We start from the raw sequence: 136,648 nt of genomic DNA, 5'->3' as shown, positions 1-136,648 counted from the left end.
TGAAGATGGATCTTTGGAACAATGGATTTGGGCCCTTGGTTTACTGCTGTTTTCCTCCACTCTCTTCTCTTCCCTTCCCTTCCGGTCAGCACCACCCAATGCCAGCCTAGTGGGACCTGTTTGCCTCCCTCTGTCTCTCTGTAGGCCAGGCAAATGGACAGCCCCTCTACACACCAGCTCCTGGTGTCCTCTTGCAGCTACCTCCTTCTCTTCCTTAGACTCAATAAAGTTGTTTTGCATCCAAACATGGCCCTCTGCTTTCTTCTTCCTTGTGTGAGAACTCCCCTGTTCAGCTCAGGGCAAAAGCTGGTTGAAGACAAGGGTGGACAATTCGTGGTGGCCATTACGATGTGCCTTTTCTATTGGAGCTCCCAAACATATCCCTGGCTTCCCCAGAATAGTGATCATCACAAGAAGCGTATGTCAAAGGTCACAGGAGAGGGAATGGGAAACAGCAGTGCCTGGGGATAGTCCACAACCTCCCCTCTCCAAACAGCTCCCTCACATTAGCCTTCTGCTCAGCTTCTAACCAGACAGGCAGGGCTGAGGGGTTTCCCAGGATCAACTAAGCATGAGGACAGAACCAAAACCATCCTCCCACTCTGGTTGAGTCTACCACTGTCACCACGTCTGGATGTTGGAGAGGAGAAATTCCTCCATCTTCCAGGCCTCCACCTCCCAGACAATGTCAAAGGTTTTCCTCCACTTGCGTCATTCTCTTTGACAGCATCATTTTCCACACAGCTCCTGCCTCCGGACAAAGGCCACTGTGGCCACTGGACTCCCCCATCCCCACAGAGCCACCAGAACACTCTCACCTCCAAGCCTCCCCATGAGACAGCAGCAAAGACCCTGGGAAACAGCTGAGTGCCACACGGCTGCCTGGAGGTGGCTTCAAAGGGATGGCCTGGGTTTGGGATGGTCCTTGTGAGATGTGGGTGCCGTGGCCCGCTCCAGGTTCCTGCAGAGAAGGAACTGGGGGCTGAGTGTGTGTGAGTAGGTGGCAGGGCTGGGCAGGGAAAGCCCTACGGGGCTTGCAAAGGCTGGGCTGAGAGCTCAGCTCTGGCCCAGCTCTGGACACACAAACAGGGGCCCTGACACACTGCCAGCCTACCCAGGGGTGCTCAGAGATGACCCCAGAGGCACAGAGCCCAGCACATGGCACAGGCACATGGGCTGGGGGGTTGCACACAAGTGCCCTTCCCAGTGCTCAACCATCCCCGTGCAGACCAGAGGCTCTCAGGGGCCGTTCCCACCAGGGCACAAGCACAGGGATGTGCAGACACTTGCACACACTGGGGCACAGCCACACTCCCACACACATTATTGTGGGGGAGCACATGGGACAGAGGCCTTAGGAAGGGACGTGACTGAGGAGGTACTGGGGAGCTCCCAGCAAGACCAGGTTCATGGTGCTCCAAGCAGGACAGAAGCTGAGGCAGCAGTGCTACAGGAGTCTCATGCACTGTGAAGGTCAAGAAGGAAGGCAAAGAGGTTTTACCTTAAAAGCAAAACATAGAGGAGAGCAGTTGGGTGGTGAGCAAAAGACTGGATGGCTGAGAGCAGAGGAGGCCCTTCGAGGCAGCAGGAACAGAAAATACCGTAAAGAATGCCACAGGCTGGAATCACTGGGCTCCTTGTGATCCCTTCTGCACATAGTTCATGTCTCTTACTCACCCAGACACATCCTTGCCCCAGGAAACACGGGACCTCACATACCAGCATTCAGAAGTGTCCATGAGGGAATGGGAATGATGTGAGCCAGGAAATGCAAAGTCATTGTAGAGGGAAAAACCACCTCATGCCATACCATTCCCAGAGATCTTTCCGTTCATTTGGGACCATGCAGGAATATCGTCACTTGCGCAGCACTTGGGCCCTGAGGCACTGTGGGGCCAGGATAAAAGGCAGCCTAACTGGTGGCTCTCTCTAGCACTTCTGTCCCCTCCTTCTCCTTGGGAACCAGGTGAGTTGGAAGCCCCTTTCTCCTCCACCCTCTCCATAACAGCATTGATCTTTCTGGCCCTTGTTCCCGCTCCTTGTCCTTCTGGGGGTGTTCTGCAATGGCGGTGGTGTGGGCAGAGGGGAGACCGTGTGTTCTGGCCAGAGCCTGAGGCCTGCCTGAGGTGCTGATTTTCATCCAGGTTAGGCAGGAGCACAGCTGGGCCTGGCGGAGCTCGGTAGGACCGTGCTGGGCTCGGGCAAAGGAGGCCCAGGTTGGGCCTGCACCGCCTGGAGCTCCGCAGGCAGCAGGGGCCTTGTCCTGCTGGGGGTGCCTTGTGGGCTGTGTCTCAGCTGTGCGTGTGCTCTGCTTCCTCCCTGCCCTCTGTGCCAGGTGCAGCACCAGGCTTGAGACATGTCCTGCTCTGAGAAGTGCCAGCAGTGCCAGCCCTGCGACCCTTGCTGCCAGCCCTGCGGCCCCTGCCCGCTGGCCAGCAGCTGCAATGAGTGCTGTGTCAGGCAGTGCCAGAGCTCCCACGTTGTCATTGAGCCGCCTGCTGTGCTGGTGACCCTGCCTGGCCCCATCCTCAGCTCCTTCCCACAGAACACCGCCGTGGGATCCTCCACCTCCGCTGCTGTTGGCAGCATCCTCAGCTCTGAGGGAGTGCCCATCAGCTCTGGGGGCTTTGACATCTCCTGCATCACCAACTGCTATGGTGGCAGCAGATGTTGTCGTCCCTGCTAGAAATGCTGATGCCAACATCCACCTGCCAGAACCTCCAAGACGTCAGGACATGCGGCTGCAATGAAGTCAGAACTCGAGGCATTGGATCTAGAGCTTCCGACTGTTGTTTCCTTCTTCTTCTCCTGCTCTCATTTCTCTCTTCCCTTCCTTTCCTGTCCCCAACTCTCAATGCCAGCCTAGTGGGACCTGTTGGCCTCCTTCCCTTGGCAGGCCAGGATGTCAGACATCACTGGTGCATCTGAGTTGCTGCCCTCGGGTGCCCTCTCTGAACCTCCTCCTTTCCTTCTTTTGACTCAATAAAGTTGCTTGTGCATTCAAACCTTGGCCTCTGATTTGTCCTTCCTTCTGGGACAACTCTTCCAGTTTGCTCACTTGGAGAAGGGTGGAGGAAGCACCGCATTGCCACCCCTGCAACTTTCTTGCTGCAGTTTTTTTCAGTTCAATTTTGTCTGTTCCTTTTCCCTTGGAGCTCACAAAGATGGCCCTCTCTGTGAGGACGCTGGGGCATTGTACTAAATTGCCCAGAAAGGTTTTGGATGCTCAACACTGGAAGGGTGCAAGATAAGGTTCAACACAGCTTTGAGCGAGCTGCTTTAGAGGGTGCCCAACTGTTAAGGGCAGGAGGAATGGAAAGAAATGTCTTGAAGTTGGCTTCTGGCCCAAACCACTTCTAATGAAATCTGCTTTCCCAGAGGCATCAGCAGTGTGACAAATGTGCTCCATGTTGGGCAGGTCTGAGTCCCCTTTGGACACAGCTGGAGCTGACTCAGTCAGGCATGGCGGGAGACACTGGACTCTTCTCACAAAGCCCATTTCTGCAGCCTTAGTGACAAACTTTTTCCTTGTGAGCAACCGCAACACTGGAGGAATCCCTGCTTCCTGGGAAATTGCCAGCCATCCTTTCCTGATGGAAGGAGGCCATGAATTTCTTTTTTCCTAGTGTACTTGTGCATGCATAACCTTTCTCTTTTGCTTTAGCAAACTCCCTTCTATCAAGTGTCAAATTGTTCTCTGATTTATTTCATCTTCTCTGCTCCCTGGAGGAAGGGGATTGATAGAGCAGCTTGCTGGGCACCATCCACCCAGCCAAGGGCCACCGAGCACAGCTGCTAATCCAGCCCAGGGCAAGAGCAGGAACAAGCTGCAGAAGCGGGCATGGACTGCTGACCAAAGGAAGCTGTATGAGAGGGGAAGCAAGACCACAAAGAATACCTTATGTCCCCTGTCCATTCCCAAAATGGACCAGGAAAACAGGCTGCACGTGAAAACTCAGGGGATGTCACCAAGAGATGCAGGAGGGATGGGCAGCTATAGGGGAAGAACGAGAGTGATGCCCCGAGTACTTTGGGACAAAGAAACCCACAGGAATGACACAGGTTCAGGTCATCAGCCTGGATGGAATGCCACCAGACCATGATCCCAGCATTCTGCCTACTCTGACGTGTTTATATCCTGGAAATAGTTGGACCTCTCATCCTGGCCCTAGAAGGAGTCTTCAGATGGGAACGCACAGGGCGGAAGCCAGGAAATAGAGGCTGCAGTGCAGGAAGCCAGGACACAGCCCCTACCATTAACTGGGATGGTGCACATTTGGCATGAGCTGGTCAGAAAATTATGACTTCCACTACGATGCCTCTGGGCCTGAGGCAGGACAGGTCTGCTATAAAAGGCAGCTCAAGTCTCTGCTCTCCCATCCACTTCTCTCACCTCCTTCTCCTCAGGAATCAGGTGAGTGGGAAGCCTCTCCTCCTCCTCCTCCTGCTGCTTCAAGAGCAGCTCTTGCCTCGCTGGAGCTCTCAGCAGAGAGGGGCTGTCGTACTGCGGGGTTGGGAGCTGCTGTGTTTGGGAGAGGGCAGGGGAGAGAAGGTCTTGTGCAGACAGAGAGAGGCTGGGACTTGGCTGAGGGGGCTCCTGGGCCTTGAGCTGGCCAGTGCAATGTGGGCCTGGAGGTGCCTTGGCTGCAGGGTGTTTGGGTGCAGTGCTGCTTCTCCTGTGTCCTCACTTTGTGCTTCTCCCTGCCTTCTGTGCCAGGTGCACCTGTGACCCTGAGCCATGTCCTGCTGCAAGCCCTGCGACCCTTGCTGCCAGCCCTGCGGCCCCTGCCCGCTGGCCAGCAGCTGCAATGAGTGCTGTGTCAGGCAGTGCCAGAGCTCCCACGTTGTCATTGAGCCGCCTGCTGTGCTGGTGACCCTGCCCGGCCCCATCCTCAGCTCCTTCCCACAGAACACCGCCGTGGGATCCTCCACCTCTGCTGCCGTTGGCAACATCCTCAGCTGTGGCGGAGTGCCCATCAGCTCTGGGGGCTTTGACATCTCCTGCATCACCAACTGCTATGGCAGCAGATGCTGTCCCCCCTGCTAAAGCTGCTGCCAACCTCCTGGGGCAAGGACCTCCACAACCCTAGAATGTGGAGCTCCACTGAAGATGGATCTTTGGAACAATGGATTTGGGCCCTTGGTTTACTGCTGTTTTCCTCCACTCTCTTCTCTTCCCTTCCCTTCCGGTCAGCACCACCCAATGCCAGCCTAGTGGGACCTGTTTGCCTCCCTCTGTCTCTCTGTAGGCCAGGCAAATGGACAGCCCCTCTACACACCAGCTCCTGGTGTCCTCTTGCAGCTACCTCCTTCTCTTCCTTAGACTCAATAAAGTTGTTTTGCATCCAAACATGGCCCTCTGCTTTCTTCTTCCTTGTGTGAGAACTCCCCTGTTCAGCTCAGGGCAAAAGCTGGTTGAAGACAAGGGTGGACAATTCGTGGTGGCCATTACGATGTGCCTTTTCTATTGGAGCTCCCAAACATATCCCTGGCTTCCCCAGAATAGTGATCATCACAAGAAGCGTATGTCAAAGGTCCAAGGAGAGGGAATGGGAAACAGCAGTGCCTGGGGATAGTCCACAACCTCCCCTCTCCAAACAGCCCCCTCACATTAGCCTTCTGCTCAGCTTCTAACCAGACAGGCAGGGCTGAGGGGTTTCCCAGGATCAACTAAGCATGAGGACAGAACCAAAACCATTCTCCCACTCTGTTCGAGTCTGCCACTTTTTGCCCTTCTGGATGTGGAAGAGGAGAAATTCTCCCACCTTCTGGCCTCCACCTCCCAGACAATGTCAAATGTTTTCCTCCACTTGCGTCATTCTCTTTGACAGCATCATTTTCCACACAGCTCCTGCCTCCGGACAAAGGCCAGTGTGGCCACTGGACTCCCCCATCCCCACAGAGCCACCAGAACACTCTCACCTCCACGCCTCCCCATGAGGCAGGAGCAAAGACCCTGGGAAACAGCTGAGTGCCACACGGCTGCCTGGAGGTGGCTTCAAAGGGATGGCCTGGGTTTGGGATGGTCCTTGTGAGATGTGGGTGCCGTGGCCCGCTCCAGGTTCCTGCAGAGAAGGAACTGGGGGCTGAGTGTGTGTGAGTGGCTGGCAGGGCTGGGCAGGGAAGGCCCTACGGGGCTTGCAAAGGCTGGGCTGAGAGCTCAGCTCTGGCCCAGCTCTGGACACACAAACAGGGGCCCTGACACACTGCCAGCCTGCCCAGGTGTGCTCAGAGATGACCCCAGAGGCACAGAGCCCAGCACATGGCACAGGCACATGGGCTGGGGGGTTGCACACAAGTGCCCTTCCCAGTGCTCAACCATCCCCGTGCAGGCCAGAGGCTCTCAGGGGCCGTTCCCACCAGGGCACAAGCACAGGGATGTGCAGACACTTGCACACACTGGGGCACAGCCACACTCCCACACACATTATTGTGGGGGAGCACATGGGGCAGAGGCCTTAGGAAGGGACGTGACTGAGGAGGTACTGGGGAGCTCCCAGCAAGACCAGGTTCATGGTGCTCCAAGCAGGACAGAAGCTGAGGCAGCAGTGCTACAGGAGTCTCATGCACTGTGAAGGTCAAGAAGGAAGGCAAAGAGGTTTTACCTTAAAAGCAAAATATAGAGGAGAGCAGTAGGGTGGTGAGCAAAAGACTGGATGGCTGAGAGCAGAGGAGGCCCTTCCAGCCAGCAGGAACAGAAAATACCGTAAAGAATGCCACAGGCTGGAATCACCGGGCTCCTTGTGATCCCTTCTGCACATAGTTCATGTCTCTTACTCACACAGACACATCCTTGGCCCCAGGAAACATGGGATCTCACATACCAGCATTCAGAAGAAGTGTCCATGAGGGAATGGGAATGATGTGAGCCAGGAAATGCAAAGTCATTGTAGAGGGAAAAACCACCTCATGCCATACCATTCCCAGAGATCTTTCCGTTCATTTGGGACCATGCAGGAATATCGTCACTTGCGCAGCATTTGGGCCCTGAGGCACTGTGGGGCCAGGATAAAAGGCAGCCTAACTGGTGGCTCTCTCTAGCACTTCTGTCCCCTCCTTCTCCTTGGGAACCAGGTGAGTTGGAAGCCCCTTTCTCCTCCACCCTCTCCACAACAGCATTGATCTTTCTGGCCCTTGTTCCCGCTCCTTGTCCTTCTGGGGGTGTTCTGCAATGGCGGTGGTGTGGGCAGAGGGGAGACCGTGTGTTCTGGCCAGAGCCTGAGTCTGGCCTGAGGTGCTGATTTTCATCCAGGTTAGGCAGGAGCACAGCTGGGCCTGGCGGAGCTCGGTAGGACCGTGCTGGGCTCGGGCAAAGGAGGCGCAGGTTGGGCCTGCACCGCCTGGAGCTCCGCAGGCAGCAGGGGCCTTGTCCTGCTGGGGGTGCCTTGCGGGCTGTGTCTCAGCTGTGCGTGTGCTCTGCTCCCTCCCTGCCCTCTGTGCCAGGTGCAGCACCAGGCTTCAGACATGTCCTGCTCTGAGAAGTGCCAGCAGTGCCAGCCCTGCGACCCTTGCTGCCAGCCCTGCGGCCCCTGCCCGCTGGCCAGCAGCTGCAATGAGTGCTGTGTCAGGCAGTGCCAGAGCTCCCACGTTGTCATTGAGCCGCCTGCTGTGCTGGTGACCCTGCCCGGCCCCATCCTCAGCTCCTTCCCACAGAACACCGCCGTGGGATCCTCCACCTCCGCTGCTGTTGGCAGCATCCTCAGCTCTGAGGGAGTGCCCATCAGCTCTGGGGGCTTTGACATCTCCTGCATCACCAACTGCTATGGTGGCAGCAGATGTTGTCGTCCCTGCTAAAAATGCTGATGCCAACATCTTCAGGCACGAACCTCCAAGACCTCAGAACATGTTGCTCTAATGAAGACTATGTATTTTAACATGGAATTTCAACACTTTTGCTATTAGTTCTTTCTTCTGCTCTCTCCTTTCCTGTCATTACCTGCCAATGCTCACCTAGTGGGTCTGTTCTTCCACCCCTCTTCTCACTTTATCCTGCAGGCTGGGCACATGCATACCCCCACTGCATCTTAGCAGCTGCTCCTCCTGCTCTCTTTGTGAATCCCCATCCTTTCTTCTTTAGACTCAATAAAATTCTTTTTGCATCCACCTTTGGGCCTATTTTATCTCCGTTATCTCTGAGCACTCATCCAGTCACATCAGGAGAAAGTTGGAAAAGCCGAGAGTGGGACTCACTGCTATGGATTTTCCTGGTGCCTTTTCCATTGGGGCTGACATGGATACCCTGACAATGAGGGTGATGCGGCCCTGGAACAAGTTGCACAGATAAGTTTCTTCTCATTCCTGGAAATGTTAAGGCAAGGTTGCTGAGGACTTTGAGCCACTTGATTTTGTGCGTGCCATCTTTGTCCATATTTTGTTGGGTGGGTGGTGCGTGCAAATGAAAGAAAATGTTGCTTAGGTTCCCTTCCATCTCAAGATTTTGAGTTGACACACTCAGGTAGATGGAGTAACCACAAAACCATGGTGAAAAGGCAAAGAGCAAACTTATTTCCTTGCCTCTCTCCACAGAGAAGACCAAGGGAACGCTTAGGTGGAGATGCACAAGTGGGAATATTTTTCCCCTTTGGCTCAGTCTTGCTAGCAGGGCTCCTCTTTACACCAGTGCTGTGATCCCCCTGGGCTTTTTGTGATCTCTGAGCTTTGATCTTATCTCTCCCAAAACAGGGAGCTCAAGCACATCTGTGAGAGGGCCTCCAAGTCTCTCCCAACACTGGCATTGTCTCTACACAGAGATTCTACTTCTCCAAACAGGTTAAAGCAGTAGTAGGCATGCTTTTGGTGTTTCCCACACTGATACTCTCCAGGCTATGGCATTCTCAGCTGCCAGGTCACTTGAGCCTACAATCATCCTCCTAGTTCTTCTGGTTTTAACCCTTTCCTCCCAAAGCAAACCATTTCTAATGAAATATGCTTCCACAGAGGCATCAGCAGTGTGACAGATGTACTCTGTGTTGGACTCAGCAGCGCTGAGTCCCTTTTGGACACAGCTGAAGCTGACTCAGTCAGACATGGCTGGAGACACCGGACTCTTTAATGACACAGAGCCCATTCCTTCAGCCTTCTTCCCCAGCTTCCAAATCATTCAGCTATTACACAAGGGACGGGATCCATTACAGTGTGAAGTAAAATTTCAAGAGGAAAGTATTATGAAAATGTTACTTTAGCCAACCACCTTACCTCACGCCTCAATTTTTTTTGCACCTTAGTTTTACTTGCCTGTACACTTCAGAAGTTGGAGTGATAGCCTGGCTGTAGAGCACTAGACATCCAGCCAAGGTCAACGCAGCAGAGCTAGTAATAGCAACCAAGGATTGTCAATAAAGAATATACGGTGAGAAAGAGTAGCATGTGGCTGGAGAACGGACCCTAGGGAGGTAGGGCAACACTTTTCTGGGAGAAGCATTCTTGCTGTGGCTCCTGTAGAGAAGCAAAATACAACACAGAGGAAGAGCAAGAATGTGGTGGAGAAACGTGCATGGACTATTGACGGAAGGCTGACCCAGTAGAGAGGAATTAAGATGCATAATGTGACCTCATGGAATGCCACCAGACCATGATCCAAGCAGTCAGTCTATGCTGATGAGTTTATATCCCAGAAATTCTTGGGCCTCTCATCCCGGCCCTAACAGAAATCCTCAGATAGGAACGCACAGGGCAAAAGACAGGAAATGAAAAGGCAGCAGTGCAAGAAACCAGGACACAGCCCCTACCATTAACTGCGATGGTGCACATTTGGCATGAGCTGGTCAGAAAATTATGACTTCCACTACGATGCCTCTCGGCCTGAGGCAGAGCAGGACTGCTATAAAAGGCAGCCCAAGTCTCTGCTCTCTCATCCACTCCTCTCACCTCCTCCTCCTCAGGAACCAGGTGAGTGGGAAGCCTCTTCTCCTCCTCCTCCTGCTGCTTCAAGGCCAGCCCTTGCCTGACTGTAGATCTCAGCTGAGAGGGGCTATAAGAGCCCAGGGCTGGGAGCTGCTTGTGCTGGGAGAGGGCAGGGGAGAGAAGGTCTTGTGCAGACAGAGAGAGGCTGGGACTTGGCTGAGGGGGCTCCTGGGCCTTGAGCTGGCCAGTGCAATGTGGGGCAGGAGGTGCCTTGGCTGCAGGGTGTTTGGGTGCAGTGCTGCTTCTCCTGTGTCCTCACTTTGTGCTTCTCCCTGCCCTCTGTGTCAGGTGCACCTGTGACCCCGAGCCATGTCCTGCTGCAAGCCCTGCGACCCTTGCTGCCAGCCCTGCGGCCCCTGCCCGCTGGCCAGCAGCTGCAATGAGTGCTGTGTCAGGCAGTGCCAGAGCTCCCACGTTGTCATTGAGCCGCCTGCTGTGCTGGTGACCCTGCCCGGCCCCATCCTCAGCTCCTTCCCACAGAACACCGCCGTGGGATCCTCCACCTCTGCTGCCGTTGGCAACATCCTCAGCTGTGAGGGAGTGCCCATCAGCTCTGGGGGCTTTGACATCTCCTGCATCACCAGCTGCTATGGTGGCAGCAGATGTTGTCGCCCCTGCTAGACATGCTGCCGCTAATGTCCTCAGGCAAGAACCTCCAAGACCTTGGAATATAGGGCTGGAATGACAACAGAATTTTGGGACTTTCGATTTAGAGTATTTGGCCATTTGTTCCTTCTTCTCCTCTCTCCTCTCTCTTCCCTTCTATTTCTGTCACCCCCATACAATGCCACCTTTAGTGGGACCTGTTGCCCCCACTCCCTTCCTCCTTTTATGCAGGCCAGGCAGATGGACACTCCCACTGCATCTTAATGGTTTCTTATAATGCTCTCTCTGTGAACTTCCTCCTTTTCTTCTTTTTACTCAATAAAGTTCTTTTTGCACTGCAAGCTGGGTCTCTGATTTCTCCTTCATTCTGTGACAACTCTTCCAGTCTCCTCATCAGAAAGGCAGAAATGCAAAGACCTGGACCCCCAGTATGCATTTTCCTTTGAGCTGACAAAGACATCCCTGACAGTGAGAGTGATGAGGCACTGGAACAGAGATGTTTTTTATCATTCCTGGAAGTCTTTAATGCAAGGTTACTCAGGACTTTGAGCCACTTGTTTTGGTGGGGACAATTCTTGCCCATGGTTTGTGGGGTGGGTGGAGTGTTGCAAATAAAAAAATGTTTAAGTTCCCTTCCATCCCAAGTGTTTCAGTCAACACAGTCAGGCACTTGGAACAACAACAAAACCATGGTGGAAAGACAAAGAGTAAATTTATTGCCTTACCTCACTCTGAAGAGGAGGCTGGATTAACACTCAGGCAGGGATGCACATTGTCCTGCTCAGGGGTGCAAAGGCAAGAATTTCATCAGCCTAAAGCACAGTCCTTGCTGGCAGGGTTCCTCTTTGCACCAGTGCTGTGATCACCATGTGCTTTTTGTGATCTCTGAGCTTTGATCTGCCCTCTCCCGAAACAGGGATCTCAGGAATTTACATGAGAGGGCCTCCAAGTCTCTCCAAACAACTGCCTTGTCTCTTCACAGAGATTCTACTTCTCCAGACAGACAGAGGATAAACAGCAGGTGAAGAGTAAAATGATCTCTGCACAGGGTGGGCAAGTGGGGCCATTCCCACACCCTTCTTTTGCTTTGTCAGAAATGCATTGGAGTGTTTTGTCTAAAGATGCATCTTTGTGCCAGTCTGAACAGTAAGCCAGGACTGTCTGAGGAATGTGTCAAATTCCAATCCAGCAGCCACTGAAATCCCTCTGCATGTGTCAGAGATGACCAAGGTGCCTGAGAACCTGTGCTATGAGGGATGATGCGGAGCCTTTTCTCTCTGGAAAGTAAAAGGTTTTGGAAAACTCCATCCAGTTTTCCAGCAGTTCAAGGATTCCAACAAAAAGGATGGTGCCTCTTTAATTCCAAGGATTCCCATGGAAAACAGTGGATGTCCTGGTTTAGGACAAATTTGGAAGAAAACCTCTAAAGGTGTTCCTCTAGAAAGTGGATTCAAGTGGCCCCTCCCCCAACTGGTTCAGGAAAATATTTCCTTGGCGAAAAGTGGAAAAAAACTCTTTATTTAACAGGAAAAGCATTCACCAGCACAAAAAAAAGAACAATATTAAACAACAAAAGCTCTTGCCACTCCAAGGAGATGACAAATTCAGAAAGGCCCCTTCTTGAGCTGTAGCTCGGCTCATTCAGTCTCTTATCAGTCCCTCCGGCACTGAAAATACCACAGCCCAGGGCCAACCCGGTGGGCCACGGATGTGAACCACTGGTGCTCTTTTGGGTGTTCAGCCCAGAGCAGGTTTAAACAGTCCCAATAAAAAGAAAAAACACAGTCCAGGGAACTTCTCTGCCTCAGCTAACTAAAAACTAACTAAAAGCAAAGGTGAGCTCTGTACCACAGTTAGTCCATCTGCAGACACCACAGTCCAGGAGCTGGAATGTGGCGGAGTGAGTGCAGTTTCTGAAAACAAACTACGCGCATCTTTCCCGCCCCTGATGCTCTCAGAACAAGTCTGAAAAGTGCAAAAGTTATTTCTGGGCTAAACAGATGAATGGGGACACAATTCAGCATAATAAAGTCACCCCAGGAAAGTGGGTCATTTCCAAAGGGTTCCCTTGTTCAAGAACACAATGGTCCAGGGCAGGTCACCAACAGGGGAAGAATTCCTATCAGCAGGACCTGCTCCATTTTGACTGTTTTTCCAGTGCAGAGGACAGTCCTGGCAATAATCTTTTCTGATGCATGTTCCTCATGGGGTCACAGCTTCCTTCATGGTAAATTCACCTGTAAAGGGCTCGACAGAACAGCTGACCCCAATCAGCCCATCTGTGTGGGTGCTGCCAACCCAAACCTATGAAACCCCACAGTCCTGTGTGTCTGGACAGCAGCTGGGCAGAACAGTAAGTGTGGGGGAGGTGTCAGAAAAGAGGAGGTTGTGGGCTGTCCCCAAGCATTGCTGATTCCCACGCACCCCCTTTCACCCCCCATTTCTGTCAAGTTGGGGAACCATCTTCCTCCCATGGCAGTTGTAGTGGAATACTGAGGGATGTGTTTGTGAGCTTCAAGAGAAAAGGCACAAAGTAAAATCCACTGTAGGGAGTCCCAAGTTCTGCTTCCTCCACCTTTTGCCCTGAGCACACTGGAAAAGTTGACACAGATGGAAAGAGAATCAGAGGCCAAGGCTTGGATGCAAAACAACTTTATTGTCTCTAAGCAAGAAAAAGGAGGTGGTTCCCAGAGAGCACCAGGAGCAGCCACTGAGGTGCAGTGGGGGTATCCATCTGCTGGTCTGCAGAGCAAGGGAGGGAGAGAAGCCTAGAGGTCCCACTAGGCTGGCATTGAGAGCTATTGACTGGAAAGGAACACAAGAGAGAGAAGAGGGGAGAAGAAGGAAACAAAAGTCAGAGGCCCTAAATACAATGTCCCAAAATTCTGTCTTCATTCCAGCTCCAAGTTCTGAGGTCTTGGAGGTTCTTGTCTGAGGATGTTGACAACAGCTTTAGCACGGACGACAACATCTGCTGCCACCATAGCAGTTGGTGATGCAGGAGATGTCAAAGCCCCCAGAGCTGATGGGCACTCCCTCACAGCTGAGGATGTTGCCAACGGCAGCAGAGGTGGATGATCCCACGGCGGTGTTCTGTGGGAAGGAGCTGAGGATGGGGCCGGGCAGGGTCACCAGCACAGCAGGCGGCTCAATGACAACGTGGGAGCTCTGGCACTGCCTGACACAGCACTCATTGCAGCTGCTGGCCAGCGGGCAGGGGCCGCAGGGCTGGCAGCAAGGGTCGCAGGGCTTGCAGCAGGACATGGCTCGGGGTCACAGGTGCACCTGGCACAGAGGGCAGGGAGAAGCACAAAGTGAGGACACAGGAGGAGCAGCACTGCACCCAAACACCCTGCAGCCAAGGCACCTCCTGGCCCACATTGCACTGCCCAGCTCAAGGCCCAGGAGCCCCCTCAGCCAAGTCCCAGCCTCTCTCTGTCTGCACAAGACCTTCTCTCCCCTGCCCTCTCCCAGCACAAGCAGCTCCCAGCCCTGGGCTCTTATAGCCCCTCTCAGCTGAGACCTACAGTCAGGGAGGAGCTGCTCCTGAAGCAGCAGGAGGAGGAGAAGAGGCTTCTCACTCACCTGGTTCCTGAGGAGGAGGAGGTGAGAGAAGTGGATGAGAGAACAGAGGCTTGGGCTGCCTTTTATAGCAGACCTGCCCTGCCTCAGGCCCAGAGGCATCGTAGTGGAAGTCATAATTTTCTGACCAGCTCATGCCAAATGTTCACCATCGCAGTTAATGGTAGGGGCTGTATCCTGGTTTCCTGCATTTCTGCCTCTTCATTTCCTGGCTTCTGCTGTGTGCATTCTTACCTGAAGACTTCTGTTAGTGCCGGGATGAGAGTCACAAGAATTCCTGGGATATAAACAAATCAGAGTAGGAAGAATGCTGGGATCATGGTCTGGTGGCATTCCATGCAGGCATGTGCTACATCTTAATTCCTCCCTACCGGGGTAGCCTACTTGGTCAACTGTCCATGCCAGTTTCTTCCACCTCATTCCCGTTCTTTTCTTGTGCTGTGTTTTGTTTCTTTCCAGGGGCCACAGCAAGGCCACTTGTCCCACAAAAGTGCTGATCTACCTCCACATGGCCCCTTCTCCAGCGACATGCTGCTCTTTCTCACCACATGTTCTTAGCAGCAATCCTTGGTTGTTATTACCAGCTGTGCTGGGTTGACCTTGGCTGGATGGCCAGTGCCCTGCAGCCACTCTATGATTCTCCATTCTGAGGTGAACAGGGTTTGGAAAATAAGTAGGAAATCAACTTGAATTTTAAGATATGGCAGTTGGTGAAAGTGAAAGGTTCTGCATGCAGTAGTAAACTGGAAAAAAAACCCACTTCTTATGCTCTACTTCCAGTCAGAAAGTTCTATCTGGCCACTTCCCAGGAAGCAGGGCTTGAGCACATGTAGTGGTGTTACTTGAAGGTAAGCATTGCAAGTTACAAATGCCCGCCTTTGTTTCTCCTTTCCCTAGCTGTTGTGTCTGAGCTCATTGTCATATGGCATAGAATATGCCATACTTTTACTCAGTTTGGGTCAACTGTCAGAGTTTTTCCACTCCCAGGATCTTGCCAGCCCCCAGCTCCTGATGGGGAAGGAAATCTTGGAGAGACAGTGCTGGTGCTGTGTGAGCAGTGCTCAGCAGGAGCCAAAGGACTAGAGTGTTACCAGCACCTTTGTAACATCCAGTGCAGAGCACAGCCCTGCCAGGGCTGCTGTGGGGAACATGAACTGCATCTCTGCCAGACCCAACACACCCACAAGCCTTGGCTGGCTCCAGGGACATCCAACTCTCTGTGTTTCAGGCATCCTTATCTCCTTGAATCCTTATCACTGGAATGGGACACAGTCTCTTCCTGTCCAGGCCAATGCTATCACTCAGACTGGTGCTGAGTGAGGTGGGGGTCAAGACCTTACAACAAATGGAACTATGGAATTGAAGGGATTAGGGTACAGATATTGCCGTGCTCTCAGTGGTAGGATATATGTTCTGGGTGGCACTGGGACAGTCAAGGAGTTGTGAACTCTCTCTAGTGTTCAAGCACCAGGACGTCCATATCCCCCCAAAATGGTGTTCCCAGCAACTATGTCCAGGAAAGCAACAACGCATCATGCAGGACCAAAAGGCCAAAAACACAGCTCCTCTTTCAAGGTGGAGGTCAGGAAAATTCCCTCTTTGCTGCAGGGCCACTAATATAATTTTTCTTTAAGTTAATGAAAGTTACATTCATCCCAGTCTGAAGCCTGGACTACTGTGTGGCTGTTAGAAATTTTATTGATTCAATTGTTTTTCACACCGTGATGGGTCTTCCCTCTTGTGTAAAATGGTGAAGTTTGGCAGCTGGGTAAGAAGGCTGCAGGAATGGACTCTGGGACCACATTCCAGCAGCTCCTGCCACGCCTGACTGTTGGCTCCAACTGTGTGCAAAAAAACCCATAAAGGATACCTACTGCTGTTTTATCCTGAGTTTGAAGAAGCAGAATCTGTGTAGAAACAACATCACTATTTAGAAAGCCATGGAGGCTCTCTTACAGACATACTTGAGCACTGGTCAAAGAGGAGCCTTGCCAGCAAGGACTGAGCCTAAGAGGGACAATGTTCCTACTTACTCATCTCTCCCAAGCATTGCTTCGAACTCGTCCATGGAGTGAGGTATGGAAATAAATTTAATCTTTGCATTTCCACCTGGTTTTTTGGTTTTTGGGTGTTCCTTCTGTACAACTGTGCCAACTCAAGCTAACCGAAATAACATTCAATTTCATTTTCAAATTCACAGCAACCCCACAAATGAGGCATTGACTGCATCCAACAAACCAAGTGGCTTAATGTCCTCAGCAATCTTGTCTTGAACATTTCCAGAAATGAGAAAAATACAATTTCTCCAGGCATCTTGTTCCAGTGCCTCATCACCCTCATTGTCAGGGTATCTTTGTCAGCTCAAAAGGAAAGGGCACAAGGAAAATCTATAGCAGTGAGTCCCACGCCCTGCTTTTCCACTGTATTCCTGAGAAGACTGGAAGAGTTGTCACAGAATGAAGGAGAAATCTGAGGCCAAGGTGTGAATGCAAAAAACTTTATTGAGACTAAAGAAGAAAAGCGGGTATGTCAGAGACAGCACCAGGAGCAACCACAAAGATGCAAGGGGGGTTGCGTCCAGAGGCCTGGCCACCAGAGAGAGGGAGGAAGGGTGTGGGGAAGACGGTCCCAATAGGCTGGCATTGGGTGGTGATGAAAGGAAAGGAAAGGAAAGGAAGGGAGGAGAGAAGAGAATATGGAATTAATAGCAAAAAAGTCTAAATTCAGTGTTTCAAAATTCTGTCTTCATTCCAGCACCATGTTCTGAGGTCTTGGAGGTTCTTGCCTGAGGACATTAGCGGCAGCATGTCTAGCAGGGACGACAACATCTGCTGCCACCATAGCAGTTGGTGATGCAGGAGATGTCAAAGCCCCCAGAGCTGATGGGCACTCCCTCACAGCTGAGGATGTTGCCAACAGCAGCAGAGGTGGAGGATCCCACGGCGGTGTTCTGTGGGAAGGAGCTGAGGATGGGGCCGGGCAGGGTCACCAGCACAGCAGGCGGCTCAATGACAACGTGGGAGCTCTGGCACTGCCTGACACAGCACTCATTGCAGCTGCTGGCCAGCGGGCAGGGGCCGCAGGGCTGGCAGCAAGGGTCGCAGGGCTTGCAGCAGGACATGGCTCGGGGTCACAGGTGCACCTGGCACAGAGGGCAGGGAGAAGCACAAAGTGAGGAAACACAGGAGGAGCAGCACTGCACCCAAACACCCTGCAGCCAAGGCACCTCCTGGCCCACATTGCACTGCCCAGCTCAAGGCCCAGGAGCCCCCTCAGCCAAGTCCCAGCCTCTCTCTGTCTGCACAAGACCTTCTCTCCCCTGCCCTCTCCCAGCACAAGCAGCTCCCAGCCCTGGGCTCTTATAGCCCCTCTCAGCTGAGACCTCCAGCCAGGCAAAAGCTGCTCTTGAAGCAGCAGGAGGAGGAGGAGGAGAGGCTTCCCACTCACCTGATTCCTGAGGAGAAGGAGGTGAGAGAAGTGGATGAGAGAGAGGAGGCTTGGGCTGCCTTTTATAGCAGACCTGTCCTGCCTCAGGCCCAGAGGCATCGTAGTGGAAGTCATAATTTTCTGACCAGCTCATGCCAAATGTGCACCATCGCAGTTAATGGTAGGGGCTGTATCCTGGCTTCCTGCATTGTTGCCTTTTCATTTCCTGTTTAATTCCATCAGAATTCCTATCTGAAGACTTCCATAAGTGCTGGGATGAGAGGCCCAAATATTTCCTGGATATAGACATGTCAGCTCAGGCAGAAGTCTCAGATGGTGGCATTCCATGCAGTCAGTTGATGTGAACCTTTGTCAGAAGCCCTGTGTGGGTTTTTGTACTAGAATTGCCAGGAATCTACATGGCTCTCATTCCTGCATGCACAGGACTGCCATGTGAAGGGACATTAAGCATTCTTTTCCTTTTTTCTCTTTGACTCTCTCTGACAGTCAGTCATTGCTGCACTGACAATTTTCTTACATACTTTTTCTTTACTTTAGTTAGATGCATGATCATGAGGATTATACATATTCAAACATTCCTGTGAGTGTTTTTACATGTTTCAGGAATTCTTCAGCTTTTTTCAACCCTCAGCCCATCATGCAATAGTGTAGATTTGATTTTTGGGAGTCATGAATGTCATTTCCTCACAATGTATATGCCATTTTCTTACAGCATGTATGCCATTTCCTCACAATGACAAACGAGGAATTAGAGATTGCCGCAGAGTCAGTGGCAGGAGTCTTTTTCACATCATTTCTTTCAATCTTATTTATGTGGTTCCTTCAATGTTATCTAATCATAGACAGTTTTAGCTATTTCCACAAACTTATCTGAGTTTTCTCATGATTGTCAGCTAGCTAGAAAGATAAAAACATTCTGCAAAAGTTAATATTATATAGTCTCTATTCTATATTTTGCAAAAGCCAAAACTATATTTATCACGCTAATATATATAAACTACACGTGGCCAGAGCACTGGCTGCAAAAGCTGACAAATTATACTATATCCAAAACCAGTTAAAAATGATTACAAATTGCACGGCATCAAAAATGTTGTGATTAATAATAGTCTGCAAAAGATAATACATAGCAGTAAAGGCCAACAACTATCCAGTTATTTATAACACACCTAATTCTCCAAGACTACATTGTTCCATTGATTTGGTAAGAGTAAAATGCTGTTCTGTTCTACTGTTCTTACCAGGCATTCAAACATTTGGCCTTGATTTCAGGGCCTCATGGCCTCAGGGAGTAGAGGGGAACTCCAGCATCAGCTGGCATCGCCACACAGGGAAACCACCCACTGTCTCTCCTCTTGAAGGGTTTTCATTAAAAGCAAGCTTCCTGGCAAAATGGTTTTGCCTTTGGCAGATGCAGCCTTTCCTCTGCAGAAGCTGCAGCTCCCTACTCTGACTCCTGCCAAGTTCAGCTGTTTGCTATCAGTGTTTCCAGGCAACCTGCAGCCTTCCTTTCCCCAGAGGCTTACATTCCTGTAAAGGCCACCATCTACATCTAAACCCAGTCCTTAATCCAGTTCCTTCACTCCTTTTGACCTTGAGCATTTAAGAATCCTGAGTATTTCCCTCTCCTTAATGAAGGAAAGGTAGCACCCCACAGTCTGCTCAACTTGATTGTCAGATACCAATCCCATCTTCTGCATCACCTCAGCCCTGCGTGTCTGGACAGCAGCGGGGTCCTGCCAGGTGCTGAAGGACTCTGTGATGTACCTGTCTCATCTACCTTTGACCCCATGTGCTGCTCATGGACCTTAGACTGGGCAATGCAGGGGAGGAAAAGGAAGAGATGAGCCTGTTGGCTGATCTCAGACATTGCTGTTTCCCTTCCTCACTCATGCCACCCTTTGGAGCCATCTTTTCCGTGTTTGCCATTGGCTGTGGAGTAGCCAGGGATGTTTGTCATCAAATCCAATGGAAAAGGCAGAAAGGAAAGTCCACTACAGGGACTCCCATGCTCTGCCCATCCACCTTTTACTCTGAGCAGAGTGGAAGATTTTCCATGGAAAAAAAGGAAGATATGGAGGCCGAGACTTGGATGCAAAACAACTTTATTGAGTGTAAAGTGGAAAAGGAGGTGGCTCACAGAGGCCAAGAGGAGCAGCCACCAAGATGCAGCAGAGCTCGTGCAGGGTGTGCAGCTACCTGCCCTGCAGAGGGAGGGAGGGCAACATGTCTACACTAGACTGGCCTGGGAAGACACAGAGAGTGAATAAAAGAGAGGGGAGAGTACAAGAAGGAAAAAGAAGCCTGCAGCTTTAAATACAATGTTCAGAAGCTCTATCTGTGCCCAGAATCAGGTTCAGAGGTCAAGACAGGTGCCCAAGGATGCCACCAGGATATTTAGCAGGGACGGCATCTGCTGCCACCATAGCAGTTGGTGATGCAGGAGATGTCAAAGCCCCCAGAGCTGATGGGCACTCCGCCACAGCTGAGGATGTTGCCAACGGCAGCAGAGGTGGAGGATCCCACGGCGGTGTTCTGTGGGAAGGAGCTGAGGATGGGGCCGGGCAGGGTCACCAGCACAGCAGGCGGCTCAATGACAACGTGGGAGCTCTGGCACTGCCTGACACAGCACTCATTGCAGCTGTTGGCCAGCGGGCAGGGGCCGCAGGGCTGGCAGCAAGGGTCGCAGGGCTTGCAGCAGGACATGGCTCGGGGTCACAGGTGCACCTGGCACAGAGGGCAGGGAGAAGCACAAAGTGAGGACACAGGAGAAGCAGCACTGCACCCAAACACCCTGCAGCCAAGGCACCTCCTGGCCCACATTGCACTGCCCAGCTCAAGGCCCAGGAGCCCCCTCAGCCAAGTCCCAGCCTCTCTCTGTCTGCACAAGACCTTCTCTCCCCTGCCCTCTCCCAGCACAAGCAGCTCCAAGCCCCGCACTATGACAGCCCCTCTCAGTTGAGGCCTGCAGCCAGGCAGGAGCTGCTCTTGAAGCAGCCGGGGGAGAAGGAGAAGAGGCCTCCTGCTCACCTGGTTCCTGAAGAGGAGGAGGTGAGAGAAGTGGATGAGAGAGCAGAGACTTGAGCTGCCTTTTATAGCAGTCCTGCCCTGCCTCAGGCCAAGAGGCACCTTAGTGGAAGTCATAATTTTCCGACCCACTCCTTTCAAATGTGCACCATCCCATTTAATGGTAGGGGCTGTGTCCTGGCTTCCTGCATTGCTGCCTTTTCATTTCCTGGCACATGCCATATTCTTTCCCCCTTGAGGCTTTTGTAATAGCTGGGAGGACAAGCCCATATTTCCGGGACGTAAATATATCAGCACGTGCAGAATGCTCAGATCAAGGGCTGTTGGCATTCCATGCGGTCTGTTGATGTGAACCTGTGTCAGTCTTGTGGGTTTGTTTGTGTCAAAGTTGCTAGGAAATGGGCACCACTTTTGTGCTTCTTGCCCAAGGACTGCCATGTGAGGGGACATGCTGTGTCAGCAGAGACTCCAGGTGCTGACTTCTTCCTGCCCTCATATGAACGCACATATTTTTGAGTTGTTCCAGGCAGACCACTGAATTGCAGTCCCTGAATGGATCCTCTTATGCTGGAGTGTTGCTGGTGACTGGGATGGGACACAGTTTCCTCCTCTCCAAACAAATGCCATATGCACTTGTACAGCTCATCTCCCTGGTGCTGAGTCTGGAAGTGGTTGCATCTCACAGCAAATGGGTGTTTAACTGAATGGACTGGGACATGGGTTGTGCTCTGTTGTGAGATGTAGAACAGACTCTCTTGTGTGGTACAGGGAAAGTCAAACATCTTTGAGTCAAACTCCTTTCATGTTCAAGGACCAGGACCTCCATACCCCCCCAAAAATTGCAAGTCTAGCAACTTTGTCTGTAAAGGTAGGAAGGTGTGATTTTTTTTTTTAGGCTAACTGCCAAAGTCCTGCTGCTTCTTCATGATCAGTTCTGTTACAGTTGATCTTTGCCCAAAAAATAGCTGTTGTGTTCTGACTGCAACCCCTTATTCTCTATCCTGCTGTGCTGCTTAAACATGGATGAAACAGAAGAGAACCAGGGATGAGGAAGAGCAATTGAATCACTGAAAAAGAACTGGAGATGGAGTGAAGTTATTTTAGTGTTTTTTTTGCACAGTCTTGCTTTGTTTTGTTTGTAAAGTGTACAATGAATGTTCCCCAAATCATGCCTTGTTTTTTCTGTTAGTAATTGGTAAGAAATCCTTCTGTCTTTATCTCAACCCACAACTTTTTTTTTCTGAGAGGGAAATACCACTTTCTCTCAGAGAAGACAGATACTGCTCTTCCAGCACGGCCTTGCAGTGCTCCGTGCAGCCCCAGATGTTCATTGAACATATTTTCAGGGCTAAGATGACTTGCAGAGAGCACATTCCCACCTCTCATCACACAGAGCACCTCTGGAAGAAGAAAGGTCATTCACATGGGCTAGCAAAATTACACGGACAAGCCACCACCTGTACCTGCCATGTTCCTGGAAAGATAGCACCAATCAGAACAACCCTTCCTCTCTCACTGCAATTGCAATCCCATCCTGGGACAGTTCCACGCCAGAAGCTCTTTCCTCCACCATTTCCTCTTCCCTGAGGCAATAATCCCTGCCCCTCACAGCAAGAGGATCTTTTTCCCATCTCTGGGTGCATGGGGAAAATTGGGATGCCAGGGGAGAACTGAGGCCCCTTCCTGCAGAGCTCAGCCTTGCACCAAAGGGTGCAAGGTCTTTCTGCCTGGATGCCAACACAGGAGAATTCTACTTTGAGTCTTTCCCTCTCTCCCACCTCTCCTGAAGCATGGACATCATAGGGAACACCCCTATGAACATCCCAACTCAGAAATTTGGGACTACAAAGACAGTTGAGGTCTTCTGAAAGGCCTGTCTGGGAAACATACAGAGTGGACTGCCCAGAAGAGAGGTTCAGTGAGGGATAGATGGTTGGGAAAAGAAAAAAAATAGAGTTGAGTTGCGGAATATTTGTTTAAGACATTGACAATGAAAAAATAAAACAGGATATTGAGAAAGAGCAGAAAAGAAAAAAAAAATGCAACCCCCTCTCCCCCAAAACAGCCCTTGAATTAACTTCTGTGTCCTTGCCCATGGCAGGGAGGGTTTGGACTAGATGATCTTTAAGGTACCTTCCCACCCTTAACATACTATGATTCTATGATTCAGTTCATCCACACCTCTTTCTTAAAGATTCAATTTCCATCCTTCAGTAATGAATCTGCTATTTCCTCCAGTCCACCATGGCACTGTGGGATGTGGAATGGGGGAATTTTGGTGAGTGCACAACTGTTCTTTTCTGCCTCCTGACATGTTTCTCTGTTCCAAGATGAGCCCTTCCTAAAAGCTGCAGTCCTTCAAGGTTGGCATGGATGCCAATACAGGAGAACTCTACTTTTCCACTACGGCCTTGCCATATTTTTGTTGGAACAAACCCATAGAAATCACACAGCTTTACATTACGTGCCGGCATGGGATGCTACCAGCCCTGGACTTGAGCATTCTGCCTGTTTTTATGATCCCAGAAATTCTTGGGCTTCTCATCCCAACACTTACAGAAGAATTCATATAGGAAAGCAAGTGGCATGTGCCAGGAAATGAAAAGGCAGCAATGCAGGAAACTAGGACACATTCGCCACCATTAGATGGGGTGGTTCATATTTGACATGAGCTGGTCAGAAAATTATGACTTCCACTTAGGTGCCTCTGGGCCTGAGGCAGGGCAGGTCTCCTATAAAAGGCAGCCCAAGTCTCTGCTCTCTCATCCACTTCTCTCACCTCCTCCTCCTCAGGAACCAGGTGAGTGGGAAGCCTCTCCTCCTCCTCCTCCTGCTGCTTCAAGAGCAGATTTTGCTGGGCTGTAGGTCTCAGCTGAAAGGGGCTATAAGAGCCCAGGGCTGGGAGCTGCTTCGGTTGGGAGAGGGCAGGGGAGAGAAGGTCTTGTGCAGACAGAGAGAGGCTGGGACATGGCTGAGGTATCTCCTGGGCCTTGAGCTGGCAAGTGCAATGTGGGCCAGGAGGTGCCTTGGCTGCAGGGTGTTTGGGTGCAGTGCTGCTTCTCCTGTGTCCTCACTTTGTGCTTCTCCCTGCCCTCTGTGCCAGGTGCACCTGTGACCCCGAGCCATGTCCTGCTGCAAGCCCTGCGACCCTTGCTGCCAGCCCTGCGGCCCCTGCCCGCTGGCCAACAGCTGCAATGAGTGCTGTGTCAGGCAGTGCCAGAGCTCCCACGTTGTCATTGAGCCGCCTGCTGTGCTGGTGACCCTGCCCGGCCCCATCCTCAGCTCCTTCCCACAGAACACCGCCGTGGGATCCTCCACCTCTGCTGCCGTTGGCAACATCCTCAGCTGTGGCGGAGTGCCCATCAGCTCTGGGGGCTTTGACATCTCCTGCATCACCAACTGCTATGGTGGCAGCAGATGCCGTCCCTGCTAAATCTGCTGGCAACGTCCATGGGCACGAACCTCCAAGACCTCAGAACCTAGTTCTGGGTTGAAGACAGAGCTTTGGACATTGTATTTACATCTTCAAGACATTATTCCCTTCTACTTTTCTTTCTCCCCTGTTTGCTGTCTGTGTCTCCCCAGGCCAGTCTAGTGGGGGACATGTTGCCCTGCTGTCCTCTGCAGGGTGGGCAGATGCCTACTCTGCAGAAGCTCCACTTCATCTTAGTGGCTGCTGCTGGTGCTCTCTGTGAGCCTCCTGCTTTTCTTCTTTTGATTCAATAAAGTTGTTTTGCATCCAAGCCTTGTCCTCCAAGTTCTCATTCTTTCCATACCAACTCCTCCAGTCTGCTTAGGATAAAAGGTGGAGAAGCAGAGGGTGGGAGTCCCTGCAGTGAATTTTACTTTGTGCCCTTTTGCCTTGGCACTGAGGAAAACGTACCTGTGTACTGCACAGTCAATGCCCATCAGGAACAGCAAGGCTCCAAAGGGTAGCAGGAGTGGGTTGGTGTGTGAATTGATATGCCCAAATCACCAAACCACAGCTGAAATGCAAAGAGTAGATTTATTTCTTTACCTCAATAACTCAAGGGTCCCAGGGCACTGCCAGGCTGCAGAGACACATAAGAGAGGAACAGTGGCACCATTAGGGTCAGTCCAATCTTGGCGGGTCACTGACTGTCCCAGTATCTCAAGGGGCCTCATGCTCATGCAGTTTATCACAATGCTGTGCTTTTATGACCTTTGAGTTTTTTGATCTTTCACTCTCCCAGCAGGAGGCTCAAGACTGTCTGTGAGGGATGCCTCTTGTGAAAAATGCATATTAAATGATTGGCTCTTCACAAATATTAAATTGAATACAATATGTGTTATGTTGGAAAGTTATATTGTATTGATTTCTTTGCAATATTACTGTACTAACCTCTTTTAAGTAGTGTGGTAGATATGGTTTTAGGTTATAACATAATGTTAAAACAGAAACCATGCAATGTAAGATATTTTTTTAACTAGCTCAAGAAACGGATGAGATAATCAAGAAATTGTTCACACAGAGATAACAGCAACAAGGCACCTAAATCCCCAAGAAAAGAGTTACTGCCTTCTTATTGGAAAAGACAAACATCCTTCCACCTTCTCTCTATCTTTAAGGAGCCACCAGGATTAAGGGGAAGAAGTTGACAATAACCAGAGAACACCCTTTATTTGAAAAGAATTTATGCACCATGTATGAGATACATGAATGTGCAACAGGCTACTGCTTTTAAGGATTAATCCTTTGTTAGCGTGGGTGCTTTCTGGACTACATTGCTTTAGGAAGGCACTTGGACAGTCCATATTTCTTTGTTTTTTATTGTCCTTTATTGTCTGAACTCTGATTGTCCAAATTCTTATTACTCTATTTTTATAACCATTTTATTCCTAATAAACTTCTAAAATTTTAAAACAAGTGATTGGCGTTTTTCACACTTCTTAAGGTTCTGATAGCTTTTATATTATCTCTTAGAAGAGAGACAGGATAATCAGCAGTAAATATGTGAAGTTTCCCATATGGATGTTCTTAGCCTCCCAACCTACAAGGTCACTTTGTGCAAATCTATCATCCTCCTCTCCAAGTCTTTCAGTTTCAACCTTTTCCTCCCAACAGCTGGGAAACAGCAATGTGTGGAAACAGCCCACAACCTCATCCCTACCTTCTCCTCCCCTCCATTACCCAGTCTAGGGTCCACAGCCTGCACACAGCAGCACAGGCAGATGAGGCACACATCTCATAGGGGCCCTCAGCTCATGCAGTGCCCATCTCTGTCCTAAGATGAAGTGCTGAGATATTTCAGAAGTTAGAATTGGTATCAGCCATACTCAGGATACGCTGTGGTAAATGACTTTAGGTTGAGTTTGTGCAGAAGACTTAGGGCTTCACTATTAATTCACATTTCTGTCACGTATGGATAGATGTAATCTATCCATCAATGCCTTCCCAACTGAAGCCTTTGACCAAACCTGTGCCCAAGGTTTGCATTACAGACAAAGGAACATGGACCGTGGTGAAGACAGGGTCTGCCATGGACCAACCACAGATCATAGAGACATTGAAGGGTTTAGGTTAGACAATCTTGTCCCACCCACTGCCATGGGCAGGGACACCTTCCCCCAGACCAGGGCTGCTCAAAGCCCCACTGTCACCAAAAACTGGGAAATAAACTCTCCAACCAATTTTCTGTGTCAGAAAGCTGACATTACTTTATTAGCAGAGCTGGATGCATGGGGATGTTTCCTCTAAGCATGCCCACTAACTTAGCAGACCAGGTTGTATTCCAAAAACTAATACTTATTCATCACGTTTTTGAGTACATGTGCATATGTTAATTATGTCCATGGACTTGATTGGATATGGTTCCAGATCTTCTGATGATTTTTTTCTTTTTGAGAGTATCCCAAATATGTGATCAGGTCATATTGTACTTCTCTCATTACTCTTCACTCTGACAAACAATCCTTGTTCTCATGTTGGGGTTTAGGATTTTTCCTTTTGTTTCTATCTCTCATGGGATTTTCTCCCATCTGTTGCCAAGAAACCATAACAACCGATACTTACAATAGATAAAAGAAATCGTCATGGGAAGGGTGTGGTCAGCTACTCTCTCAGCTGGGGAGTTTTTCTTGGAGGGGCAGAGATACTGCCAGATTTTGGCTGGGTCAAAGGGAGCTGGGTGCAACTCCTAGCTCTCTTGCTCTCGCGGTATTCAGAGGAAAGCAGGCTGCGGTCGCTGTGGGGGGAGTTCACCAGAACTGTGAGGCTCCATCTCCTGCTGACTTCTCCTACCATGACTGAAGGTCTGCTTGTGGGGGCAGCCATTGCACTGGGACCTTATTAACACTCCATCTCACTAGAGTGGGACCCTTTTCACCATCTGCTTACATGCCTTAGGCAAAACTTCGGGACCCCGGGCCCTTTCCTTCTCCAGCAAAGCCTCTCCTGGCCCAGTTTAGGCTGCTGCTGCTGAGTTTCTGCTGCTTCTTGCTTGCTGCCCAGGGTGAGCCCGCCTGGTGGCTGTTCCAGCCGCCGTTCTGAGGTTCCTGCTGCAGCCCATTTCACTATCCGGCCCATCCCCCATTACCGTGTGAGGGAGAGGCGGCCGAGCCGCGCCACAGCGCCCCCTGCAGCCCTGGGGGAATCATCGCACCTGCCCTGCATGGCCGTGAGCCAGCAGCGCCCCTGCTGGCTGTGCCCGGAACTGCACCAAAGGGGAAAGTGCCTGCGGCCGCGAGAGCCTGGGACTGGGTGTCTGGTTGTGTTTGGTGCTGATGCTGTTTGTTTGTTTGCCTTGTTATGCATACACATACTAGTAAAGAACTGATATTCGTTTTTCCATATCTTTGCCTGAAAGCCACTTAATTTCAAAATTAATATAATTCAGAGAGAAGGGGGTCATATTCTCTATTGCAAGGGAGGTTCCCACCTTCCTTAGCAGATACCTATGTTCCAAACCAACACATCGCAAAACTAAGATACTGGTTAGTACATATTAATCAATGATATAAGTAAATAAGGAAGCATTAGCTGACACAAGACTGACACAGCCACAGATGTAGGGAGTTAACACAAGGTGACATTAATCTCTGGTATGTATACTAGGCAAATACCTGCTGCTACAAAACTAAGCATTAACCATGAATATAGACATCATACACTATGTGCTAAAGTCAAAAGAATTTTCCAGCATCTTCCCCCACAGATGCAAAGACTTCTTGAAGAAAAAGAACTTGTTCAGTAACAAATCCCCCCTTTGAGACTTTAATATAATTTCTTTAAAGTGTCATATGCAGTTATTTTATTGACCGAGTCTGCACAGCAGTAAGCACTGAATTAAACCACAAGTGATTAAGGTCATGAGTACCACATCACATCATGATAAGCGCAAGAGATTGTTTTAACCATCCTAAGTTTTGAGTGTGTTGCCATGAAGCCAGCCAAGAGAAATCTAGTTCTTCTGTCTCTGTAGTACTTGTGGCTGGTTTCTTTGGTTGTTTCTTTCTTTTCTATTAGTCAGGAGTTATTGGAAAGGTTGAACCAACACATGCCTTTAAATTCTTCACATCCCTGATTATGTCTCAACACCAAGTAGTCAATTGCTGTTCAGTTTTCAAGGGCAGCATCTCCAACTTGTGTCATTTCTGTTCTTAGGACTATTAATGTTTGTGAAGTGTAATTTATATCTTTAACTAAAGCATACGTGGTTCTTTTCATGGTGTGATAGTTCACAGCTACCCCGACTCCGCGTATTCAAAAGGCAGCAGCAACCAGTTCACTCTCACTATATAGGGCAACTTGGGAATCACAAGTTCTCCTCTGTCAACTGATAAGCTGAACAGTTTTCTCTTTTGTGCTTGACATACTCGTGGTGAAATAGTAGAGAAGTTAATCTACCAATGGCACAGGGTCCTCGAGAAATATTGGCCAGAATATATGAGAAGGCCAGTCAGCCACACAGCAAAATCCATCCTATAGGTAACTTTGTGTGGTCCCAGGCATAAGAAATTTGTTCTGTGCTATTGCATTTTAAGGGAAGTTGTAGCTGTGTTAGATGTTAACACTTAGAGGAGCAATTAAAAAATGTCACACATTGCTTTTCTCTGCACAGCCTGATTGTGGCAAACACTGATCCCAATTTGTGAATTACCTCAAGCCCTGCATGTCTGGAACAGCAGCTGGGCCCTACCAATACTGAAGGATTATACAGATGTCAAAAGGCTGTCATGTCTTTGACCACATGTGCTGATCATGGACCAGGTAATGGAGAGAAGGGGAAGGAAGGGATGAGGTTTCGGGCTGTTACCCTGAAAATGAACATTGTTTCTCATATTCACTGCCTCCACTCTTTGCATCCAGGATCTCCCTGATGGCCATTGGCTGCAGAGGAGCCAGGGATGTCTTCCATCAGATGCAAGGGAAAGGATACAAAGTAAAATCTGCTACAGGGACTCCCACTCACATCTTCTCCACCTTTTTCACTGAGCAGAATGAAGGATTAAAAAGAGTCCCAGGTAGGGATGCACAAATAATTTGGTGAGTCTAAGGAAGAAAAGGAGGTGGCTCACAGAAGGAACCAGGAGCAGACACTAAGATGCAGTGGAGCTCCTGTGGGGTGTCCATCGGCCTCTCAGGCTGAGGGAGAGAACACAATACATCCCCTCAAGACTGGCATGGAGAGACACAGACAGCAGGTGGAAAGAAGGAGATGAGTGGAAGAAGGAAACAACATGCTAAACTTGTGTCATATCCCCTCACGTTCCAGTTCTTGGGCATGTGACCAGGAAGAACAAGACCAGAGCCCTTTTCCTGATGATTTTGCCACAAACAAACCACTCAGAAATTACACAAGAGAACATCACCTGGCCACAAAAGATGCTGCTGGCACTTGATCAGAGACTTCTACCTGTGTTGACGTCTTTCTGCCACGGAAATCCTTGAGCTTATCCTGTCGGCACTTACAGAAGTAGCCTTTCATATAGGAAAGCAAGCGAAATTACCAGGAAATGAAAAGGACACAGCACAGGAAACCAGGACACAGCCCCTACCATTAACTGGGATGGTGCATATTTTACATGAGCTGGTCAGAAAATTATTTCATTCACAAAGGAGCCACTGTGCCTGAGGCAGGGCAGGACTGCTATAAAAGGCAGCCCAAGCCTCTGTTCTCTCATCCACTTCTCTCACCTCCTCCTCAGGAACCAGGTGAGTGGGAAGCCTCTTCTCCTCCTCCTCCTGCTGCTTCAAGAGTAGCCCTTGAAGCAGCAACCCTTGCCTGGCTGTAGGTCTCAGCTGAAAGGGGCTATAAGAGCCCAGGGCTGGGAGCTGCTTGTGCTGGGAGAGGGCAGGGGAGAGAAGGTCTTGTGCAGACAGAGAGAGGCTGGGACTTGGCTGAAGGGGCTTCTGGGCTTTGAGCTGGCCAGTGCAATGTGGGCCAGGAGATGCCTTGGCTGCAGGGTGTTTGGGTGCAGTGCTGCTTCTCTTGTGTCCTCACTTTGTGCTTCTCCCTGCCCTCTGTGCCAGGTGCACCTGTGACCCCGAGCCATGTCCTGCTGCAAGCCCTGCGACCCTTGCTGCCAGCCCTGCGGCCCCTGCCCGCTGGCCAACAGCTGCAATGAGTGCTGTGTCAGGCAGTGCCAGAGCTCCCACGTTGTCATTGAGCCGCCTGCTGTGCTGGTGACCCTGCCCGGCCCCATCCTCAGCTCCTTCCCACAGAACACCGCCGTGGGATCCTCCACCTCTGCTGCCGTTGGCAACATCCTCAGCTGTGGCGGAGTGCCCATCAGCTCTGGGGGCTTTGACATCTCCTGCATCACCAACTGCTATGGTGGCAGCAGATGCCGTCCCTGCTAAATCTGCTGGCAACGTCCAAGGGCACGAACGTTCAAGACCTCAGAACCTGGTTCTGGGCAGAGATAGAGCTTCTGGACATTGTAGTTTCAGCTTTGGACCGTCGCTTCCTTGTTCTACTCTCTTCTCCTTTTCTGTCCCTCTCTCCACACGGCTAATATGGACATGTTGTCCTTCCTGTCTCTGGACAGCTGTGCAAAGAACAGCACATGGGAGCTCCATCTTAGTGGCTGCTCCTGGTGCTCTCTCTGTGAGCCATCTCCTTTTCTTCTTTCAACTTATTAAAACTGTGATGCATTCAAGCCGTGACCTCTGAGTTGTCTATTGTTCTGGGGCAACTCCTCCAGGCTGCTCAGGAAAAAGGTGGAGACAAAAGTGTGTGAGGCTCGCTGCAGCGGATTTTACTTGGTGCCCTTTTCCCTTGGAGCTGATGAAGAACATCCCTGGCTCCTCAGCAGCCAAAGGCCATAATGGAGACTTTGGTTCCAAACGAGTGGCAATGGGAAACAACAACAATTAGGGACAGCCCACAGCTCATCTCTTCCTATCCTTCATTCATTGCCTGGCCTAGGGCCTGCGGCTGGAACACCTGGGAACAAGGAAATGAGATCCAAACCTCACACAGTCCCTCAGCATGGCCCAGCTGCTGCCCAGACCCACAGGGATGAGGAGATTCACAAGTCAGGATTGGTAACATACTCAATCTGTGCAGTGGAGTCTCCATCGCTGCAAACCCAACACCTCCAAAAGGATCTCATGTTTTGCTCTAGGTGTCCATCTTCCCTGTCCAAATGACTTGTGGCTTCACTCCTAATGCCAACATTTAGGAATGTTTTCAGCTGTACTTGAAAATTTCTGAATATTCCTTGGCCTTCAGCTCCAGGCAGTGGACCAAATATCATTCCCTGGGTAGCCGTGTTCTCTTGGGTGCAGAAAATGAACTCCTGGAGGCATTGCAGGGCTCCAAATACCAGCTCGGGTGCACAGGTCTCTGTGATGCACGTGACACTCCACACATGCTCCTCCTGCCTGGATCTCCAGGCAGAGACAGAGCCTTTGTCCAACTCACGGGATGCTGACACACCTTGCTCTGTCCCTAAACCAGGGCTTCATCTGCTCCTCGTGAGACCTGCTGCCCAAGCATTGGTCTCAGTTGCCAGAATCAAACTGTCCCCAGTTCCACTTCATTGTGTGTGTGACCTGCACTGGCAACCCCTCCACATGGCTCCATTGCAAAAACCTTCTGCCCTCTCAAATAATCCTTATAGCCAAACTGGGGAGATACAAGCTGGAGAAGTGGAGTTTAAGGTGGCTGAAAATTCCACTAGGTGTCTATGCTCAGAGGATTCTTTCCAGAGGTAATTACTGCATCTCCCACATAAGCATTTTGATCCACTAAATCTGCATTACCAGAATATCTTGAGTTTACCAGAAACAAAGGACAAAGGTTCAGACAAAATAATATATAAAGAAATGCACTGTCTTGAGAGCTGATTAAAATCTTCCTGTTTACCATCTCCTGTGCCAGTAAAAATAAACAAGGCAACAAAACTAGAAAAGCTCCCTAATTAACCACATGGGAAGTATTTGCCTTCCAATTCTTAATGAGTGGTGAGAAACATTCCACACTTCATTAGGGGCAGGGCCATGTGATGCCTTTAGGGGGATCACATGTTTTGAAGCCACTGCAGGCAACCCAGGCAGCCAGAGCTCTGAGTCTGATGCTACTGTACAAAAACTGTTCTTCTGGGAACTCTAGATGGACCCATCTGTTCCGAGGGGATCCATTTCTATATAATATCTCCTCAGGAGTGCAGCGGACAGCACAGATTCAATACCAGTATTACACCCAAGTGAAAAATTAATAAAGAGGTAGATAAAGGATGCTGTTGATCTCTTATGAGATTTAAAGATTATTTGCATTACTTTGTCAAATATTTCCTGTCCTTGCTCAGTACCCCTCATTCAACACAGACATTTCTCTGGCAATCAAAACCAAATCTCCACCTGCAACACAAAGCCTGCAATCAGGTTTTCACCCACAGAATGAGTTCTTTTCTACTCAGTCTTTTCCAGCTTGGGCTCTCACACCCTAACTTCATCCCAGAGCTCTGTAGTCACTCTAGAAACACTTTTGGACATTATCCCTGGAGCCCACATCAAAGAGCAGCAAATGGTATTGCTCCAAAGGCAGGGCAAGCTCAGCAGCCTTCTTCTGCAACAAGAAACCTCTCGAGACATCAGGTCAGGTTAGGAGACTGCTGCTTAAGAATCCTAAGAGAAGGAGTCTCCTGAAGATGTTACAGGTATTTTCTCCTTCAAGGAGGAAAAATTGTTTGAGCACAGGTCCCTCTGGCAAATTCCCAAATGTGTCTTTTTGTCCTCACCAGTTTGGAGGGGACGGCACCTGCTCTGAAGTTAAAGTCCACAGGGGAGCAGAAGCCTTTTTTCTATTGCCAAAACTCACCAGCTTCCAGCCTTCCTCCCCCTGACCTGGTTGACCATGGTCCCCATCTGCCCTGCCTTCCTTGCTCTGTGCAGCTGAAGCTCTTGACTCCATGAGACAGGCAGCAATCAGGTGCTGGGAGGGACAGAGGGAAAAGGACATGGTGTGTCCTCACAAATGGGATCCATTTGGTGTCTAGAAAAGGATTGCAGGGCTGAGACGAGCTTGGCCTTTTGTCAGTGTGGTTGAAAACACCATCCCAGGACTGCCCCAGGCACTGGTCCTGGTCTGTAGAGGACTCTTCCAGCAATTGGTGTGAGTGTTCTGCCCACAATTACATGCCCCTGTCCCAGAAATTTTAGGAAACCTCATTTTAACCCCAAAACAAACATCCATGAGGGAAATATCATAGTGTAAACAAGGAAGTGAAAGGCACCAGGAACCTGAAACACAGTCTGTATCGTCTGGGGTGCCTTACATTTCAGAAGAGCATGTCAAAATTTTTTCTGTCTGCTTGGGCAACTTCCTGAGCCTGGGGCAGTATAAAAGCCAATGGTCTCTCTCCTTGGTCTCTCATCCATTTCACTCTCATTTTTCTCCTTAAAAACTAGGTGAGTCTGCAGTCCCTTTTCCTTCTGCTACTCCTAGAGGATGAAGCCATTACTCAGTGGACTGGTGTTGTGGTTCAACCTCAGCCAGCAACTGAGCATGACAGAGCTGCTCACTCACACCACCCCAGCAGGATGGGAAAGAAATTCAGAACAGTAAAGGTGAGGAAATTCATGAGTTGACATAAAAACAGTTTAACAGGTACAACAGAACCCAGCACACAAGAAAAGCAGACCAAGGAATTAATTCACCATTTCCCAAGGCAGGTGGGTGTTTAGCCAACCCTAGGAAGGTAGGGCTCCAACATGTGGAACCCTGACTTGGGAAGACAAACACCTTAACTCCAAACATCCCCCTCATCCTTCTTCTTCCACATATTTATATGCAAAGCATGACACCGTATGGTCTGGAATATCTCTTTGGTCAGTTGGGGTCAGCTGTCCCAGCTGTGCCCCCTCCCAACTCCTTGTCCACCCCCAGCAAATGGGGTGGCGTGAGGAGTGGAGAAAGCCTTGACTGTGTAAACATCAGTCAACAATAACTAAATCATCCCTGTATTTTCAAATCTGTTTCCACCACCAAATCAAAGCATGAAGAAGATGGTATGGAATAACAGGTGGAGAATATACTGGTTTGGGCTTGGATAGAGTTAAATTTCTTTAGGGTGGCTGATATGGGGCTGAGTTTTGGATTTGTTCTGAAAACTCTGGTGATAATACACCTGAGATTCTGTCGCAAAGGAAGCTGAACTTCATGTGGTGTTTAGCAATATGGTGAATGGGCTCCTCTCCTTGGAGCCAGCTGCTGCCTGATATGACAACATCCTGTCTTCTTCTCTACTGGTACCAGATCATAGTGTAAAAGTTAGAGCTCTGATAGGTGTGAGTGGTCTGGAAGGTGACTCTGTCACACCACGACTTGGCCCTTTTTCTGAGTCATAGTGTCTGGAAAAATGTAAGAAACAGTCAAAGTGCAAGAAAAGGCTCCAGGAAGCAAGCCTAGATGTCTGATTCAAGTTCTTATGGAAGAATTTTCCCCGTTCCTTGTTTATCAGCAAGAACTCAAGGGCTAGGGTCAGCAAAATAGGGAGGGCAAGAGCTCTCAGTTCTCACCTCAGTGTGGTTCCACAATGCAGTAAGGATCTTCACCTCACATAAGGTTGTCTTACAGGACAGCTGTATGTGGCCTCACTCCCAGATTCCTGCTCTCTTGTTTGACAAAATTTCTAGGGAACTGTCTGTTGTGTCACTGTGATTCTGGGATCTATGGAGCAGTTGAGAAATTTACATCCTTCCTCCAATTTCCTGTTATCTGGGGTCCAAAAATCCACAAACCAAAGCCAGAATGAAGGAAAGCAGGATCTTTGGCAGCTTTGACACACAAGAAGAAATCTGTAGCCACAGCTGTACGTACCAGACAGAAGAGAGAGTAGGGCTGCCTGTTAGTGTCAATGGGCACAGCTGCATCTTTGAAATACAGAATCCATGTTTAGAGGGCAGAAAATTCAAACAGCAGTAGAAAACTTCCTCAGAGACACAAGTGAGAAACCACAGCCTGAATGAATTAGAAGGTGAGGCAGAGATGAATGGAGGCAGAGAGGGTGCAAGGAAGGGAAGAACAGGGAAAAAAAGCAGTAGTTAGTATGCATCAGCTTAGGCCCCACAGCCATGTCCTGGGCAGTGCTTGCTGCTGCTCTTACAGTTCTGCCAGAAGGGCCCAGATACAACCAGACTGAGCCAGCCAGAGGGATTCCATTCTATTCAGGGATACCTGAGACAGGAATCAGATACCAACCCTGGCAACAGAGCACTGGGGACAGGTGGGGACCTCTCAGGAACTGGCAAACTCATACCCCAGTAGAGAATCCCTGTATCCCTTCAGCCTCAGGGCCAGTCTTAGATTAATTCCCTGATGCATCTTTTTGCCCTTACTAGAGCAAAGTGAGAGCACCTTTTCTGAAAGAGCAGTCCCGCAGGTGAGCTGTGCCTGTCCTCCACACAGGAATCCTTGGCTGTCTGATCAAGGCTTGCACGGCTGGAAGGAGATTGGCTTTGTGTGCCCTGTCAGCTTGCCTGGAAACACCCCACAGGAGTGTGCCAGGCCAATGATTCCAGCCTGCAAGGGAACCCTGCAGGACTTCCAATGCAGTTTATGGTAGGAGTGACATACTCCTGCAACGGGAATTCTCGGAATTCTCATCAGCCCTCAGAGTAAACATCCATGGGAGAATGAACATAAACATAGGAATCAAAAGTTAACAATGCAGGAATCTGAAGCACAGACCATATCATTAGCTGTAATGTTTTGCAAGTAATTTCACGAAATTATTGCTTCCACAAGATAAAATCTCAAGGCCTGAAGCAGTGCAGGACCAGACTAATTATTAACTCTCCCATCTATTTGTTGGAGGTTAGTATTTTTTTTTTTTTTTTTTTTTTTTTTTTTTTTTTTTTTTTACATTTTGCCTAAGACATAATAACAACTGGTACTTAAGAGACAAAAGAAGTGGCCAAAGTGGGGAGAAGGATGCAGCTGCACTCTCCTAGCTGAGGGACTTTCTCTTGGAAGGGCAGAGATACCATGATATTTTGGCTGGAGGGTGAGGGAGTGGGCTTGGCTCCTGTCTCTCTCACTCTCGGGATTGGAGGGGAATGTCGAGTTGCTGCTACCGAGGGAAGAATTCACCACTACCGTGGAGTCCAGCCTGGCACTGCTTCTTCTTTACCACAGGTGAGCCTCTGCTCATTACAGCAGCCAGTGAACTGGGATCTTAGTAACACTCGATCTGACTGGAAAGGACCCTCTCCATCTACTCAGGTGCCTCAGGGGAAAAGCATGGGACCCCAACCCCCTCCCCCTTCCTGAAGGTGAGTCCCCCATCTGTGTGCAGCAGCTTCTACAGAGAAGCCCGGCTGCTGCTCCCCAGTCCACTGCTTTCTGCCACTGCCTTGGGCTTTTTTGCTACACTCTAACCCAACACTCCACTTCCACCTGACCCCACAGCTCCTGCTAAGGCTGTGCAGTTTTCTGTTACATTTTTTTCACCACCTTGGGGTATGCCTGCCTCTGCTATCCCAGCCGCCACTCCTGCTACAGCCCATTTCACCATCTGGAGGGGCACCAGGACCAGCTGCCACGCGTGGTTTGTGAAGGGAGCCCCTTCTCCATCCCTTCCACTGCCTGAGTCACCATTAACAGCGTGAAAAGGCGGCCAAGCTCGTGTCACAGCGCCCCCTGCAGCCCCGGGGGAATCACCGCACCTGCCCTGCACGGCCGTGAGCCAGCAGCGCCCCTGCTGGCTGTGACTGAAACTGCACCAAAGGGGAAAGTGCCTGTGGCCGAGAGAGGCTGGGACTGGGTGTCTGGTTGTGTTCGGTGCTGATGCTGTTTGTTTGTTTGCCTTGCTATACATATATTGATTAGTAAAGGACTGTTATTCTTTTTCCCATATCTTTGTCTGGAAGCCTCGTAATTTCAAAGCTGTAACAAGTTGGAGGGAAGGTGGTCACATATTCTCCATTCCATTGGAGGTTCCAACCTTCCTTGGCAGACACCTGTCTTTCAAACCAGGATACTCTTCACTCCCCTTTCCTTCATTCTGCATCAGATGAGGTGGAATCCCTGTTCTCTTCCACCAGGATGTTGACTTGTGTGAATAGATCCTGTGCTCTGGGCTCAACAGACTGTTCATGGGTATGGCTGTTATTTGCAGAATGCTTGGGATCTAAAGGCAAGGATTATATCTGCCATCCTACATAGCACCTAATTTACAGAAATGGGCCTAATATTAGAGCTCTTTGTGCCATCCCACTGCTGGGCATGACTGTGTGCTCTGACAGAGGTGCTGGCCTAGTTTGATTTCTTTGGAATACTTGCTACATCACTCTTGCAGTTTCACCAATTTCATCACAGTGCAAGGTTTCTCTTTAGTTGTTACAGTGGGCTCTATCTCATAAATTAATTCAGTTTTTACAAGTTGGCAGAGTTTAGGATGAGGTGGAGAGTCTGGCTTTACTGCATCAAACACCTCTGACAATGAATAAAGGATGGGGAGATCATATTGAGTGAAGTCTGCCTCCCTCTCTACCTCATTAGCAAGGCTGGAAAACTACTCCTTATTGTCCAGCTCCCCACTGAGACAGGGAGTTTGCAAATTAAATTCTCTTTCTCTTTGTAAAAAGCCATACAACTGGTCCCTCAAGTTTTCAGCCAATCTCTTTTTAGCATTCAATTCCCTTTCAGCTTTCTCTCCAAAGTGTTCAACTTCTAATTTGCAAAGTTTTAGTTAAGTAAAACAAAGACTAAATGCCTTATTTCATTGCTTGGCAACATACTTCTCTCACCAAAATGGCAGCATGTTTTTCCTTTTCAATTACCATGTCCCTGCTTTTCTTGACTATACTGTGCCTCTGTAAATACTCTGTTTTGTCTGTTTCTCAAAGTTTGCCATCCTGCCAATACACCAAATTGTCACTGGTGGAGAGGGAGCCTCTATTAGAGAAGTCCTGTTGAGTTGTGAGGTGCAGAAAGGACACCCTGGATTTTTAAATTCCTCCTCAGAGAGGAGTCTGGGTTAGGCTGCATCCCATCTCAGCCCTAGACTGTGAGTGGTTTACATAACTTTGTCCCACAGTATTAATAATGTAAAATTTTAGATACATACATACATACATATATATATATATATATGTAAAATGAACTATTACAGCAAATTAGTAGACAAAATATATTAATCAGAATTATTTACTACATAGCATAAAACCTAAAACTATTAGTACTGTGTAGAATATGATAGGATAGTGCACTATATCAAAGCAATTATATTAAAGCATTATATGAAAGCTCGCAAAAATAAAGAACTATTGAAATAGATATTGGTGCAACTCAGCATACCAATGTCCATGGGCAGATCTCTTTTACTTGACATAAAGGAGTAGTCTTGAAGGGATATTTCCACTCCAAGGAAGGAAAGTTCATACACATGTCCAAGCAGGAAAATGTTAGAAGAACCTATTGTCTAAAATTGGACTGGACTTCTGTAGTATAGAGTGATTGACTCTCAGTCATGTGTCTGTCACTGTAGCAATGTAAGGATGTTGATTGAGGCTTGGTGAGCCAGATAAAGAGCCCCCCCTCAGTCCATTACTGATAGCCTGGCAAATAAGGCATTCTCCAAGTTGCTTGCCCATATTACAGGGCGGAATATCCTGCTATAGTGTCTCACACTTCCATCACTTGAGGAAGACCCAGGGCTCTCATCTGTGCCTCCCACAACCCCCAAAGCAACACCTTTCTCTCTGGCAGCTGGAGAAAACATAGGAAGAGGCAAGGACCACACAGAGGCACAGGCTGGGATGCAGCAAAACTTTAATGAGTTGGAAGAAGAAAAATAGGTCCTCAGAGTGGGCACGGTAGTGCAGGGGCCACCAGAGGGATGAAGGAGACTCTGTCCCTTAGCCATGGTGCAGTTCACACCTTGGATGGGGCTTAGCCAGTGATCACAGCCCAGGGGAGGACAAAACAAAAAAAAAAAAAAGAAAGAAGAGCGGGAGAAACATGCCATTTAGACAAGGACCAAGGTTTCAGAGAGTCCAGACACCCCTCCTCCAGTGCAGGTGGAGTCATGGATGCTTGCTCAGTGCCTCTGAAAGGAATGGTTAGGATCTCCACGCTCAGTCCATTTCCATCTTCTGGGTTCCAGGGGGTCCTTCTGTGGGGCAGTCACCAGCAGCTTTAGCAGATCCTGTTCCAGTGGCGCCTGGTGATGCAGGAAAGGTCAAAGCCCCCAGAGCTGATGGGCACTCCCTGAGAGCTGAGGATGCTGCCAACGGCAGCGGAGGTGGAGGACCCCACGGTGGTATTCTGTGGGAAGGAGCTGAGGATGGGGCCGGGCAGGGTCACCACCACGGGTGAGGGTTCGATGATAATGGTGGAGCTCTGGCACTGCCTGACACAGGGCTCATTGCAGCTGTTGGCCAGCGGGGTGGGGCCGCAGGGCTGGTAGCAAGGGGGGCAGGGCTGGTAGCAGGGGTTGCAGGGCTGGCAGCTGGACATGGCTCTAAATCACAGGTGTGCCTGGGAGAGAAGAAAGAGACAAGATGGGGATGGTTAAGGAGACACCTCTCCACCCACCACAAGGGAGCCAAGACACAGCCTGGCCTGGGAGATGCAACCAGTGCAGGAACAACTACATGATTCTTTGCCTGGTCCCCACCACTGGGCAAGGACAGACTGGCCCACAAAAGCACTTTCTTAGTCAAGAGAACAAGAGCTCCCCCAGCCCAGACACAGCCTCTCTCCACACCAAACCCTCTCTCCACCTCCCTCCCCAAACAGGCAGCCCCAAGCCCAGTAGAAGACAGAGATTCCAACTCACTTGCTTCCAAAGGAGAAGGACAGTGAAGTGGATGAGAGACTAAAAAGCTGGGATGCCTTTTATACTTGTCCTGCACTGCCCCAGGTCCAGAGGAAGTCTCTCTGGAAACAATAATTTTCTGAGAAGCTCATTTCAAGTGCAAAACACTCCAATTAAAGATATGGGATGTGTTTTGTTTTGTTTTTCCTGTATGGCCGCATTTTCATTGCCATCTTTGGCCACACACATTTCTCCCTGAAGGCTCCTTTTTAGAGCTGGGCATGGAAGCCCACAGACTTGTGGGTCAGGAGCTCATTAGTGCCAGCAGAAGATGAGTCTGGAGTGCCAGAAGCATTGCCTGCAGTCTGGGGACATTGGCTTGGGGCACTCCCATGGGCTTGTTTGCAGCCCTGTGGGTAGGAAGGGCCCTGCTGCTCCAAGCCCTGGAATGCTTGCTCAGATGCTAAAGGGCTACTGAACGTGTTGATGTGCCACGTCCCCTTCCTCCCACCCTCCAAAATCTCTGATTGACAGTGCCCATTGCTTTTGCAGGTTGGTTGTCAACACTGCTCTCTTGTCTCTCTTCCTCTTAATGCTGCTCTCAGAAGTCCTCAGTGCACCTATTGGGCCTCATCCACTCCATGGACTCTCTCTGATAGTCCCCTAGTAACACAACCAACCTCAGCGTGTCCTCTCCCAGGATGCTCCAGCCTTGCCCACCCAAGAGGTTTCTCTGAATCTCCTTTGCCATATAAGCCCACAGCTGCTCACATGGTGGCAGTGCTCTTTGGTCAGTGGTGCTTTCACCATATCAAGGCCTCTTCTGCGTCTCACATTGCTCCCCCGTCCCCCCTCCAAGTGGGGCACAGGACGTGGGGAAGGAACAGAGCTGGGACAGCAAAAGCAATGGGCACTGTCAGAGATTTTGGAGGGTGGGAGGAAGGGGACGTGGCACATCAACACGTTCAGTAGCCCTTTAGCATCTGAGCAAGCATTCCAGGGCTTGGAGCAGCAGGGCCCTTCCTACCCACAGGGCTGCAAACAAGCCCATGGGAGTGCCCCAAGCCAATGTCCCCAGACTGCAGGCAATGCTTCTGGCACTCCAGACTCATCTTCTGCTGGCACTAATGAGCTCCTGACCCACAAGTCTGTGGGCTTCCATGCCCAGCTCTAAAAAGGAGCCTTCAGGGAGAAATGTGTGTGGCCAAAGATGGCAATGAAAATGCGGCCATACAGGAAAACAAAACACATTAATTGGAGTGTTTTGCACCTGAAATGAGCTTCTCAGAAAATTATTGTTTCCAGAGAGACTTCCTCTGGACCTGGGGCAGTGCAGGACAAGTATAAAAGGCATCCCAGCTTTTTAGTCTCTCATCCACTTCACTGTCCTTCTCCTTTGGAAGCAAGTGAGTTGGAATCTCTGTCTTCTACTGGGCTTGGGGCTGCCTGTTTGGGGAGGGAGGTGGAGAGAGGGTTTGGTGTGGAGAGAGGCTGTGTCTGGGCTGGGGGAGCTCTTGTTCTCTTGACTAAGAAAGTGCTTTTGTGGGCCAGTCTGTCCTTGCCCAGTGGTGGGGACCAGGCAAAGAATCATGTAGTTGTTCCTGCACTGGTTGCATCTCCCAGGCCAGGCTGTGTCTTGGCTCCCTTGTGGTGGGTGGAGAGGTGTCTCCTTAACCATCCCCATCTTGTCTCTTTCTTCTCTCCCAGGCACACCTGTGATTTAGAGCCATGTCCAGCTGCCAGCCTTGCCCCCCTTGCTACCAGCCCTGCCCCCCTTGCTACCAGCCCTGCCCCCCCTGCTACCAGCCCTGCGACCCTTACTACCCGCCCTGCAACCCTTGCTACCAGCCCTGCAACCCCTGCTACCAGCCCTGCAACCCTTGCTACCAGCCCTGCGGCCCCACCCCGCTGGCCAACAGCTGCAATGAGCCCTGTGTCAGGCAGTGCCAGAGCTCCACCATCATCATCGAACCCTCACCCGTGGTGGTGACCCTGCCCGGCCCCATCCTCAGCTCATTCCCACAGAACACCACCGTGGGGTCCTCCACCTCCGCTGCCGTTGGCAGCATCCTCAGCTCTCAGGGAGTGCCCATCAGCTCCGGGGGCTTTGACCTTTCCTGCATCACCAGGCGCCACTGGAACAGGATCTGCTAAAGCTGCTGGTGACTGCCCCACAGAAGGACCCCCTGGAACCCAGAAGATGGAAATGGACTGAACATGGTCATTTAGAGGCACTGAGCATACATGGCATTTGGGAAGAGCTATGTCTGAGCTCTCAAACCATGGCCTTTGTCTAACTTGCCTGTTTCCCTCCTGCTCTTTCTTGTCCCTGCTCTCATGTCCTCCCCTGGGCTGTGATCACTGGCTAAGCCCCATCCAAGGTGTGAACTGCACCATGGCCAAGGGACAGAGTCTCCTTCATCCCTCTGGTGCCCCCTGCACTACCGTGCCCACTCTGAGGACCTACTTTTCTTCTTCCAACTCATTAAAGTTTTGCTGCATCCCAGCCTGTGCCTCTGTGTGGTCCTTGCCTCTTCCTATGTTGTCTCCAGCTGCCAGAGAGAAATATGTTGCTCTGGGGGGTATGTGGCAGGCTCAGATCAGAACCCTGGGCCTCCCTGGAGTGATGGAAGTGTGAGACACAGGGGTGTGTTCAGCTCTGGAATATCAGGGGTCCTGAGGGACACGACACTGCTTGCACCTACACTGCGTCGCTAGCTGTGTGGAGTGGCTTGGACAGAAAACACACATCCTGCTGAGTCAGTGATCTCCCTTGGGACCTGTTGCACAATGGAAGGAGGTATTTGTTTGCTCCAGCAGATGGGAGCAGCTCATGCCCTGACCACAGGATCTGATCCTGATGAAGAGGCACTAATGAGAAGTATCAAAATGCAGTTTTGAAGGGGGCACTGATGAATTGAAACCAGCAGTCGCATATGGTACAACATAAGTTTTCACAGTGAGGGTGGCTGTGACAAACCTCTCTGGTTCTCTGACTTTAGGGTGAGGGTGGTGAAAATGAAAAGTAGCAGGTTCAATGGAGTTGCCCAAAAAGTAACTTTAATAAAGAGTGAAAAAACAACAAATGTGGAGAAGTCGAGCACAGTACAAGGGGCAGGATGCAAAGACTAAAAACAAGGGGAAAGCAACAATATATACACTTGGGGGTAGAACATTCTAGAACTATAACCATATAGAGGAAATAAGTAACCAATAGGGGAGCAGAACTTGGACAACTTAACATAATCACACCAAAGGCTTATAGGGGAACTCTCAGGCTCACCCTAAGTTAAACAAATGATTCCCAGGGCTTGAAACTAATGCCCGGTTCTTTTCGGGTAAAGTCTGGCTGATTCCAAGTCACAGCTAGGCCAATTCCCACAGTAAGTGCCTTAACAAATGCCTGGAAAGATACTGGAGCTGTGACCCCAGAGCTGGCTGTGCAGGTAGTGAGAAAGGATAAGCCAGCAAAGCTGAAAAGAATCACGTCATGGGAGACAAGGAAACAAATGTGGAATGATTGCGTACAAGCTGCTGTTCCACAGTCAGAAATAAATGGAATTACATCATCAGAAATGTTTCGCCATTGGCAGAAGTTGACATTTGCAGGAAGAAGTAATCTCCCCCACCACCCCTCCTGCCACCACAGAGCTCCACAACTCCTGACAGATGCCAAAGTAGCAGGAGCAGCAGGTTGGCAGGTTCCCTCAAATGGCAGCATTGTAGCCTCTCTTTGGGAGCAGGTCATTAGTCATGATGGCCCCATGTTTCTCTAACTATGAATTGGCATCTGGTGGAGGAACTCTGCATGGTCATTTCTGCTGGATACAGGTGCAGGAGTTATGGCATTACATGGTGATATTGCTCCTAATGAAGAGACTTCCCAGACCTGTGCCTTGGGGGGCAGTTCCACCCCCACCCTCCAAGCTAAGGTTCTCCAACAATAGGAGACACCACCCCATTTGTCATGAAGGTGTTAGTTGCTCCAGTTAAAGAATATATCTTGGGCATAGCTGTGCTGGCGGGGTGTGCTGTTGAAACACTGAATGATCACTTTTGTTTCAAGACTCCACAAATGAGATTTCCCACTCAATCTATGTCTGCTTTGTGTGGGCTCCCAGAGTGTCCTGAATGAGTGTGCTTGAGATTGCTCAAAAAATCACCAGCAAGGGTATGAACAAAAATCTGATTTAATATTAAACTACAAAGCACAACTGATTCTTTGGCAGGATCCACTCTACTTGCAAAGGGCAACTAGGGACAACAGGGGGACAAGAAAGGCACAACAAGGCACAACAAGGAGGAAGTAAGCAACAACAAAACCAAACAAAATCCAGGCAATCAAAACAGAAATGAATTGAAACTACCGGGGAGGGGGGTGGGTGTCTGTGTGTAAAAGTGTAAACAAGGTGGAAAAGGAATGCGGCCTAAAGCTTAGCAACACTTAAACTTAACAGTACTTTAACTTAATGTATACCTTAATTTATATCTTAAATTTAACAATATAGCAGAGAAATAACTCTTAATAGCATTTGGCCTAAAGTATAACTTAACCTAACTTCCAGATTTGCTATAGCATATGCACAGAGGGTATGCACACCGACATAATCAGTGCAAGATAAGATACCTGTGGAAAAATTTCCCTCAGAAGTCAGTGAAAATACTCACTTCAGATGATTTTGTATCTCCTGACAGGTGAAGTATTGGGTCTCAAGGAGTGAGGGTATCGGACCAGGACACATGGATTGGTGATCCTCTGTTGCTGTTCCTCTGGCTGTATCCACGGTGGTGGTGGACACAACCTTCCTCTAGAGCATCTTGTGCCAACGGGTAGGAGCCACAAGAGCACCAGCACACACACACTCACAGACAGACACAGACAGACAGACAGACACACACACACACACACAGACACCCACACACACCCACACACAGCAGCTTGGCAGTGAAGGCACGGGAGGGTCCAGGCATGGAGTTCCACCGTGCTTTATTTCAGGCAATGCTGAAGGAGTCCAGGGGCCAAAGACTAAGGAGAGTCTATGTGGATGTGACAGTTTAGTCAGAAACAGATAGCTTTTCCAGGCATCATCCTAGGGAAAGCCGTGAGAACGCTCAGAGAAAATAATTAAAACAATTCTTATCTTAGTTCCCACACCTGGTGTTTGTGAAGATGTGGAATAATTGTACGTGATGTTTATGGAAAGAAGGTGTTGTTCCTAATTAACCAATAGTGTGAGGGGTGTTGTTAAGAACCAATCAGGTTCTGGGTGAATGATCCTGCCTATAAAATATAGCTCCTAATAAAGCTCCTAATAAATCTCTCTTTATGCCTCCTGAGCATGGAGCCAATGTCACTTTCCTTCAGCCGTTCCTAACTCAACGGCAGGAGGTCCAGGTTATAAATTCAGGGAAAGAGGGGGTGGAGAAGAGCCTCAGGGATCCAATGGTCTGAGGGCTCAGGGGCGGTACTCTGGGAAGGGACCAATAGGGAATGCCAGGGTGGATAGGTGGGGTTAGAAAGGCCAATGGGATAACAAGGAAGGGAGAATATTCTAGAACAAGAACATATAGGGGTGGGAAAGACCAATAGGCCAATGGGAAGACAGAAATGGGACAAATCAACATAGTGCTGCAGAGCACCATGGGGGAAGCTTCTTTCCTCACCCTGAGCTGTGAGGAATGCCTGGAGCCTAAGGGGCTTCTCTGGAGGGGATCATTGTTGCTCACTCCCCAGTAGGCCCATGGGCCCCCCAACTCACCCTTTTTGTTTAATTAAAAAGGCTTCTCCTATCTATCTCCTTGAGCACTTTACAAAAGAAGGGAACATAACTAACATGACAACAACAGTAACTAAAACCCATACAAGTATAAAAGCAGTAACTCAAAAAAGTAATAGTACATAAAATTAGGATACAACTGAAACAATTGAATGGGTAAGAACTAATTAAACAACAATGTTGTTAGTTGGGTGTGGGCATGGGTCTTCTGTTTCTCAGCAGCAGATCTAGTTTGGATATCGGGAAAGGGTCTTTCCCTAGAGAGTGGTCAGATATTGAACAGGGAATGGTCATAGTCCCAAGGCTGCCAGAGCTCAAGGAACATTTTGACAATGCTCTCAGGCACAGGGTGGGATGGCTGTGGTGTCTGTGCAGGGCCAGGATTTGGAGTTGATGATCCTTGTGGGTGCCTTCCAGCTCAGAGTATTCAGTGATTCTGTGAAGGCTGAGCTGCGGGCGCAGTTGCTATTTCATCTCCACAGCCAGACATGTCCAGTCAATGAACCTCGTTCTCATAGCAGCCACTCTTCAGAGGATGGACAGAGGGATGGAAAGATTCTGAGGTGGAAATTTTATCTTTCCATGTCCCAAGACCACACTTCCTTGTAGACTAGCCTACATTGACCTGGTCTCACTGCACTGTTCCAAAGGCTGAAAGAAACTATTAAAGGCTCCACTAAGTCCAATACTTCAGTGACAAAAACTTTTTTGGTCTTTGCAGAGGTTTTTATCCCACAACAAAAAAAAAGGAGGGATTGTTTCCAGGTGGAGTGTTTAAGCATAAGCAAATGGATTCTGGCATGCAGTTTTTGTGGGTAGTGGACCCTCTAATGACAAAGAAGTGGAAATTTCATGGCATAGAAAGGATTGGCAGATATGGACCAAGTTATACTGGTGCACTAGAGAAAGAGTGCTGCTCCGTATGAACTTTCCATCCACTGAGATTAAAGTTGGCCTTGGATGCCATTAGCAATAAAATCCCTTTGGCATCTGGAATGTCATCATCCTGCTAGTTTTGCAAGATTTAGAAAGCAGAAAGTAATCCAGTGTCTGACTAAGCAAACTTAATGTAAGCCTGTGTTACCAGTCACTTCAGAGCCATCCTCAAACACCTCTCAGAACAAAGATTGAGCAATATCTCTTTCCCTGGTTGTCTTGGGAGAGCATCTGCAGGAAAAATGACACAGAGGCAATGGCTCAAATGCAGCGTAACTTTAATGAGTCAAGAGAGGGAAATAAGGTCGTTTCGAGCGGTGGTCATGGTGCAGTGAGCACGAGGGACAGATAAGAGATTGTTCTCCATGGCTGTAGCTGAGAACCCTCTAGAAGTCCATCTGCCCTACAGAGGGAGCAGGGCCAGCAGGTGTTCCCCAGGCTGGATGTGTGAGGCTCACCACCCAGGGGAGCACAAGGGAACAAGGACACAGGAGGGAAAGGAGAGAGTGGCAGGGGACAGAGGCAGGGATGGGCTGTGCTTCCCAAGAGTCCTTTTGCAAGGGCTGCTGGGGTTGCTCAGCCCCTCAGGAAGCAAGAAGCTGATGCTCCATCCCCAGTGAAGTACCATCTTGCTGAGTCCTCAGGTTCACACCTTGGAATCATCACCAGCAGCTTCAGCAGGGGAGGCACCTCCTGCCACAGAGGCCACTGCCCAAGCCAGAGAGGCCAAAGCCCCCGGAGTTGATGGGCACTCCCTGAGAGCTGAGGATGCTGCCAACAGCAGCCGAGGTGGAGGATCCCACGGCAGTGTTCTGTGGGAAGGAGCTGAGGATGGGGCCGGGCAGGGTCACCACCACGGGCGAGGGCTGGATGGCCACATGGGAGTCCTGGCACTGCCTGACACAGGGCTCATTGCAGCTGTTGGCCAGCGGGGTGGGGCCGCAGGGCTGGCAGGGCCGGCACGGGGAGTAGCAGGACATGTCTTGGGGCTGCAGGTGCACCTGGCAGAGAGGATAGGGGGGTAGAAAAGTAAAGTGAGTAGAAGTCTCTAACACCACCACAAGAAAAAGAAGACAGGAGCTCACACAAAGAGCTGGAAGGATCATGAGGAGGTCCACAGGCTTCTCGTTCTCCAAAGCCCAAAAGAGACCTGCAAAATGTAACTAAGCTCTGGGAGATCTCTTCCTAGCCCATACCACAAGAGACACCTAACTGACCTCCTGCCTCTCTCCATTTCACCCCTTTTGCACCTTTCCCTCTCCTACAGAAAGCAAACTCAGAATCAGGCATAGAACAGAGAGACAGCTTTGTGCTGAAAAATCCCATAGAAGCATAATGATGAGAATGAATAAAAGAAGAATAAAGCGCTTCAGACTTACCTTGTTCCCAAGGAGATTGTGTGCAGGAGAGGAGTGGATGAGGCAGTGAGGAGATGGAACAGCTTTTATACTGCTCCTGTGCTGCCCCAGGCCCACAGTCACTGCATGAGGACAGTAATTTTCCAACAGACTCATCTCCAAAGCAAAATATCCCACCTAATGCCCCAGGTTGTGTTTTGTTTTCCATCACCATTGCCAGTACATTTCCTCATTTCTGACATGCCCATTATGCTATGTAGGCTCCTTTCAAGTTCCAGGATGACAGATCCAATGATTTCCCAAGATGGATGATGTCACTATCACCAGAAGATGTACCCTCAAGTGCAGGAGGGGTGTGTGCAGGTGTAGGACATGGAACTGGGAAATCTGGTGATATTCCTTTCAAACCCCATTACTGAAAGGTTTGACTCCAATGCAGGAGTCTGTCCTGGGTGCACAAAAGCTCCTGTGCCTAATGACATGACTTATCCTTCTCCCTCAATCCTTTACAGATTTACTTTGAAGAGTCATGCCCTCTCATGGCACTCTCTGGGGGTCTCATATCACTGCCTTCATTCACCATGAAGAAAGAAAATGTCATCCTTCCTAAGGACCATGATTACAGTTCTGGTGGAGTCAGGTTTCCCCTGACTACATGAGGGGCGTGTTTGGGCTTGGCACAGCACCTTGTTTGTCCATTCTCCTCACAATGTCATGAGCTTTGCCTGCAAGCCTTAAACCCTGACCAGCAGGAGAGACTTTTCCAAAACATGTTGACTGTCCTGTGAGCCCCTGAAGCTGTGGGAGTGTTGGCAAGGAGGTCATGCTGTCAGCAATGGTTGTGGCTGCCTGAAGCTGTGTACTCGGGTCCAGCCCAGTGCTTGCACCAGCTTTCCTGGCTTATGGATGAATCTGCCCTTGCTGGAGGGCAGCTGTGTCCCTGCAAGGGACATGGGTCTACACACCCTCCTGGCTTGACCTCACACCAAAAGGCTGACACACGGCCAACCCAAAATTAGAGCCTGACTTGTCACTGGTAGGGAGAGTCTCTCCCTGGAAATTTGCCTACTGAAGGCATTCCCTTGCTCTCCTGGAACACACCCCAACTGCTTCCATGTCTGCAGGGCAGAGAAGTGCATCACTCCTTGGTGTGGTTTGAGAGCTGGTTTTGTACCCAGGGCGCTTACAAGCACATCCCCTCCCTGAGTGTTCTGAGGTACGTGGCACTGCAGGGGTTGTCACTGACAGCTCTCGTTTACTAGGGAGTTGGACAAGTTCCTGCTTCCCCAAGGGTGCTGGGTTGCTTTCCAAGCAAGTCTTTTTGGGCATGGTAAGCAAGGTATGCTGAAGCACAGATGTCAAGAGAATACTCAATGCACGGGACCATTGATGAGTCCCAGCCAGTGTGGAGATGTTTTCTGCAACCCCTTCTATCCCTCCACAGAGCATTCAGGAGAGCTTCTCAACACAGCATGGTCTCTTTGGCCAGGAGGATGAGGCTTGTGCATCCACTCCACCCTCCAAGCCTCTCCCCAAGGCATATCTCTCACAAGAGGAAAGAGAGCTGAGGATCTAAGACTGTAGCATAGTTCAGTCTCCAGCCCATGCTGCTGGAAGAGGTTTTTCATTTCCAAGTGCAGATCTTGCCATTTGTCCTCCTTGAGTGCTAGAGGGCTCCTTTGGCCCAGTTCTCCAGATAGTCGATAACTCACTTTATAGAAGCCATGACCTGGAATGCATTAGCAGACTTTCACTGGTTGACTCTTGTCAGGCAATCTTTTTTTTGACACCCATTCACTCCTGGGAAGGCTCCCTCACCTTCTCAGAACTCTTTTAGGGGATGCAGCAGCCTGAGAGATCCTGTAGGTGAAGACTGAGAGGGTCATTGTCTCCTCTATCTCTGCACTTCTGAGATTATCTTTCATCACCTGAAAGACACCTTATTCCTGAGCAGCCCAGGATATTGTCAGATGCCATTTCCACAAGGGCCCAGGGCTGTCCCATGGTGCCCCCCAGAACCCCTGTCCTCTGCTACAAAGCTCATTGGCAGCCAATCTCCAGCCTGTAGAGGGGAGGAGATTTTTTTTCCCCCAGTGCAGGACCTTGGATAAAGGAGTTAAACAGTGCTGGCCCCAGTCTAGGCCCTGCAGTGCACCAAGTGTGAGTGTCTGCCAGCTGGACTTTGTGCCCCTCATGCCAACCCTTGGAGACCAACACTATTCAGAGAGTTCAGTCCTCTGTACTACTCACTTCCCCAGCCTGTATTTTGTCAGTTTGTCTCCCAGGATTGTTAAAGACGATAGCATGACAGGCCTAAGTTAGATGAGATGAACATTTGCCGAACTTCCCTCACCCTCTACAGCTAGGCACAAAATCTGACAATGTAATGAGATTTGTCAAGCCTCCAGAAATCCATGCTGACTCCTCACAGGCAACTTCTTTTATACTGAGAAGTTGCTGCCAGGCTGATTTGCTCCATTGCTTTTGCAGGGATTGAGGTGAGGCTTGACTCCTTCTTCATGGCCTTCTTGAAGACAAGAGGTCCACTGGCTTTCTCACAGTCCTGAGATGTATTCTGTGAGTGCCAAGTCTTTCAAAGGGAGTTAAGAGCAACCAGACACTAACCATCCCTCCTGGGGTGCACATCATTAAACCACACACACTCATCTCAGTCCATCTGTTAATATGTTCCCGCACCTGATCCTGCCCTAGTGCAGGTAAGCCTTTCCTGCTGATGACTTTCCATGGGCCCAATCTCTTGACAGCAATTCCTGCTAGTAAAGACCAAGAATCTCTCGAGTACCTCCATTTTCCTGTAACCCTCACCTTCAGTGAAGCTGTTCCAGTCAGCCTTTGGACTTCTCATCTACCTGGAAGAATTTCTTGTGCCCACCATGTATTTTGCCTGGTTCAAACCCAGGCAGGCTTTGGTTGTCCCTAGTCCTGCATACTCAGACCAACTGGCAAACATTCTCCCCAGAAAAAAGCAATATAATAGGAAGAAAGCTGAAAGTTATTGCTACAAGGGGAGCTGTATACAATTGCAATTCACTCCAAGCCAACATCCCCTGTGTTCATGGGACCCCACCACACTTCAAACACATCTTCTGCCTTCACTGACACAGCATGACCCAGAATATCCTTGGGTGCCTCATCTCAGCTCATGAAAGCAGAGCAGGAATGTTGAAAATGAGGAAATGAAATGGCAGCACAGGTTGGCAGAAACCAAAACACAACCTGCACCACTACGTAGAACATTTTGGTTTTGAGGTGAGTCTGTTGGAAAATTACTGCTGTCATGCAATGTCTGTGGGCCTGGGGCAGTGCAAGAGCAGTATAAAAGCAGGTCCTTCTCCTCACTCTCTCATCCACTCATCTCGCCTCCATCTCCTTCAGTACAAGGTGAGTCTGAAGCTTTTTCTCCTCTTTCTCTTCATATTCCTCCAATGCACCTCAGCTCATACCTGCCCCAGTCCTACGTGGGGTCGTGGAACTACTATCACAGGAGAGGGAAGGGGAGGAAGTTCTGTCATCACCAGAGGCTGAAACTTGGTTAAGTGTCTCAAGAACTATGGGCTAGGAAGGAACTTCTTTGGGCTTGGTTGCTGTCCAGAGGGTTCTTTTGGGCAGAAAATAATGTGATACGTGTGGATCTCACTGCAAACTTCCCGGCTCTTTTCTCCAACTTGTGACTTATCTCACTCTTAGTGGGGGAAAAGACTGCTCTTCATCCACAGTTTCTGTTCTGCTTCCCTCTTCCCTGTCTCACAGGTGCACCTGCAGCCCCAAGACATGTCCTGCTACTCCCCGTGCCGGCCCTGCCAGCCCTGCGGCCCCACCCCGCTGGCCAACAGCTGCAATGAGCCCTGTGTCAGGCAGTGCCAGGACTCCCATGTGGCCATCCAGCCCTCGCCCGTGGTGGTGACCCTGCCTGGCCCCATCCTCAGCTCCTTCCCCCAGAACACCGCCGTGGGATCCTCCACCTCGGCTGCTGTTGGCAGCATCCTCAGCTCTCAGGGAGTGCCCATCAACTCCGGGGGCTTTGGCCTCTCTGGCTTGGGCAGTGGCCTCTGTGGCAGGAGGTACTTCCCCTGCTGAAGCTGCTGGTGATGATTCCAAGGTGTGAACCTAAGGACTCAGCAAGGTGGTACTTCACTGGGGATGGAGCATCAGCTTCTTGCTTCCTGAGGGGCTGAGCAACCCCAGCAGCCCTTGCAGGGGGACAGGGCCAGCCTGGGCTCTTGGGAAGCACAGCCCATCCCTGCCTCTGTCCCCTGCCACTCTCTCTTTTCCCTTCTGTGTCCTTGTTCCCTTGTGCTCCCTGGGGCTGTGATCCCCACACAGCCATCCTGGGGAGCACCTGCTGGCCCTGCTCCCTCTGTAGGGTAGGCAGATGGACACCTGCTGAGGTCTCCACCACCGTTATTTGGTGCAGACTCCTACCTGCCTCTGATGCTTCTTTAACTCAGATTTACCTAGTTTTCATCTTTTGACTCATTAAAGTTCTGCTGCATTTGAGCCATTGCCTTTTTGTCATCATTTCCCCTGTACTTGCCCTCACAAAATAACATGGGGTTATTGAGTATGCTTGTACGGGGACCGTTATCACAGGATAGCTTTGACTATGCTCAGAGGGTGATCCTCTGTTTTTCAAACTTCTCTACCTATCTAGGGCTGTATGGAATGATTCAACACAGTTCAATGACTAGAGCTCCATCAGAGATGCTGCCACATGAAAAAGGGAGATTTCCTCAACCCTTAGTGTTTAATTTGTCTGTCAGTGCCTCAGAAAAGCTGAGACCCTTGTGCCCAAACACTCTGTCAGTGTCCAATTAGGGGGGCCCTGCATGGAGCCATCCTGCTGGATTGGAGGCCAGCTCAACTGACTCAGTCAGGGAAACACCATCAGCCTCAGGGAGACCCCTCATCAAGTCTTCCCACTTTTTGACCCCTTAGTGAGTCTTCCACTGTATTTAAGTATGTTCCCTGCTGCCAGAGACTACAAACACCCGTGAAGGACTGACACTGACACTTTATGGAATAATACTCTGAATAACAAAATTGTGACAGGTTACGGTTCAAGGATTGCCAGTGATAGTATCTGACTGCAAAAATGTATTCAAAGAAATACAAAGACAAGCTCTAATCCCCAGTAAAATTATTCAGTGCGCAAAGAGTGTGGTTCTTATCCAATAAGCATCCCAAGTTCAGCCTGTGGACTATCCCAGCAGTTATGATGGAGTCTAGGCTCATGTTCCACTGATGTTAATCAGTACCCCCAGGTCCTTTCCCCCAGGCAGCTTTCCAGCCATTCTGCCCCAAAACTGTAGAGATGTAGGAGACTTTTGTGACCCAAGGGCTGGACCCAGCATTTCTTCATATTGAACCTTATACAATTGGCCTCAGTCCATTGATGCAGCCTGTCCAGATCCCTCTGTAAAACCTTTCTACCCTCCTGAAGATCAACAGTGACATCCAGCTTAGAGTCATCTGCAAACTTATTGAGGATACACTTGATCCCCTAGCCCTGATCATCCATGAAGATACTGATCAGAAGTGGACCAAATACTGAGCCCAAATACTAGGGCAACACCAATAGTAACTGGCTATCAACTGGACTTAACTCTATTCACCATCACTCTCTGAGCACCACCATAAAGCCAACTTTTTATCCAACGAATACAACCCCCATTAGAGTCAGGAGCAGTCAGTTTCTGTGAAGGTCCATGAACCTACTGGGGAGAGGGCACCAGGCATGCCCTGCAGAGAAGCACCTTAGGCTCCAGGCATTCCTCACAGCTCAGGGTGAGGAAAGAAGCTTCCCCCATGGTGCTCTGCAGCACTATGTTAATTTGTCCCATTTCTGTCTTCCCACTGGCCCATTGGTGTTCCCTACCCCTTTTACCCCTATTTGTTCTTGTTCTAGAACGTTCTCCCTTCCCTGTTATCCCATTGGCCTTTGTAATCCTGCCCATCCATGCTGGCATTCCCTATTAGTCCCTTCCCAGAGTACCGCCCCTGAGCCCTCAGACCATTGGATCCCTGATGCTCTTCTCCACCCCCTCTTTCCCTGTATTTATAACCTGGATCCTCCTTTGTCTTTGGCCCCTGGACTCCTTCAGTGTTGCCTGAAATAAAACACATTAGAACTCCATGCCTGGACTGTCCCATGCCTTCACTACCAAGCTGCTGCGTGTGTGTGTGTGTGTGTGTGTGTGTGTGTGTGTGTGTGTGTGTGTTGGTGCTCTTGTGGCTCCTGCCTGTTGATGGCTCCTTCCCGCTCTCGGGGAAGGTTGCGTCCACCACCACAGACAGCAACAAGTTTCTCCAAGAAAATTTGGTGGGAAATGGTGTCAAAAACTTTACTAAAGTCTAGGTAAACTGCTACAACATTTCCCTTGTCCTCTTAGTGGGTAATCTTGTCAGAGGAGATCAGGTTAGCCAAGTAGGATGTGTGTTTCATAAAGACACAAGACTGGGCCTGATCACCTGGCTGTCCTGAATGTGCCATGTGATTGCGCTCAAGATGAGCTGCTCCATAACCTTCACTGGTGCCAAGGTCAGACTGGCAGGCCTGTAGGTCTCTGGATGCTCCTTCTAGCCCTTCTTGCAGATGCATCTTTGTCTCATTAGACCCCAAAACTCACTACAGCATTCTAGATGCCATCAGCCGAGTTCTGAGTAGAGTGGGATCATCACCCCATTGATCTCCAGACTATGCTCTTGCCCATGTATTCCAGGATGCTGGTGCCAGTCCTCAGTGTCTGGAAATAATTCTGGTGTCTGGAGATAGCCCTGCCAGGTGCATCTGTTTTGAAGGCATTGCCACAAAAGCATTTTTTCCTGGTCTTGCATTTGGGCTGCTGTTACTCAGAGGGAGAAGGACAACTGACTGCTACCAAGCCGACTTCTGATGAGGGCTCTGGAGGGATGTATGTCACCACACCCAGCTGTGTCCTGCAGCGGCTCAGCCACTCCCCTCTCTCAGCTGCAAGTCTCTACAGCCTGTACTTCTGTCAATGCACTGCTCAGAAGAGCTCTTGGACAGCCCTTTGAGACACTCAGCACACACCTGCTGACTGTCTTCCTGCCCTGGGTTTCTCCCTGCATCCATCTCTCAGTATAGTTTTCCAGGAAGCCCCAGGCACAGACAGAGAAGGAGGAAGGTGAGAGGAACAAGAGCTGCCTGAGGGTCTGTGTGGTGTGTTGACCTCGGTCAGCACTAAGCTCCCACTGGCCATTCATATTCCCTCCACTGTCACAGAACCAACAACTGAAAAAGCAACGGAGTGAAATACCCTCAGATCAAGAGAAGGGCTGTTTGAGAAGCAAAGGGACAAAAGAGAAAAAAAAAAAAAAAAGTTTTACAAATGCAGTCACCCACCACTTTGCACCAGCAGACCAATGGCCAGGCTCTGAAGAACAGCTACGTTGGAGATAATGTCTACAGTTTTTTGCTGAGCATGTCATATGGCAGGGCACAGCCCTTTCATCAATTCAGCTAAACCAGAGGGAGGACATTCCCACTTGATTCTTCTTCACTGTCACGGTGGCAGCCAGAGGAGGAGGAATTGTTACTTTACCTCTCTCCTCTCATGTCCTCATCTCTCCACTCCTTGCCTTGCCTTCCATTACCTTTAGAAGTCATGGGTGACCTCAAACCTCCAAATCATAGCTCCCAAAGGAGACCCACTGCACTGTGCCCCATCCTCCCTTCCTTTTGTGACTGTTGAAGGCTCACCACGCACCCCAAACTTCCCCAGGGCAATGCTCTTCTCACCACTGGTCCTACAATGTCCACAGAAGAGGCAGTAAATAATCATTCTTACGGTGGTTTGGTCTTGTCTCACTACCAGGTGGTGGATTCATAATTATTAACTTATTGATCACATCCACAGGGATGCCTCAACATCCACCCAGCCATTTCACTCCCAATAAACACATCTCCTGTGCAGTTCCTTCGACCTGGCTTCATTTCATGGGCAATTCACTTCCAGAAGAATTTGAATTATTCTTTTACAATTCTCAAACACTTCTTCTGCAAGAAAACTGACAGACTTCTTTCAGCTGTCTTCCCCCCTCAGCTCATGTACTCTAATTTCCACTTCAGAGGCAGGCTCTCACCACCCCACTTCCTCCATCCTCCCGCTGCTCATGCAGGAAGAACCAGAGGGGCCATCTAGTGCAGTCCTGGAGCCCCTTTTCTCACTGTCCTCAGTGGGAGAGGACAGGCGACATGGGTCACCCTTCTGTCGCCCCTCCCAGCTGAGGTACTGGCCTGTGAGCACAGGAAAAGACGTCTTCTCTAAACTTCAAGAGCCAGGAAGATGCTCTCCCACACATGGCACATCCTCTTTGCTGAAGGACTGGATTCCTGATCAGACCCTTTCTCCCCTTCACTCAATTCACCGGTGAGATGGTCCCATTCACCTCCTTGTCCGCTATTTTTTTCCACTACTGGGAAAACTACCATAGGTGTTGTTTGGGTCCCTCAGCCCTGGTGTTCTCATGTGTGATTTGCGTGTCTGCCTCAACTGCGGTGTTCTTAAACGTAGTTCAGATGCATGACTCACTCGTGACATTCTCAGAAGTGATTTGGGCCCCTGTCTGGACCTCTGTCCTCTGATAGTACTGGTCAAGCTCCAAGGTTGTGTTAAAAGCTGCCACCAGTCACCTCAGGACAAGTTTCACTGTTGCCACACCAAAAAATTCTCTCTTCTTACACCACCCTGACACCAGATACCTCAAACACCACATTAAGTCAATAGAATTAATTAGTATTTTTCAACACCTCACACTAAGATGGGAAAGGACTTGGTGAGCCTGCACAACAAAACAACCTGCATCACTCATGGATGAGATTTGAGAGGTCTATTTGCTTATCCCCCACACAGTCTCATCTTTCCTGGCCCTCAGGTGCCCATCAAAATGTTCAATCACTCCCTTTCCTCAGAGAGTATGGTGGGAGAAGATAAAATTAATATACTGTGTGTGGAGATAAAGGTAGTTTAATGCAGAAAAACAAGGAAAGACTGTAAAAACAAGGAAAAAAATAGTTTTACTATCATCTTCCATCAACTGTCAATTTCCAGCCTCTCCTGGGAAGCAGGGACACAGTACACTTAGCAGTTTCTTCCTTGACAAACAATCTATTAATAAATGCTCCCCTGCCAACCCCCTCTTCCTTTCTCTCAGCATATTTTGCTGACCATGATGTCACATGGTATCGAATATCCCTTTGGTCAGTGTGGGTCAGGCAGCCTGGCTATGTCCTCTCCCAACATCTTGACCACATCCACTTTCATGGCCTTTTGCAGAGGAGGGCGGAGAGATAGGGTTGATGCTGGGCAAGGACTGCCCAGAAAAACCCAAAATATTTTTGTGTTATCAGCACCATTCTAGCTCCAACTGCGAAGAACCAGTAGAAAGGCTAATTTGGTGAAATTGAACTCCATCTTGTGTAGAAACTATACACGGCTATTATCCATCACTGCATATTCATCCCAAGCAAACCCTCACAAAAACAGCTCTTAAAAACATATTTTCCCCTGGGCACATTGAGAAAGAACCTGCAGAGGAAAGAATGACACATACACATGGGTTGGGATGCAGCAGCAATTTAATGAGACAAAACACAGAAACAAGGTTGGTCTGTCGGGAGGTCCCAGCACAGAGAGCATGAGGGGCAGAAGGAAATCTGTGCCCCAGCAGGTGTCCATCTGCCAGATCCAGAGAGGGAGCAGGGCCAGCAGGTGCTCCCCAGGATGGCGGTGTGGGGATCACAGCCCCAGGGAGCACAAGGGAGCAAGGACACAGGAGGGAAAGGAGAGAGTGGCAGGGGACAGAGGCAGGGATGGGCTGTGCTTCCCAAGAGCCCAGGCTGGCCCTGTCCCCCTGCAAGGGCTGCTGGGGTTGCTCAGCCCCTCAGGAAGCAAGAAGCCGATGCTGCGTGCCCAGGGCGGTTCCATCCTGGGAGTCCCTGGGTTCCTTGCCCAGGGCCAGCGGCAGCAGCTTCAGCAGGGGAGGCACCTCGTGCCACAGAGGCCACTGCCCAAGCCAGAGAGGCCAAAGCCCCCGGAGCTGATGGGCACTCCCTCAGAGCTGAGGATGCTGCCAACAGCAGCCGAGGTGGAGGATCCCACCACGGTGTTCTGTGGGAAGGAGCTGAGGATGGGGCCGGGCAGGGTCACCACCACAGGCGAGGGCTGGATGAACACGGTGGAGTCCTGGCACTGCCTGACACAGGGCTCATTGCAGCTGTTGGCCAGCGGGGTGGGGCCGCAGGGCTGGCAGGGCCGGCACGGGGAGTAGCAGGACATGTCTTGGGGCTGCAGGTGCACCTGTGCCAGAGCAGAGAGGAGCAGACCGTGAGCACTGTTTGAAGTGCAACCTGTCACCCCACCATGACTCAAGCCATGACAGAGACAAGAGCTGGAGATGCAAGGATGCCCATAGGTTTTTCCTCACATTTAGCCCACAGGTTCCCTGCCAATAGCAACCAGTCTCAAAATGTTCCTGCCCAGACTATGACTCACTTCAGCAAAGCCCCAGCCTCCCTCCATATGACCCTCTTTCACATTTCACCTCTCACAGAGTGCAGTCCCATGATGCAGCACAGGACTAAGAAACAGGTATGCACTGGAAAACAGGAGGAGGAAGAAGAAGGAGAGTAGAAAAGTGACCCGACTCACCTTGATCCCAAGCAGACTGAGGCAAGAGGAGTGGATGAGAGAGTGAGGACAAGCTCTCTCTTATATTGCCCCTGCTCCGCCCCAGGCCCACAGTCACTGCACAAGGGTAGTAATTTTCCTACAGACTCACCTCCAAAGCAAAATATCCTACCTAATGCCAAAGGCTGTGCTTTTATTTCCATCAACACTGCCATTTGTTTTCCTCATTCCTGACGTGATCATTAGGCATCCAAGGATCCTTTCAAGTATCGAGATGAAAGACCAAAGGCTTTCCCAGGTAGGGATACAGCACAGGCAGAAGATGTACTGGAGGTGTCCCTGGAAAGAAGGGATCATGGGACCAGGGAAAAATGGAAACACTGATTTCCACCCTCTTTGGCAGACAGTAAGGTCCTGCTGGGGGCAAGGTGTGTTGTGTGGCTGTTTGGAGCCCTGGGCTTGGCTACAGCCCAGTATTGGAGATGTTTTCTCTCTGCATGGCTGGAGCTGCCCTTGCTGGAAGGCAACTCATCCTGGCCTGGAACAAAGCCTGCAGACATCACACACTCCTGGCTTGGCCTCACACCAAAAGGCTGACACACAAGCCAACCCAAAATTACAGCATGACTCTCTACAGGTGGAGAGAGTCCCTCCCTGGAAATTTGCCTACTGAAGGCATTCCCTTGCCCTCTGGGATGCATCCCAGCTGCCTCCATGTCTGCAGGGCAGGGAAGAGCATCACTCCTTGATGTAACCTGGTTTTGTACCCAGGGCACTCTTGAGCACATCCCCTATTCTCAGAGCTCCTCTTGGTTTCTTGTGTTTTTCCTGGACCTTTCTTAATCCTTGACCACAGGATGCCTAAGCTGTTGCAAGCTTTTCTAACCTCTTTTACTCTTCACAGGTGCCTCCATCCTGCCAGATGCCTGGCTAAGTGTAAGATTTTTGATGTCTGGGGGCTGTACATTGCTACCCATTTCCTCCCTGACACCAGCTCTTCCCCTCCACTTTCTGTGGTATGACAGCCATGGCTGCCCTTGATTCCAGTGTTCGCATCCACTTCTTCCTTCTCAGAGGCAGTTGTACATCACTGTTTTTTCCCCATGACAGACTATGAGACTGGAAGGAACCTCTGGAGATCACCTAGTCCAACCAACCCTCTGGACAGCATGATCAGCTCCTGGAGGATGCTCAGGGCCAAGTCCTGAATTTCTACAAGCACAAACAATCCTCAACCTGCCCATGTCAACCGCAGGCGAGTTCTTTATCATCCTCATATTAATAACATATTTTCTTATGTTTCCCCAGAATTTCCCTATTTCCAGTGTGCCTATTTCCTCTTGTCCCTTCTCTGGAGAAGACTCAGGAGAGCCTGGCTCTGTGTTCTGGACTCCTCCCACAGCTCTTTTAGCCATTGCTGAGCAGTGAGCCCAGATGCCCCCTCTCCTCCAGGGTGGACAATCAAGCAGCCCCTCCTGTTCCAGGGGTTCCAGTCACCTCATGGGCTCTGAGACCCTTTGCTGGACCTGCACCAGTATAAATGTGCCTCTCTTATACTGGGCAACTGTTCTTTATGGCACTGATTTTTCAGCACTGTAGAGAAGAGGAGAGGGGTCATATTCCACAGTTGGAAAAGAAACCCCTTCCTAATGCAATCTTGGATGCTGTCAGGTGCCAGTTCCACAAAGGCCCAGGGCTTTGTCGTGATGCCCTGCAGGACCCCCTTTCTGTACCGCAAAGCTCTTTGGCTGCCCTACAGCCCCAGCCTGTGGGGGGCAGGAGTTTCTCTCTCCAGCCTTGCAGGACTTTGCCCAAAGGGGTTAAACAGTGCTGGACCCAGTCTGGGCCCTGTGCTGCACCAAGAGTGAGTCTCTGCCAGCTGCACTTCATCCCGTTCATCAGAGCCCTTGGAGACCTGCAGCCAAGCCAGATTTCAGTCATGGCCTTCTAGAAATCAGGATGCCCATTTTCTTTCTCCCTGTCCTCAGCTGCATTCCCTGACTACCAGGACCTCCCAAAGGCTCTTTAGAGGTGCTTTCTTTGACACCAACCTTCATGTGCCCATCACCAGGTTGCACACAGTCATGTCAGTCCAGTCTGTTTAAGTGTTCTCACAGATGATCCTCCTCCTCTGCTGTGGGGAGGTTTTCCCTGCTCCATACTTTCTCAGGAATATCAGGATCCTGTGACACTAAAATGAAGACCAAGGCCCAGAAGCCTTGAAGAACCTTCCCCTTTCCTGTAACCCCTGCCCCCAATGAAGCTGCCCCAGTCAGCCTTGGCTCAAGCCTCCCTTTTGGTGTTGCCCTGTGTGGAAGATCTTCTTTCCCACCACAAGCTTTCCTGATTCAGTTCCAGGAGGGCTTTGGCTTTCCAACCCCAACCCTGGAATGCTCAGCCTGCCAAACGATCTGCATCAAGAGGAAGGGAGGGGAAAGCATTTCCCTGGAGAAGCAGTGTCCAGTGGGTGCTGGAATGAGGTGAGAGGAGGAGAGAGCAGCAGGCAGGACATGCTGTGAGGAGAGGAGCCTTTGGGTGCTCTGCTGCTCTTTGGGGCAGGGCAGAGCTGGGGCTGTCCCTGCAGAGGCAGCTGCCAGCAATGGCAAGGCAATGCCCCGAGCCAACATCCCCTGCCTGCACGGGACCCTCCGGCATGGGGGCACATCCTATGCCTGCACAGACACTCTCTTATCCCGGGTGTCCTCAGGCCTCGTGTGGCACGTGTGAAAGGAGCTGCAACACAGAGCAAGCATGTCAGAAATGAGGAAATGAAATGGCAGCGTTGATGGAAATCAAACCACAACGTGTGGCGTTAGGGCGGATATTTTGCTTTGGAGGTGAATGTGTTGGAAAATTACTGTCCTTGTGCAGTGCCTGTGGGCTTGGGGTAGTGCAGGAGCAGTATAAAAGGGGGACCTTCTCCTCGCTCTCTCATTCACTCCTCTCACCTCCATCTCCTTGGGATCAAGGTGAGTATGAAGCCCTTTCTTTTTTTTTCCTTTGAGTTTTCTGAGCCTGTCCACCCTGGTGGTCCTGTGTGTGTTGTTCAGAACTGCTTGTTATGGGAGATTGAAGGGGCAGAAGTTGTTCATGGAAAGAGGCTGGGTTTTGGCTGAACTGTCTCCTGTGCTGTGGAGGAGCCCAGGGCTTGGTCACTCTTAGGGGGATTCCTTATGGCTGAGTAGGATGGGAGGCTAGTGGGCCTTTCTAAACAACATTGTGCAATTTTGCGCATCTGGCTTTTCTCCAGATGATGGATGAACAGCGTCCCCTCACTCAGCCCTGTGCTCTGCTTCTTACTTCCCTGTCTTACAGGTGCTCCTGCAGCCCCAAGACATGTCCTGCTACACCCCATGCCGGCCCTGCCAGCCCTGCGGCCCCACCCCGCTGGCCAACAGCTGCAATGAGCCCTGTGTCAGGCAGTGCCAGGACTCCACCGTGTTCATCCAGCCCTCGCCCGTGGTGGTGACCCTGCCCGGCCCCATCCTCAGCTCCTTCCCACAGAACACCGTGGTGGGATCCTCCACCTCAGCTGCTGTTGGCAGCATCCTCAGCTCTCAGGGAGTGCCCATCAGCTCCGGGGGCTTTGGCTTCTCTGGCTTGGGCAGTGGCCTCTGCGGCACGAGGTGCCTCCCCTGCTGAAGCTGCTGCCGCTGGCCCTGGGCAAGGAACCCAGGGACACACAGGATGGTACAAGCCCAGGGATAGAGCATCAGTGCTCTATCTACCACTCAGAGTGACTTCTTCCTCATCTTTTGACTCATTAAAGCTCTGCTGCATCCCAGTCCAGGCCTCTGTGTCATCCTTTCCCCTGCACATGCTCACCCAACATGTCCAGCAAGAGAGGTGTTGCTGTGTGGTTCCGGGAGGGTGTTGCTGGAAGAGGTGTTGCTGTGGTTGTCAACATCGCATTCATTATGTTAACACAGCATTGATTACTCATATTAAGTGTCACCTTTCTAAATTACTCTGCCTCTCTCTACCTGCAAGAATTACCTCACACAGTTCAATGACCACAGATACTCCAAAAATACCTTTAGTTCTCTCAACAAAGCTTTCAAGCTTTCTCTTCTCTTGTCAGCACGCCTGTGTTCTCAGCCTCTCATGCAAAGTAAATGTCGCACTTCACTCACCAACCTTGTCGATCTTCATGTATTTCACATCCCTTGCTGGAGATTTTTTTGTGTTACAGTCCATAGGCAGCACAGCATGCTTGATGCCATCTGAGGAGTGCTGAGCAGAGTGGGATCTTTGCTCCCATCAATATCCTGTTGACAGTTGTGCTCTGATAGCCCAGGATGTTGATGACAATCCTTGATGTCCAGGAACACTCTTGGCAGTGTTCCTGGACACCAAAAAGCACCTCATCCTTTTCAGAGACTGAAGTGCACGGACTCTGCTTATGCCAGCAGAGAAAAACCAGTTTATTACACAAGTTCACCAGTATTTACAGGTCACTACATTTGTACAAAATATTCCACTCAGACCTCTTTGTCCCAGTCCCTTTAGAAATACAATCTTCTTGATTATCATTCTTACTCTAGTAATGTCCTTGTTACCTCTTTTACCAGCAAGTCCTTGTTCCATCTTCCCTCATCAGAGTGGTCAGCATCAGAGGGTCAGAGTGACCAGACATGGTGTCTTCACTTCTGTTCTTGCCTTGAGTTTATCTCTTCCTCAGCTTTCACTGTACCAGGGCCAAAAGGTCAGTGGTACTAACCAGCTCAGCTTCTGTAGCTGTCTGATCTTCCACATTGAACGATGTGACAGGGTTGGCTACTACAAAGCCAACTTCATGTGGAAGGGGCTGACAGCTGGTCTTTTAGCCAGAAAGAGTTAGTTGAAGAAGAGAAGCTGGTAAGAGTCACCTTTGCCCCTGAAAGGAGTTCTACCAAGGTCATCAACATGGAAACCAAGGAGAAGAAAAGATAAACAGGGGGGCCTTGCAGTTGGATGTTGGTGGAAAACAGTGGTGGAAACCACTCTGGGCCAATGAACATTATGTTGATTTATTGTACCCAATGAATAGGTATAAACTTTGTGAGAAGGTACAAAAGACAGGATGCTGTTAAAATAAACAGTGAGAAGCCTTCTGAAGTGCATGCTGTTCTTCTGTGTGTTGTGACCATCTCAACAGCGACAACTTCAAATCTGGACTCTCTGAGGACGTGTGTCACCATGCCTACCTGCATCCTGCAGCAGTTCAGCCCTTCTCCTCCCTCAGCTAACCCTAACCCTAACCCTGCACAGCCCTTTGAGACCCTCAGCCCACACCTGATGCCTCTCCCTGCCTCCCTCTCCCTAGAAACTCTCCCAGGAAAGTTGCATTCTGGAAATCCACGATATCAGAGCAGCCTGGGAGAAGAAAGGACTGAGAGCAGTCTTTAAGGAAGGCATGGTGACACTGGAGATTTGGAACTGCACATGAGTCAGCAACGTGTGTTTGCAGCTCAGAAATTCCATCAGGCCAGAGCTGCACAAACAGAAACATGGCCAGCAGGTAAAAGGAGGGGATTCTCCATATCTTATATTTTCTTCTTAAACCTCACCTGTAACTCTGAATCCAGTCAGAAGTCCTTAATTCAAAGTAAGCATGGACCTATTAGAAGCAGCTCCAGACAAGGGCTGCAAAAATGATCACACAGATGCATTGCCCCTACCACAGAGAAAGGCTGGAGGGAGTTGAGGATTTTTCAGGCAGGAGAAGAGCAGGCTCTGGGGAGATCTTTTGATATGTAAAAGGGATGGATGAATGAAGAAGTCGGAAAGAGATATATTCTCAAGGCTTGCAATAACTGGACAAAGAGCAAGAGTTTAAAACTGAAATAGGATAAATACAGAAAAGAACATAAGGAAGAATTTTACAGTGATGAGTGTGATAAGAGACTGGGAAATGTTGCCTAGAGAATGATGGGGTGTGCCATCTTGGGAAGAGTTCAGGGTCAGGTTTGCTCCAACCTTATGTGATGCAGTGAAGGATATCCATATCCAGGGCAGCAGGTTGGACTGATAAACCTTGATGGCATCTTCCACCCAGACCCATTCTGTGCTTGCATCATAACGGGGTATGTGGGAAGGCAGCACAACACACTCTGCCCCTCTTTCTGAGAACATCATGGGTTAGGATGGGATCTGCTAGAGTCTGATGGGAATCCAGTACCTCTGTCTCGTCAGAAACACATTCACTCCTGAGTACTTGTGTAGCAGTGTTGAGCTGAGAAAGGAAAAGGAACAGAAGTGCAAACAAAGTGTAAGTTTGTCCCTGGACAATGTAGGGAAATTCTATCCTGACCAGAGAGGCAGAGAAACTCAGCACCCAGAGGGTCACTCAGTGCACAATGAGCACTCCCAATGCCAGCCTGTGCTGACAGCCAGTGCAAAACCAGCCCCAACAACACCCTCCCAGAAACACCCCTGGGGCAACATCTCTGCCTTGGGGGAGTGCCTGCAGGACAAAGGATGACACAAAGGCACAGGCTGGGATGCAGCAGAATTTAATGAGTCAAAAGGAGGAAAAGAGGGGGATCCAGGTGGAGGCCACAGTGCAGGGAGCAGCTTCAGCAGGGGAAGCACCTCGTGCCACAGAGGCCACTGCCCAAGCCAGAGAGGCCAAAGCCCCCGGAGTTGATGGGCACTCCCTGAGAGCTGAGGATGCTGCCAACAGCAGCCGAGGTGGAGGATCCCACGGCGGTGTTCTGGGGGAAGGAGCTGAGGATGGGGCCAGGCAGGGTCACCACCACGGGCGAGGGCTGGATGGCCACGGTGGAGTCCTGGCACTGCCTGACACAGGGCTCATTGCAGCTGTTGGCCAGCGGGGTGGGGCCGCAGGGCTGGCAGGGCCGGCACGGGGAGTAGCAGGACATGTCTTGGGGCTGCAGCTGCACCTGGCACAGAGAGCAGAGAGGAGCAGACCGTGAGCACTGTTTGAAGAGCAGCCTCACCACACCCTGAGGGAGATCCTTTCTCTCAGCCCCTAGGAACACCACCAAGAAGGCCAAAGCCAGGCTCCCGACCCACAGCTCAGGAGACACTTCAGTCTATATCCAGCCTTTCTCCCATGAAACATCTGCCCTCTCCCAGGGTAAGCAGCCTCAAGACACAGCAGGGAACAAGGACACAGATATATGATCAGAAATCCCAGAGAAGTACGAGGTGGAAGACAAAAGGATGGAGGAAGGGCACAAGGAGAACCCAGAGGAAGACAAGAAAGAGCTCAAAACTCACCTTGTTCCCAACAAGATGGAAGTGAGAGGAGAGGATGAGAGAGTGAGAAGAAGGTTCTCCTTTTATACTTCTCCTGCACCGCCCCAGGACCACAGGCACTGCACAGGGGCAGTAATTTCCCTACAGACTCATCTCCAAAGCAGACTGTCCTCCCAAATGCCCCAGGTTGTGTTTTGGTTTCTGTCAACGCTGCCATTTCATTTCCTCATTGCTGACATGGCCATTAGGCCACAGAGGATCTTTTGAAGTGTTGGCATGAGAGGCCTGAGGCTTTCCCGAGCACCATCACGTCAGTACAGGCAGAAGATGTGCCCCCATGTGCTGGAGAGTCCTGTGCAGGCAGGGCATGTGGCTGTGGGGAAATATGTGGGGAGTGTTTTTACAAATCCCTGTGAGGAAACATGGTTGTGTTTTCCCACCAATGCAATCCCCTCCTGAGTACCTGAAGTCTTCCCTCAGTGTGGGCATGCTGCATCCCTCTGCCTCCCTGGTGCCTCCCTGCTCAGGCCACGACTCACTGGGCATCGCCTTGATAGGCAGGGTTGGCACACTGCTGGTTTCAAATGGCTTTGCCCTAGGAAATCTTCTCCTTCAGGGAAGTCATCTCCTGGTTTATTTGGCAGAGTTGTCTCCTCTCACTGCCATCTCTGGGGGACTCCAGCCTGTGCTGTCAGCAGGCTTGTGGAAGGAGATTGTTGCCCTCCCTAATTCCTGAAGAACCCCTTTGGGGTTGGCCCTCACTGTCCTATCAGTCAGAGAGGTCTTCAGGCTCTTGGGATAGCACCATTATTCCTCCCTTTCTCCTCACCCCACAATGCAATTTCCTGCATGTTTTACACCATAATCTGCAGGACACACAAGCATGGGCCACTTTTTCAATACATACTGTTAGTCCTGCAAGCACTCCTGACCTGTGAAAAGCTGCCACGCATCCCTTTTCCCAGGGCCAGGATGGAGCTGCCCTTGCTGGAGGGGGACTCTGCCCTGCTTTGGACAGGCCTGCAGACATCACACCCTCCTGGCTTGACCTCACACCAAAAGGCTGACACACGGCCAACCCAAAATTAGAGCGCGACTTGCCACTGGTAGGGAGAGTCTCTCCCTGGAAATTTGCCTACTGAAGGCATTCCCTTGCTCTGCTGGGACACACCTCAGCTGCCTCCATGTCTGCAGGGCAGGGATGTGCATCACTCCTTGGTGTAGTCTCAGAGCTGGTTTTCTACCCAGGGCTTTTCTGAGCGCATCTTCTCCCTGAGCATCCCCAGGCATGTGGCACTGCAGGATCCTACCAGGCCTCAGGATCCTGCCAGGCCTCAATCCTTTGGGCAAGTCCACTCCTTTTCCAGGAAAACCATCTGCAAGCACTGGGCTGTCCCCACACACCACAGCTACAGGCCGCCCCGAAGGCTACTGCCCTCAGCCTGACCTGCTTGGCAGCACTGGGGTGTTCTCAGCACTGACAGCATGTTTTGAAAAAATGGGCTGCACTTGGTGTGTCCCCCAGATGAGAGTGCAAAGGGTGCAGCCAAAGTGCGTCATGGGGTGAGGAGAGGGGGAGAAAGAGAGCAATGTTCCAAGAGCCAATATATCCCTCAGGTGGTCAAGAGGCACCTGACTCCACAGGATTTGTTGGGTGATCAGGGGGTTTATGACAAAACAGTGTTCTCCTTCCACAAGCCTGCTGACAGCACAGGCTGGAGTCCCCCAGAGATGGCAGTGAGAGGAGACAACTCTGCCAAATAAACCAGGAGATGACTTCCCTGAAGGAGAAGATTTCCTAGGGCAAAGCCATTTGAAACCAGCAGTGTGCCAACCCTGCCTATCAAGGCGATGCCCAGTGAGTCGTGGCCTGAGCAGGGAGGCACCAGGGAGGCAGAGGGATGCAGCATGCCCACACTGAGGGAAGACTTCAGGTACTCAGGAGGGGATTGCATTGGTGGGAAAACACAACCATGTTTCCTCACAGGGATTTGTAAAAACACTCCCCACATATTTCCCCACAGCCACATGCCCTGCCTGCACAGGACTCTCCAGCACATGGGGGCACATCTTCTGCCTGTACTGACGTGATGGTGCTCGGGAAAGCCTCAGGCCTCTCATGCCAACACTTCAAAAGATCCTTTGTGGCCTAATGGCCATGTCAGCAATGAGGAAATGAAATGGCAGCGTTGACAGAAACCAAAACACAACCTGGGGCATTTGGGAGGACAGTCTGCTTTGGAGATGAGTCTGTAGGGAAATTACTGCCCCTGTGCAGTGCCTGTGGTCCTGGGGCGGTGCAGGAGAAGTATAAAAGGAGAACCTTCTTCTCACTCTCTCATCCTCTCCTCTCACTTCCATCTTGTTGGGAACAAGGTGAGTTTTGAGCTCTTTCTTGTCTTCCTCTGGATTCTCCTTGTGCCCTTCCTCCATCCTTTTGTCTTCCACCTCGTACTTCTCTGGGATTTCTGATCATATATCTGTGTCCTTGTTCCCTGCTGTGTCTTGAGGCTGCTTACCCTGGGAGAGGGCAGATGTTTCATGGGAGAAAGGCTGGATATAGACTGAAGTGTCTCCTGAGCTGTGGGTCGGGAGCCTGGCTTTGGCCTTCTTGGTGGTGTTCCTAGGGGCTGAGAGAAAGGATCTCCCTCAGGGTGTGGTGAGGCTGCTCTTCAAACAGTGCTCACGGTCTGCTCCTCTCTGCTCTCTGTGCCAGGTGCAGCTGCAACCCCAAGACATGTCCTGCTACTCCCCGTGCCGGCCCTGCCAGCCCTGCGGCCCCACCCCGCTGGCCAACAGCTGCAATGAGCCCTGTGTCAGGCAGTGCCAGGACTCCACCGTGTTCATCCAGCCCTCGCCCGTGGTGGTGACCCTGCCTGGCCCCATCCTCAGCTCCTTCCCCCAGAACACTGCCGTGGGATCCTCCACCTCGGCTGCTGTTGGCAGCATCCTCAGCTCTCAGGGAGTGCCCATCAGCTCCGGGGGCTTTGGCCTCTCTGGCTTGGGCAGTGGCCTCTGTGGCACGAGGTGCCTCCCCTGCTGAAGCTGCTGCTGCTGGCCCTGGGCAAGGAACCCAGGGACTCCCAGGATGGAACCGCCCTGGGCACGCAGCATCGGCTTCTTGCTTCCTGAGGGGCTGAGCAACCCCAGCAGCCCTTGCAGGGGACAGGGCCAGCCTGGGCTCTTGGGAAGCACAGCCCATCCCTGCCTCTGTCCCCTGCCACTCTCTCCTATCCCTCCTGAGTCCTTGCTCCCTTGTGCTCCCTGGGGCTGTGATCTCCACACCGCCATCCTGGAGAGCACCTGCTGGCCCTGCTCCATCTCTGGATCCGGCAGATGGACACCTGCTGGGATCTCTGCCATGGCCGTGTGATGGAGATTCTGAGCTGACCCGGCTGCTCTCTGCACTGAGGCCGCCACTCAGAGTGACCTTGTTCTCATCTTTTGACTCATTAAATTTCTTTTGCATCCCAGCCCATGCCTCTGTGTCATCCTTTCCTCTCTTGTCAGTCTCCCAAGATTCTCAGGGAGGGAGGTGTTGCTCAGGGATGGTTGTGCAAGAGATTTAGGAGAAGGTGTTTGAGTGCCTTTTCAGATATGAGAGTTAAATCTGCTTTATCATGGTATTTCTGCTTTCTATCCTTCTTGATATGTCTGGAGCTGGTAGAATGAACCAATCCTCTTCACTGGCCATGTCTACTCCAAGGATGATTTCCTGTCCAACCAAAGCATTCTCCTCTCCACACCAAGCAATCCCTGTGCCTAAATCAAGCACTTTAACCTCCGCACCATCCTGGCCACCCTGCCCCAAACTCACTCCACTTGGTCCAGGTGGTTCTTGCATTACAGTGTGTGCCCCACACAGGGGATGGCAGCAGTCAAGTGCTGAGCAGAGCAGCATCCCACCCAGCTCCTTGTTCCACCCCTGCTTGCACAGCCCAGGATGCTCCTGACAGCCCTGGGTGCCCGGGCACAACCGGGGCAGTCACCCCTGTTCTGATGTGGTGACTGCCAAAGCCCCTTTCTGTGGCCCTGCTTTGGGGCTGCTGCTTGCCAGGGGCTGAGGGAGATGTGGGGAGATGGGGCTGGTTGTTCCCAAGTCAGCTGCCCTTCAGGGCTCTGGGGATATGTGTGCCACTGTGCCCAGCTGTGTCCTGCAGCAGTTCAGCCCTCCCTCAGCTGCTTCTGGACAGCCCTTTGAGTCACTCAGCCCACACCTGCTGCCTCTCTTCATTCCCAATGTCTTTTCCTGCCACCATGTCTCCAAAAACATTCCTAGGAAGCCCTGGGCAGAGACAAGGAAGGAGCAGGGTAAAGAGGATGAGCACTGCCTGTGGGTCTGTGTGGTGTTATGAGCAGCAGTAAGCACTGAGCAGTGCTTCTCATGATCTGCTGACCCAGGGGGAAGGGGGAGAATTGGAAAAGCAAGGGAGTGACATACCCTGGTGTCAAGATCAGGATATTCTATGAAGGAATGGGAGAAAAAAAAAAAAACAACCAAGTGGTTCCAAGGGAATCATGTGGCAGCAGCAGACCAATGCCCAGGCAGTGTCTGAAGAATGGCTTCTCTGAGAAGAGTGTTCACAGATTTATTGCTAAGCATGATATTATATGTGCCCAGTGTTGTGGTGGAGGGATTTAAAAGACATCTACTTGTGACACTTGGGGACATGGTTTAGTATTGAGCTTGGAAGAGTTGGGTTAATGGTTGGACCCCTTAATCTTAAAGGTCTTGTCATACCTAAGTGATTCCCTGATTTTACATGGCCTGGAACAGCCCCTTTGGTCAGTTGAGGTAATTTGTCCTGGTTGTATCAGCTCCAGCTGCTTGCCCACTCCTGGCCTCCACTGTGGGTGATGCAGTGTGAGAAAGAGAGATGGTCTTGATGGTGGGCCAGCCCTGTGCAGCAACAGGTCAGGCTTTGGTGTGTTCTTTGCACTGGTTTGGCCACATTTAGTGGCTAAACATTTAGCCACATTTGTAGTTTAGCTACATTTGAAGCACAGAACAATATCGGCTGCCCTGAAGACAATGACCTCCAGCCCAGTCAGGGCAGTACAGACTGGTGTAAGAGACTTAAAGACCACAATTGCCTTAAACACTGTCAAGGCCACAGAATAAAATAAGCCTCTACAGTGGAAACTTGTGAGAGAGATTTGCATCTGAAAGGTGATAATTCCAGGCCTGATCTGGGGAGCATCCTTGTTAACACATCTGGACAAAAATTCCCACTGTGGCAGACTGTGGAAAAGGAAGCAACTGCTTACACACATTCCTTCCCATGCTATGGGAACTGTATCTACACCCTGAGGATACCTAGAACTTGGACTGTATAAAGCTGATACCACAGAAGAACAACTCAGAGAAGTTCCCCACACTGAGAAGACCAGAAGGAAAAACCAACAGGATGCTGCTGGATCCATGGGGTGGTGATATTTTTCAACTTAAACTGTCTCTCTCTCACTCTCTTCATCTCTCACCCTCCTCTATTGCCTATTTCTTTCTATCTATCTCTACCTCACATTTACCATTAAATAAAATTCATACTGTTAACTTTAGCATATAGTCTCATCTGTACCTTAATTTGGGCAGAGGCACTTCTTAATAATCACATCAAAACAACTGGTCCTCCATTCCATCTCCTGTTATACCCTGGGCTTTTCCTGGTTTGTGCCTGCCCCCGAAGAGTGATGGCAACCAAGGAAGATAAAGTGCTTGACCCTCTCTCCTTTCTCTTCCTCTCTCCTCCTATCCACTTCCATGAGACTTTTGGGGTTTCTGCCCTGCCAGGACCCTCCACAACCCAGGCTTCCCAACAAATGTCAGCAGTGGCCACATGCCCCTTCTGCAGAATGAGCACCAAGGCCAAGAGGGAGGTCTGGGCAAAGCTGGAGCTGATGGTCAGGGGATCAGTTGGGGAGTCATGGCTTCCTTCCTCACCTGCAAGTTACAGTTTCTCAGGAGAATTTTGGGAGCATCCCAGGATTTATACTTATGAACTCAATGTCCAAGTGAAAACTAGTGATGACTGGTGTCCATCAGGGATCAATATAGGGACCAATATTTGTTAATATGTTCATCAATAACATAGATAGTAGGACTGAGTGGATGCTCAACAAGTTTGTGAATGACACCAAGCTGAGGCTTGAGGAAAGTGTTTCAATTCAGAGGGATCTTGGCAGATTTTAGAATGGTCCCATGTGAAACTCAGGAACTTCAACAAGGCTAGCACTGGAAGATAAAGAGTTTAGACCAGCCCTACAGAGAAGGAACCAGAAATCATGGAGGTAGAAACAATGGACATGAGCCAGTAATGTGTTCTTGACATCCAGAAATTCAATCATGTCTTGGTCTGCACAAACAGAAATACAGCCAGCAGGTCAGCTCTCGTTAGACGCCTCCTGGAACCCAGAATCCAGTCTGGAGTCCTCAATTCAAAGTAGGCATGGACCCGTTAGAGCAGCTCCAAACAAGGGCTGCAAAAATGATGCATTGCCCGTACCATGGAGAAAGGCTGAGGCACTTGAGTTTTTTCAAGCAGGAGAAGAGCAGGCTCAGGGGAGACCATCTTCCAGCATTTCAATATTTAAAGGGGATGGATAAGGAAATTGGAGAGAGACATTATATCAAGGCCTGCAGTGATTGGACAAGGAGCAACACTTTTACACTGAAATAGGGTAGATGTAGGTAAGACAGAAGGAAGAAGTTAATGACGTGGTGGGAAATGGAAAATGGCAGGTCCCGTGATGGGAAATGTTCAGGGTGAGTTTTAATGGAACTTCGAGTAACTGATACAGATAGAGTGGCACAATACTGTAAGGAAGGGTTTGCCTGGCACCTGATGGGAAGCTGGAACCTGTGTCCTTGCAGCAACACATTCACTACTTGGTACTTACAATGCAGTGCTGAGCTGACTGAGAAAAAATGGAAAAGTGTGTGAAGAAAGCACAAGTTAGCCATTGAACCATCTACAGAAATTCCATTCTGATGCAAAGAGGCAGAGAAACTCAGCACCCAGAGGGTCACGCAGTGCACACTGAGCACTCCCAATGCCAGCCTGTGCTGACAGCCAGTGCAAAACCAGCCCCAACAACACCCTCCCAGAAACACCCCTGGGGCAACATCTCTGCCTTGGGAGAGTGTCTGCAGGACAAAGAATGACACAAAGGCACAGGCTGGGATGCAGCAGAATTTAATGAGTCAAAAGAGGGAGAACAGGGGGGATCCAGGTGGAGGCCACAGTGCAGGGAGCAGCTTCAGCAGGGGAAGCACCTCGTGCCACAGAGGCCACTGCCCAAGCCAGAGAGGCCAAAGCCCCCGGAGCTGATGGGCACTCCCTGAGAGCTGAGGATGCTGCCAACAGCAGCCGAGGTGGAGGATCCCACAGCGGTGTTCTGGGGGAAGGAGCTGAGGATGGGGCCAGGCAGGGTCACCACCACGGGCGAGGGCTGGATGAACACGGTGGAGTCCTGGCACTGCCTGACACAGGGCTCATTGCAGCTGTTGGCCAGCGGGGTGGGGCCGCAGGGCTGGCAGGGCCGGCACGGGGAGTAGCAGGACATGTCTTGGGGTTGCAGCTGCACCTGGCACAGAGAGCAAAAAAAACTCATGAGAGGTGTTTGAAGAGCAATTCATCATCACACCATGCAGCTGCCCTGTCAAGCCAAGATGGGAACAAGAGCTGGAGGGCATTGTACTGATGCCTACAGACTTCTCCTTCCATTTAGCCAAGAAGTTCCCTGCTAAGGGCAACCAAACTCAGGGTAATCCCACCTATCCCATCATTCACTTCAGCCCAGTCCCAAACTCTCCCTGTGCACACTTTCTGTCCCTTTCCCATCATAAGCAGCCCTATGACCTGGCATAGAACAAAGGGGCAGGTATGTGCAGAAAACAGTAGGAGGGTGAATAGGAGTGAGAGGAGAAAAGCATTCAAACTTACCTTGTTCTCAGTGAGGTGGAGACAAGAGAACTGGATGTGAGAGTGTGGAGAAAGGCTGGCTTTTATACTTCTCCTGCACCACCCCAGGCCCACAGTCACTCAACTAGGGCAGTAATTTTCCAACAGAGTCATCACCAAAGCAAAATATCCTCCCTAATGCCACAGGTTGTGCTTTTGTTTCTGTCAACACTGCCATTTCATTTCCTCATTTCTGACATTCCTGCTCTGCCTTGCATGATCCTTTCATGTGCCACAACTAGAAGATACCCCATGAAGAGTCATGCCAGTGAGTGCAGAAGTACAGGAGGGGTCCTGGGCAGACAGATGTTGGCTTGGAACAGTGAAGTGCTGTCTGTAATTGCAGTGGGTGAGCTGCAAGTCAAGGATCACCTGAGAAAAGTCAGCCCATACATGCAGAGGGTAGAAGGGAGGCACAGGCCTCATCTATCTGGCCTCAGGGTTGTCTCAGGCTGTGGTGGGAGGCTCTCCTGAATGCTTTACAGAATTAAAGGTTTGTAGAAAACATCTCCCTACCATCTGGGACACGTCCCTGGGCTTCACGTGATCTGACTTCTCCTGGCGTTAGCACTTCCTCATGCTTCCTTTCCCCTGACCCAAAGGCTGCCTCAGCCTGGAGCACAAATCAGCACCACTGGAGAAGCTGAAATGTGCCCAACTCCTGAGTGAATGAGAGCTGGAAGGATCTTGTGGTACCACATGCCTGGGGACACTCAGGGAGGGGACAAGTTCAGAAGGGCCCTGGGTGCAAACTCAGTTCTCAAACCACATCAAGCAGCACTGCACTTCCCTGCCCTGCAGACATGGTGGCAGCTGGGACGCGTCCCAGGAGGGCAAGGGAATGCCTTCAGTAGGCAAATCTCCAAGAAGAGACTCTCTCTACCTGTGGGGAGTCTCAGTCTAATTTTGGGTTGGCCGTGTGTCAGTCTTGTGACATGCTGTGTGCAGGCCCATGACCCACACGCTGCTGAATTCCCCTCCAGCAAAGGCAGCTCCATCCACGCCTCAGGAAAACCATCTTCAGTGACTGAGCTGTTCCTTGTGCAGAGCTCCAGGCAGCTCAAACAGACATTGCCCTCAGCATGAACTTGTTACCATCACTCCCACAGCTCAGGGGGCTTTCAGGACAATCAGCTTGTTTTGGAAAAGTATCCTTGGCTACTATGGGGCCAAAGAGTGGGGCCAAAGTGTATGGTGATCTGAGGAAAATGGGCAGAACAAGGTATTTACTGAACCTCCACACACCCCTACAAGACTGAGAAGGGACCCAACTCCAGGAGGTATCTCAAGGAATCCTGGCGTTCAGGAGAGCAAAGTTATCTTCCCTCACAACTGCTGATAGCACACTGATAGCACAACTGCTGATAGTTGGTAACTCCACAATGCAGCCATGAGAAGGGACAACTTCGCCAAACAAACTGCCACATGAGGAGAAGACAGGCTTGGAGGGAGGGTATGCTCAGCTGCCTGCAAAGAGAGTAGAAAACAAACACAGCATATTTCCCCAGATAGGTGTCAACTGTCTGCACAGACCCCTCCAGCACATGCAACTCATCTTCTGCACGTACTGATGTGTCACTGCCCAGAAAACCCTTGGGTCTTTCATCTCAACTCTTGAAGTAATCCTTGGAGGCCTATTGGTCACGTCAGAAATGAGGAAATGAAAATGGCAGTGTTGATGGAAACAAAAGCACAACCTGTGGGGTTAGGGAGGATAGTTTGCTTGGGAGGCGAGTCTGTAAGAAAATTACTGTCCCTGTGCAGTGCCTGTGGGCCAGGGGCAGGGCAGGAGCAGTATAAAAGCAGGACCTTCTCCTCACTCTCTCACCCACTCCTTCAGCTCCATCTTGTTGGGAACAAGGTGAGTTTTGAAGACTTTCCTCTTGTCCTCTTCCTTTTCCTCCTTTTCCACCTCTTATGGGTTGTCTCTTAACATACCTCTCTCTGTCATATTCTGGAGCCCCGAGAATGCTTACTCTGGGAGAGGAAAAGGTTCAGGATTCACAGAGATGTCTCTGGAGCCATGGTCTACGTGGGGTCCTCCCCGGGCCTGCAATTCCTGCTGTGTTCTTCTGAGGGAAGGGAGATGCCTGTGGGGTCCTGGTGGAGTTCTTTATGGATGAGGAAAAGGGACTCCCTCATGTAGGGGGGTGACACATTATACTTGAAACATCCCTCATGCCTTCATTTTCCCTTCTCTCTGTGCCAGGTGCACCTGCAGCCCCAAGACATGTCCTGCTACTCCCCGTGCCGGCCCTGCCAGCCCTGCGGCCCCACCCCGCTGGCCAACAGCTGCAATGAGCCCTGTGTCAGGCAGTGCCAGGACTCCACCGTGGCCATCCAGCCCTCGCCCGTGGTGGTGACCCTGCCTGGCCCCATCCTCAGCTCCTTCCCCCAGAACACCGTGGTGGGATCCTCCACCTCGGCTGCTGTTGGCAGCATCCTCAGCTCTCAGGGAGTGCCCATCAGCTCCGGGGGCTTTGGCCTCTCTGGCTTGGGCAGTGGCCTCTGTGGCATGAGGTGCTTCCCCTGCTGAAGCTGCTCCCTGCACTGTGGCCTCCACCTGGATCCCCCCTGTTCTCCCTCTTTTGACTCATTAAATTCTGCTGCATCCCAGCCTGTGCCTTTGTGTCATTCTTTGTCCTGCAGGCACTCCCCCAAGGCAGAGATGTTGCCCCAGGGGTGTTTCTGGGAGGGTGTTGTTGGGGCTGGTTTTACACTGGCTGTCAGCACAGGCTGGCATTGGGAGTGCTCAGTGTGCACTGAGTGACCCTCTGGGTGCTGAGTTTTGCTGTCTCAATGGATCTAAAAAGAATGATAAAATCCCAGAATGGGTTGGATTGGAAAGGACCTTAAAGCTCATCCAGTTCCATCCCCTCTCATGGGCAGGGACACCTTCCACTATCCCAGATTTCTCCAAGCCCTGCCTCAGCCTGGCCTTGAACATCTCCAGGGATCGAGGGGCAGCCACAGCTTCTCTGGGCACCTTATGCCAGAGCTTCACCACCCTTGTAATAAAGGATTACTTCCTGATATACAGTATAAATTTACTCTCTGTCAGTGTGAAACCATTCCTCTTGTCCCATCACTACATATTCTTGTAAATAGTCTCTTTCCATCTTGACTGTAGATTCCCCTCAGGTACTGCAAGGCCACAATTACATCACCCCAAAGCTTTTCCTCTCCAGTCTGAGCAATCCCAATTCTCCCAGCCTTTCCTCATGGCAGAGCTGCTCCGTCCCTCTGATAATCTCGGCTTCCTCTGGACTCGCTCCAACAGCTCCACGTCCTTCCTGTCCTGGGACCCCTGAGTTGGAGGCAGCTCTGCAGGTGGGGTCTCACCTGAGCCTGGCAGAATCCCCTCCCTTGTCCTGCTGCCCAAGCTGGTTTAGGTGCAGCCCAGGACACAGTTGGCTTTCTGGGCTGCCAGAGCACGGTTCTGGTTTGTGGTAGGCCTATCATCCCACAGACACCCCAACGTTCTTCAGAATAGAATAGAATAGAATAGAATTACCCTACATAGTCCAGGGACAACCATACCCCTCTGTCCTCTTTCCTCTTCAAGCTGAACGTTTGACACAAGTACTCGGCAGTGAATGTGTTACTGACAAGACAAAGGCCCAGTTTCCCATCAGACTCCAGGAGGTCCCATCCTAACCACAGGATTCCCAAAAGGGGGGACACAGTGCAGTGGGCTGCCTTCTCACAGATGTGTGTTCCCATGGAATCACAGAATGGTGCCCAGGCACCCAGGGCTGTCAGCAGCATCCTGGGCTGTACAAGCAGGGGTGGAACCAAGAAATGGGGGGAGCGACAATGCCACTCTGCTCAGCACTCGCCTGCTGCCATCCCCTGTGTTGTGGACCAGCTGTAATGCAAGAACCACCTGGACCAAGTGGAGTGAGCTTGGGGTAAGGTGGCCAGGATGGTGAGGCGGTCGGAGCACTTGGCTGGAGAGAAGAGGCTGGAGGCACAGGAAATGTAGGGAAGGCCCATGGCTGAGTGTAGGGAAAAGAATGCTTTAGGAGAGACCAAAAATCATCTTTCTCATCATTATGAACATTGAAGAGCATCAGGCCATGCTCTCCAACCCCACCCTCCAACCCCAGTTCAGTAGAGAAAACTAGAAAACAGAGTTACCTGTTGCATCACTATGAATATTTAAATTGAGCCTGTGTTAACACTATATGAACAACCATTCCCCAAAATCCCCTCCCACAACCAGCCCTGAGCAACCCCTCTCCCTTTGGGTGTGTTGGGAGAGGATCTGCAGGGGAATAAATGAGACGAAAACATGGACTGCAATGCAAAAGAACTTTAATGAGTCAAAACAGGAAAATTAGGTCAATCCAAGCTGAGATGCCAATGCAGAAAGCACCAGGGGGAAACAACAGTTTGTCATTTTCCAAGATGTGCTTTCCAAGCAGGTGCCCACACAGAGGTGGAGGGAGCAGGTTCTCCCCTGGATGGCTGAGTGGGGCTCAGAGCCCCAGGGAGCACAAGGGAACAAGGACTCAGGAGGGAAAGGAGAGAGTGGCAGGGGACAGAGGCAGGGATGGGCTGTGCTTCCCAAGAGCCCAGGCTGGCCCTGTACCCCTGCAAGGGCTGCTGGGGTTGCTCAGCCCCTCAGGAAGCAAGAAGCCGATGCTGCGTGCCCAGGGCGGTTCCATCCTGGGAGTCCCTGGGTTCCTTGCCCAGGGCCAGCGGCAGCAGCTTCAGCAGGGGAGGCACCTCGTGCCACAGAGGCCACTGCCCAAGCCAGAGAGGCCAAAGCCCCCGGAGCTGATGGGCACTCCCTCAGAGCTGAGGATGCTGCCAACAGCAGCCGAGGTGGAGGATCCCACCACGGTGTTCTGGGGGAAGGAGCTGAGGATGGGGCCAGGCAGGGTCACCACCACGGGCGAGGGTTCGATGATGACGGTGGAGTCCTGGCACTGCCTGACACAGGGCTCATTGCAGCTGTTGGCCAGTGGGGTGGGGCCGCAGGGCTGGCAGGGCCGGCACGGGGAGTAGCAGGACATGTCTTGGGGCTGCAGTTGCACCTGTGAGACAGGGGAGGGGGGAGGAAGAGTCAAGAAAGGGCAATATCACAGCAGACTGTTTGCACACCATGATGGAGAATAGCAAAGAGAAGACAGCAGGAGGCTGCTTAGAGAGGCCAAACAGCCTCACTGTTTGCTCAAGCCCTGAAGAATCTCCTGAAGAGTTACCAAGCCCAGTGACTTCCACACCTAGGTGAGAACTCACGAGACATCTCAGAAAAAATCCAGCCTCTCTCCATGCACAGCCTCGGCCCTTTCCCTCCCCCATAACAAGCTGTTCTCAAGAACCCACATGGGATTAAAGCAGAGAATGTGATCAGAAAGCCCAAAGGAGGAAGAATAAAAGAAAGGGCTTCATACTCACCTTGATCCCAAGGAGATGGAGGTGAGAGGAGTGAATGAGAGAGCGAGGAGAAGGTCCCCCTTTTATACTGCTCCTGCACTGCCCCAAGCCCACAGGCACTGCACAAGGACAGTAATTTTCCAACACATTCACCTCCAAAGCAAAATATCCGCCCTAACGCCACACGTTGTGGTTTGATTTCCATCAACGCTGCCATTTCATTTCCTCATTTCTGACATGCTTGCTCTGTGTTGCAGCTCCTTTCACACGTGCCACACGAGGCCTGAGGACACCCGGGATAAGAGAGTGTCTGTGCAGGCATAGGATGTGCCCCCATGCCGGAGGGTCCCGTGCAGGCAGGGGATGTTGGCTCGGGGCATTGCCTTGCCATTGCTGGCAGCTGCCTCTGCAGGGACAGCCCCAGCTCCGCCCTGCCCCAAAGAGCAGCAGAGCACCCAAAGGCTCCTCTCCTCACAGCATGTCCTGCCTGCTGCTCTCTCCTCCTCTCACCTCACTCCAGCACCCACTGGACACTGCTTCTCCAGGGAAATGCTTTCCCCTCCCTTCCTCTTGATGCAGATTGTTTGGCAGGCTGAGCATTCCAGGGTTGGGGTTGGAAAGCCAAAGCCCTCCTGGAGCTGAATCAGGAAAGCTTGTGGTGGGAAAGAAGAAGATCTTCCACACAGGGCAAAAGCAAAAGGAAGGCTTGAGCCAAGGCTGACTGGGGCAGCTTCATTGGGGGCAGGGGTTACAGGAAAGGGGAAGGTTCTTCAAGGCTTCTGGGCCTTGGTCTTTAGTGGCAACTTTTCATGTCACAGGATCAACCTCCTGATACTCCTCAGAAAGAGGGGTAGGGAAAACCTCCTCACAGCAGAAGAGGAGGATCAGCTGTGGGAGCATTTAAACAGACTGGAACAATTTAAGCGTGTGACCTGGTGATGGGCACATGAGGGATGGTGTCAAAGGAAGCACCCCTGAGCTCCCTTTGGGAGGTGCCCGCAGTCAGGGAATGCAGCTGAGGACTGGGAGAAAGAGATGGTCAGGGAGGATTCAAGCAGCAATATACAGACCCTGGACTTCAAACATGCCAACACTTCCACCCACTCAGGTAACTGGCAGGTCAGATGTTCCTTCACAGGCACCTGTGAAGAGCAAGAGATAAGAAAAGCTGGCAGCATCTTAGGGGCACCTCGTGGTTCCAAAAACCATGAAAAGTCAAGGCAAAACACAGGAAAACAGGAGGAGATGCTGATGGAGGGACAGAATGAACACAAGGACTCATCTTCCTGGTGAAAGACGCCTGGCTGTAGAAGGGAGCTCACCTGGAGGCTCAGGAGCTGCAAGAAGGGGTTTTAGAAAACACCGCCCCACTGCTTTGGACACATCCTGGGGTCCAAAGCTCTATGGCTTTTGCAGGGCATTGGGGCTGAGGCCCACCTCTTTCCAATGCTCCAAATGGCTCCTCAGCCTAGAGAACAACCCAGAACCATTGCAGAGGGAAGGAAACCTCCTCCATTTTCCCAGTAAGTGAGAGCTTTGGGGAAACTGCAGTGCCATACCCTTGTGGATGCTCAGGGAGGGGATGCACTCAGAAACCCCTGGGTATGAAACCTGCTCTCAAAACCCACCAAGGAGTGATGCACTTCCCTGCCCTGCAGACATGGAGGCAGCTGGGACGTGTCCCAGGAGGGCAAGGGAATGCCTTCAGTAGGCAAATTTCCAGGGAGAGACTCTCCCTACCAGTGGCAAGTCACGCTCTAATTTTGGGTTGGCCGTGTGTCAGCCTTTTGGTGTGAGGCCAAGCCAGGAGGGTGTGATGTCTGCAGGCCTGTCCAAAGCAGGGCAGAGTCCCCCTCCAGCAAGGGCAGCTCCATCCTGGCCCTGGGAAAAGGGATGCGTGGCAGCTTTTCACAGGTCACATGTGTTCTCAGTGCTGACAGCATGTATTGGAAAAGTGGCCTGTGCTTGTATGTCATCCAGGTCAGGCTCCACATTGTTCAGCCAAAGGGCATAGTGGGTGAGGAGAGAGGGAGGAACAGAGAACAGTGCAGACACCCAACACCTCGCCCAGATATTGAGGAGAAGCCCAATGGCACTGTTTAAGGGCTCTGTTTGAGACTTGATTCCTGCCCATGATCAGAGAATTAATGAATCACAGAATCAGAAGGATTGGTAAAGACCTCTAAGATCATTGAGTCCAACTATTACTCATGTGTTCCTGCAGGAAAAATCATTTGGATTCTCATCCCACAACATGAAAGAGATCTCCATGACCTAGTGTGGATGTCAGAAATGCGGAAACTAAATTACAGCATTGATGGAAACCAAAACACACCCTGTGGCATAAGGGAGAATATTTGGCTTTGGAGATGAGTCTGTAGGAAAATAGTTGCCCTGTGCAGCTACTGTGAGCCTGGGGCAGTGTAGGAGCAGTATAAAAGCGGATCATTCTCCTCACTCTCTCATCCATCCTTCCCATCTCCAGCTCCTTGGGAATAAGGTGAGTATGGAGCATTTCTCCTCCTCCTTGTCCTCTTTTGAATAGATTTCTAAGCACAATACTTGTCTTCAGCAGGGGATGGGGGTTCCTTGCCATGAGTGAGGGAAGGGCGCAGAAACTATGGCATAGAAAGACTGGGGCATGGATGTCTCCTGAGCTATTGGCAAGGCGCAGATCTCTATGGACTTTGTCATGATTTGGGGAGCTGGGAGAAACAGGGTCATCCTCATGGTGGGGTGACAGGCTGATCCTCACCCACTCCTTGAGCTCTGCTTTCCCCATTCCCTGTCTCACAGGTGCACCTGCAGCCCCAAGACATGTCCTGCTACTCCCCGTGCCGGCCCTGCCAGCCCTGCGGCCCCACCCCGCTGGCCAACAGCTGCAATGAGCCCTGTGTCAGGCAGTGCCAGGACTCCACCGTGGCCATCCAGCCCTCGCCCGTGGTGGTGACCCTGCCCGGCCCCATCCTCACCTCCTTCCCCCAGAACACCGTGGTGGGATCCTCCACCTCGGCTGCTGTTGGCAGCATCCTCAGCTCTCAGGGAGTGCCCATCAGCTCCGGGGGCTTTGGCCTCTCTGGCTTGGGCAGTGGCCTCTGTGGCACGAGGTGCCTCCCCTGCTGAAGCTGCTGCCGCTGGCCCTGGGCAAGGAACCCAGGGACTCCCAGGATGGAACCGCCCTGGGCACGCAGCATCGGCTTCTTGCTTCCTGAGGGGCTGAGCAACCCCAGCAGCCCTTGCAGGGGGACAGGGCCAGCCTGGGCTCTTGGGAAGCACAGCCCATCCCTGCCTCTGTCCCCTGCCACTCTCTCCTTTCCCTCCTGTGTCCTTGTTCCCTTGTGCTCCCCGGGGCTGTGATCCCCACACAGCCATCCTGGGGAGCACCTGCTGGCCCTGCTCCCTCTCTGGATCCGGCAGATGGACACCTGCTGGGATCTCTGCCATGGCCATGTGATGGAGATTCTGAGCTGACCCGGCTGCTCTCTGCACTGAGGCCGCCACTCAGAGTGACCTTGTTCTCATCTTTTGACTTATTAAATTTCTTTTGCATCCCAGCCCATGTCTCTGTGTCATCCTTTCCCTCTTGTCATTCACCCAAGGTTCCCGGGCAGGGAGGTGTTGTTCAGGGATGGTTCTGTGGGACAGAGTTTGGAGAAGGTGTTTGAGTGCCTTTGAAGATGGGAGACTTGAATGTACTTTACTATGGCATTGCTGCTTTCTATCCTTCTCCATGTGTCTGTTATGACCCACTGCAGAAGGTCAGGGGTAACCCAGGTTCTTGTTAATGCATCCCTTGAGATTGATTAGAGAGAGCCAACACTGAACGATCGGTGTCTGTAAGTGCACACAGTAGGATTATTGAAGAACAGTGTGATTGGACAGGAAAACACATCTGTAGCCGTTTGGGCTCTTATTTTCCAAAGCAATACAACAATGGAAAGCATGGCAGGATGAAAACGCAACCACATCACCCAGGGATATGCCCAATGCAAAAGGAAGGAGGAGAGTTAAGGGTAAAGATTGTGAAGATCACTCCTGCCACAGGCCCTGTGATGAGACTTGGTTGCTGCGCAGTCTTGGTCAAAGTGGTCACAGACTGGACCTTTCAGGTGGTGGGGGAAGTCTCAAAGAAGAGGTGGGAGAAATTCCCAGGGAAAATCCACAGAACATAAAATGTGTTTGGTTTATATTCACTCAGTGTCAGCTGGGGATGCCCACGTTCCTCCATTGCAGGGGGGAGCTTCACACTCGATCATGTAATGTTGTGGATCATGGGACCCTTCGGGAGCCCTTGACACCTTCCAAGGCAACACAGCTGCCCATCACCGCCAGCACAGTTGCTTTGGTTTTGGCCCACTGTGGCCCATCAGCAGAGATGAACTGTCAGGCCACACGCGAACGTCCTGGTGCTTCCCCTGGGGAACAGAGGGAGCCCCACAGCCCAGCAGTCTGGGCAAGGGAGGGCAGCTTGGAGTGACAAGAGGCACCAGCGCCCACCTCCTTTCTCATTCAAAGCCCATCATTCACCCTCTGTCAGACTAGATCTGAGGTTGGCCATTACACAGCCAGAGCTCACCTGCCCCAGTTCACCAAAGCACCCTGGTCTCCAAAAACAGGGAAATGCTTTGACTCATCATCCCTTAAGGCTTCAGGGTCTCACAGTCTGCAGATGGACAGAATGAACCAAACCTCTTCACTGGCCCGGTCTACTCCAAGGATGATTTTATCTCTCTCACCAAACCATTCTTGTCTCCATGCTCAGCAATCCCTGTGCCTGAGTCAAATGCTCTCATCTCCTCACCATCCCGGCCACCCTGCACTAAACTCAGTCTGCTTTGTCCTGGTGGTTCTTGCATTACAGCCTGTGCCCAATATGGGGGTGTTGGATTAAACCTTTTCCAGACCCAGAGATGGGGCAACTTAGAGGTGTTTTAAAACCTTTTCATTCTATGTTCAATGTCATGACAAGGGTGAGACAATACAGATGTTATCATTCATGCTATTATAATTAGAAGCCAACTATTTCTTAATTACATCATATTGTAGCTGTTTCTTGGTCAATCAGCTTTTTTCACACCATGCTGTAAATGCCTTAAAGCCAATCATCTAAAATTACCCCTTGTGGGTCTTAATACAATGCATCTTTCATAGTTCTATTTCTCTAAAGTATTTAGCTCTATTTGCAAGGCCATCCTTTGAAACTTGTTTCCTGTTCCATTTCTCTCTCAACCATTTCATAGCATAAGATCCATGCTATGTGAGCCTTCTGTCAGGCTCTGAGAATTCCCTACAAATTCATTTCCCACACGGGGGATAGCAGCAGGCGAGGGCTGAGCAGACCAGCGTCCACAACTCCTGGTTCCACTCCTGCTCGCACAGCCCAGGGTGCTGCTGACAGCCCTCGGTGTCTGGGAGCATCAGTGACATGGACAGTGGGATTGGGTGCACCGTCATGGCACTTGGTGATGTGCTTTACCGACCATAGGGCTATCTTGTCAAGGTGATGATCTTGGAGGTCTTTTCCAACTTTAAGCATTTGTGACCCTCAGCAATGACATGAAGCCGAGGGGAGAGGGAGCTACTCTAGATGGGAGGGTTTAAATCCACAGGGATCCTGACAGGCTTGAGGAATGGTTTCACGTGGAACTCAGGAACTTCAATAAAGCTAAGTGCAAGGTCCTGACACCACTTTGGGGCAGTCTCAGAAATCAGTAGGGATAGGGACTGTGGGATGGATGGAACGATGTGGATGCCAGCATGGTCAGGGAGACAGAAACAGCACTCGTTTCTCACAGTAGCTTGTGAGAACTTTTAGGGAGATGTAGGAATGTGGTAGCTCGTTAGTCTAAACAATCTGCAGGTAGGGTTTTTCCACCTTGCTTTTCTGTTCCTCTCAAGGACGGTGTGTAAGAAAGATGTTTTTATTAACTAACCAATCAAATAGAATATATCGTATCAGTCTATTTAAACTCAAGTTTCCTTTCCATTAAAGCCTTGTATTCTTACATTTTACACTGCATCACTCGTCTGTTCTTGTGTCATTTTTGGCACAAGAGTGCCAGATGGAGGACTGCCCTGCAGAGAATGGTCACATGGATGCATCACCTCTGCTCGGGAGGGCAGCTGGAGCAGTTGGGGTTTTCAGTCAGGAGAAGAGCAGGGCCTGGGGCACCTTATTGCAGCTTTTCAGTTCATCAAGGGGTGGTGCAAGGAAATAGGGGAGAGAGACATTATATCAAGTGGCTGGACAAGGGGCAGGAGTTTTAAACTAGAATGGGCTAGCTGGAGCGGAGATACTCTCCATGGCAGGAGGGTTGGAATAAATGACCTTTAACAATCTATTCCAACAAAACCCATTCTGTGCTCCCATGATAACCTGGGTCTGAGAGAAGGCAGCACAATGGACTCTGTCTCTCCCCCTCAGAAACCTTTCAGATCCATGGGATCTGCTGGAGTCTGATGGGAATACAGTACCTCTGTCTCGTCAGAAACACACTGTTCCCTGAGTACTTGTACACAGTGTTGAGTTGAGAAAGGAAAAGGAACCAAAGTGCAGAGTGCATGTTCGTCCCTGGATAATGTAGGGAAATTCTATCCTAACCAAAGAGGCAGAGAAACTCAGCACCCAGAGGGTCACTCAGTGCACACTGAGCACTCCCAATGCCAGCCTGTGCTGACAGCCAGTGCAAAACCAGCCCCAACAACACCCTCCCAGAAACACCCCAGGGGCAACACCTCTGCCTTGGGGAGTGCCTGCAGGACAAAGAATGATACAAAGGCACAGGCTGGGATGCAGCAGAATTTAATGAGTCAAAAGAGGGAGAACAGGGGGGATCCAGGTGGAGGCCACAGTGCAGGGAGCAGCTTCAGCAGGGGAAGCACCTCGTGCCACAGAGGCCACTGCCCAAGCCAGAGAGGCCAAAGCCCCCGGAGCTGATGGGCACTCCCTGAGAGCTGAGGATGCTGCCAACAGCAGCTGAGGTGGAGGATCCCACCACGGTGTTCTGGGGGAAGGAGCTGAGGATGGGGCCGGGCAGGGTCACCACCACGGGCGAGGGCTGGATGGCCACGGTGGAGTCCTGGCACTGCCTGACACAGGGCTCATTGCAGCTGTTGGCCAGCGGGGTGGGGCCGCAGGGCTGGCAGGGCCGGCACGGGGAGTAGCAGGACATGTCTTGGGTCTGCAGGTGCACCTGGCACAGAGAGCAGAGGGAATAAATCACAAGGAGTGGTTAAGGATCCAACTGTGACCTCACCATGAGGGACCCAAGGCATGAGCTGGGAACGAGAGCTGAAGGCTGTTTCTGGAGGCACATGGGCTCTTCCCCTCATACAAACCCCACCAAGAGCTCCAGCACCAGGACGTCCCCAACCAGCCCAGAACTGGGGCAATACCTCAGCCAAGACCCAGCAGTCACACACCTCCCACTCCTTTCATCCTCTCACAAAAAGCATCTGCACGATCTCACATGGGACAAAGTCACAGGTATGTGCAGAGAAATCCCAGAGGAGAAGGAGAAAATGGAGAATGCGCTTCAAACTCACCTTGTTCCAAGGAGATGGAGGTGAGTGGAGTGAATGTGAGAGTGGGGAGAAGAGCCTGCTTTTATACAGCTCTTGCATTGCCCCAGGCCCACAGTCCTGCACAAGGGTGGCAATTTTTCAACAGACTCATCTTCAAAGGAAAATATCCCACATAGTGGCAGCGATTCACATTTTGTTTCCATCTACGCTGCATTTCATTTCCTCATTTCCAACATTCCTGCCCTGCATGCAGGATCCTTTCATGTCCTGTGACGAGAAGCAAAGGATATCCCAGGCAGAGACATGTCAGTGAGGGCACATGACCCAAGTGATGGATGAAGGCAGGGAATATTGGTTTAGGGCAGTCAAAAGCAACTCTTTGCAGTACCCCCTGCAGGAAGAGTCCCTGCCTCTGCACTGCACATGTCAGAGGGCACCCAAATAATCCACTTTTTATGGTCATTTCTCTTCCTTTTCTCTTTTTCCTGTCTCTATGCTCTCTGCAAGGGTCATGAGCTGCAGCGTGTCCAGGCAGCCAGGCTGTGCCAATGTTTCAGCTCTCTTCCTCTTGATTGCCTTTGCTCTGGAGGGGACGTTTGCCAGGCGTTAGGAAACACAAAGCCCACCTGGAGCGGAATCAGGCAAAGCACATGGAGGGGCAATAAGAAGGTCTTCTCCAGACAGGCCATCAATAAAGGGAGCCTTGGACACAGGCAGCCCCAGTATTCAACAGGGCAGCTTCCCTGAGGGCAGGGGCTACAGGAAAGGTGAACAACCTCAAAGGCTCATGTCCTTGGTCTTTACCATCAGAAACTGCCGTAGGGAACTGAAGTTCCTGGTACTCCTTGGAACAACTGGAACAGAAAAGATTTCCCCAAGCAGAACAGAATCCAATGGGAGAACATTCAAACACACTGGTCTGAAACAAGTGTGTGTGAATTGATGTGATGTGTTCACTGGGGTCAGTACAAAGCCTTTCTCAACTCCCTTTGAAAGTCACAGTGACCATGGAATGCATCTGAGACCTGGAAGAAAGCCACTGAGTGTCTTGTCTTCAAGAGAGGCATCAAAGAGGAGTCAGGGAGTAACAGGCCAGTCAGACTTGTCTCGATATCTGGAGAGGTGATAGAGAAGATCACCACAAAATCCAACAGGCAGTGCTCAGGGAGGAGGTGTGCTCAGAAAGGCCCTGGATGCAAAACCAGATTTCAAACTGCACCAAGGAGTGATGCACTTCCCTGCCCTGCAGACACGGAGGCAGCTGGGACGCGTCCCAGGAGGGCAAGGGAATGCCTTCAGTAGGCAAATCTCCAAAGCCAAACTCTCCTGACCCATGGCAAGTCACGCTCTAATTTTGGTGTGAGGTCAAGCCAGGAGGGCGTGATGTCCGCAGGCTTTGTCCCAGGCAGGGCTGAATTCCCTGCCAGCAAGGGCAGCTCCAGCCACAACCCTGGAAAACCATCTTCAAGCACTGGGCTGAGCCCACACACCACAGCTCCAGGCAGCCCAAAGGCCATTGCCCTCAGCCTGACTCGCTTGGCAGCACTGCCACAGCTCAGGTTGTGTGCAGAATTGACAACGTGTGGCAGGACTTTGTGTGTCCTCCAGGTCAGGGTGCAAAGGCTGCAGCCAAAATGCATCCTGGCTTGAAGAGAGGGGGAAGAGAAGGCACTGTCCCAAGAGTCAACACAGCCCTCAGGCAGTAAGGAAGTGCAGAACTCCACATGGGTCAACTTGCGCCTTGATTCCTGCCCATACCATTGTGTTCCTGCACAAGAAATCCTTGTGGGACTTCTCATCCTACCACATGGTAGAAGCCTCCGTGACTTAGTGGGAATGTCAGAAATGGGGAAATGAAATGGCAAAAGAGATGAAAACCCAACCACAATCTGTGCCATTGGGTAGAATGTTTTGCTTTGAGATGAGTCTGCAGGAAAATTACTGTCCTTGTGCAGTGACTGTGGGCCTGGGGCGGTGCAGGAACAGTATAAAAGCAGGACCTTTGCCTCACTCTCTCATCCACTCCTCTCACCTCCATCTCCTTGAGAACAAGGTGAGTCTGAAGCTTTTTCTCATCCTTCTCCTCCTCCCATGGGATTTCTCTGTCTATACATGCTTTATTGTCCTTTATGGATCCTTGCCATGGATGAGGGAAGGAGGCAGAAGGTGTAACATGGGCAAAGGCTGGGGCTTGTCTGAGGTGTTTCCAGAGCTATGGACCACACAGGGATCTTCCTTGGGTAGCTCTTGGCAGGGCTCTTCTGAGGAAAGGAGAAGCCTGTGGCCTGTGGGTCTCTCTGTACAGCCCCTGGACTTGTCTCCAGTTCATGCCTTGGCTCCCTCATGGTGGGGTGACAGGCTGATCTTCAACCACTCCTGGTGCTCTGCTTTCCCCATTCCCTGTCTCACAGGTGCAGCTGTAGCCCCAAGACATGTCCTGCTACTCCCCGTGCCGGCCCTGCCAGCCCTGCGGCCCCACCCCGCTGGCCAACAGCTGCAATGAGCCCTGTGTCAGGCAGTGCCAGGACTCCACCGTGTTCATCCAGCCCTCGCCCGTGGTGGTGACCCTGCCTGGCCCCATCCTCAGCTCCTTCCCCCAGAACACCGTGGTGGGATCCTCCACCTCAGCTGCTGTTGGCAGCATCCTCAGCTCTCAGGGAGTGCCCATCAGCTCCGGGGGCTTTGGCCTCTCTGGCTTGGGCAGTGGCCTCTGTGGCACGAGGTGCTTCCCCTGCTGAAGCTGCTCCCTGCACTGTGGCCTCCACCTGGATCCCCCCTGTTCTCCCTCTTTTGACTCATTAAATTCTGCTGCATCCCAGCCTGTGCCTTTGTGTCATTCTTTGTCCTGCAGGCACGCCCTCAAGGCAGAGATGTTGCCCCTGGGGTGTTTCTGGGAGGGTGTTGTTGGGGCTGGTTTTGCACTGGCTGTCAGCACAGGCTGGCATTGGGAGTGCTCAGTGTGCACTGAGTGACCCTCTGGGTGCTGAGTTTCTCTGCCTCTCTGGTCAGGATAGAATTTCCCTGCATTGTCCAGGGACAAACATGCACTCTGCACTTTGTTTCCTTTTCCTTTCTCAACTCAACACTGTGTACAAGTACTCAGGGAACAGTGTGTTTCTGACGAGACAGAGGTACTGGATTCCCATCAGACTCCAGCAGATCCCATGGATCTGAAAGGTTTCTGAGAGGGAGAGACAGAGTCCATTGTGCTGCCTTCTCTCAGACCCAGGTTATCATGGGAGCACAGAATGGGTTTTGTTGGAATAGATTGTTAAAGGTCATTTATTCCAACCCTCCTGCCATGGAGAGTATCTCCGCTCCAGCTAGCCCATTCTAGTTTAAAACTCCTGCCCCTTGTCCAGCCACTTGATATAATGTCTCTCTCCCCTATTTCCTTGCACCACCCCTTGATGAACTGAAAGGCTGCAATAAGGTGCCCCAGGCCCTGCTCTTCTCCTGACTGAAAACCCCAACTGCTCCAGCTGCCCTCCCGAGCAGAGGTGATGCATCCATGTGACCATTCTCTGCAGGGCAGTCCTCCATCTGGCACTCTTGTGCCAAAAATGACACAAGAACAGACGAGTGATGCAGTGTAAAATGTAAGAATACAAGGCTTTAATGGAAAGGAAACGAGTTTAAATAGACTGATACGATATATTCTATTTGATTGGTTAGTTAATAAAAACATCTTTCTTACACACCGTCCTTGAGAGGAACAGAAAAGCAAGGTGGAAAAACCCTACCTGCAGATTGTTTAGACTAACGAGCTACCACATTCCTACATCTCCCTAAAAGTTCTCACAAGCTACTGTGAGAAACGAGTGCTGTTTCTGTCTCCCTGACCATGCTGGCATCCACATCGTTCCATCCATCCCACAGTCCCTATCCCTACTGATTTCTGAGATTGCCCCAAAGTGGTGTCAGGACCTTGCACTTAGCTTTATTGAAGTTCCTGAGTTCCACGTGAAACCATTCCTCAAGCCTGTCAGGATCCCTGTGGATTTAAACCCTCCCATCTAGAGTAGCTCTTGCTCCCCTCGGCTTCATGTCATTGCTGAGGGTCACAAATGCTTAAAGTTGGAAAAGACCTCCAAGATCATCACCTTGACAAGATAGCCCTATGGTCGGTAAAGCACATCACCAAGTGCCATGAGGGTGCACCCAATCCCACTGTCCATGTCACTGATGCTCCCAGACACCGAGGGCTGTCAGCAGCACCCTGGGCTGTGCGAGCAGGAGTGGAACCAGGAGTTGTGGACGCTGGTCTGCTCAGCCCTCGCCTGCTGCTATCCCCCGTGTGGGAAATGAATTTGTAGGGAATTCTCAGAGCCTGACAGAAGGCTCACATAGCGTGGATCTTATGCTATGAAATGGTTGAGAGAGAAATGGAACAGGAAACAAGTTTCAAAGGATGGCCTTGCAAATAGAGCTAAATACTTTAGAGAAATAGAACTATGAAAGATGCATTGTATTAAGACCCACAAGGGGTAATTTTAGATGATTGGCTTTAAGGCATTTACAGCATGGTGTGAAAAAAGCTGATTGACCAAGAAACATCTATAATATGATGTAATTAAGAAATAGTTGGCTTCTAATTATAATAGCATGAATGATAACATCTGTATTGTCTCACCCTTGTCATGACATTGAACATAGAATGAAAAGGTTTTAAAACACCTCTAAGTTGCCCCATCTCTGGGTCTGGAAAAGGTTTAATCCAACACCCCCATATTGGGCACAGGCTGTAATGCAAGAACCACCAGGACAAAGCAGACTGAGTTTAGTGCAGGGTGGCCGGGATGGTGAGGAGATGAGAGCACTTGACTCAGGCCCAGGGATTGCTGAGCATGGAGACAAGAATGGTTTGGTGAGAGAGATAAAATCATCCTTGGAGTAGACCGGGCCAGTGAAGAGGTTTGGTTCATTCTGTCCATCTGCAGACTGTGAGACCCTGAAGCCTTAAGGGATGATGAGTCAAAGCATTTCCCTGTTTTTGGAGACCAGGGTGCTTTGGTGAACTGGGGCAGGTGAGCTCTGGCTGTGTAATGGCCAACCTCAGATCTAGTCTGACAGAGGGTGAATGATGGGCTTTGAATGAGAAAGGAGGTGGGCGCTGGTGCCTCTTGTCACTCCAAGCTGCCCTCCCTTGCCCAGACCGCTGGGCTGTGGGGCTCCCTCTGTTCCCCAGGGGAAGCACCAAGACGTTCGCGTGTGGCCTGACAGTTCATCTCTGCTGATGGGCCACAGTGGGCCAAAACCAAAGCAACTGTGCTGGCTGTGATGGGCAGCTGTGTTGCCTTGGAAGGTGTCAAGGGCTCCCGAAGGGTCCCATGATCCACAACATTACATGATCGAGTGTGAAGCTCCCCCCTGCAATGGAGGAACGTGGGCGTCCCCAGCTGACACTGAGTGAATATAAACCAAACACATTTTATGTTCTGTGGATTTTCCCTGGGAATTTCTCCCACCTCTTCTTTGAGACTTCCCCCACCACCTGAAAGGTCCAGTCTGTGACCACTTTGACCAAGACTGCGCAGCAACCAAGTCTCATCACAGGGCCTGTGGCAGGAGTGATCTTCACAATCTTTACCCTTAACTCTCCTCCTTCCTTTTGCATTGGGCATATCCCTGGGTGATGTGGTTGCGTTTTCATCTTGCCATGCTTTCCTGTTGTTGTATTGCTTTGGAAAATAAGAGCCCAAACGGCTACAGATGTGTTTTCCTGTCCAATCACACTGTTCTTCAATAATCCTACTGTGTGCACTCACAGACACCGATCGTTCAGTGTTGGCTCTCTCTAATCAATCTCAAGGGATGCATTAACAGGAACCTGGGTTACCCCTGACCTTCTGCAGTGGGTCATAACACAGACACGTGGAGAAGGATAGGAAGCAGCAATGCCATAATAAAGCACATTCAAGTCTCCCATCTTCAAAGGCACTCAAACACCTTCTCCAAACTCTGTCCCACAGAACCATCCCTGAACAACACCTCCCTGCCCGGGAACCTTGGGTGAATGACAAGAGGGAAAGGATGACACAGAGACATGGGCTGGGATGCAAAAGAAATTTAATGAGTCAAAAGATGAGAACAAGGTCACTCTGAGCGGCGGCCTCAGTGCAGAGAGCAGCCGGGTCAGCTCAGAATCTCCATCACATGGCCATGGCAGAGATCCCAGCAGGTGTCCATCTGCCAGATCCAGAGAGGGAGCAGGGCCAGCAGGTGCTCCCCAGGATGGCTGTGTGGGGATCACAGCCCCAGGGAGCACAAGGGAACAAGGACTCAGGAGGGAAAGGACAGAGTGGCAGGGGACAGAGGCAGGGATGGGCTGTGCTTCCCAAGAGCCCAGGCTGGCCCTGTCCCCCTGCAAGGGCTGCTGGGGTTGCTCAGCCCCTCAGGAAGCAAGAAGCCGATGCTGCGTGCCCAGGGCGGTTCCATCCTGGGAGTCCCTGGGTTCCTTGCCCAGGGCCAGCAGCAGCAGCTTCAGCAGGGGAGGCACCTCGTGCCACAGAGGCCACTGCCCAAGCCAGAGAGGCCAAAGCCCCCAGAGCTGATGGGCACTCCCTCAGAGCTGAGGATGCTGCCAACAGCAGCCGAGGTGGAGGATCCCACCACGGTGTTCTGGGGGAAGGAGCTGAGGATGGGGCCGGGCAGGGTCACCACCACAGGCGAGGGCTGGATGAACACGGTGGAGTCCTGGCACTGCCTGACACAGGGCTCATTGCAGCTGTTGGCCAGCGGGGTGGGGCCGCAGGGCTGGCAGGGCCGGCACGGGGAGTAGCAGGACATGTCTTGGGGCTGCAGCTGCACCTGTAATGCAGGGAATGGGGAAAGCAGAGCACCAGGAGTGGTTGAAGATCAGCCTGTCACCCCACCATGAGGGAGTCAAGGCATGAACTGGAGACAAGTCCAGAGGCTGTACAGAGAGACCCACAGGCTTCTCCTTTCCTCAGAAGATCCCTGCCAAGAGCTACCCAAGGAAGATCCCTGTGTGGTCCATAGCTCTGGAAACACTTCAGACAAGCCCCAGCCTTTGCCCGTGTTACACCTTCTGCCTCCTTCCCTCATCCATGGCAAGGATCCATAAAGAACAATAAAGCATGTATAGACAGAGAAATCCCATGGGAGGAGGAGAAGGATGAGAAAAAGCTTCAGACTCACCTTGTTCTCAAGGAGATGGAGGTGAGAGGAGTGGATGAGAGAGTGAGGCAAAGGTCCTGCTTTTATACTGTTCCTGCACCGCCCCAGGCCCACAGTCACTGCACAAGGACAGTAATTTTCCTGCAGACTCATCTCAAAGCAAAACATTCTACCCAATGGCACAGATTGTGGTTGGGTTTTCATCTCTTTTGCCATTTCATTTCCCCATTTCTGACATTCCCACTAAGTCACGGAGGCTTCTACCATGTGGTGGGATGAGAAGTCCCACAAGGATTTCTTGTGCAGGAACACAATAGTATGGGCAGGAATCAAGGCGCAAGTTGACCCATGTGGAGCTCTGCACTTCCTTACTGCCTGAGGGCTGTGTTGACTCTTGGGACAGTGCCTTCTCTTCCCCCTCTCTTCAAGCCAGGATGCATTTTGGCTGCAGCCTTTGCACCCTGACCTGGAGGACACACAAAGTCCTGCCACACGTTGTCAATTCTGCACACAACCTGAGCTGTGGCAGTGCTGCCAAGCGAGTCAGGCTGAGGGCAATGGCCTTTGGGCTGCCTGGAGCTGTGGTGTGTGGGCTCAGCCCAGTGCTTGAAGATGGTTTTCCAGGGTTGTGGCTGGAGCTGCCCTTGCTGGCAAGGGAATTCAGCCCTGCCTGGGACAAAGCCTGCGGACATCACGCCCTCCTGGCTTGACCTCACACCAAAATTAGAGCGTGACTTGCCATGGGTCAGGAGAGTTTGGCTTTGGAGATTTGCCTACTGAAGGCATTCCCTTGCCCTCCTGGGACGCGTCCCAGCTGCCTCCGTGTCTGCAGGGCAGGGAAGTACATCACTCCTTGGTGCAGTTTGAAATCTGGTTTTGCATCCAGGGCCTTTCTGAGCACACCTCCTCCCTGAGCACTGCCTGTTGGATTTTGTGGTGATCTTCTCTATCACCTCTCCAGATATCGAGACAAGTCTGACTGGCCTGTCACTCCCTGACTCCTCTTTGATGCCTCTCTTGAAGACAAGACACTCAGTGGCTTTCTTCCAGGTCTCAGATGCATTCCATGGTCACTGTGACTTTCAAAGGGAGTTGAGAAAGGCTTTGTACTGACCCCAGTGAACACATCACATCAATTCACACACACTTGTTTCAGACCAGTGTGTTTGAATGTTCTCCCATTGGATTCTGTTCTGCTTGGGGAAATCTTTTCTGTTCCAGTTGTTCCAAGGAGTACCAGGAACTTCAGTTCCCTACGGCAGTTCCTGATGGTAAAGATCAAGGACATGAGCCTTTGAGGTTGTTCACCTTTCCTGTAGCCCCTGCCCTCAGGGAAGCTGCCCTGTTGAATACTGGGGCTGCCTGTGTCCAAGGCTCCCTTTATTGATGGCCTGTCTGGAGAAGACCTTCTTATTGCCCCTCCATGTGCTTTGCCTGATTCCGCTCCAGGTGGGCTTTGTGTTTCCTAACGCCTGGCAAACGTCCCCTCCAGAGCAAAGGCAATCAAGAGGAAGAGAGCTGAAACATTGGCACAGCCTGGCTGCCTGGACACGCTGCAGCTCATGACCCTTGCAGAGAGCATAGAGACAGGAAAAAGAGAAAAGGAAGAGAAATGACCATAAAAAGTGGATTATTTGGGTGCCCTCTGACATGTGCAGTGCTGAGGCAGGGACTCTTCCTGCAGGGGGTACTGCAAAGAGTTGCTTTTGACTGCCCTAAACCAATATTCCCTGCCTTCATCCATCACTTGGGTCATGTGCCCTCACTGACATGGCTCTGCCTGGGATATCCTTTGCTTCTCGTCACAGGACATGAAAGGATCCTGCATGCAGGGCAGGAATGTTGGAAATGAGGAAATGAAATGCAGCGTAGATGGAAACAAAATGTGAATCGCTGCCACTATGTGGGATATTTTCCTTTGAAGATGAGTCTGTTGAAAAATTGCCACCCTTGTGCAGGACTGTGGGCCTGGGGCAATGCAAGAGCTGTATAAAAGCAGGCTCTTCTCCCCACTCTCACATTCACTCCACTCACCTCCATCTCCTTGGAACAAGGTGAGTTTGAAGCGCATTCTCCATTTTCTCCTTCTCCTCTGGGATTTCTCTGCACATACCTGTGACTTTGTCCCATGTCAGATCTTGCAGATGCTTTTTGTGAGAGGATGAAAGGAGTGGGAGGTGTGTGACTGCTGGGTCTTGGCTGAGGTATTGCCCCAGTTTTGGGCTGGTTGGGGACGTCCCGGTGCTGGAGCTCTTGGTGGGGTTTGTATGAGGGGAAGAGCCCATGTGCCTCCAGAAACAGCCTTCAGCTCTCGTTCCCAGCTCATGCCTTGGGTCCCTCATGGTGAGGTCACAGTTGGATCCTTAACCACTCCTTGTGATTTATTCCCTCTGCTCTCTGTGCCAGGTGCACCTGCAGCCCCAAGACATGTCCTGCTACTCCCCGTGCCGGCCCTGCCAGCCCTGCGGCCCCACCCCGCTGGCCAACAGCTGCAATGAGCCCTGTGTCAGGCAGTGCCAGGACTCCACCGTGGCCATCCAGCCCTCGCCCGTGGTGGTGACCCTGCCCGGCCCCATCCTCACCTCCTTCCCCCAGAACACCGTGGTGGGATCCTCCACCTCAGCTGCTGTTGGCAGCATCCTCAGCTCTCAGGGAGTGCCCATCAGCTCCGGGGGCTTTGGCCTCTCTGGCTTGGGCAGTGGCCTCTGTGGCACGAGGTGCCTCCCCTGCTGAAGCTGCTGCCGCTGGCCCTGGGCAAGGAACCCAGGGACTCCCAGGATGGAACCGCCCTGGGCACGCAGCATCGGCTTCTTGCTTCCTGAGGGGCTGAGCAACCCCAGCAGCCCTTGCAGGGGGACAGGGCCAGCCTGGGCTCTTGGGAAGCACAGCCCATCCCTGCCTCTGTCCCCTGCCACTCTCTCCTTTCCTACCTGAGTCCTTGTTCCCTTGTGCTCCCTGGGGCTGTGATCCCCACTCAGCCATCCTGGGGAGCACCTGCTGGCCCTGCTCCCTCTCTGGATCTGGCAGATGGACACCTGCTGGGATCTTGGCCATGGCCATGGAACACAAACTCTCATCTGTCCCTGGTGCTCCCTGCACTGGATGCCTCTTTTGGATTGATCTGTTTTTCTTTTCTGATGCATTAAATTTCTGTTGCATCCCAGGCCATGCCTGTGTCATCCTTTCCCCTCGAGGTATGATCTGAAGATGCCCAAGCTGAGCAGTGTTGACCAGGGGTGGTTCTGGGAGGGTATTTCATGGCTGTTTGTGCAGTGATTGTTCACACAATGATTGTTAACTCTCCGTGCAGGGTCCCTGCCTCTGTGGATACCCCAGACACACACAGTCAGGAGGAAGGATGTTCCTCTGGGAAGGTTTGGGGTGCATGAGGCATAAGGGAAGCTTTCATTATTCCCAGTAGGAATGATGGAACATGTACTGAGACCTTTTCAGCCTTTGCAAAAGAGTAAAACTCCATTGCAGATCATGTGTGTAGGTAGACACAATGCTTTGATAGATTCAGTCAATCTTAGGCTTCTGGAAATAGTTTTTTACATAATTTTCCAGACAGGACTGGAAGAGGCCAGCTTCTCTGTGCTTGAAAATGTCTTTTGTAGTATTTCCACTCAAGAGAAGCCTACACTCCTCTCCTGATGTAGAGTTTTGATTCTATAAACACACTGTCTCTTGTACCTTAAGATGATTCTGCTCTTGCTGCTGTCAGAGAGCACTGGTGAGCCTTCAGTCACCTGCTGGAATTAAATTAGGCAAATTTCTTGCTACTGCCAGAAAGACATTGGCCTGTAACTCCTAACTAGAACTGTGGGAAACCTTGTAGTGTATCTTCTTCCCCTAAAGGAAATCAGGGCTGTCCTAGTTTAGGGCAAATTTGGGAGAAAACCTCCAGGAGGAGCTCCCAGAAAGCAAACCCCCCACAGACCCTCCCCCACCTGGTTTGGGAAGAATTTCCTCGGAGAGAAGTGGAAAAAAAACCTGTTTATTTAACAAGCAAAACACTCCCCAATACAAAAAAAAAAAAAAAACAACACCAGATGACAAAACTCTTTCAGCACTCTGAAGAGATGACAAACTCAGAAAGTCTCTCCTGGCAGTGCTCGCCCAGTTCTCAGTCTCCGCTGCTGGGGATGGCTGCTGCAGGTCACAAAATGCAGGCTTTCGGTGTTTCTTGGTGTTTCCCAGGTCCCGATCAGGAGCAGGTTCGAATGGTATTCAGGAAAGAGAAAGGAAAAAAAAAAAAAAATAAACCAAAACAAAACAGTCCAGGGTAAGAATTGGACTGCCTAGCTAAACTAATATGCAAAAGCAAAAGCAAGGGCAAAGCGAAAGCAAGCAAGCCAGCAAGCAAGCCAGCAAGCCTAGCCTCTCCTAGACACAGACCCTGGGGGAGGTGAGCCGGCTGATAATAAAACAAAACAAACCTTCACTTTCAGAGTCAGTCCTGAAGGCACAGAACACAATATCAGGCATAAACAGAACACATGACTGGGGATACAAGCACCCGAACGTCACCCTAGGACAAGGGGATTGGAGGTCAGTGCCTTTGCTCACATGTGTATGAGACTCCTCATTTGAAGTCAGTTCCAAAAGAGGGTGATTGCCCCGAGGAGAAGGGGGCTGTGAGTGTGGATTGCCCAGGGAGGAGAAGAAACAACTGGAGGACAAGTCTGATGAGGAGAAGCTGAAGGAGCTGGCGGGGGGGTGGGGGGGGGGGCTCAGCCTGGAGAAAAGGAGGCTCAGAGGGACCTTCTGACTCTCCACAACTCCCTGACAGGAGGGTGCAGCCAGGTGGGGCTCAGGCTCTGCTCCAAGAGAACAAGGGACAAAGTGAGTGAAAACAGCCTGAAGTTGTGCCAGGAGGGGTTTAGGTTAGCTATTGGGGAAAAATTCTTCAATAAAAGGGTGGTAAGACATTGGAGCAGGCTGCCCATGGCAGTGCCAGAGCAGCTATTCCTGGAAGTGTTCAAAAAACATGTAGATGTGGTACTTGGGGACCTTGGCACTGCTGAGGGAATAGTTGGACCTGATGATCTCAGAGAGACTTTCCAACCTTGACAATACTGTGATTCTATGAAGCAGAGGCAGAATGATGGGCCCAAGCCTTGGTTTCCCAAAGCAGAGTCTCAGGCATCAGAATTATAAAAGCAAATAATTTAATAGAGCAGTAGGTGAGCTCAAGCTGGTGCAAAGAAATCCCCAGGTGTGGGGTCTTGTCGTCGGGCCTCACTCCCTCATTGGGGTGGCCCGGAAAGGTAGAAAAGTCTCTCCTCCAACCCGAGCTTCCAAAGAAAGACTCAGCAGTCTTCAGTCATCCAGTCTCAAGGTAGTTTATTGTGTGTTATCTAAAAGATTTCTCCCTGAGCTGCTGCGGTCCGTTCAGCAGTCAGACAAAGGCACACTCCAACAACAGAGGGCTGGTGCCCTCTTTTATATCATCCATTACGTGTTGAATGTTTATGGTTTTTCCCCAGTGCCCATCACCTGTATTGAATAGTGACTTTCTACTCTAAACCAATCTGTGAGTGCCAACATCACCAAGAACATGGAGGTTAGGAAGGAGAAAGAAGGAGGACAGGGCACACCCAAGTGCCTCCATCTTAGAACCTCTGACCCCCATGTACAAAACTCAGACCCCTCTGTACAAGGCCTAAAACCCCCCTGTACAGCACTCAAAAATTCTTCCTTTCACTTTGTGACTACTTCTACTATAATATCTAAACTTCTGTGATTTCTTGTTCTTCCTGCAAGATTGGTAAATTGTTCCATGGGTCAGGTTCAAAGCCACAGGGGTCTGTGGCTGCATTCCAGGGTCTCAAATGCTTCTGACCTGGGCCCGGAACATCCAAGAGTGTCCAAGGGACATTCTGGGCTCCGACACCCAGGCAACAATATTCCTGTGACTTGAGCACCTGCCCCCCACATGTGCTTGCACACACCCCCTTGGTCCAAGTTTTGGTCTGGGGTCTTCTAACACCTTGCTGAGTTTTTTCCCCAAGTCAGTGCAGGAAGACATTCTGGGCTGACAGAGGTACAGTCTCTGCTGAGGCTGCAGCTTCCTGATCTCCTGCTCTAGCTTCAGGCGCAGCAGGGGACTGAAACAGCCCCAGTCACAGGATAAACACAACTGAGCACACAAACCATCAGTGTGTTATTGCTGCAAAACGTGGCATATGTTAAATTTTCTTAAGAAATTATGTTCTTTGATGTGTGATCTTTGTATACTTTCAAGACTAATCAACAAGAAGAGAGACTTAATCTGTGAAACAGAGAGCAGCCAGCAAACTGTAAGTCACATCCAGGTGTTAGAAAGACAACTTGTTCCTGGAATTGCCTTGTTAAGGTTTAGGCTGGACATGCTTCTTTGATCTCAGAGCTAGGGAGAGGTTAACAGAGCTTGTGAAGGAGGACAAACCACTATAGTGGACACCAGGAATGTAGAATTTACAGATGCCTTCAAGGACATCTGGCAGAACTCCCAAGATAAGGAAGAAACTAACAAAGCCAACTCAGCAATTGTGTTAAAATCAGCTCCAAGTGGGTAAAAGATAATTCCAGCAGGGGCAGATTGCAGCCACCAACACACAGACCACTGACCCAAGAAACCCCCCAGCCCAGAAGAAGATAAAGACTGAGCATGTGGACTAACTAGCATGAGAAATGAGAGAATCATTAGCCAACAGAAGATAGAATACTAATTATTAAAAGAGCTATGTTACATGTAGCCAATGCACACTAATTCATTTGTTTGCTAAAATGTATAAATAATAAAAAGTTTTAATATTTGGCATGCTTGATTTGTGGAATTCCACCAAGCACCCATGCTTGTGCAACTCTGACATAATCGATGTCTCCCTAGACTGTGTAATTATTGTCTTGTTACACACCAAGGTAATCAATGCAATTTTTGTGAGCAACATTATCAGTGTTCTTCCCATACTAAAGTCAAAGCACAGCACTCTGCCACCTACTGTGCTATTACAGACAGAATCAACTCCATTCCAGCCAAAAGAAATTGTCTTATGTCTTCTTTTAACACACATAATATCCACTCCTCATCTGCGAGAGCCAGTCACCACACCACCCATCTATTACAGTTATGAGGCACAGCTGAAGGAGACTTTGTTTAGCCAGGAGAGGAGGCTCGGGGCGACTTTGTCACTCTCTACACCTCCCTGAAAGGCTGGAGCCAGGTGGGGCCGGTCTCTTGTGCTGTGCCTGCAGTGAGAGGACCAGGGAATGGCCTTGAGCTGAGACAGGGGAGATTCAGGTTAGATCAGGGTGGTCAGGCCTTGGAAGGGCTGCCCAGGGAGGTGGTGGAGCCACCACCCCTGGGGTGTTCAGGTGTCAGGATCTGGTGCTGGGTGATGAGGTTTAGGGGTGTTATAGGTAAAAATTATCAAGCCGAATTAATAATTAATAAAATAGATTTTTATTTCACGACCGAGATTCAGTCGTAGAAAGCCACAATCAAAAAAACAGTGCCGAGTCCGGGGATCAGCGCTGGGTGAACACAGGTCCAACCACTACAGCAACCGATTTGTTCTGTTCACGGATACTGTCTCTGTCCAGTCAGTTTTTATACGGTTTTTTTCCGCCTGGGGCAGAGGTTCTCCTATTCCTCTTGTTGCTTCAAGTATTCATGGGTCTCCTTTTCTCTGTGCTGGGCTGTACAAAAAGCCACTTCTGGGAAGAGATGAATGCTGATGTTGGGTTAAGGGAACCTGGTATTGGGATGCATGTTCCCGATAACGCTCCTGACGACTCTGACTATCTCGATATAGATATCTCAGTGTATTCATCGCTGGGTGTCTCCTAGATGGTCCAGGCAAGGGCCCATTTCGCACAGGGCCACGCTTTTTCGTTTGTAAATGAGGTCTTTCTGTGGTTTCACAACCTTTCCTCGGCTTTGTGGCTTAAAACTTTTAAGGATTTTTCTTACAGGCATCATTTATTACATACATATATTTCACATAAACACAAATTATTCCATAACATATATTACAGGGGTCACAGTGGGAGGACAGCTGGACTGGATGGCCTCGATTATATCAAAGGTCTCTTCCAACCTCGACAATTCTGATTCACTGTCCGGGGTCAGTTCATAACCAGCGCCTAAGGCTGCAGCAGTCCCAGTCAAAAACATCAGGATGAGTCTAAGCCTAGCTCCCTTTATCTATACGGGTTTCTTCCGGCTGAACATTCCCCAGCACCTCAGGGCGGTTTCAGGGTCTCGGCCAGGGGTCGGGGCCCTGCGGCGGCTCCGGGCCCGGCCCGGCCCGGCCGCCCTCGATGGCGCCGCGCCCACGGCGTTGCCCCGGCAACCGCGGCCGGGCGGGACCGGCCCGGCCCCACAGCCGACCCCGCACCCGCCCCCACAACCAGCGCCGGGGCGGCGGCGGGCTCGGACCCAGAGCGGAATTCACACCCGCCCCCACAACCAGCGCCGAGGCGGCGGCGGGCTCGGCCCCACAGCCGACTCCACACCCTCCTCCGCAGCCGGCCTCGAGGCGGACTCGGCCCCGCAGCCGACCCCGCACTCCGCCCCGGTGCAGGCGCAGCCCCAGAGCGGACCCCGGCTGGCTCCGCCATGGAGCTCGAGGAGGACTTGGGTGAGGCTTGAGGCTTGGCTGGGGAGGGATGGGAAAGCGCTCGTCGGTCCCGCGGGCATGGCGGGGACTACACCCGCCCCACTGGGGTCTGTTCCCCCTCGGGCCGGGTTTGTCACTCCCCCCGGCCCGGGCCACGTCTGTCCCCTCTCGGCCCGGGTCCGTCCCCATGCCCAGTGCCCGAGCCGGGCGGGCCCTCTCGGTGATTGCAGCCCAGGTCGCCGCAGCAGCTGGTGCGGGTGAGGTCCAGCCTGTAGGATTTCACTGAATAAAGCGACTTCGTTCGGTTCGAGCTGCCTTCCCCCCGTGTCTCCCGGCTCAGCCGCTCCAGGCGGTTTTGGGATCGGTTTCAGTGCAGTGTGGACAGGGACAGGTACGAGGATCTCCCTGCACGTGGCATTGTTGTGGTGGTGCCTTTGGTAGTTTCAGCCGTGTATAAATTGCAGCTGCTGACTGCCTGAGCTACTCCTGTGCTGCTGGGCGTGTGGTGCTGAGGGCTCTGCTCTTCCTCTGCTGCTCGTCTCTGTCCCCTTTCCCTTCACTGGAACCACACTTGGTCTTGTGTGTCGCCAGTTCAGAGAGAGAAGCTACTGGAAAAATCTCCACCAAATACTGTTTAGTCTTGTGAATTCCTTAAACACACAGTGCTTAATCCTGCATTTACATATATCAGTGATTAATATGCACTACTGGGTATCTTAGCCGTGAGAATAAAGACTGTGTGCCTGATAAAGGGTGTATCTTGGCCAGACCCCATAGTTGGAATGCATTCAAGGAGAAAAAACCCTCCTCAGAAGGGAGGAGAGGATGTTTGGAGGAGCATCCCCCACGCAGCCAGTGCCAAAAAAGAGTAATGCTGCTTTCTAATACTGAAATTACAGTGTTAGAGTGTTTCATTTTTCACAGCGTTTTCGGTGACAAAGCCACTTGTGATTGCTCTTCCAGAAGTAGCTGGGCCAATGCAAAGCCAGGTGCTCTAATTCTCCCGAGTGGGCTGTTGAGGTGAGAGGTGCTCAGAGGCAGCAGCACTGCACAGCCCAGATGGAGACAAGGATCCTGTGTGTCCCTTCTCTTTCCAAGTGGCTCTTAGCTTGAATTCTGTTCGTTGGGACTTCTGGAACAGCATTTTAACAACTGCTAGCCTGAGGTCTGATGAAGCCACGTGTGTGAGAGAGGAGGGCAGAGGCGGCAGCAGCAGCAGCCAGTGCCTAGAGATGGGTTAGCTCCTGCATAATCAAACCCTAAATGTGCTGGAAGCTCCTGCAGCAAGAGTGGCAGAGCAGAAAGGATGGGAGCAGCCCAGGCTGCTTGGTGTGTACCCCACAGACAGACCCACAGGCAGTAGTGGGGCCTTGTGTCTCCTCCTGGCTGCTTCTCTTCCTCACTCAGAATATGCATCTTTATTAATATTTATATTGTAATATATTTTATAGACAATTATGTATGCATGGATTCACACTGCTTCATGTTCAATATGTTTGTTCCTCTGTGTTTTTGCTGCTTTAGTAACACCTCAGCTCCTAAATAATTACATGATTAAAAGCTTAATTCAGAGTCTCATGTACCATGTTAGGCACACTGCTTCCTCCAGAATGTAACTCAGTTCCCTCACATTCTGCCTCCAGCAAAACAAGCTGTTGATGGAAAAAAGATTTCGTTCAGCTTCTGAAGGCACTGGTGGGTGTGACATGATCCCACTGATCCTCCTCCAGGAGAGCTGGGAAGTGCTGCTGGCTTTCCCTTGGAGTAAGGGTGGTTGGTTCTGTAATAAGGTAACCTAAAGAGTTATTACGCTCAGTGGTGCTGACTCTCCTCTGTTTTAACTAATGTCCCAGTTATGAGAACTTCAGGTTTAATTAATTTGGTTATGCAAAGCAGGTGCCTGCCTTAATGAATAGTTTCAAACTAAGAGCAACTGGTTTTACTCCCTCAGACCACAGCCCTGATGTGGTGGTGTGGGGTTTTCCCCAGTGTGAGTGATTCTCATCTTCCTAACCAGATGCTCTTCCCTGTTCTCCTGTTCCACCAGATATGTTGGATCCAGAGAGGTTAATCCAGTGTCCCTTGGTTAAGCACCACTGGATCAGAGCACGGCGGTTTCCCTATCACCTGGTGAAGTGTAAGGAGGTGAGCTGGACAGGCAGTTGACTGAGTGACTGTGTGCTTGCAAATACCCCCTGTATTTGCAAGCCTTTGCCTTTCCTGACAAATAGCCCTTTAACTTTTATTTCATATAACTTCAGGATTTGTTTAGTGATAGCTCCAGGCACACAGGAATTCACCCATTCACAGTCTGGCTCTGTTGAAGGAGACAGAGATCCTTCATGGTTAGTTCAGGGAGGAGTCTCTGGTCTCTTCCAGCTCACAGGGAGGTCATATTCATTTTTCCACTTTCAGGATGAGGTGAGATAGTGATCATCAAGCAGATAAAGCCAGTGTCTAAGTAATTAGCAGAAGAGCTTGGGGATTGTCACTGGTCCATCTGAAGATGCCACAGTGTGGCAGGGGTCTGGGTGGAGATTGTCCCTCTTGGTTGGGACAGGTTTTTTGAGTTTCCTTTGCATCCCTTATGCATAAAATCCAATTAACGCTTCCACCCAGCTCAGTCTCCCATTGCTCTGTGCAGAACAGAGCCCTGACCCAAACAGGGACACTGCAGGCAGAGCAAGTTGGATCTTCTTGGCTGGAACTGTTTAAGAATCATACAATCACAGGATGGTTTGGGTGGGAAGGGACCCTAAAGCTCATCCAGTCCCACCCCTGCCATGGGCAGGGTCACCTTCCGCTGCCCCAGGTTGCTCCAAGCCCTGTCCAGCCTGGCCTTTGACGCTTCCAGAGATCCCAGGGGCAGGCACAGCTTCTCTGGGTAACTTGTGCCAGGGCCTCCCCACCCTCACATGGAGGAATTCCTTACCAGTATCCCATCTAACCCTGCCCTCTGGCAGTGGGAAGCCACTCGCTCATGCCAGGTGACAACAGCGATGGACACCTATGGACATGGCAGCCCTGGCTGTACCAGGCAGGGAGTGCCAAGGGCCTTGGATGTGCTGAAGGCAGGGATCAGCAGTGGTGGAGGAGGAACTGCCTGGAGCAGCCTTGGGTGTGAGTCTAATCCCTGACCAGCAGAGCCAGGCAAGCACCGGTCCAGTGGCAGAGCTGGGGTTTTCCCAGTAATGCTCTGTCACTTGCAGGAGATAATTTACTGTAGGTACAGCTGAGCTCTGCTACTAGAACTGGTGCCTGCCATAATGGAAATCCAGGTGGAATGCTGCCAGCTCCCTGGCTCTTCTAAAAGGCTTACGGAATTTCTCTGCCTGTATGCCCTCTTAGTTAAAATACATCCGAAGGGTTTAGATTTGCCTGATGTTGTGGTATTCAATTCTCTGAACAGAGAGAGACATGATTCTCTCTCCCAGGATTTTTCCTGGGAAGCTGTGAGATGTAGTGAGAAAGCTCAGAGAAGGAAGAAAACAATTCTTATCTCTATTTGCTGTGCCTCTTGTTTAGCACATGTGGAATGTGTTATGGAGATTGTTTACTGAAGAGTGATTTGTTAATTGGACACCAGTGATGGTTGTTTGGATTGATTGGCCAATTGGGTCAAAGCTGTGTGGTGACTGTCTCCAGACAGTCACAGGTTTTTCTTTAGTATCTTTTTAGTATGCTATAGTTCTAGTATAGTATAGTATTAATGTAATATAATTTAGCTTAATAAAAGCAATTTATTCAGCCTTCTGCAACATGGAGTCAGAGTGTGTCATTCCCCACGCAGGGGAGTCACACTGCTTCAATAAGATGTCTCTTCCCTACTGGTTTTAAAGTGGTTTCATTTGTCCTTTAAGCCACACAGTCATATCACCAGCACTGCAGGGAACTGTAGGGAGTTTGCTGAGAGTCTTTTCCACTTCAGTCAGGATTGCTCAGTTTCTGTGAATTGTGTTTGGAAGAAAAGTCATGTTCATTTCCCCTTTTGTATTTAGTGAGTGTCTAACCAATATATTTCAATTTCTTGTTTATTTTTGTATTTTTCAAAGTAACACCACAAATATACAAGTCTTTTTTTTCCTACGTATCAACAAGAGGTAAGTGAATTTGAGAGATGTGGCACATAATTTTGGTTTTCCCTTGTCCAGAGCAACCCTGAAATTGCAAAGAAATTGGCCACATGCCCCTTCAACGCTCGTCACCTGGTTCCTCAGGCCGACCTCAGCGACCACATCATGAAGTGCAATGACAAAGCCTTCGTGGAGCAAGATGTGGGTAAGAGACCCCCTGTGCACCCCGGGGACTGAGGTGTCCTCGTGGAATAACCCAAAATTGGGAGGCAAATGGTTGTCTATAGTTGTGTGTGACACAGCAGCTTTGGGGGAACTTGATCTCATTTGCTTGGCTTCATTGGGCAGTTTCTTGAGAACATGGCAGATGCTCTGGGTAGGCCTTGCATGTATTTTGTTACCAGGCTTGTTGAATGGAAAGGTTTTACCCAAAACCATGCCGCAAGTGCTTCTGGAAGGAGGAGTGGGATGCATTTATGGCCACAAGGATGGGCTGCTCCTCTTGCAGAGCTGAGCTCCCTTTAACTCTTGCACACCACAGGGCACACAGTTTTCTGTCTTCTGTAGAGGTGCACAGGCAGTGATGCCTGCATCCATGTCAGCAGGTTTCCTCTTCACTCCAGAATTCCTGCTCAGAGTTCCAGGGAGCAGAGTCTTCTCTTTTTCATTGAAAAAGGCAAATATTGCTGCATTTCATCTGTCTCCAACCTGTTTGCTTTGGGTGGGGCTTCCTCTAAAGCCCAGAGGTGTTTTGCAGCTTGAGCCAAAGTGTTTAATGGATTTAAGGACTGCTGGTCACTGTGTTTTCTCTCTTTCTGAAGTGAGCCGGTCCTGTGAGTCCGCACAGGAGCAGCTGAATAATGGGAGCACATGGCAGGCACCTCCATGTGCTGAAGACTGGGAAACGGGTGAGGAACTTGCCCATCTGCTGCCTTCTTCCTGGCCATGTCCTCCAGATCCTCTGGGGACAGTGTGAGGCCAGGAGTGCTGTTTGCTCAGGGCTGCCCTGTAGGGCACTTCACTTATGTTCCTTCATATGAACATGGATCTCTCCACCCAGCAGGCTTGGCTTGCTATAGAGAGCAATCCAAAATGCCTGCCAGAACAAGCATGGGAAGAGATTTCCAAGCATCCCTTCCTCCTAGAAGAGGAGTGGTGTACCTTACGTGTGGTGATAGCAACAGAAACATGTTCCTCAGTGAACATGATTCATAGGTCAACTTTTCCTCTCTCTTGAACATGTAAAAATATGACAGAGGTATTCCTGATGACAGAATCCCTGAATGGTTTGGCTAGGATGGCACCTTAAAGTTCATCTCATTCCATGGGCTGGGACACCTTCCACTATCCCAGGCTGCTCCAAGTCCCATGCAACCTGGCCCTGGACACTTCCAGGGGTTCAGGGGCACTCACAGCTGCTCTGGGCACCTGTGCCAGGGCCTGCCCACCCTCACAGGGAACAATTCCTTCCCAATATCCCATCCAACCCTGCCCTCTGGCAGTGGAAAGCCATTTAAGGCACTGATCTGATGGTGGTTTCTGGGGTTTCTTAGTTCTGGATCACAACATCTGCTTTCTTTCACAGACTTGCTGGAGGGATCTGAGTCTACTTTTGTGTGGGGTGTGATCAACTCTGCCATGAAAAGGTAGGGAATGCCGGTTTGATTCTTTACATCAGTGTTTGTTTATACAAATATTGCAGCCATCTCCCAGCCTCGCCTCAATGGCTGGACAGGAGCTGCCTTTGCTGCTGTACAACCCTGGGAGGAGAGATGCTGCTGGTTCAGTGTGTCCTGCTTCCTCATATGGCCTGGACCAGAGCAGGAAACCCTCAGGAGCACTGATACTGCTCTTGTGTGCCTGTGGCCTGTGCTCAGGGATGTCTGATGGATGTCTGGGCAATGTGCAGAGAGAAAGGTGGTCCCTTTCAGTCCTTGGGAGATCTCTTGTGAGCTCCTGCCTCCTGGGGCCTGGCAGATGCGCTGAACTTGGGCCCTGTGTCAGCAGAACCCTCCCCTTGTGCCCTTTCCAAAGGGTGGTCAGAGTTTGGAGCAAGGAGCTCAGTGCCCAGCTGTGAACAGGAAGGGGCTGCCCTGGCAGGCTAGGGGATGTGGTGGGACCACCAGAGCTGCCCAAGGTGTTTTAAGGTTTCTTTAACAGGTTCATTTAACAGGTTCATTTACAGTCCAGCAATAATCCTGCCCCTGGCAGCTCCGAGTTCTGTGTGAGCTCTTCCATAGGGGCTGACAGCAGCACTGCCTGGTTCCACCTGTCAGACTCTTTACAAGACCTTTGAGTGTTCAGAGCACATCCAGCTCTCCTCAGCACCACCAGCTTGGTGGCACAGCACCACCCCCAGGGCCTTGCTGCAGTAAAATACATAAGTAACCAGTCACTTAATTCCAGCACCATCAGTGACCAGAACAACTCCTTGCCCTCACGGATGCGGCCCCCTGAGACCCTCCCATACACCCTGCCTGCAGGCCTGTGAGTACTGAGCATGGGGTTGAGGCACCCAGGCCAGAGCTGGAGACAGCTCCTGAAATCTCTGCCTGTAGCAGCACTTTGTGGCTCCCACTGCATGGACAGGAGGGGTTGTATGGAACAGCTGCTTCTTGAGAGCAGCTTCTGAGGGAATCTGCTGCTGGGATCATCCTCTGTGTCCTTCCTTTGAGGCATCCTCTCTGTTCTTTCCTTGCTCCATTCCTGTGGCCCAGGTTAGGCAGAGCTGCTTCCTGGCCATGTTGGCTCTGTCTCTCTAAGCACACCGGTGCACAGCATCCCCATTATCCCCTTTCACCCCCGCACCCTGCCCCTGACTTAAACCATATTGTTCCTTTGCTTTGTGCTCTGTTCACTGTCAGGCCCAGCTTGGTCAGAGCTGAGGTGAAACAGAGTCCTTAAACCAGCACCACAGGGAGAAGAAGCTATCAAATTCCATCTGGGGAAGGGAGAGAAGGAGCTCCCCGTGGGGAAGCGTCTAATGCTGAAATCAAAGATTTTTATTTGCCTTTAGCAGCAAAGCAACAGGTTAAAGATTCTTTGAGGAATGATTGTCCTGGTTCCCACTGGGAGCAACTGAACCTGGTGCTCTCGCGGCACTGCAGACACAACTCCTGCACAGCCAGGAACTCTGCAATTGCCACAGTGTTGGGCTGAGTCTGGCAAACCAAACTGAAATGCCAGTTGTAGACAAGCCTTGTTGCCAAGGGGACAAGTGCTGCCTCTGCAGAGGCCACTGTCCCTTGGGGGAGTGGGGGAAGTTGTTGTATCTTTGTCCATCTCATGCAAAAATTGTATCTTGTCCTTTCTAGAATTCGGAGTATTAGTTCCTCCCCTTGGAACTTAGTTTTGCCCCAGCAGTAAGTGTCTCCCTGGTTTGGATGGGAGAGCTCCTGCAGCAGACAGACATGCTGTGGACCTGATGGCAGGACTCTACACCTGGCTTTTATTGCATAATGTGTTTCTTGTCGTGTTTGAATATATGCAACTGTCCTTGGTTATCAGATGTTTCCCCCAACTATTTGTTTTAAAAGTTACCCTCACCTTTACTTGGTGAATTTTGTTACTGTTTTTGTAAAAATAGACTGATAAATGTACACAGAAACCTTCCCAGCCCAGCCCTGGGTCATAGTGGCTCCCTGTGAACAGGAAAAACATCATAATTGCCAAGTCTCTGGTTTTGTAACAGGCAAACTTAGAAGTATTTTATTGTGCATGCTCTTTGTTTTTATTTTGTTGGAGTCTGAGTTTGTCCACTCAGGGTATGACAAGTGTTCAGGTTGGGTTTTAAACCGTGTTGTCATTTGCAGAGACTGCTTTGAGAGCATACTGACCTTAACTTTTGCACCTTCACAGCTTAAGCCTTACCTTTGTCACCTTAGGCCTTACTTTTGTCTCCTGTGTGTGAGGGACTTCCCCAGGCAGACCTTAGCAGAGAATCCTCTGCAAGTTCCTTGCATCACACACAACTCCAAACAGGGGAAGTTTCAGGAGGACACTGAGGTGCTTTTCCAGTTTCCATTAGAGTTTTGCAGTTTTCTAATGCTTGAAACATGTTTGAGAGCTCTCAGGTACCTGTTCTGTATTAGGGGAGGAAGGGAGTAGGAATGGTTTAAATCAGTAAAAATGCATATTTAGGACTGAAAATATTCAGATCAAGCAGTATATTTCTAAACATGCGAAGTACAAAATGGGATCTAAAGATACAACCATAAAGAATTAAGAAGCCAGACATAGTGTTTGTCTAGAAAGAGATTAATTCCTTAATATTTTCCCCTAAAGACTGGATTTCCACCATCTGTATACTAACACTAGAAAATACTACATGTTGACTGGAATGTGCAAAATTAGGATTCTTTTAAAGTTCTGTCAATATATGTCAAGGTTCTTGTTGGCAGTTTAGAATAAAAACGTTTTAAATGCCCTGAGACTGCTTTTCTTTGGAGCCAGTAAGTGCTGACATGGGAAACTCTCCTTTTCACCTTCATTTCTTTTTTGTCACTTGGAATGAAAGTGGTGACAAACACCAGCTGTGATTGTTTCTGCTTTGACAGCAGTAGCTCATTTGCAGATTTGTGGGCCAGAGCACTACAGTTTTACAGGTAAATGCCATAATTGGCAGTGGGTGAAAGCTGCTTCTGTTGGGACTCAGGCATATCTGTGCTGCGGAGGAGCCATTGTTCCCCCAGTCTGGGGTGAATCCAGCAGCCCAGCCTTTCTGGAGAGCACCAGGCTTGGAAGGTTGTGGTTGTGAGTTCCAACACCCCACAAGAGCTGGTGGGTAGGGTCCATGAGAAGTGGTCTGACTTGTAGGGTGGGTGCAGCCCACCTGTGACTGACACCTGAGATCTGACATCCCAGAGTGGCAATCCCATGTCCTTCTGGGCAATGTCCTCGAGCACATCCTGCACCTGCCACCTCCTGTGAAGGGCAGGGGGGCCAAAGGGCAGGGAGGTCGTGGCTCTGCTGCTCCTGCAGTGCTTTGGGAATGCTGGGTGAGCCTCGCCCAGCACTGGGAATGTTTCCAATCCCAGTATTGGCTGTCACTGGGCTCTTGGCTCCCTGTGCTTGTGTTGTATTTGACACAGAATATTTTTTCAGGTGTGTCACAGGGCACCTCCATGCTGGTGACAGAGTAAGGACTTTGCTGTGACATATCCTGGGTTGAATCCTCAGTCTCTTGTGCTGGGTGGGTCGTGCAGTGCCAGAGCCTTCACCCCATTCCCTGGAGGCTGGATGGGATGTCCTTGCCAGGAGCAGATGGGATGTAGAGTCAAAATCACAGACCTCGCTGGAAGGGATTTAAAGCCCATCCAGTGCCGCCCCTGCCCAGGGCAGGGACACCTTCCACTGTCCCAGGGTGCTCCAAGCCCCAGCCAGCCTGGCCTTGGACACTGCCAGGGATCCAGGGGCAGCCCTGGGTGCTCAGGGCAGCATGTGCCAGGGCCTGCCCACCCTCACAGGGAAGAATTTTTTCCTAACATCTAATCTAAGTCTCCTGTCTTAGTTAAAAACTGTTCCCCTTGTCCTATCTTTGCCTGTGTAAGAAGTCCCTTTTCCTCTTTTTTGTAAGCCTTTAGGCACTGGAAGGGGCTCTGAGGTCTCCTGGGAACCTTCTCTTCTCTTCTCCAGGCTGGATAGCCCCAGCTCACTGTCCCTTGCCACCATTTCTCTCTTCTGTTCCATGAGCCCGGTGTACTCTCCTTGGCCTTTCTGTGCTGACCTATATCCCCTGCCAAGTCCTGTTCCATCTGTGCCTTGGCTTTCCTGACCCCATCCCTGCAGACCCGATGCAGACATCCCATAATGGCCCAAGGCAGCAGATCCCTTTCGCTGTGTCCAGCACAGCCAAGGGCTCTGACAATATTCCTGCCCTGCATTTGCAACTCCAGGATAATTTCCAGTCCTAGTGGGCTTTAATTCCTACTGCCCCTTTCCAGAACGTTGATATGACTCTGATCCCTGATTCCCCTGTCCCCCTTCCTTCCTCTTGGCCCTTCCCCTCCCTAAGCCAAGGCACAAAGATATCCAAGAGGGGTGTAACAGGAGCCCAACGATGCCTGGAGGGAAAGAGGGAAACCCCATGCCAGGATTCCCCTGGGGTGCAGGGCTCCTCAGGGGAATCCTCAGCCCTGGAGAGAAAAGGGCTCCATCACCCACAGACCTTGCGGAGAGAAAGTGAGGCAGGAGCAGGGAGCTGACAGAGCTTTTCCCTTTACCCGGGGCTGGGGAACCACAACACCTCCACCTTTTATGGCCCAGGAAGAGATATTTTCCTCCTCCAGATGAGACTTCCAGCCCTGGGCTGTGTTACCATGGGCTTCTAAAGGAGGTTGATTTTTAACACATCCCATTGTGCTCAGACATTCCAGGGTTAACCTGAGGAAGAGTGAACAGGGAGAGGCAGACACAGAGCAGGCTTTGGGCCAAGTACAAACATCCTCTGGTACCTATCTACACTGTCTTCCTTCTAAATTAATTATGTCCCACCCAATCATCATCTCTTATCACTCATTATCTCCCCCTCTATTCCGAACATACTTTACCCCCATTTCATAGGTTTTAAGTGCTCAAATACTGACTGGTTTAGTTTGTTTAAAAACCTTTCCCTCTCAGATTTAACCCCAGCCAGCAACTAAACATCACAGCTCACTGCCACCCACGCAGGGAGATGAGGGAATTGGGAGGGAAAAAGTAAAACTCAGGGGTTGAGATAAGAACAGTTTAATAATTGAAACAAAGATATAATTAATAATAATTAAAAAAAAAATGAGGGAGGGGGAGACATAAAAGCCAAGACAGACAAGTGCTGGCCAGTACAGTTGTTCACCACCCTCTGACCCGTCCCAGCCCATCATTCCCAGTTTATATACTTGGAATGACTCTCTGTGGTGTGGAATATTGCCTTGGCCAGTTCAGGTCAGATGTCCTGGCCCTGCTCCCTCCCAGCTTCTTGAGCCTTTGCTCACTGGCAGAGCCTGGGAAACCGAAAAGTCCTTAATTTAGAATAAACACAATTCATTGCTGTGTTATCAACATTACTCCCATACTGAATCCCAAACACAACCCTCGGAACAGCTGCTGGGGAGAAAATTAACTCAATCCCAGATGAAACCAGGACAAAAAACCTTTCCTGGATTTCTTCCACATGCCCAGTCACACTCACACCCTCCTGAAGCATCAGTCCCATTTCCAGCTGCTGCTCACAGTGTCAAAGCCCCTCAGGGGCCCACCCTGGACAGGACCCAGTGCAGCCCCATCCCAGCACTGCCACGGGCTGGTCCCACCTCTGCATCAAGTTCACACATACAGCACCGACAACTTTCTGCAGTCTTTGCTGGGTATTTTCTGATTTAGTAAGTGTTTTGTAGCTGTGGGGACTGGAATTACTTCAAAACAGACTTTAAGAGCAAGAGGAAGACAATCCAACCCTTTGATCTCACATTTTAAATCCACAATCTCTTTATCAACAACCACATTTTGCTCTCCAAGCTCTTCCTTCACTTCTCCTAATTAGAAGCACCTCACCTGCATCACTGGCAGGTAGAGAGGGAGAGGAAGGTCAGGCCCCTCTCAGGCCCTAAGGGGAGGTGGGCAGAGCACAGCAGGGGCCTGGATGTGCCCCCGGCTGCCCCCCACTCCTGTTCCATCACCCACCCATTTCCAGCTCCCTTTCACCACCAGCTCTGGTACTGTCCCAGCCTGGCACATCCCACCAGTCTGACCAGTGAGGCTCAGCACAGGCTCCTGCACTCCACCCCAGTGCAGTGGGACCCATTTCCAAATGGGAGCCCCCCACAGCAGGCCCGTGGCCTGTTGCGGTGTGTCTCCTCCCTCCCAAAGGTAACCCTCTCCCCCCGCCCCAACCCCCATGAGCCCTGGCTGTGAGACAGGGGGTCCAGGGGGTCGAGTGATTGGCAGATTTGAAAGATACCCCCTGCCCCCTGTGGCTATTGGTAGACCTAAGTGCCCCTTCTCCCCTGGCACCCCTCCCCCTCACCTGGTTGGTGGCTACCTGTCCCTGCCCCTCCCCTTACCCCCGGGTTAAAAGGACAATCCAGCCACGTGGCCGGGCCTTCTGTTGGAGCTGCCACCAGGTCCACAACTCTGTAGCTGAAATAAAGACTCTGGATCAAGCTCTAGCAGAAGTGCCTCCTTTCTTCACCATCGCCTGAAGCCTCTCCACTGAGGAATATCGCTCGCAGCCTCTGAGTAACCCAAGGGTGTCACTGGGGAGGAAACATCCCAGCTGCCGCCATTGGACTCAGCAGCAAGGCAAGCCCGGGCAGGTCTCTGTCAGAATATTGGGAACCCCAATAGTGGCCCTCTCCCCTGCAGCCCCCTCCTCCATCCACACTGAACCAGAAGGTGGTCCTGCTTGTTTATTTTGGCCCCAACATGTTGGCTAAGGGTAAAAAACAAAAAAAAATCTTCATTTTGGTTGAAAAAAAATCTTTATTCACAGAATATCACATGAATCATGTCCCACCCTTGCTCCTTTATGTATAAAATACTGGTAAAAAGTTTTATTCCAGAGGCAAGTGAATTCTCAGAGAGTCCCCTCCTGAGACCAGCTCACCCCATAGCTGGAACTCATGCCACAGTTTGGAAGCAGAAGTGAGGTGTTTGGTGAGGAAGGAGACACCACCAAGCTGCAGCAGCAAAGCCTCCAGGGCTCCAGCTCATTTCCTGTGTCAGGGACCACAATCCCACCAGGGTTCCAGCTCATTTCCCACTGCATCCAAAAGGGAGATGTGGGGCTTGAAGGAACCACCCATGTCCCTGCCATGTTCCACTGCCATGCAGGTTTTTGGGTTTCACACAAACCACCTGAGATGCCCTTGGAATCTCTTTGGATTTACAGGCACCACAAAAGTGTCTGATGTCACACGTCCCCAAATCCAGTTCCCCAGGTGGTTCCTTCAAGCCCCCTGTGTCCCCTTTGGATGTCATGGATAGCAAGGACACTTGGCTCACCAAGGGGAAATCAGCCTGTGCAGGGACAAGGAGACTTCAGAAGGCAAAATAAATCAACAGGAATTTGAAATCTATTAAAATGCCAAGCTAGGCTCAGAAACAGGAAAAAAAAATCCAGTTCCAAGTATCTTATGGCTCCCACCACAGCCCAAAAGGAAAGATATTGGCCAGAGGCCCACCTTGGTTTAAGACAAACCCTGCTACACCAGGTCACAACTAAAGAAATTTTAAACAATGACAGCCTTAAACCCTAAACCCCAACACTGTAAAATCCAGTGGAACTGGATCAGTTCATCAGAACTGAGATTTGCCAGGGACCTCTTGCAAGTGCTCAGCTGCCCTCTCAAGGGCTGAATCCATCAGATTTCATATCCAAAATAAATTTCAGGCAAATTTTGATTTATGACTTCTATTACACAGCAAGACAGATGCTCCATCACTGCAGATTCCCTTTTTTCCTTTTAATTCCTTACTTCCTTGGGCTTAAATGAAAGCCAGTTCCATGCTTGCTTTGCTACAGTATTTCCTTGGAAAACCTGGACAAATGGGGAACTCCAAGAGCAGGAAACACTTCAGAAATATCAAATACACGGAGAAGCCCATTAACAGGGGCCACTGGTCACTCCAGGTGTCTGGCTGGGCCCCACCTCAGCTCTGGTCACCAGCATGGCCCTGTCTCATGGTCCATATTCCCTAAAATTCCTTCTAAATTTTTTTTTTCAATTATTAAAACCCTTTCTCCCAGTTTGCAACAGACCACATATTGAAAGCAAAGCTCAGTGCAGTCAGCAGAATGTAGCGCTTGTGATTAGTTACCAATCCAGAGACCCACAACCATTGCAGATAGGAAACAGGGAAGGAATTGCCAGCACGAGGTCTGGGTATGACACTTCTGTGCCACTGTCAGGGAATGCTCCAGACTTGCCACACATGGGATAGGAACGGATCTGTGGGGTGACTGAAATGGATGATGCTCAAAATGCCAGGATGGCCCCCCTATCAGACACCCCCAGGCTGCAGGGGAGGCAGTGCCAGGCCGAGACGAGGATCTCACAGCTCCAGTGTTTCACTGGGACAGGGAATGACCCCAAGGGGACAAGTGCGAGCCAGCACCACCCCCAGGAGGTGACAGATCTGAGTGTCCTTCACAGGGCTCCAGAGGTGCAAAGGGTACCACAGGGAGGGACAGCTCCATCCCAAGGCACAGACTTGAGGAAACTCTCCTGACCAAGGTGATTTTCAGTGCCAGGGCTGTTGTGCTGATCCCACCATTCCTCTGGTGTGAAGAACCTGTTCCAGCTCTGTGAACAATCCCACACCTCCAGGGAGTACAGGGGGACTCACCTACTCCATCCACTCAGAAGTTCCAGCTCCAGAGCCCCAAACCCAATCAGCACCTCAGGAAATGAACACAGCTCCCCAAACCTCTGTGCTCCAGCATTAGAAATGTCAGTTTTGGAGGCTGGATTTGGCAGGAGGCCCAGGAAGATGCCACAGGCCTGATGTGCATCCCAGTGGAAGCAGGAGGGAGCATGGCACTCAACATCCCCTGGGAAGCAGCAGGGCAGAGAGAGGCACCAGAAGACCCCTCAGAGGAGCAGAGCAGCATTTCAGTCTGAACCAGAGATGTGTGCTGGCTAATACTGTGTGTGAAGTCAACTGAGGTAAAATAACCGTGTTCTAAGACTCTTCCCCACACATCCTCCTCCTCCTCCAAGCAAATGGAACCACAGATGGGAGCCCTTCACTTCCCAACTCTTTTTGCACACTCAGTCGCACAGGCTGAACTCAGGCCCATGAACACTGTGAAATTCTCTGTGCCATTCTTGCACTGTAAAATGCAGGGGTCAGGTCATTGCTGGCCAGCACAGGAAAGATTAGCTGCATCGTAGGCTGTGCCTTTGCATCCTCCCATCCCTGTGTGCCCAAAGGGACATTCCTGCCTTGCTACAGCTGGGCACAATGTTCACTTCTGCTTCCTATTAACCAGACCATTAAACCTGCAGGCTTGAGGGGAGAGCAGTAAAGGCCAGGGGTTATTTTCACAGGGCCATTCTCAAGCACAGCGTCCCCAGACCCATCCATTTCCAGACCCATCCTTTTCCCGACGTGCCTTCCACGTGACGCTGTCCGAGTGGGATTTGTAAACTCTGAAGTCCATGGGAAGGGCTCATCCAAAGCAGCACCCAGAGGAAAGTCAGTTCTGGAGACAGTCCTCTTGCAGGAGGTGAGCAGCTCATGTCAGGTACTGCACAACGAGGAACATGATGAGGCAGGTCACGGCCATGCCCCCCAGCATGAGGAACTTGTCCTGGAAGGCGCGTTTCTCGATCAGCCGCATCACCGTGTTGGACAGGCCCAGCATGTTGGCAACGTCCAGGATCTTCTTGTGAGTGCCCTGAGGACAACAGCACAGCAAAGACACAATCACCCTCATGCTCTGAGCCTTCTTATTCCACAGTCCAAGAGTATTTCATCATGGGTGGTGAGTGATGGATTCTAATCCATGGAACTTCTCTCAGCCAACCATCCCTACTATTCCACAGGAGGTGGCCATGGGACCCTGGAAACAACTGGTTGTTTGGTCAATTTAATTCATACACACGAACAGGAATGTGCTTAAAGACAAAACAATCTGTCTGGACAGAGACATGACAAAGTGTCTCAGAAAAATGCACTCCTTTGGGAGGAGTAAGTGTTCTGTTCCAGTCACAGTCTAAAAAGAGCTCCAACCAGCCAAGGTTTTGTGCAGAGCTCCCCTTGCTAAAGTACAGTTCGCACCAACAGAGACTGAGAAGGTCCAGACACTAGCAAGGTAAATAGCAGAAAAAAGGCAGATAAACGTGTAATTAATGCTATGCCCTGAAATCCTTCCACAGAAAAGCACAGGGTGCTGCACGCAGGACACCTGGTATTATTAGGAATATGGTGTGATATAGATCACCAACAGGTGATCTATATCACCTACTGGTGATCTATATCCACCATAGATGAGCAGCAGGGACACAACAGGAATCCTCCTGCTTTATTTCAGGGCAGTGGTTGGAGGAAACAGTATGAAATACAGGCACAGAGATGTGCTCCAGGCACAGGTCAGGGTGGGATATTGCCCTGAGTGGGGAGAAGGGAGAGGACTCAGGGATGCAGAGTCCTCGTGGCACAGGAGGTGAGAAGGACCCTTCCTGGAAAGCTGGACACAGTGACCCACCTGTGGGCAGGCAGAGCACTGAGCCACAGCCAGACACTGGCCAGGACCCTCTTCACACCCAGGTGTGCACAGGGCAACTGCCAGGAGGAGCCTGCCACACAAGGGACAATGGACAGTCCCTCACAGTGACACCTGGGCTGTCCCTGAGAGAACACCCCACCTGAGGATGCTGTAACACTGCCTTCATCTCTGAGCCAGGTCAACAGCACAGATTCCCATCACACTGCTGAATCCCATGCTTTGACTTTGAAATAAAAACTTCAGCCTCTCTCCTTTAGTCCACATTATTTTTGGTCTCAAAAGAGTGAAAATGTGAAAACTGGGATTTTTCTTTGAGTACAAACCTGATTCAAGATCAGGAAGGCTCTCCAAGGACAGAATTTAGACCAACTTATTAGACTCGCATGCAGAAGTTTCTCAGTCCATAAAACAGAGATTTGCAATGCCAAACTACATCATCAGTGTCTTGTGCTCAAGGGGGTTGTGTGTCTGCTAGTCCCAAGTAATCCATTTTCTCCAGTTCCCACACGTCCTATTAACCCCCTGCACACTGCTCTCAGGCTCAGCACCTCACTGTCTCTGCAGAATCCTTCCACAGTGCTTCAGAACAAAACCAAACCTTGCTGAGAGAACAGAAACCGAATATGAAGCTTTAAAATGAAAGCAAACAATAGAAAGGGAAAACTCTTCAATTCCTGCAGTCATGGAACAGTGGAATTGTACAACTGGATCAGTTAAAGGGACAATTTAGGAATACTCATTCCATACCTGTCTATTTATACCTAGTATACACAAAGTTACAGAGAATAAAGCTATTAGTGTGCAAAGGAGGGACACGAGGGTGGGGAAGGGTCCGGAGGGGCCATAGGAGGAGCAGCTGTGGTCACCTGTTCAGCTGGAGCAGAAGAGACTGAGGCCAGACCTCCCCGGGGCTGCAGCTCCTCCTGAGGGGCAGCTCCAATCTCTGCTCCGTGACAGGAGGTGGGAAATGGCTGGAGCTGGGCATGGAGAGGGTTGGGTTGGATATCAGGAAAATAATCTTCCTGCAGTGGGTGCTGGGCACTGCCCAGGCTCCCCAGGGAATGGTCACTCCTGGAGGCTGCCAGAGCTCCAGGAGCATTTGGACAACGCTCCCAGGGATGCACAGGGTGGGATTGTTGGGGTGTCTGCAGGGCCAGGAGTTGGACTCAATGATCCATGCGAGACCCTACCAACATGGGATGTTCCATGAGTCCACATTAACCCATTTCTCTTTGTAAGTTGTCTCTACACCAGCTGCTTCTGCCAGACCTTCTCAGGCAACAAAGTCTGTGTCAGTGTAAGAAAAACTGAGTTAAGGGGAAAAGGAAAATGAACAGACATTTCCTCACCTACAAGGGAGAAACAACATGCCCCTGAACACCCAGGAACATGATGGCCCTGAAAGCACCCTCATGAGAGATTACCTTGCATCAGTGATTTCCCAGCTTGGAGAATCAACTCCAATTCCATGTGTGCAGAAGAGGGACACTGATGACTGGATGGTTCAGGCCAATGTGAACAGTCACCAAAGCAACCCAGTGCTCAACACAGTGGACAAATGTCTACAGTCCTTTCAGGGATGCAGGAACTTCAAGTAAGGTGCTCTTTCCAAAAAGCATTCACAACCCCAATCTTCCCCATGCACTAATAATGAGTCCTTCCAGCCTTTTCCTCATGAGCTGGCAGCAGAACCCCTCCCTCTCCCCACCACTCCTGTGGCCAGACTGCTCAGCACTGCTCAGCAACACCATTCCTCTGCAATGAACACTGAACCACCCACTGAGTCCTCTTCAAGGTTTTTCTAGTAATGGACCTTGTCTTAAAACAAATCCATACTCACCAGGTCAGTGAACAAGTGACCTGATCCAGAAGCTAAATCTTATCTTGGGAAGAACTCAGCTTCAAACTCTGCTTTAATGTCTCCACATAAGATCTGTGGGTGCAGGGCCTACTCACCAGACTAGGGAGCAGGGAAGGAGCTGCAGCCCAGCTTTGGGCCTGTGCTGGTCCTGTGCAGGGCTCAGGGAACACCAGGCAGCCTGGAACCCTGGGGTCAGGACAGCAAAGTGCCCATGCACACACAGCTCATCTCCCTGAGTGCAGACCCGGCTTGCACTGTCTGCCACACCATGGAGCTGCAGGCATGACAGACCTGACCAAATCTGGGATTTATGTCATAAAAAAATGCCTAAATCTGGCAAATACGTCCCAAAACAAAGCAGTGTCACAAAACTGAGAACAGCAGTTATCCCCATCTGAAGATGAATACAAGAAGCATTTCCCAACATTTTACACAAGTCCAGTTTCTCCCCACGCATTTCTTACTAAAAAGCTTTTTGTATCCTTGAGCTTTTCACTCAGAATTGACCATCACTTTCAACAGTCTACAAAATAAAATAAAAGACAAATATTTGCTATGAAGAGACATGCAGAAATGCAGCTGTTGTCAGCAGGGAAGGAGGCACCGTTGAGGTGCATTATTACTAATCTTAATCACAAGTGCTCTACAGCAGCTTTGTGGCTGCTCTGAGTGATGCTAATCTGAACCAACATCTTCCTGCCAGCCACTTATTGCCCCTCCTGAACCTGAACAAACAAACAACAATCAACCAAAGAAAAACAAACATAACATTCAGCACTCCAGATGCTGCCCTGCAGGTGAAGGCCAGCCAGCCCCAAGAGATCTTAAAGGTATTCCTAACAGGATGGCAAAATGTAAAGATTTCAAGTTGTTTAAATGAAGTTTGTGCCTTTCCAGCATCCTCAGCTCAGAGCAATGTACTGAGACAATACATATATTGATTCTACTTAGCCTGTTCAGCATGAACACAGAAAAACGTGGGGTCTCTCTGGTAAAAAATGATGCCCCCACCTTTAATGTGACTCTCTGGTCCCTCAGCCCCGCCAGGATGTTGGTGCCACTGCCAATAAGCTCATCCATGCCTCGGTGGGCACTCTGCAGGGATTCATTAAACTGCAAGGTTTCGTCGATCGGGATGGTGGTGTCAGAGTCCTGTGGGGAAAGCAGGGACTCGGTTACCTGCTCACTCAAACACAACATGCACCAGCAGACACGGCCAGAACCCAACAGGACTGCCAGGACTGTGCTTACACTTTTTTTTTTCATGGTGATTTTAAATACAACATTGATATTTGAGTGAAAAGAGTCATTTGGAGAAGACAGAGAGGAAGCCAAAAGGCAAAGCTGAGCAGCTGCTCAACTGTAATGAGATCTCAAGGATGAAAAGAGCAAAAGCAGAGAATTTTTATAATCTCAGTAGGAAAGGGTATTGCAGGAGAGAACATCAAAGCTAACAGAAGGTGTTTAACAAGGTGTTAAACACCAAGAAGGTGCTTAGTCATTGATCACTGCAAGTGAAAGACTTGTGGAAGATTTCACACCACATTTCTGAGCAACAAAAGGCCTGAAAAAATGTTTGGAGATGACATTCTAAACATTTACAAAATAGTGCAAATTTCTGGCAGTCAGGGCAAACAGACATGGGCCTGGTTCCCCGAGGTCTGGTTCACTCATCACCCAGGGCCCTATTAAAAAAAATATTAAAAAATCAGTTTTTTTCATGTTTTTCCAGAAAAGATGCATTCTCTCAACTAGGAACTGGGAATCTTGAAATGGAAATAACGGGGTAAAGCTCTAACCTGGACTGCACAGGAGGGCAGGGATGGGATCACCCATCTGCCAAAGGCCTCCAGGTCACTGTTTCTGGACATCACTCCATCCAGAGGGGCAAGGAAATGGCTCACTACTCCCACATGGTTTAGAGCAGGAACTGGGGACTGGTAAGGGGCAAGTGTTGGGAACAGTGATCACCTGCTCCAGGTGCTCAGAACAAGAACCACCCAAAGGCAGAATTCAGTCATGTGAATGAATGGCAGCCGGTGTGCCCAGCAGCTGCAGGTGACACACAGATACAGCACAATGTGCTCTCAACAGACTCTCTGGTAAAAACCCCCAATGTTCATCTGAAAATGCCATGCAGGACCCAAGGTCTGGTGCTGCCCTGCCTGGGCAGAGGTTTTGGTCACTGTGGAGAAGGAAGAAGGAGAGACAGAGCTCCTCAGGGGCCCTGGATGAAGGGGCTGTGGCAGAACACACAAACCTGGGCCCCTGTGAACACAGCATCAAGGCTCACACAAGTTTCTGAGCAGAAGCACTTAGATTTCCATGTGAATGGCTCTTATTCCAGATATTTAACAACCTTCAAACCAGCAGATTTCATTTCTGTACAAGGTTTTTTTATCCACAAGGCAGCAAAGAAAAGAGAGAAGTAGATTTTTGACCCTCCTCAAGGAGATAGGATGGCACCAGAGCTCTGTTTTGCTGCTTGTGATTTTCTCCAGGTACAAGGAAAGGCTTTAAAGATAAATACCATTTTTAACTCTTGAATTAAGCAAACTGTTCAGAACACTGCTACAGATGTGTTCCAAAAGCTGTTCTGGATGTTCCAGTGATTTACTCACACACTCAGCTGACATCTCTGATAGAATAGGGGAGTATATGAATAGGAACTGTGGAAAACTGTAACCAAGAGAGACTGATAAATAAATCATCATTTACCTATTAAAGGATCATTTTAAAGCCACATTTTTGTAGCAAGCTAAAAAGAAATACATATTTTTTATTTTTTTTTCATCCACCATACCTTTCAACTCCTGAAGGAGAAAACAACCCATCTGCCCATAGGTTAGCATGCTGTAAGCCTGCTACTGCTCTTTAAAACTGCTCTACTCACACACCTTTTGTTTCTGAACAGCAAATTTTCCTGTAGGAAAACTTGTCCCTACTTGCAGGGAAACACCACAGTGTTTAAAAACAACAAATTGCAGTGTTTCCTTCAAGCCTTGTTTATAATTTTGAAATAGCCAACAAAATACCAGACATTATCTCTATGGCAGGCTTTGAGAAATGCATTAAACTGCCCAAATCTCAGTTAATCAGGACTGCTCACATTCTTTCTTTCTTGTCCTGACAATGACTGACAAAATGTTAGGTGAGATGCCTTTAACAAAGTAGGGAAATAAAGAGGGAAATCAAACAAAAATGTAAAAATAGTATTAAAAAGCCAAAAACAGACAAACAAAAAAAAAACTTAACAAAAAAACAAACAAACTAAATAAATAAAAAAAAAACACTCAAACCCCCAAGACTAACTTTTCAGTTGCAGAAAAGTGAAATCTGAAAGCAAGCCTACATTATTCAGAGGAAAATTCCCCCAGCAATTTGCACTGGGGGGACTTCCTAATGGAGGAACTAAAAAGAACAAGTGGAACACATTCATGTTATTAGGAACTTTTGACTCGATTCTAGGCAGAAAGCAAGGGCTTTGTCCCAGCTGTGTGATTTGTGTTTGGCTACACTGAAGTTTGCTGACACCTGCTGCCAGCAGGGTGTGTAAAAGTCAGGCTTTTCACAGATCTCAGGATCTGGCAGACATTTGACACAAATCCAAGTGAAATGTACACTTTGGTACCTACCTCACTGACCCTTTTACAACTACTATGTAAATCCAGGTGGATTGCACTGAATAAAACAGGAGCATTCTGGAGCCTTTTCCTGTTACCTTAAGAGCCCAGCTTTTCCTCAAGAGAGCCGTACTTTCTCCCCACATATTTTGATTCCTCTCTACCTTTACTCACACTCTCAGCAGCTTCCAAGAGTCCTGTTTACACGCTGCCTGCCTCCCCCCTGCTGGAATTGAGCTGCTGGAGCACAGAGAGCCCCAGCAGGGATATTTACGTTGGTGGTGAAGGTGCGGGCCAGCAGCTCCTCGCGCTGCCGCTCCTGCTGCTCCCGCAGGTACCGGCGGTGCTGAAAGTTCCTCAGGGCTGTCTGCAGGTGCTGCACGTCATATTTCAGCTGGTCCACTCTTCTGCAAAAGACCAGCAGCACAAAAACACTCTGCTTTTCTGGTGTAAATTAACAGCATTGTAAATTAACAGCATTGAATAACATGGAACGATGGGCTCTACTTCGCTACAAGATGCAGGACATCCAATGCTAGGCTGAAATTCCACACCTACATCCTCCCTGTCTCATTTTTCTACTACACAGGTGATAATTCATTTTAATCAATTATTTAGCCTCCAGGCTAATGACAGAATGTGAAGCAGAACTCCTGAGCTGTCTTGGACATCCTATCCCATGGATTGTCTCTTCAGGTGTTATGTAACTGTATCCATTACTCATTTAACACAGATTTGGGAAGATGGTAGCATTTATACAGGTTCTATTTTCTGACCGTCCTCTTTCACATAAAAGACGATGCTTTCCAGTTCCTTTAATTAGCAAATTTTCTGAACTTTGAGGTTTTATTAAAAGGAGCTCAAAAGTCAGTGCGCAATACAGGAGACACCTCAGACATCTCCACCGGGCTGAAACAAATAATGTCCAGAACTCCACTGGCCCTGATTAAATGATTGATAAAATTTAAGGTTTGATCACTAGACTATTCTGGTCTAGTGGAAGGTGTCCCTGCCCGTGGAGGGGTTGGAACTGATCTTTAGGGCCCCTTCCAACCCAAACCATTCCAGGATTCTACAAAGAAATCAATGACTATTTCAGATACTGGCCTCTTTCTTTAATACAGGTGACATGAAATCCACCCCTACTATCTACAAGGACCTTTTTGGACTAAACATTAATAAGTGAGTCACAGAATTAATAAAGAACAAGTCCTGATGTCTGTGGTCCAGCCTCCTGCTCAAACTGTTACTCACTTTAGAAACCTCTTTATTTCAGCCACCAACAGCTTGGAAAATGGCCCAGAGAAAATGACACCAAATGAAGGAATTTCACTCTCTACCTTCAAAATGCCATTAAAAGCAAGTGACAGAGAGAGCATCCAGAGAGAGCATGTTCTGCTCATCTGAGAACAGAGACATGAATCCAGCTACATCACCAGTCTGGACTTGATGATCTTTGAGGCCTTCTCCAGCTTTAATGATTCTCATGATCCTGGGGTTAAATGCAGGAAAGTGATTTTGCCTCTGTGCCTCAGTTTTGCTACTGTAGCACACAGACATCAGTTATGCAAAGTATAAAGATTTCACACAAATCAAAAGGCAAAGGGCTTCAGTAAATTTAATTAAAATAATTACAAAGACTACCCTGCACAATCACAGCAAAGCAGTGAACTCACAGTTTGGCACTCTGCCTCTTGTTGGGAGGTTCTTTGCTGGACAGGATTTCCAGACGTTCCAAGTTGCTGAATATGTTGTCTATTCTTGCCTGAATCTCATTTTCTACCACTGCAAGGAAACAGAAACAGGATTTGACTTGAATTAGACAACTGCAATCTGATGAAGGCAAATGCTCAAAAGCATTCAAAGCAATATGTAAAACCTGACAGATGCAAATCTTTACTGGATGAAAATAATCAGGTAACCGAGGACTATAAATACAGTGAAATGTCACTTTAGGTCAGTAATTTGACACTCTCACCTTTCCCTCCTGCTCTGAGAAGGCAGCTAGGAAAGCCCCTGCTCATTCCAGACATCTGAGCCTCTTTCCCCATCAGCTCCATGAATTAGGATTTCAAGCCCACACACTCCCCCTGCAGCCCCTTCCTGCTCCCTCAGCAGGATTTGCTGTCACAAGAACAGAGAGAAGCATCATCAATCACCTGCCAACTACTCCACACACCAGGACTTCCCAGAAAACCACTCTCAGCAGCACCCAGAGAAGCAAAGAGCACACACGACCTAGTCTTTGCCCCTGGATCTCACACAGCCAAAGAGTGACTGACTCACATCCAGAGACAAATCAATGAAATTGTCCTAATGCAGCTCTCCATCATTTACTGCAGCTGAATTCAACACAGGAGAGCTGACAGACAGTTACAGCAACTTTTGTCAGACCAAATTACACCACTACACATTTTTTCTGAGCAAGAAGGGACTATTTGCTCCAAGTTGGAAAAGGCAAACTGCAAGTTTGATTTCCTGGCCCCTATTCTGGCTCTTCAACCATGTATAGTCCTATTTTCCATAAATTCTGAAATACACACTAGTAACTTTATAGAGAGAGAAACAGATACATATATTTATTCATTTATGTTAACTGGTGAACCCACTGTAAACGATGGAAACTACATTATGCTATCTCTTGAAATGGTCTCAAGCAATAGAAGCAAAATGGCAAATTATACTAATTTTCAGGGCTTTCAAAATCACCCCCAGTGAAGAGCAGTCTGGGAAATCTGGCATTGTAGAACAGTACAACCACCACAAAAAACCACAACCAGAATTAATAAGTTACTATTTTTTGATAGGAAATTTATCAGAGCCCTTCCTAGAGCCCAGTCATGTTTCACAAATGTGTTTAAGGTAAGAGAAGTCAGTGAACATGTGCAGAAATGCATCCAGTCAATGCAGTGTCCTTTCACCTCAGAAGTTCCTGATGAAACCCATTAGTAGTGACTCATGCTGGAATTAAGGGTTCAAACACAGGTCCAAAATACATGTGCCAATTCTATACTGGGGTAAAAAGTCCTGCCACACATATCAGAGCATCTTATTATTGCAGTCATTTATGAGCACAGGGTTATAGTCCAAATTTACTGAAGCAATTTCAGACCCAATGGTTCTACACACTTCCCATAAGCAGGTGGAATTACAGGTTCTGACTCTGATGTAGCAGCAATGTCAGGAGCATCCTGCTGAAGTTCCTGCACACAAAATCACAGCATCTTCCCCAAAACTGCACTGAGCATCTTTAGGGGAAAGCTGCCAGTTGGTGGATGCTGAGGGAATAACACCACAGCAGGGCAGGCTCAGTCACATCTCAGCTTTCTGAGCTTCTCACAAACCAGCCCAGAGGTGCTCTCAATCTGCAGCTCTGCCCACACCAAGGTGTTCATTAATTTCAGGTGTTCAGAAACCTTCATGAGTGCATCACTGTGAGGGTTCTGATCTGTTTGTGCTGAAGGCCTGCACAGACACCCTGACCATGAGTTCCACAATCTAACAGCACCAAAAATCTGGCATTCTACCACAACATTAAAGAAGCATCCACAGCAAGCACTCTCTGACAGTTCAAGGATTATAACAGGAAGATGAAACAAATTCTTGTCCTGTCTTTTTTGGTCTGAGCTCATACAAAACACCACCTTATTGAAGTTAAACAGCAACACGATTTCAATGCATTCTGAATTGGTGATGTCTCTCAGCAGCTGATCACAATGGCTCAGGAGCTAAATTTGTTCCAGTAATTAAAATGAGAATTTTAATGAGAAGGCATACAAGGTTAAAGATGCAAACTAAATAAACCTCCCTCCCTCATTACTTACAGTGCACTGACTCTTTGTCTGAAGTCTCCAAGTGCCCCATGTAAGACTGGACCTCATGGACCTGCCTGTCAGGACATAAAAAGAAAATGTACAGAGAAGTCAGCTAACAGACACAAAATCATTCCTCAGCACCTCACTTTTCAGCTCCTTTTACTGAAATGCACTTTTTAGAAGAGCACAGGAATCAGCAACACAGTGGCAGAGCAGACAGCCCATCCCTGACCACCAGGTCCTCAGCAGGAATCAAGCTGTGCTCTCACCTCATATTTAAAATAATTTATTTTAAATCTTATTTAAAATAAATCAAGGTGAAGGTTATGAAAAGCATAGAACAACTTTTCTACAAAAAACAGCTCTTCAGCTTGGTCTGGAGATGACAGTGGGAATGATTCACAACATGTGAATTCACAGGTATAAACTGAAATTAAAAGCTTGTAATTATAATTAAAAACTACTGTGGCTGGACAAGCAGTGGTATAGGAAAACAAAACAAAAAAAGAAGGTATTGATGCTTGTTAAATTCTTCTGTAACTAGGTAGATTTTAAGGTCTCTTCCAACCTGAACCATTCAACGATCACAAAATAAGGCACTACAGAAATGGGAACAGGAGAACCTCAGTCCCCATATCCATAACAGCTGCTGTGACATTCCTGCATTTCCAGATCTCCAGCAGGATGTCCCGCTCTTCCTTACAGGGTCACTCTCTATCATTATTCAGTGACAAAGAAACAGCAATTCAACGTAAGATTCAATTCAAGTCTCTTACTACCCCACCTCCCTTAATAGAGCCCCACAAAGATGCAAATTACCGTGGAAATTTGGAATATTGACTTAACTGTGTCCTTTGGCCCCTTTCCCATGAGTTATTCCACATGGATTTCCAACAGAACCGCAAGAATTTCTGCCTTATTTTGCAATCCCCACACCACTCCTCCCTCTCCAGACCGGCATTATCTGTGAAATGTGAGATTTATCCTCAAGGAGCCACACGCCTCCAGAGGTGGTTTAAACTGCGGCAGCCCGACCCTGCTGCAAAAATCCTTATAAAAGGGCGTGCTTTAAATAAAGCGCCATCAGTAAGCGGGAATGGCCGCTCGCGGTGCCCCGGGCCGGCCGAGCCCTCGGGGCTGACGTGGCACACGCGGTTCGGGGTTCTGCTCCCTCCGGGATGGGGCTTTATGGGGAAACGCTTTCCAGCGGCGCTGCGGTCAGTGGGTATCGGCCCGGGGCTCCCGCACAGCCGGCCCGGCCCGAGCTCCTCACACCCCCGGCCCCTCACACTTTAAATAAAGCTACTTTGTAGGCTGGAGGCGCTGCCCCCGCTCCTCCAGACAAGGGCTGGTTTGACGGGACAGCCCTCACACCCCTCAATCCCTCACCCCCCTCAATCCCTCACACCCCTCAATCCCTCACACTCCTCAATCCCTCACACCCCTCAATCCCTCACACTCCTCAATCCCTCACACTCCTCAATCCCTCATACTCCTTAATCCCTCACATCCCTCAATCCCTCACATCCCCCTCAATCCCTCACACACTCCTCAATCCCTCACACACTCCTCAATCCCTCACACCCCTCAATCCCTCACACCCCTCAATCCCTCACATCCCCCTCAATCCCTCACATCCCCCTCAATCCCTCACACTCCTCAATCCCTCACATCCCCCTCAATCCCTCACACCCCTCAATCCCTCACACATCCCTCAATCCCTCACACCCCTCAATCCCTCACACCTCTCAATCCCTCACACACTCCTCAATCCCTCACACCTCTCAATCCCTCACACACCCCTCAATCCCTCACACCTCTCAATCCCTCACACACTCCTCAATCCCTCACACTCCTCAATCCCTCACACCTCTCAATCCCTCACACACTCCTCAATCCCTCACACTCCTCAATCCCTCACATCCCCCTCAATCCCTCACATCCCCCTCAATCCCTCACCCCCCTCAATCCCTCACCCCCCTCAATCCCTCACACACTCCTCAATCCCTCACACCCCCCTCAATCCCTCACGCACTTGTTGGTTTGCCGGTACAGCCCCTCACACACCCCCCGAGCCCTCACGCACTTGTTAGTTTGCTGGTACAGCCCCTCACACCCCCCGAGCCCTCACGCACTTGTTGGTTTGCTGGTACAGCCCCTCACACCCCCCGAGCCCTCACGCACTTGTTGGTTTGCTGGTACAGCCCCTCACACCCCCCGAGCCCTCACGCACTTGTTGGTTTGCTGGTACAGCCCCTCCATCCCGCACCGGCTCCGCTCCGCACACGTCACCTCCCGCCACTTCCGGCCCCGCCGCCTCCCGCTGCTTCCGCTTCCGCCTCCCCCGGGCCGCCGTCCCGTCCCTGCGCCCCGCGGCCGCCAGGGGGCGCTGCAGGACCGGCGTGGCGGGGCCGGGAGCGGCCGGGCCGGGAAGGGCCGGGACGGGCCGGGACGGGCCGGGCGGGGCCGGGACGGGCCGGGCGCGGGCGGCCCTTCCCACACGAACCGTGGGTGGCTGCCTCCGTCCGCAGCGTCGCAAACAGCGGCTGCAGCCGCCCGGCACGGTCACCGAAAGGGGTGTCAGCTGCGAGATCCGCCTGGGGTCGCGGAACTGCATCCCCCGCGCGGGAGCACGGAATGGATTCATGGTACAGTGCCACTGTCCTCTGCCATGGCAGGGACACTTTCCACTGTCCCAGGGTGCTCCAGCCTGGCTATGGACGCACCCAGGGATCCAGGGGCAGCCGCAGCTGCTCTGGGCACCCTGTGCCAGGGCCTCCCCACCTTCACAGGGAACAATTCCTTCCCAATATCCCATCCAGCCCTGCCCTCTGGCAGTTCGAAGCCATTCCCTATGTCTTGTCCTTCCATCCCTTGTCCCCAGTCCCTCTTCAGCTCTCCAGGGTGAGCTCTCCCTGGATTCTTCTCTTCTGCAGGTGAACACCCCGAGGTCTCCCACCGTGGCTCCATGCAGGGGGGCTCAGCCCCGGAGCAGCTCCGAGGCCTCCTCCCCTGAGCAGCTCCACATCCTCCTGATGCCAAGGAGGAGCTGGACACAGCTCTGCAGGTGGGACCTCCAGAGGTCACCTCTGGGAGTCCCGGTGACCAACACACCTGGAGATGTTACTGAGCTGCTACCTCCTTCCTCATAGGATGAATCCTACCTCCAGGTATCCCTTCTAAAACAGCTCTTCCTGCTCTTTCACCGTTATTACACCTGTCCTGCACCATGCCTTGCTGTCCTCCTGTTCAGTGTTTCTTTGCCAGGGAACTGCCTGCACTTCACAGGTTTGTTCACACATGGTCAAGGTCAGTTTAGGGTGTCCATCCTGCAAATAGGTTTGCTTTCTTAATAATCCTGTTTTTTCTCCATACTTAGAGATACACTAAATTACTAAATTCTCTCCTACAGGATGTCACCCATTCATGGTGGAACTGCAGGTTCCTGCCCTATCTGACAGAGCTTTTCTCTGGGGCTGCATGAGAGACTGCTTTTCAGTTTATTCTTCATTGTTTGGACCGGATAATCCACCACAGTTAAAGCCACAACTCTTCCTTGTATTGGGCTACAACACCCAATATCTTTATGGTCAGAGTCTGCTGAGCCACCTGAATTCCTGTCACCTTTTACTTCATGGCAAAAGCAAGAAGATTAATTATAAAAAAAATCAACATGGTGGGAAGGTGTAGCCCAGTTAGTCAGGGCAGCAGGGTATCAGAGGCAGAGGTACAAACATTGATTGATCAAAAAGCTCAAATTAGGACCAAAACTCTGTCGTGTCACTGTGGTTTAATGAAAAAGAGTGCTTGTCAGCAAATGTAACTTCATGCTAATAAGAGCTTGATTGGGAAAAATTGGGAAAGGCTTGTATTCTGTAAAGCATTCAACTCTATACCACAAGATCAATAATTGAAAAGTCTGTAGCCTCTGTCCTCATGGTCCAGACAAGCACTCAGCTCTCTCCTTCTCCACTATTTCTTCCCTCTAATAAATGTTGTCATTTTATACTTCTTCCTCAGGCTTTGAATTCCCCTGATGTTGAGCTGATTCTGCCCTTTTCTGGGTTTGTGCTGCCTGTCCCACCTATGATGTGAAGGTAAACCTGCTTTATCAACAAGAATTGTGTCTTAAACTGGGTTCATCCAGATAAAATGCTCTAATAGTATTGAATAAAATACACTGATTTAACTCCTAAACTTCCTTCAGCACCCTCAGCCTTGCCCTGCACTTGGCTTAGGCAAAACCAAAATAACTGTACAGCAAAAATTCAGCCTACTGAAGGATGACAAACGTTGGAGGAAAAGTGAGAAAATATTTTCAGAGGTGGGGAAGCTGAAGGCAGACACCTCCTGATGTGAGACTGAGCAAATTGGGAAATCTGGGGGCTGGAACAGTCTCCAAAATGTTGGGTTCTTTCTGTTGTTGCTCATTTGCAGTTCAGGGTGAGCACCTGAAGAATGCAGCCTTGTCACAGGAGAACATATCCCTGAGCACCACACAGATATAAAAGAGGGAAACAACAACACATCTTTAATTAATGAGAGAGTCTGTCCCTGTGGGTCCATCTCTTGTGTCTCAGATGATGCATCAAACTTAGTCTGCCCTGCCCTGCCATGCAGCCAGCTAGGCCTCTGGCAAGAGATTATCCCCTGGATGTCAAACAGCAGTTCAAGCCCCAGAAATCACATCAGCCCAAGGATAAACAGCATATCAACAAAACCATTAACTGCAGCAGTAACAAACACATTCACTCCCATCCTTTGCTCCCCCTTCCCTGGGCCATTAGACCCCATTTTCAATCACTTCTGGAAATAGGTTGAATGGAAATAGACTCTGGGATTCCCTCCTGGCCAAGGCTGTGAGAGAGGTATCACAGGAGCCTTGATGAAATGGCAAGCACTGAAAATACACAAGAACAGATTTCCGTTCTTTTGTGAAGAAATTGATTTTTGCCAGAAACAACATGCTGCAACCCAGCGTCTGTTCTTGTTAGACTTCAAGTCCTTCCAGGAGGAGTTCTTCAGCAAATTGGCTCATTTAGACACAACAGCCAGGAGCATGGAGAGGAAAAAAAGGGTTTTGTTCAAGGAAAGCCTCTGTATTGTAAACAGGATAAAAGGGGATGGAGAGAGTCACTTATCACTGTCTCTCATGTCCCCAGGTCATTCCTGTGTAGCATCTACAGGAGAAAAAGGATTTTATATTCCCTGCTCTCCCAGAACCCCAACTGGGGGATTTTCTCTATCACACAATCCGCAGACCCCGTGTGCATTCAGCAGCAGCTTTCAAACCCCATTGCTGTTGCCATTGCTCTCCTTTGCCTTGTGAAGCCTGGCAGCACCCAAGGGAGAGCTGGATCCTCACAGAGTCTCCTTTGCTCTGCCTGCACCAGCCCATGTCCCACTCACAGCCATGGCACTTGGGTTCTCCCCAAAAACACTGATGCTCTGTTTAATATCAGACCCCAATAATGCATCTCTCCCTGTTTCTCTGAGCGTGATCCCATCAGGCACAGAAACTCTCTGCCCCCCTCTCTCTTTCTCTTCCCCCTCCCTCTCAAGAGTGTTTTGGGACACTCTTTGCATGCTTTGCTGATACAAATAACTGTGACTTTCAAAACAAAGGAGTGCCGAACCCCAGGGCATTCCGCCCGGGAGAGACGTTTGGATGAGTGCTTGATGGAGACTGCTGTGAGTCCAGCTGCAGGCCATGGGCTGCATGTCCCAGCTCTGACAGGCTCCTGGACACAAGGCAGACCTCACAGCACGCCTCTCAGCACTTCCAGCCTGGGGAAGGGGGCAAAATGAGAAGGGGAGACATGACAAGAATGTTGGAGACTCATTTATCAAATTTCTCGGGCTCTTGGGTGATGTGCTGGACCCAGGTCTCCCTGGGCAAGGAGCTTTTTAAAGACACATTGCACCTTCCTGCTCATCTTCCCAAATTAAGACTGTTTCTGCACAACCGTCACAGTCAGTTTTGAGACTGAACTGTGGCTGTGAGAGTCACAAATGCTCAGACCATCATTCCCTTCTGCATAAATATCCCAGGGAAAGGGATATGGAAAGGATGGAGAAGGCCAGGCCAAGGGAAGGAGTCAAGGAGCATCTCTGCTATTTCACTCTCTCCCTCCCTTCTGTAATGAGGCAGGGAAATACGGCAGGAATAGGAATAGGAATAAAAACCAAAATATACCCGGTGGTGAGGGACACTGCAGCATCCCCCAGCCTGAGGGATCTTTGAGACACAAGTGGCTTGGAGGTTTGGAGAATTCTGGGCAAGTGTATTTTCCTCATGCTTTCATCCATCCCTGGTGGCAGCCACACGGAGCTGCTGGAGGTGAAATACTGACCTTTATGGATTTTTGGTGCAGGCACTGCATGGCTCTGTTAGTAGCTCCATGCCTCCACTACACTATAAATGTTATATTATCATAATAATGATTAAACACAACTCAGTTCTCCATGTAGAACTGAGTTCCTCATGCCTTTTCCCTGTGAATCCTGCCTGTTTGACCTTTTCAATGAAATTCAGGAAACAGGAGCAAAGAGCCTCCTCCAACAGAGCCAATGAGGCAGAAGGGGCAAGAAATTACATTGCCTTCCCCAGACAGTGTACAAATAAAATGCCAATAATCCTGCAACTACACCTTCCTTTTGCCCAGCATCAGGAACCTGTTACGAACCTCAGCTGCCTTCAGCTGAAATGGCATCCCCCCTCAATTCCAAATCCCACAGAAATCTCTGTGTTTTGGCCTTAAAAGCTTTGGCTTTGAAAATATATTGAATTTATTTACTGGGCAACCCTGTTTAATAATACTACATAATAAATTTATTACGGCAGATTCTGTCTGGGCACTATTAACCCTGAAGTGGATGTGCATAATGTAGCACTTGCATAGGAAAATATTAAAATCTGTGAGCAATACCATGTGCCATTATCCTGATTTTTCCAAGGGTCAGTTCCCTGACAGTCAGTCTCTCTGAAATGTGTCAGGTTAAGAATTCCATTGAAATTAGACAACATCATCAGCTGCTTTGGGAAATTTTAGGGGCAGATCTTTTATGTTCTCTTTCCCACTGAATAAGCAGCCATTTCCTGGGTCTAATTTTGGCAAATCAATCCGGATAACTGGAGTTCATTAGCTTAATAGGTTAATGCTGAACTGTTTCCCAAGTCAAATCTGGATGTCAATCTTCCTCATACTCACATTTTGTCAATATGGGGGATCTTAAAATGAAAAAAAAACAAACCAAAAAAACGGAAAATTGTTTTCATCTGCGTTTCATCCACGGGGTAATCCAGGCATGCAGAGTTGGCCGTGCCGGGTCCCTCTCCCTGTGTCTCCCCGCTGGCTGGGATGCTGCAGGGGCTGTGCTCTGTTTGTTGTTAAAGCAGCCTGACACAAAGAGGCCCCGGGAGCTGCATGCACCCACAGGATGGATGTCGGCTCCTGTCAATCCAGCCCGAGTCCCCCAAGAGGAAAACGGGATTGTCTGCAGCGGTGAGGGGGAGAGCTTTCTCAATCATGTCATAGAGGAATTTTCCAAAAACCTTCCCAAGGCTCTTGTGTTAATGGAGACCAGGAGAAAGTGTGGGGACAGGATGGAGGCATAAAAGATGGAATTCACCATTCAGTCCTGCTTGGCAGCTCCTGTGCTAGTCACAGAATCATGGAATCCCAGGATGGTTTGGGTGGGAGGGAACCTTAAAGCCCAGCCAGTGCCAGCCCCTGCCATGGGCATTGACACTTTCCACTGTCCCATGTTGCTCCAAGCCCTGTCCAACCTGACCTTAGACACTTCTAGGGATGGGGCAACCACAGCTTCTCTGGGTAGCTACTGTGGGTCCGTAGTAGCCAGCCTGGTGTTGCTCAGTGTAACCACAGCAGGGAGGTGCTTTCCAGTTTCCCAAGGCCCAGGTTAGTCAGGTGCTCTGTGAGAGGGGTCCCAGGAGTTTCTGGTAGCCCAGGAAGCTCTGGACTGTAGTGCCACTCAGGAATGCACAGCACAGTTGGAGATAGGGATCCCTTTGGAGTGGATCTCTTTACCAAGCTTGCACACAGTACCAAGCACACCCCACTGAAGAGAAGATCCCACTCTAGCACTGACTCTCCTGATGCTCTTACAAACCTTTCCCTCAGGACTTTAATTTTGCCGTCTTCTCACAAGATGGTTTTGGTACCTGTGGGTAACATGAATCATACTTCCTTGGGGCTGGAAAACACCTGCCAAGGGATGGAGAGGCAGATTGTGTCTCACGAGCTTTTATATTCCCTAAGACTGAGGCTCCCGTCAGAGGCTGAGGTTGGCCATGGTTTGGCTCAGCCTCCTTGGCAGCGGGGCTGCACCAGGCGCTGCTGCCACAGCTGGAGCTGCACGCGTCCCCTGGGACATGAGGTCACTCCTTGGTGCGGTGGCATTTCCCCACCTGCCGGGACAGGAGGTCTGCAGGGACAGGGACGGTGCCACAGCGGGGGCTGGGAGGCTGCCTGTGTTGCAGATCTTATCTCCAGTGATTAGTTGGCCCCGCTGTACTGCTCCTGCTATCCTGAGCCATCTGTCAGTTTGCTGCTTCTATTTCAAATTCAGAGAAGGGCTTGTTTTCCCTACAGCTTATCTGCTTTTTCTGACCAGACTAAATGGTCTAATCACAAAAAAATCTACCTCCAGCAGCCAGCCTTGCACCTCTTACCTCACATTTCAGACTCCT

The 136,648-nt window shown here is 50.3% G+C and overlaps 16 protein-coding genes and 6 pseudogenes across 19 annotated transcripts; 12 read left to right on the top strand and 10 right to left on the bottom strand.

Annotated features, from left to right (window-relative positions):
* Nucleotides 1-9,755: 9,755 nt before the first annotated feature.
* On the top strand, nucleotides 9,756-10,524 carry LOC137486844 (feather keratin Cos2-2-like; annotated as a pseudogene).
* A 2,621-nt stretch (nucleotides 10,525-13,145) lies between these two features.
* LOC137486811 (feather keratin Cos2-2-like) lies at nucleotides 13,146-14,227 on the bottom strand (annotated as a pseudogene).
* A 2,673-nt stretch (nucleotides 14,228-16,900) lies between these two features.
* Nucleotides 16,901-17,671, bottom strand: LOC137486850 (feather keratin Cos2-2-like; annotated as a pseudogene).
* A 5,561-nt stretch (nucleotides 17,672-23,232) lies between these two features.
* Nucleotides 23,233-23,998, top strand: LOC137486809 (feather keratin Cos2-2-like; annotated as a pseudogene).
* Nucleotides 23,999-29,610: 5,612 nt separating this feature from the next.
* LOC137486776 (feather keratin Cos2-2-like) lies at nucleotides 29,611-30,388 on the top strand (annotated as a pseudogene).
* An 11,135-nt stretch (nucleotides 30,389-41,523) lies between these two features.
* Nucleotides 41,524-41,949, top strand: ODF1 (outer dense fiber of sperm tails 1). The gene has a single exon (XM_068212686.1). The coding sequence runs from the start codon at nucleotides 41,524-41,526 to the stop codon at nucleotides 41,947-41,949; it is 426 nt and encodes a 141-aa protein (XP_068068787.1).
* Nucleotides 41,950-47,101: 5,152 nt separating this feature from the next.
* On the bottom strand, nucleotides 47,102-47,505 carry LOC137486746 (feather keratin 1-like). Its single transcript, XM_068212210.1, has one exon. The coding sequence runs from the start codon at nucleotides 47,486-47,488 to the stop codon at nucleotides 47,183-47,185; it is 306 nt and encodes a 101-aa protein (XP_068068311.1). The 5' UTR covers nucleotides 47,489-47,505; the 3' UTR covers nucleotides 47,102-47,182.
* Nucleotides 47,506-51,169: 3,664 nt separating this feature from the next.
* LOC137486616 (feather keratin 1-like) lies at nucleotides 51,170-51,964 on the top strand. The gene is made up of 2 exons (XM_068212046.1): nucleotides 51,170-51,268; nucleotides 51,638-51,964. Exons 1-2 carry the CDS (start codon nucleotides 51,170-51,172, stop codon nucleotides 51,962-51,964), a joined length of 426 nt encoding a protein of 141 aa, XP_068068147.1.
* A 5,503-nt stretch (nucleotides 51,965-57,467) lies between these two features.
* On the bottom strand, nucleotides 57,468-58,185 carry LOC137486735 (feather keratin 1-like). The gene has a single exon (XM_068212195.1). It carries the CDS (start codon nucleotides 58,183-58,185, stop codon nucleotides 57,880-57,882), a length of 306 nt encoding a protein of 101 aa, XP_068068296.1. The 3' UTR covers nucleotides 57,468-57,879.
* A 3,685-nt stretch (nucleotides 58,186-61,870) lies between these two features.
* On the top strand, nucleotides 61,871-62,178 carry LOC137486615 (feather keratin 1-like). The gene has a single exon (XM_068212045.1). It carries the CDS (start codon nucleotides 61,873-61,875, stop codon nucleotides 62,176-62,178), a length of 306 nt encoding a protein of 101 aa, XP_068068146.1. The 5' UTR covers nucleotides 61,871-61,872.
* A 2,806-nt stretch (nucleotides 62,179-64,984) lies between these two features.
* Nucleotides 64,985-66,459, bottom strand: LOC137486678 (feather keratin 1-like). The gene is made up of 2 exons (XM_068212108.1): nucleotides 65,761-66,459; nucleotides 64,985-65,420 (listed from the first exon to the last, which is right to left on the bottom strand). Exon 2 carries the CDS (start codon nucleotides 65,397-65,399, stop codon nucleotides 65,094-65,096), a length of 306 nt encoding a protein of 101 aa, XP_068068209.1. The 5' UTR covers nucleotides 65,400-65,420; nucleotides 65,761-66,459; the 3' UTR covers nucleotides 64,985-65,093.
* Nucleotides 66,460-68,476: 2,017 nt separating this feature from the next.
* Nucleotides 68,477-68,891, top strand: LOC137486611 (feather keratin 1-like). The gene has a single exon (XM_068212041.1). It carries the CDS (start codon nucleotides 68,477-68,479, stop codon nucleotides 68,780-68,782), a length of 306 nt encoding a protein of 101 aa, XP_068068142.1. The 3' UTR covers nucleotides 68,783-68,891.
* Nucleotides 68,892-72,575: 3,684 nt separating this feature from the next.
* On the bottom strand, nucleotides 72,576-74,337 carry LOC137486677 (feather keratin 1-like; annotated as a pseudogene).
* Nucleotides 74,338-75,116: 779 nt separating this feature from the next.
* On the top strand, nucleotides 75,117-76,348 carry LOC137486482 (feather keratin 1-like). Its single transcript, XM_068211793.1, has 2 exons — nucleotides 75,117-75,561; nucleotides 75,910-76,348. Exons 1-2 carry the CDS (start codon nucleotides 75,361-75,363, stop codon nucleotides 76,234-76,236), a joined length of 528 nt encoding a protein of 175 aa, XP_068067894.1. The 5' UTR covers nucleotides 75,117-75,360; the 3' UTR covers nucleotides 76,237-76,348.
* A 2,067-nt stretch (nucleotides 76,349-78,415) lies between these two features.
* Nucleotides 78,416-78,723, bottom strand: LOC137486479 (feather keratin 1-like). Its single transcript, XM_068211788.1, has one exon. It carries the CDS (start codon nucleotides 78,719-78,721, stop codon nucleotides 78,416-78,418), a length of 306 nt encoding a protein of 101 aa, XP_068067889.1. The 5' UTR covers nucleotides 78,722-78,723.
* A 2,937-nt stretch (nucleotides 78,724-81,660) lies between these two features.
* LOC137486722 (feather keratin 1-like) lies at nucleotides 81,661-82,705 on the top strand. The gene has a single exon (XM_068212185.1). It carries the CDS (start codon nucleotides 81,903-81,905, stop codon nucleotides 82,206-82,208), a length of 306 nt encoding a protein of 101 aa, XP_068068286.1. The 5' UTR covers nucleotides 81,661-81,902; the 3' UTR covers nucleotides 82,209-82,705.
* A 3,246-nt stretch (nucleotides 82,706-85,951) lies between these two features.
* On the bottom strand, nucleotides 85,952-86,262 carry LOC137486657 (feather keratin Cos1-2-like). Its single transcript, XM_068212086.1, has one exon. It carries the CDS (start codon nucleotides 86,255-86,257, stop codon nucleotides 85,952-85,954), a length of 306 nt encoding a protein of 101 aa, XP_068068187.1. The 5' UTR covers nucleotides 86,258-86,262.
* Nucleotides 86,263-89,013: 2,751 nt separating this feature from the next.
* Nucleotides 89,014-89,434, top strand: LOC137486656 (feather keratin 1-like). Its single transcript, XM_068212085.1, has one exon. It carries the CDS (start codon nucleotides 89,042-89,044, stop codon nucleotides 89,345-89,347), a length of 306 nt encoding a protein of 101 aa, XP_068068186.1. The 5' UTR covers nucleotides 89,014-89,041; the 3' UTR covers nucleotides 89,348-89,434.
* A 3,116-nt stretch (nucleotides 89,435-92,550) lies between these two features.
* LOC137486663 (feather keratin 1-like) lies at nucleotides 92,551-96,120 on the bottom strand. The gene is made up of 2 exons (XM_068212101.1): nucleotides 93,771-96,120; nucleotides 92,551-93,419 (listed from the first exon to the last, which is right to left on the bottom strand). The coding sequence occupies exons 1-2, from the start codon at nucleotides 93,963-93,965 to the stop codon at nucleotides 93,093-93,095; spliced, it is 522 nt and encodes a 173-aa protein (XP_068068202.1). The 5' UTR covers nucleotides 93,966-96,120; the 3' UTR covers nucleotides 92,551-93,092.
* Nucleotides 96,121-96,159: 39 nt separating this feature from the next.
* On the top strand, nucleotides 96,160-96,577 carry LOC137486662 (feather keratin 1-like). Its single transcript, XM_068212100.1, has one exon. It carries the CDS (start codon nucleotides 96,177-96,179, stop codon nucleotides 96,480-96,482), a length of 306 nt encoding a protein of 101 aa, XP_068068201.1. The 5' UTR covers nucleotides 96,160-96,176; the 3' UTR covers nucleotides 96,483-96,577.
* Nucleotides 96,578-102,325: 5,748 nt separating this feature from the next.
* Nucleotides 102,326-110,858, top strand: LOC137486666 (gametocyte-specific factor 1-like). The gene is made up of 7 exons (XM_068212102.1): nucleotides 102,326-102,376; nucleotides 104,403-104,500; nucleotides 106,507-106,633; nucleotides 107,250-107,336; nucleotides 108,014-108,074; nucleotides 108,835-108,915; nucleotides 109,743-110,858. The coding sequence occupies exons 1-7, from the start codon at nucleotides 102,355-102,357 to the stop codon at nucleotides 109,792-109,794; spliced, it is 528 nt and encodes a 175-aa protein (XP_068068203.1). The 5' UTR covers nucleotides 102,326-102,354; the 3' UTR covers nucleotides 109,795-110,858.
* A 4,016-nt stretch (nucleotides 110,859-114,874) lies between these two features.
* Nucleotides 114,875-130,292, bottom strand: GOSR2 (golgi SNAP receptor complex member 2). 4 transcript variants are annotated; one of them, XM_068212452.1, is made up of 6 exons: nucleotides 130,169-130,292; nucleotides 127,945-128,009; nucleotides 125,797-125,905; nucleotides 124,395-124,527; nucleotides 121,509-121,649; nucleotides 114,875-117,805 (listed from the first exon to the last, which is right to left on the bottom strand). In XM_068212452.1, the coding sequence occupies exons 1-6, from the start codon at nucleotides 130,195-130,197 to the stop codon at nucleotides 117,644-117,646; spliced, it is 639 nt and encodes a 212-aa protein (XP_068068553.1). In that variant the 5' UTR covers nucleotides 130,198-130,292; the 3' UTR covers nucleotides 114,875-117,643. The 4 variants fall into 4 exon arrangements, with proteins under 4 accessions (XP_068068553.1, XP_068068554.1, XP_068068555.1 ...); XM_068212453.1 differs by lacking the exon at nucleotides 130,169-130,292 and adding an exon at nucleotides 130,071-130,137; XM_068212454.1 differs by lacking the exon at nucleotides 130,169-130,292 and adding an exon at nucleotides 129,971-130,036.
* Nucleotides 130,293-136,648: the final 6,356 nt, after the last annotated feature.

The sequence above is a fragment of the Anomalospiza imberbis genome, chromosome 22, assembly GCF_031753505.1.
Source record: "Anomalospiza imberbis isolate Cuckoo-Finch-1a 21T00152 chromosome 22, ASM3175350v1, whole genome shotgun sequence".
NCBI classification, from domain to species: Eukaryota; Metazoa; Chordata; class Aves; order Passeriformes; family Viduidae; genus Anomalospiza; species Anomalospiza imberbis.
Note: the sequence above shows the minus strand (reverse complement) of the source record. Positions and strands in the feature narration are given on the sequence as shown.

Excerpts from the sequence above, each read along its gene's own strand:
- ODF1 (XM_068212686.1), top strand. The coding sequence starts at position 41,524 with ATGTCCAGCTGCCAGCCTTGCCCCCCTTGCTACCAGCCCTGCCCCCCT.
- LOC137486746 (XM_068212210.1), bottom strand. The coding sequence starts at position 47,488 with ATGTCCTGCTACTCCCCGTGCCGGCCCTGCCAGCCCTGCGGCCCCACC.
- LOC137486616 (XM_068212046.1), top strand. The coding sequence starts at position 51,170 with ATGTCTGTGGGCCTGGGGCAGTGCAAGAGCAGTATAAAAGCAGGTCCT. Across the intron at positions 51,269-51,637 it reads TCCATCTCCTTCAGTACAAG|GTGCACCTGCAGCCCCAAGA; the intron begins GTGAGTCTGAAG and ends CCTGTCTCACAG.
- LOC137486735 (XM_068212195.1), bottom strand. The coding sequence starts at position 58,185 with ATGTCCTGCTACTCCCCGTGCCGGCCCTGCCAGCCCTGCGGCCCCACC.
- LOC137486615 (XM_068212045.1), top strand. The coding sequence starts at position 61,873 with ATGTCCTGCTACACCCCATGCCGGCCCTGCCAGCCCTGCGGCCCCACC.
- LOC137486678 (XM_068212108.1), bottom strand. The coding sequence starts at position 65,399 with ATGTCCTGCTACTCCCCGTGCCGGCCCTGCCAGCCCTGCGGCCCCACC.
- LOC137486611 (XM_068212041.1), top strand. The coding sequence starts at position 68,477 with ATGTCCTGCTACTCCCCGTGCCGGCCCTGCCAGCCCTGCGGCCCCACC.
- LOC137486482 (XM_068211793.1), top strand. The coding sequence starts at position 75,361 with ATGAAAATGGCAGTGTTGATGGAAACAAAAGCACAACCTGTGGGGTTA. Across the intron at positions 75,562-75,909 it reads TCCATCTTGTTGGGAACAAG|GTGCACCTGCAGCCCCAAGA; the intron begins GTGAGTTTTGAA and ends TCTCTGTGCCAG.
- LOC137486479 (XM_068211788.1), bottom strand. The coding sequence starts at position 78,721 with ATGTCCTGCTACTCCCCGTGCCGGCCCTGCCAGCCCTGCGGCCCCACC.
- LOC137486722 (XM_068212185.1), top strand. The coding sequence starts at position 81,903 with ATGTCCTGCTACTCCCCGTGCCGGCCCTGCCAGCCCTGCGGCCCCACC.
- LOC137486657 (XM_068212086.1), bottom strand. The coding sequence starts at position 86,257 with ATGTCCTGCTACTCCCCGTGCCGGCCCTGCCAGCCCTGCGGCCCCACC.
- LOC137486656 (XM_068212085.1), top strand. The coding sequence starts at position 89,042 with ATGTCCTGCTACTCCCCGTGCCGGCCCTGCCAGCCCTGCGGCCCCACC.
- LOC137486663 (XM_068212101.1), bottom strand. The coding sequence starts at position 93,965 with ATGGCAAAAGAGATGAAAACCCAACCACAATCTGTGCCATTGGGTAGA. Across the intron at positions 93,420-93,770 it reads TCCATCTCCTTGAGAACAAG|GTGCAGCTGCAGCCCCAAGA; the intron begins GTGAGTCTGAAG and ends CCTGCATTACAG.
- LOC137486662 (XM_068212100.1), top strand. The coding sequence starts at position 96,177 with ATGTCCTGCTACTCCCCGTGCCGGCCCTGCCAGCCCTGCGGCCCCACC.
- LOC137486666 (XM_068212102.1), top strand. The coding sequence starts at position 102,355 with ATGGAGCTCGAGGAGGACTTGG. Across the intron at positions 102,377-104,402 it reads GGAGCTCGAGGAGGACTTGG|ATATGTTGGATCCAGAGAGG; the intron begins GTGAGGCTTGAG and ends CTGTTCCACCAG. Across the intron at positions 104,501-106,506 it reads ACCTGGTGAAGTGTAAGGAG|AGCAACCCTGAAATTGCAAA; the intron begins GTGAGCTGGACA and ends TCCCTTGTCCAG.
- GOSR2 (XM_068212452.1), bottom strand. The coding sequence starts at position 130,197 with ATGGAGGGGCTGTACCAGCAAACCAACAA. Across the intron at positions 125,906-127,944 it reads AGACAAAGAGTCAGTGCACT|TGGTAGAAAATGAGATTCAG; the intron begins GTAAGTAATGAG and ends GTTTCCTTGCAG. Across the intron at positions 121,650-124,394 it reads CCCGCACCTTCACCACCAAC|GACTCTGACACCACCATCCC; the intron begins GTAAATATCCCT and ends CTTTCCCCACAG.